The 144,179-nt window shown below is 40.2% G+C and overlaps 4 protein-coding genes and 4 pseudogenes across 4 annotated transcripts in view; 4 read left to right on the forward strand and 4 right to left on the reverse strand.

The window, feature by feature from the left end:
- Positions 1 to 5,606, forward strand: part of LOC146476648 (forkhead-associated domain-containing protein 1-like) — a 23,327-nt gene extending 17,721 nt beyond the window's left edge. Inside the window, exons 14-19 of the mRNA XM_085114253.1 lie at positions 3,187 to 3,238; positions 3,533 to 3,646; positions 4,049 to 4,129; positions 4,416 to 4,487; positions 4,621 to 4,689; positions 4,969 to 5,606. Of these exons, the coding sequence (XP_084970379.1) occupies positions 3,187 to 3,238; positions 3,533 to 3,646; positions 4,049 to 4,129; positions 4,416 to 4,487; positions 4,621 to 4,689; positions 4,969 to 5,028 (448 nt within the window). The 3' untranslated portion in view covers positions 5,029 to 5,606. The remainder of the gene's footprint in view (positions 1 to 3,186; positions 3,239 to 3,532; positions 3,647 to 4,048; positions 4,130 to 4,415; positions 4,488 to 4,620; positions 4,690 to 4,968) is intronic.
- Positions 5,607 to 9,171: 3,565 nt separating this feature from the next.
- LOC146476649 (F-box/LRR-repeat protein 12-like) lies at positions 9,172 to 42,957 on the forward strand. Its single transcript, XM_085114245.1, has 3 exons — positions 9,172 to 9,822; positions 39,715 to 41,050; positions 42,830 to 42,957. Exons 1-2 carry the CDS (start codon positions 9,372 to 9,374, stop codon positions 40,641 to 40,643), a joined length of 1,380 nt encoding a protein of 459 aa, XP_084970371.1. The 5' UTR covers positions 9,172 to 9,371; the 3' UTR covers positions 40,644 to 41,050; positions 42,830 to 42,957.
- Positions 23,579 to 24,348, reverse strand: LOC146476650 (uncharacterized; annotated as a pseudogene).
- Positions 24,344 to 26,098, reverse strand: LOC146476651 (uncharacterized; annotated as a pseudogene).
- Positions 31,064 to 39,055, forward strand: LOC146476652 (uncharacterized; annotated as a pseudogene).
- A 6,005-nt stretch (positions 42,958 to 48,962) lies between the features above and the next one.
- On the reverse strand, positions 48,963 to 104,742 carry LOC146476653 (uncharacterized). Its single transcript, XM_085114244.1, has 2 exons — positions 104,202 to 104,742; positions 48,963 to 49,317 (listed from the first exon to the last, which is right to left on the reverse strand). The coding sequence occupies exons 1-2, from the start codon at positions 104,225 to 104,227 to the stop codon at positions 48,963 to 48,965; spliced, it is 381 nt and encodes a 126-aa protein (XP_084970370.1). The 5' UTR covers positions 104,228 to 104,742.
- LOC146476654 (uncharacterized) lies at positions 67,520 to 69,179 on the reverse strand. The gene is made up of 3 exons (XM_085114282.1): positions 69,175 to 69,179; positions 68,289 to 68,471; positions 67,520 to 68,023 (listed from the first exon to the last, which is right to left on the reverse strand). Exons 1-3 carry the CDS (start codon positions 69,177 to 69,179, stop codon positions 67,720 to 67,722), a joined length of 492 nt encoding a protein of 163 aa, XP_084970408.1. The 3' UTR covers positions 67,520 to 67,719.
- Positions 80,676 to 83,074, forward strand: LOC146476655 (uncharacterized; annotated as a pseudogene).
- Positions 104,743 to 144,179: the final 39,437 nt, after the last annotated feature.

A 144,179-nucleotide genomic window follows, 5' to 3' on the forward strand; every position in this document is an offset into this window, starting at 1 on the left:
TCCCGGGAGAGGGGGGGGGGGGGGGGGCTATTTGACCCGTGTTTGGGTATGGGGGTGCCGCTGGGGTTTTGAAACCCCGACCCTGTTTGGGATGACAATAGCCTTAAATACCTACCCTGTATAGGACAACGCCCTCTATTTTAAGACCCTATTTAAGACAAAGGACAACATCTAGCATTTGCTTTGCACAAGTGTTTATTGGCAATAGTAATTACATTTAAAGGTCCACTGTCACTTACCGGACTCGATGTTCCACGCATTGAAACGCGAACACCAAGTCACAACAGATAAAATAATACATTACCTAGAGGTGATGGCGTAAAATCCCAAAATTTCCATTCACAGCGGTGAACCTTAGGTGGAAACTTAATTCACGTGAAGCATTGTTCACTAACACAAATACAGACAAACCTCTCTGACCTCTCTAAACAGTCTTGCAGCCATACCCTGTCTAGGACGGGTCCAGACTTGCTTGAAATTATATACCCTGTTCAGGGCAGCGGGGCCAAAAACCATACCCTATCCAGCGGCGCGTCCCCGTATAGCCCATATGGGGGAGTACTTCCCCCCCCCCCCCCCCCCGGGTCGTTGTATTAGGCGTATTTGAGCATGCACGTTTTTTTGATGACAGGTGAACGATAAAACACTTCCTGGGAGTCTAATGTGTCACTTTATAATATTTGCGATAAACGAAAACCGGAATTGACACGCAATGGATGAATAAAGCCAAGCAAGTTACTAAACATGTCGGGTTTTGTAACCATTTTAGCCTGTGAACTGGCTCCCAAGTTGGGTATAGGGCGAAGACCGCGCTCCGCTCGCCCGGCTTTCCAATTTTTGTTTTCGCCCTATACCCCACTTGGGAGCCTGTTCACAGGCTATAACCATTTGTGCATCTAACGAATTTTTGACGACAAAGGAGTATTTTGGGCAATACCTTTCCACAAAATACCCTTATTTTCCGCGCTTTCTGGAAAGACGTTTCAGCTTTTTCACTGGTATTCTACTGGGCGCATGATCACATCGAAACACATCGAGTGACTCGTGAAATCCAACACGATTATTAAATTGTTAAAACGAAACTTCGCTTGACGAGATCTCGATTAATATACGTTTATTTTCACTGGAACACCATTTTCCTTTGGTAGACTAGGTTCGGTTACCTGCACAGTTCTCTCTTAGCACATCACTCACAAACATTGTCAAAACATCAGACAATTACAACAGATTCTGCTGATGATGCACAATCCCGAACTTCGCACATGTGGATCGTGCCAAAATACACGATTATAGGAAAAAGGTAACGCGCAATAATAAAGCGTGTATTTGGACACTTACTTTTCTAAACAAGACAATCAGAAAAATCACTTTTTTTACCACAAGAGGTACGAAAATAGAGTAATATCTTTTCGTTTTCGTTAGTTGAAAATCTGCCCCTTTCAGTAAACACCGCAGTCACTGGCAGCTTCTTGTTTTTCTCGCTTTTGATCACCAGCTGTGCAAATCCTTACAAAATTAAAATTTTTGCAAATGTCTGTACTCAAACATTTGTCCATTCTACCCGTAGTTTCCTCACATTCCGGTTGCTCATTTAGTGCATTTGATGTCATTGGATGTCTCTTTAATTTCCTTCCTTTTTTTTGAGTTCGTGAACCGACCCGTTCCGGTAACGCTCAACATCTTTCAGTGTAAGTCCACCGCGAACGGCGTACACGTATATTTTTATGTGGAATGAGCGTCCTAGACGACATTTCTTGACACTTTAGCGCAGTCTATAGGATAGACAGTCTATACAATCCCTGGCATAGTCCGTCTGCGAAACGGCTCCAAATAGCTTGTTCTGGTATCCCGCCGGTTTGCAGTGATATTTGTCACCATTTCTAATTGGTTTAATTTCTAACGCGCTCTCTGATTGGACATTTTCCTATTCAGCAATCACGCAATACTCTTCAAATAAATAACGAGTTGTTTATTCATCGCACTAAAATACTCTAAACGCTCGTTCCCAACTTTCTTCAGAAATAGCCATCATTTTCTTTTGATTAACAACGCTAAAATATTTCAAAACGATCAATCGATCAATCCAAGGGAAAACCCGGGAAAGTACAACAAGTACAAAGCGTATTTTTAGGATCGCAGTTGGCAAACGCGAGGTTCGCGTTTATGCTTTTTTTTTTTTTTTTTTTTTTTTGAAAAAATGAGTACATAGACGAGAATAGTGCAAAATAATTCTAACTTTTGATACTAACGCAAAACTACTCAATTATTTTGAGAAACTGAAACACGCGAGCAGCAAATGAAGGATAAACATAGTCACGTAGTCATCTGATCTCTGCCAACAAAACAAAGAGATGAAAATATTTCCCTTGCGGTGTCAAGTCTCATTGCCGCATTTAACATGTCGCCCAGCTAGACAACACCGTAGATTTTAATTTCGTCCATAACTTGGCTCAATCACATGACGCGCCACATTTCGCAACGACTAAAATCATCCTTTACTTCCCTTAAAATGAACACCGGCACTCGGAAGTCAAGAAATATTACCAGCAATGTTTATGAATATTACTACGCACCCCGGGGGGGGGGGGGGGGACTCTCATATGAAAGGGGCGGGGATGCTCGTCCGAAATTTTGAATAAAAACCCCTAAAGGAGACCAATCTGGGCGTGGCCCAAGCTTTTTTTTGACCCTTAAAAGAGACCATTATAAAACACAGACAACTATATATTTTTATATTTCTTCGCGTGCGACCCTAAACGAGACCTTAACGGCTAAATATAATGGCGTTTTGTCCAGAACACCCTAAGTGAGACCAAAATCCGAAATTTACACCCCTAAGCGAGACGACGAGCATCCCCGCCCCTTTCATATGAGAGTCCCCCCCCCCCCCCCCCTACGCACCCATACCATTTAACAAAACGTTAATTGTTTAATGTTCGTAATCCATCGACAGATGCAGTAACAGCTCAACCTTGCCCCACACTTTGCGCAGGTGCATTAGAGCCCGATTGCGCTTTTGAAAACCGAATCTTTTTATACTTGGGATCCACAGGACGCCCAAGTAATAATTATTGGTTAAAAATGGTGGTAACGGTGAAAATAAAAAAATGTTTCAGGTCATTTCTTGTTATGTGCATTGCCGTTATTTCAATGCCACACTGAAAACGCTTTCCCTTCTGATTTTAGAGATAGCGAGACCGTGGCAGGACAGAAAACGGCTGAAGCGACAGGACTAAAGGTTTGTCTCAGTGTTTCTTTTCCTCTTCTTTTTATCTCAATGCAAAGAATTCTGTTTCGTAATACACAAGTGTGAGGCGTTGTAATATTTTTAACTACCCGCAAGTATCAAAAAGTGCTGCTTAAAGTTACCGCTTGCCCGTTGTTTACGTTTGCTATGTGTGCCGCACGTGGTGATTTTAGTTTTGTTTTACTGACCACATAAATAGAAAAACGTTTTATAACTACAAGTGTGCATGGAGAAGCAAGTCTACGCCTGGCTCCCTGTCTCATTGCGTTGTTTCATTTCATACAGATGGATGTTCGAAATCGCCAAGAGGAAATTGCCTACCTAAGAGCATCAATGAGCAGATTAAGAGAAGAGTTGGATCAACAACGGAGGCTGAATGTCTGCTTAAAGGAAAGAAAGGTATTGTTAGATTTGAAGGAACCAATTATGAAATTAAGGAACAAGATGAGATCAACTATTGCCAGACAGTATTCGGCGCCGACAAGGTTGTAGAAAACTTGAGCTACGTTGCTAGGCATTTGTTTGTGTGCTGTCTTATGTGGTTCATGTTCGCCGCGTATCTCACAAGAATTTTGAGCTTGATTGCTAGATATCTGCATTTGCTAGAGTAACGAAATACATTTATTTGCAAAACTGCGAAAGATTGTCTAGTTCAGGGAAACTGGAGAACTGATTGCGTGTCTTAGGTTAGATGAAGATTCCGTGGGTGACGAAAAGTTGAGATTGTTGGCTCTTTGATTAGCAAGGAGGTTTGGCTGCAAACCAATACCTACATTTTAACATTTTAATTAATACGAACAGAAATTCGCCATGGACATGAACGAGCGAGATACAAAGAAACCAACACACAGCTGTTACATGGACGAGCACACGAAATACAAGGTAAGAGAGTTTGTCGCATCAAATAATAGCAGTGGTTTTTAGTTTAAAATGAATATATCTGAAATGTGGATGAAAGGTTTCCATCAAAGCTATGTAGCCATGTCGAACAGTTTCTGAATCTTGCCTAAAAGAAGTCTTTTTCTTCTCTTTTTCTTTCCTACTCGAGTTGGGCGTACCTAACTTTGATGGTCTTCCGTACATTTAAATAGCTTTTTACTTCAACTACGAAATGTTAAAATAAATTCGTATGTTTCCATAACCGGCTTGTGTTCTTTTCGTTTTACAGGACGAACTTAAAAAGAAGAAGGCAGCAGAGAAACTTAAACGGAAAAACTACGAGATAGAGTCACTCAAAAAGGTAAAATGCCTAACATAATTCAGAAGTTTACTTTCAATGATTAAACCTGACCTACAGTTTCATACAACTAGTTTCCATCAACGCGTGCTTCGGATTTACAGCAGTTAATTATTCCTAATTAAATTCGTTATAGGAATTAATGTCCGCTGATCGGGAACTAAACGAGACCGCGGTCAAGTTACAGCTTCTCGAGTCCAGTAGAGTAAGTGGAAAGCTGTCCTGTGTTGCTATCCTGTAACTGGCCTGACTCGTCCCCAGCATTCGTCTCTGTCGTAGGATGCGGACATGACAAGGGTGCGGAGACTGGCGACAAGTCAGGCTATGTACACTAATAATGTATAAACCGTTTTTAAGACATTTTTTCACATGTGTGTATTTTTGCGAAGGGATTGCCAGAGTTTTCTTTTGTTTCAAACCGTTTTAGTCCACATACTCAATTGAGTCATTTCAGTCTTGTAACGTCCTTTCTTCCTTGTTTCAGAATTTAACTTCTCGCAGTACCCACAGTGAAGACAGTGCCCTTTTGGATTATGACGAATAGTCACTATATCTCAGTATTCCATAGTCGACAGTGGTTTTTTATTTTCCAAACACTAAATATGGTCTTCTACGTGACAGTGCATGGCTTAATCGGTTTCCAGATCTCTGACATTCTCACTTCTTGACTCTCAGTAGATATATGTGTTAAGAAAATGTAAATAGACTTTATGTATATAATTAGAATACCCAATAATGACGAAAAGTTGGGATTCGTGTAGTGTAAATATCTTGTGTATGTTATGGTCTCAGGCTAGAAGTGAAGCCGAGATAAATATTCCAGTCAATTTGCTAGAATAAAAGGGTTTCGGAGAACGTTAAGGTCACAAGCTGAGTACAAACTGACAAGTAGATTGCGAGAAGATTGCAAAAAGCCACTTTAAGGAAATGCAGCTGCTTGTGATTCTTATTGTATTGAGCAGATGTTTTTTTTTTTATTTAAGGCGAATTGTTACCGAGCGGTAACAATTCGTTCAAACCCATTTTTTTTTTTGACGACTGTAATACATTTTTAATGCAACTTTGGTAAGACATCATGATATGCTCTTATCCTCCTGGTTTAATAAATGATAAAAAAATGTTTTAACTCCTCGTTTGACTGAAATAAATTTTGCTATTACGGACTCTCGCTCTTAAGAACACTACCTCGCGGTCCCGAGGGTATCCGCAATAAAAGGATTTGACTGTAAATATAAATAAAGACACTTTATTTGACTTTTAAGCTTAATATTTGTGTATATGTCTGCTTCCACTTAATATTGCAGATGAAATAAACAATATACCGTGTAGCATGAAAATTTTGCGGGTTCTTATTTTTTGCGGATTCGCTTCAATCCGCAGAAAAAAAGAAAACCCGCAAAATAAAACGCCGCAAAAATTAACTCACTTTGATCAAATTAAAAACTCCGTTTTTAAAAGCCTTGTGCCACTGGGGTGATGTACATTGGACTTAAACGTTTAGGTTAACATGATTTTCCATTGGAAAAAGCAAACAGAGCTTATACTATAGTCTGTATCGCAACCAAAAGAATGTGCAAAGCACAGAAAATGTCAAGTGTGCAGCAATTTCAGTACATTTGATTGGCACGAATGAGTCATCTGGAGGAACACCATTTGCAAGGGCGTTCGCGTTGCCACATTTTTTCCATCCATCTCGATAATTGCTGGGTTTTTCTGGGTATCTGTAAAAGGAGGACCGGATGGCTGCGGATGGCGGATGCGGATGGCGGATGGAAAAATGCGGATGACAAAATAAAATAACAAATTAAAAAAAAAAGAAAAAAAAAGAAAAAATGAAACAAAATAAAAAGTATAAATATATATAAATATACAGATTAACAAGAAGAAAAAAATTGAATGGAAAATGACAACTTTACGGCGTGTGTTAAAGTCTAACAAATCTCGTTCTATTTCGTGCTGTGGCACATGTCTAAAAGATAGTTTGTCAGAATAGTTTGGCAAGTCATTAATATAAAGCAGGAAATAATAGTGGGCCAAAGGTTGACCCTAAGGGTATTCCACAAATAATAGATTCATAGATGGATACAGTATCACCAATCTTAACAAATAACTGCAATCTTGATTGATCATATTGTCTCATAAGTCTCCTGTAGCTCAGTGGTAGAGCATCGGAACTAGTAATCGGAAGGTCTTAGGTTCGACTCCTGATAGGAGCACTCGGGATTTCTTTTTTCGAGTTTGCCTGTGTCATTAGTGAATGATACATCATTTTCATAAAGTTTGATGTTACATTAAAGGAGCAAATATAGGAAAAATAATCAGATGAGATCAAAACACAGAAAAAAAGACAAACCAAATCTGTAGATACACTTTTCCTACCGTTGTTAATCATTATAGCAACTGTCAAACACAGCAACAGAAAACTTAGTTTCCATATTATGACGAATCGTCATGCGCACACATTTCACAAAATTAACACCAAAATTCATTAATAAACTCATAACAGGAAACAAAAACGACGAAAATCACTACCTTGAAGGAAATTTGGAAATGTGATCTTAATTATCATAACAATTGGTGAACTTCTGCTTTAAATTTCTCCAATAATTTTTAATGGTCAAGAAGCTATATCAAACACTCGAAAGAGTGTTTCATCCGATTTTCAAGCCGAAGTATGTCTAAGAAAAACTCGGCTGCGTTTCTTCCTCGTTTCTTCAACCCACTTATATAACGAGCAGTCCCCTATCTTCAGTTACGAATAGTAAAACGAGGGAACCACGCGAGGGAGCGGGAAAGTTGCTTCCGTAGACGCGTGTCCTCGCGGGAGGCAGTTTTCCGGTTGGGTTGCGTGGTTTACTCGCTTTACTACCCCTAAAAGAACAAGGGACTGATGTAGTGTTTGAATACTTGAAGAAACACCCTTCCTCGTGTATTATATACTACATGGATCATTTTCATCCAACGTTTTGCGTTACAAACAAGTGTTTTGATGTAATATATCAAACACGAGGAAGAGTGTTTCATCAGACATCCAAACACTGAGAAGTAGGTTGAAAAAACGAGACGCAGCCGAGTTTTTTTAAACGACTTCGAGGTGTTCGGATATCTGATGAAACACACTTTTGAGTGCTTGATATGGCTGCTCAAATGATCAATAATTCTTGAAGAAATTCAAGGTTAAAGTTGGCAAAATTTTATGGTAATTAGGATCACATATCCAAACCACGATCACGGTAGTGATTTTCTTTGTTTTCTCTTGATGAATTATTAATGAGTTTGAGAACGTTTATTCACCTCTGACAAAAAAGCAACCAATCAGAAAGGTAATCTTTGTGACGTCACAATTTAAGCACCTGGGACAGTGGTTTATCTGCTTGCTTCAGTGGGCATAAGCCGCCTCTTGAATTTTCCTTGCCAAAATGTTGTATCAAACTTTCGTAGCATTGCAAAAATAATTTTTGGAGGGACGAATATGCCGTATAAGCTTAGTTGATAAAAGCGATGATTATGAAGCCTGATAAAATTGTTATATGTTAGCATTTTTAGCCCTGACCGTGCACAAACTACAATAGATTTTGAATTGTGTTGGAGCAACTGACGAATAGAAACGTTTCTGTTAATATTTTTAACCGTAGTGTGAACATTAAAACAAAGGATTGTGCACGGTCGCGGCCCTTAAAATCATATAAATTGCAACACCATTGTTTTGTGGCAAGGTTTCATAACCAGTACCTCAATTAACTATGATATAAGCTAGCATTTTCGAAATCGAAAGTTCGGGAAATACGATTCTCCTGTCTAAAAAGGCCGACCAAACGGATACAACATCGTCCAACATGTTGCACTCGCTTAGCCACCATGTTGCATGATGTTGGATGATGTTGAACGAAGTTTGATTTCCACCAAGAGAAAATGAGGGACTGTCCCTCATTTTCTCTTGTTTCCACCAAACATCGTCTTCAACATCGTCCGACATTTCTTTTGTTGTCAGATGTGAACAACAATGTTGCATTTGTTTGGCTACCGTCATCAACATTGTTGAACGCGCGCATGCCCACTAAGCTGTATCCGTAGTGATGATTTATTGTTTATATTTGCTTCGCGCGTTGCTGCGTGGGTGTTGAAGATGCTAACGAACAAAGATTTGGATCTCTCAACGACGAAATCTTAAACACAAGCGATCTCTCTTCAAATAGAAAGAGAAAGGGCAGAGGAGTAAGTGAAACTAGGAGAGCAAGAAGATGGTCCGACGCGTGGGTCGATTGGTCTTGCACCATATTTTGTGGGGAGACCAATGTGGCGCGGGTTGGGCAGATTTTGGTCCCAGACCCTTGAATCCAAGTGTTGCATCAAACATGTTGCATTCGTTTGGCCACCTCATTTCAACGCTGTACAACATTGTTGATTTAACAATGTTGGATGATGTTACATTCGTCTGGCCTGGCTTGAAGACAAATTTTCAGCTAAAGAATCTGAACACATCAAACAATCAAACTATGTTAGTTCAGACAAGAAGGAAACAAAATTTTAAAGTTTGACATAAATGTTCTCGTTGAGAACCCCTCCTGAAACAAGGCTTTCATATCCGATATCCCGCTAATCCGACTGTGCGTTTACTGTTGGCAAAATCCCCGTTCGACCGTATAAATGATTTGGTGCTGTTGAATGTCACATAAATTTCAGATGTTCTACGGGATGTTGCTGCTACGGAAACTTCCACTGCGCGCGCGCTCGTTAAGTGCGTCATAGATGAACATTTTCTCTGTACTCTCACCTCTCGCACCAGTTAAACCTGTAACGTATCAGACCTGTACCAAGGAGACTAATGAACTAGACCAGTATCCCTCATGAAGTACCTATCAAGGACAGGATTGAGCTATCACCACGATGGAAATCCTGCCAGATGATATTTGGCTGGAGGTGTTTTCATTTCTCTCTCAAAAAGATCTTCTCAGAGCAGCGCTCGTTTGTCGGACCTGGAACCGCCTGTCACGTGACAGCTCTCTTTGGTCAAGCCTCGATCTCCAACCATTTGCCAAGTCATTACGAAGTGACACAATACTGAGGTTGATAAATACCATGTTTGCACCTCTGGGAAGACACCTTAACCTTAGCAAAAACCTGGTAACCACAGAGATTTTACAAAACCTGTTTGAAGGTTGTTGTAGACTTGAAAGTCTAAGTCTCAACGACTGCAGGTTCCACTCGGCTGGTGCTTGGTACGAGATGCGGTTAGATCAGGTGGAGACACTAACATTCCTGGATTTAAGAAACGCGAGCGGATATGCTTCAGGAGTTGAGGATATTTTACAAAAAGCAAATCACTTGAGATATTTGGGTAAGTGAATTAATGGTATAATATTAAAAGTAATTGACATTTATATAGCGCAAACCTGTATGATATATCACAGCCGTAATGGCTATGTGTTATGGACTTCTGGGTAAAACAATGATAATAATTATAAAAGTACTGTATAATTATGAAAATCGCAAATGCCAAATAACTATGTCAATTTGAAGCCAAGGAGGATGCCACACCACACTCATATCACTCATATCAAATTTAGGGTGATGGCGTCGTCAGTCACGTGAACACGCCCCAAAACGCGTTTGAACTCACTGGATATGAACGTTATAACCTTACAAGTTCCTCATCCTTTCTACAGTTATATATTTTCATAGTGCATACAGCAGCAAACTGCTCCACAACAATAGCAATAATTACAATGTAATACGGAGGGCAAAATTACTGAATGCGAATTTGTGTAACAGAGGGCATGCTTTCTTAAACTGGGGGCAAAATTACTCACACCTGTTCTACATTTTGTTGGTTTCTTCATTTTGTGCTCAAAAAGAGTTCTTTCAGGTTCTTTTGAGTTCGACTCTTTTGTTTGCATCGAAAATACGTGGAAATCGAGTACTGCAGCTAGACAGGAAATTCCTAAAGGTTAATTTTCGTGTCTCTTACAAGCAACAACAAATCAAAAGATTATTTGTGTCAATAGCTAAAAACTTGAATCGGATTGAAATTTGTTTGGTTGAGAAACTGAAATCAGTCATGGTGATCGAGTGCTTTCACTTCGCTACTTCTTCCAACGAACGATAACCAAGCATAATAGTGTTATTTTGATGGGAGAAAGGAGCAGATCAAATTCAGTGGAAGAAATTACTCTGCAAGTTCCTTCAGTTGGATTCACCGTTTGCCATTTTTATCAATCTGTTTTCGTTTGATTTTAAAGCGGTAGGAAGCTTCACAGCGCAGGTGAATCAATTAATTGATGCCTATAAGTTTACTCTCGCATTCTCTCTTTTGTACAACGGTCAACTTTTTTCTCGTCAGTTTTTTTTTGTACGCTACGAACAAATTAAATAGCTTGTTTGTTTGCTGCTTTAATACGGTGAGCGTTTTACCGACTGTTTTACGAAGTTCCTGGATGGTTTTAAGAAAATTATACTGTCTATGTTATAAAAGTGTAATCGCAATTATTCGTCGTAGAATTAAGGATTACTTTTCACTTGTGTTTTCAAAGTTTTCGCAAATTGCCCTCGTCGCGCATTTAAAATGCGTTTGAAAATTAATCCTTAACTGTACTCGGCCTCGTGCGAATAAAATACACAGGGGAGTAAGGTACACTCTAATTTTACATTCACTTTTAACAAACGTTCTTTGAAAAGACTTTCAGTGAAAAATACCCACATCTCACTCTCCGTTATATCCTATTGTTTAAACTATTTTTATTACATAAACGCCAATGAAATACCAGGTGAGCTTTCGCGCGAAAACATGATATCTTCACACATGAAAATAACATGTTTTAATAACTTGTTTAATGAGGCTTAGGAAACTGATCCCTACCGAAGCCAAACTTCGGATTTATAAGACAGCGATTTTACCCCATCTTACATACTGCATCCTAGTCTGGCATTTTTGTAAGGCTTCGGATAGAAAGAAACTGGAACGCGTGAACGAAAGAGGTACATTACTTGCAAAAAATTTCGGACGTTTTATTTCGGACGTTTAATTTTCGGACACTTTTCCCCTCATTTCGGACAAAAATTACGGACACTGCGCTGAAACATGCCTAAAGTAAATTTACGACTAAAAACATGAATTAGACTGAAATAAAATCTGTGAGAATGATAGTTTCGCTGTACCTTCAAGGTTTTACAGCCGGATACACCAACGAGAAAATAACACAAACTCAATCAAGCTTATGCGACAAGCAGTGTCTCAACTATAGAGTTCGGTCCAGAAAGGGAACTAAGGGCTTTGAAGCTTAATGCGGGTTAATGATCTGAGACATGTGATGCCGTCGCCCAGAAAGTACTTTATACTAAGTTTTAAGTTTTATACTATACTGTAAAAATTTCGGACACTTAAAATTTCGGACGCTTAAAAATTTCGGACGGTTTTATTTTCGGACACCATTTTTGTCCGAAATTAAAATCGTCCGAAATTTTTTGCAAGTAATGGAACTTGTCATACCACAACTTACTGAAACGCGCTAATCTTACTACCTTATATAATAAGCGTCTGCAAGATATAGCAATATTTATGTTCAAGGTCAAACATAAGTTACTCCCCAAGAATATTCTGGACCTGTTCAGGGAACGCCTGGGAAATTCCGATTTCTATATCCCATGATTAAACAGCGTCAGGCATGGAAAGCACTCATTGAAGTTCTTCGAACCACGACTTTGGTCCAAACTTAGCTCAGGAGACAGAGAGAGACAGACGTTAACGGCCTTTATGGTCAATATTAGAAAAAGAGATCTCACTAGCTTAACATAACAACAACAACAATTTATTTACAAATTCTGATGATATAAGTTGCTTGTCCCGCAAATAGCCACAAAGCGGGACAAGACGAGCACGAGAACATGATGGAAAAAATTACAATAAATTACAGTATGTTGCCCAGTTTCTGGCCACTTTAGTTTGTAATCGCCCTAACTTCTTGTTTATGCACGGAAACGTTCTCATTTTTGTACAAGAGGCAGTTCATTTACTTACCTTTAAAATGTAAATCTCAAGTACTAAAGAAATTATGCCATTTTTTGCAAAACTAGTAAGTTGCCCAGTTTCTGGCCAGCGAGTCCAGCTTCCGGCCATCAATAGAAAGCAGAAATTTTATTCAATCCGCTCGACTAAACGGACTTCCAAGGCTATCTCGATGTGGCTTAGCGACCGTACTTTATGGGATTAGAACAAAATGGTTACTTTTGGGTGTATTTTAGGGCATAGATAGCTACTAACTATGGGTAGGGTATAACCTTGAAAAAGCACGTGCGATATTCTCTGGGAAGAGGCACGGGCAATTAATTTTCTTTTATTATTTCTCATTTAAAACTACATCATGTTAGAGACATGCTAAACAATTTATGCAAAGTTTATTTTCAGAACGCATTTCACCTCCATAATCTCCACTGCTGCTTGTATTCTGTCCAAAATGCATTGTTCACTGCCAACTTTAACTCGAATGTGATACGCGCATGGGATGGCAGCTTCTCCTCCTGGAAGATGCTACGGCGGCCATGGGGGGAAGCTCTTACAGGGATGTCCAGTTAGTTCACTGAAATATTATATATATTTCTTAGTACACATTATGGAAAACCAGAAATAACTTAAATTTACATAAAAAAGTTGTTTTGGAAATTTACATACCATTCAATGCATTCCACGTCTGCCATGCTCAAAAGATCCCAGAAACAAGAAGACAGCCTCGTGGTACCCGTCCAATTGGTAGACCAATGGTATGAACTTTCTCGCCACGTATTTCGTCTGTTCTCTCGTTCCATAAATTGGTAGGAATTTTATCAAGTTCGGGAGCCCATATTAACCATGCGTTGGGGTATGTTACAACTTCGTGTCACGGAGCACAAATATCTGCTAATTAGGATATGCTAATTTATAGTATGCTTACTAAGGAAGTAAGGTTCTTTGGTTCATGGGTAGGGTTGATAGGGTTTCTGGTTTTAATGGTTTCATGGTTTCTATGGTTTCGTAGTTAAACGGGTTTCGTGGTTTTACTGGTTTCACGGTTTCACTGGTTTCACTGGTTTCATGGTTTCACGGGTTTCGTGGTTTCACTGGTTTCATGGTGTCATGGGTTTCATGGTTTCATGGTTTCTCTGGTTTCGTGGTTTCACTGGTTTCATGGTGTTACGGGTTTCACGGTTTCATGGTTTCACTGGTTTCATGATTTCTCTGGTTTCGTGGTTTCACTGGTTTCATGGTGTCACGGGTTTCACGGTTTCATGGTTTCACTAGTTTCGTGGTTTCACTGGCTTCATGGTGTCACGGGTTTCGTGGTTTCACTGGTTTCATGGTGTCATGGGTTTCATGGTTTCATGGTTTCTCTGGTTTCGTGGTTTCACTGGTTTCATGGTGTCACGGGTTTCACGGTTTCTCTGGTTTCATGGTGTCACGGGTTTCACGGTTTCCTGGGTTCGTGGTTTCACTGGTTTCATGGTGTCACGGGTTTCACAGATTCATGGTTTCACGGGTTTCGTGGTTTCACTGGCTTCATGGTGTCATGGGTTTCATGGTTTCATGGTGTCACGGGTTTCACTATTTCATGGTGTCACAGGTTTCATGGTTTCACTGGTTTCACTGGTTTCATGGTGTCATGGGTTTCACGGTTTCATGGTTTCACTGGCTTCATGGTGTCACGGGTTTCATGGTTTCACTGGTTTCATGGTGTTATGGGTTTCACGGTTTCATGGTTTCACTGGTTTCATGGTTTCATGGTTTCACTGGTTTCATGGTGTCACGGGTTTTACGGTTTCATGGTTTCACTGGTTTCATGGTGTCACGGGTTTCACGGTTTCATGGTTTCACTGGTTTCATGGTGTCACGGGTTTCACGGTTTCATGGTTTCACTGGTTTCATGGTTTCGCTGGTTTCATGGTTTCATAGGTTTCGTGGTTTCAATGGTTTCATAGGTATCGTGGTTTCAATGATCTCATGGTTTCACGGGTTTCATGGTGTCACGGGTTTCATGGTTTCACGAGTTTCGTGGTTTCACGGGTTTCATGGTGTCATGGGTTTTATCGTGGTTGCAGTGGTTTCATAGGTATCCTGGTTTCAATGGTTTCATGGTTTAATGGTTTTATGGTTTCACTGGTTTCATGGTGTCTTGGGTTTCATGGTGTCACGGGTTTCGTGGTTTCATGGTTTCACTGGTTTCATGGTGTCACGGGTTTCATGGTTTCATGGTTTCACTGGTTTCATGGTGTCACGGTTTTCATGGTTTTACTGGTTTCATGGTGTCACTGGTTTCATGGTTTCACGGTTTTCGTGGTTTCACGGTTTTCATGGTGTCACGGGTTTCATGGTGTCATGGTTTCACGAGTTTCGTGGTTTCACGAGTTTCATGGTGTCATGGGTTTTATCGTGGTTTCAATGGTTTCATAGGTATCCTGGTTTCAATGGTTTCATGGTTTAATGGTTTTATGGTTTCACTGGTTTCATGGTGTCTTGGGTTTCATGGTTTCACTGGTTTCATGGTGTCATGAGTTTCATGATGTCACGGGTTTCATGGTTTCATGGTTTCATGGTTTCACTGGTTTCATGGTGTCACGGGTTTCATGGTTTCATGGTTTCACTGGTTTCATGGTGTCACGGGTTTCATGGTTTTACTGGTTTCATGGTGTCACTGGTTTCATGGTTTCAGGGTTTAACGGTTTTCGTGGTTTCACGGTTTTCATGGTGTCACGGGTTTCATGGTGTCATGGTTTCACGAGTTTCGTGGTTTCACGAGTTTCATGGTGTCATGGGTTTTATCGTGGTTTCAATGGTTTCATAGGTATCCTGGTTTCAATGGTTTCATGGTTTAATGGTTTTATGGTTTCACTGGTTTCATGGTGTCTTGGGTTTCATGGTTTCACTGGTTTCATGGTGTCATGAGTTTCATGATGTCACGGGTTTCATGGTTTCATGGTTTCACTGGTTTCATGGTGTCACTGGTTTCATGGTTTCACGGTTTTCGTGGTTTCACGGTTTTCATGGTGTCACGGGTTTCATGGTGTCATGGTTTCACGAGTTTCGTGGTTTCACGAGTTTCATGGTGTCATGGGTTTTATCGTGGTTTCAATGGTTTCATAGGTATCCTGGTTTCAATGGTTTCATGGTTTAATGGTTTTATGGTTTCACTGGTTTCATGGTGTCTTGGGTTTCATGGTTTCACTGGTTTCATGGTGTCATGAGTTTCATGATGTCACGGGTTTCATGGTTTCATGGTTTCACTGGTTTCATGGTGTCACGGGTTTCATGGTTTCATGGTTTCACTGGTTTCATGGTGTCACAGGTTTCATGGTTTTATTGGTTTCATGGTGTCACTGGTTTCATGGTTTCAGGGTTTCACGGTTTTCGTGGTTTCACGGGTTTCATGGTTTCACGGGTTTCACGGGTTTCGTGGTTTCACGGTTTCATGGTTTCACGGTTTCATGGTTTATCTGGTTTCATGGTTTCACGGGTTTCGTGGTTTCACTGGTTTCCATGGTTTCAATGGTTTGATAGCTCCACGGTTTCATGGTTTCATGGTTTCACGGGTTTCGTGGTTTCACTGTTTTCAAGGTGTCATGGGTTTCATGGTTGCATGGTTTCACTGTTTCATGGTGTAACAGGTTTCATGGTTTCACGAGTCAGGCGCGTAGCTAAGGTTTTGATATGTGTGTTTGTTGAGGGGGAGGGGGGGGGGGAAATCTAGGTTCCCAGAAACCACATTTCCTACATTTTGAGACCCATTTGAGGCAAATCACAACTTTGTTTTACAGCAGCTTTTTGAGCTATATACATCATTTCGACGGCATAATTGTTTCAACTTAAACAAGAAAGTTTAATGTACATTCCGCGCCCTGTCAAGTTCTGATTCGATCTGCTGCTAGTCATACATTAAGCTGGTAAACTGCATCATTCTCGGGTGCAGGCCTTCGAACAAATTGACTATCTCGTCAAGATTGAAAGGCATATCATATTTGATATGCATTAGAGCCAGGGCGGACAGCCTATTCTCTCCCATGGTACATGCACCTCATGTAGTTGTTCAACCTCCTCATTGTGCTTATGGAACGTTAACATTCACGAGTGGTGACTGGAAGGGTGGCAGCAATTTTCAGGAGCATGTACAAGTTGGGGAAGTCGTCGGGGTCAAAACCGTAATAAGGCGTATTGTACGCGGTTTTAAACTTAAAGCAGGCGGATGATTCAAAAACTGAAATGATGCCTTTCAATTTTGTTGCACTGACAACGGACATCAGTTCAACGGTGTGACTAAGCCACGAGGTTAAGGAAAGACACGATCATGTATACAAGACGAAAGTCTAGGCTATTTATTGAATATTGAAAATAAACAAAATCTTGTATCGTTGACTTACCGCTTTTGTGGTGGGAATTCTCAGACGAACTTGTACGTAATTGCGTGTGAAACCCAACAAGGCTTGAACTATTAAGTTTGAAGTGAATCTCCTTTCAGAACAAAGCCGCATTCAGAGAACAAAACGTATCGCAAAGCATGCTTTTCTATGGCTTTTTCGGGCGGATGCGCCTTTACCGCAAAAATGAAACGTCATTAAAATTTTGAATCTGTAAGGGTTCTTCACAATTTTTATTTTTACTGAGGATAAGACAAAAGACCTGAAGAACGAGTTTATATCTCTATTTTTCTTTGGTTGATGTATTTCGGCCACAGGAACTTTATTTAAAAGTTTTTCTTCCGTCATTATTGATCTTCAAAGGGGGTTCGTTCGAACCCCTCGAACCCCCCCTCCTACGCGCCTGCCGAGTGTCATGGTTTCACGGGTTTCGTGGTCTCACTGGTTTCATGGTTTAACGGGTTTCATGGTTTCATGGGTTCATGTGGTTTCAATGGTTTCATAGGTTTCGTGGTTTCATGGTTTTATAGGTTTCGTAGTTTCAATGGTTTCATAGGTATCGTGGTTTCAATGGTTTCATGGTTTCACGGGTTTCGGGCTTTTAATGGTTTCGAGGTTTTGTGGGTTTCATGGGTCTCATGGTTTCAAGGTTTCCATACTTTCTTATGGAGACATTTCACTTGTTCAATTGCTTTGTCTGCAGCTTGCTGAGGCCGGTTATGTTAACGTTTACGTTTAAGTAAAGATATACCTATTTGAACAATGGAAAAAATCCCTGTGTACCAGTGAAACAAAATTACTCGGCCTCCCAAATAGCTGGGAGACAAAAGCCGTCCGGCAGTGAAATTGTTTCCGCAATTAACATTTTGGGGAATGAAAAGGGAGATCGTTGAGGCTCCTTTTACACTTTTTAGAAAGCTAATTTAGATTGTGACCGTTCAATTCAATGTAATTAGGCCCAGGTCAAACGCCGTACTTCACTTGAGCCGAAGTTAATTACAGCTTAGCTCGTCCCAAATTAGTTCAGTTTGCCTTTTCTGCCAAGCGTAGAACTTAATTCAGCCAAAGTTAAACAGATCTTGCAAAAAATTAGATGCAGGTCAATACTGGAATTTAAAGGGTTAAACTTCTGTAAAAGTTAACCCTACTGACAGATTGCTTTCAAAGTTGGCAAACATGTTTGTTATGCTGAATAGTCTAAAATATATAAAAATAAAATATTTTCACCAAGTTTGTTGAACGTTTTTAGCCTTATGGTCTCTTTGGCCTCTTTGACGTTGCCACGACAACAGATTTTGATATCGGAAAAACTTAGATTTGCTCATCGGTTAAGTCTTTACAAATTTAATATTAGATTAGCAACTGTCTTTAGTATGTTCAAATCCCCGGCGAAACGCCACTTCAAGCGCGTCTGTACGGAATCCCATTAATAATAGTGCGTCTCTATGTATTTTATTAGTGTGCTATTTGGTAATGATTTTCTGTTATTTGTTTATTTCCTATTTACACAGGACTCTGTTTAAGCTAGCTATGCTAAACCAGATTTCCTGTATAAATAAATAAATAAATAAATAAATAAATAAATATAAATAAGAGAAACTGTAAGACCGTGGCTGGACCGACAGTTTTCTCCGGCGCAAGAGGGACGCCAATATGATTACACATTATCATAAAAATTTTCAAGTCGCGGTTGCATTGATCTCTAGCTTTGGCAAGGAATTGAAAATCGTCCAAGACGTGCAAAACTGCGCAAGCACCTAAATGGTTAACAGATAACCATTCAAGTGCCGTGCTAAAGGATTCAAAAATAGCACATGAACTAGACAATCCCATGGCAAGAATTCTGTCAAAATAGTATAGATTATGTGTACTTAACTGTGGAGCAATAATCAGGAATAAAGTCATTGACAGAAGAGCCCTTTGGATATGATAAGTGGTGAATCAATCGGAACTCGGATGGGTCTTTTTTAGGAACAAGGCCTATGGGCGAAGTGTGAAAATTCGAAAAGGGGGGAGTTGTTAAAGGACCAACTATATCGCTGAAAATTTTATGCGCGCGCTAATTTCCGTTGTCGCTTAAAATTATATGCGCGCGCTATGTTTCGTTATGCGTGAAAATTATATGCGCGAAATAACATTTAAATGATCACCGAAGACGAGTTGTATTGATGTTTAAAAAAATTCTCCTCCCTTGTACCATAATAAGTATATGAGAACAGTTAAGAGAAAAAATATTGATATTGGGGCTTAAACGATTAAGGTGGCTCAGAATTCTCTCTGACATTTTATTAAAATTGTCAAAATGTTTCTTTACCGATTACACGAACATATATCGAAAACAAAAACATTTACCGCGTAGTTTTTGATTTATTAGTCTCAAAAGGCCCGGAATAAAGTTTCTTTGGCATCTTATAATGTTGGAGACGATTTTTGATGCCATCGCTACCCGAATTTGTTAATTGGTTTTGTGTTTACAAATGTGTGCCAAAGTTTCCTTTTCATTAATGGTGTAGTTGAGATCCAATGCCAAGGGCATATCATAATGAAAATGTTTAAACTATTTCGATCCACCTTTAAATGCCTTGCGGCCGGCCGTAAACTTTCAGGCGTTGTATATCTATCTTTGATCTTCAACATACTGAACAAACATTATTAGTCTTTCAAGAAGATGTCTTTGCCATTATTGCTTTGCACACGTATCCCACACTGCTCAACCTTGTTTTCTTTACAGTATGCAAAGTATGCAAGTCACAATAATCTAAAAACAAACAATCACAGTTAAGCTTGAACACCTGCTATTTATTCTTGGTATTTTTCCACGTATCGCATGGTCACCAATGTTTCACTCTGAGGTTTACGGATTTACCCGTCGTAAGACACGAGGTAAGAGCATGACAACCTTATATCTAAATAGTAATTTAGAATTCCAAAATTATATTGCTTTCTCGAAACTAACAGTATATTTCGACCCTAGATTATTTCTTAAATTCCCTTTTTCCACAGACAGCTACCATTAACTACTTCAAACAAAAAAACCTAACTATATTGAGTGTTTTGAAAACTCACTTCATAACAAAAATAACAAATTGAGGCCCAGGTCATGAGCCGAACTAAACTCAGTCATTAAGTTCGTGTAAAGTACTGAGTTTGACTCAATTAAGTTCGACTGGTTTCTTTTGGATCGGCTGAGGCGTTCTTTACGGCTAGCCAGGCGGGGATAACGGCTAAATATAGAATTTGGGTCAGACGCCGATTTTCACATGAGCCGAACCAAATGCACAATCATGTTAATGAATATCAATATATAACTCAGCCCCGATCTGTTTATTTCAAGATCTGGTTAACTTTGGCTGAATTAAGTTCTACACTTGACAGAAAAGGCAAACTGAACTAATTTGGGACGAGCTAAGCTGTAATTAACTTCGGCTCAAGTGAAGTACGGCGTTTGACCTGGGCCTAATTACATTGAATTGAACGGTCACAATCTAAATTAGCTTTCTAAAAAGTGTAAAAGGAGCCTCAACGATCTCCCTTTTCATTCCCCAAAATGTTAATTGCGGAAACAATTTCACTGCCGGACGGCTTTTGTCTCCCAGCTATTTGGGAGGCCGAGTAATTTTGTTTTACTGGTACACAGGGATTTTTTCCATTGTTCAAATAGGTATATCTTTACTTAAACGTAAACGTAAACAAAACCGGCCCCAGCAAGCTGTAGACAAAGCAATTGATAAGGGAAAATGTCTCCATAAGAAAGTATGGAAACCTTGAAACCATGAGACCCATGAAACCCACAAAACCTCGAAACCATTAAAAGCCCGAAACCCGTGAAACCATGAAACTTATGAAATCATGAAACCACGAAACCCATGAAACAAACGAAACAATGAAACCATGAAACCCGTGACACCATGAAACCAGTGAAACAATGAAACCGTGAAACCCATGACACCATGAAACCAGTGAAACCATGAAACCACGAAACCTATGAAACCATTAACCCTCTAATCCCTGAGAGTGCCAATTGGCACATAATGCCATAACTCTGTCAGTATTTGACAGATTTCTATGAATTTTTGACACCAAGATGGTCTTGTGAAGATCTACTCATTAAAAGGATAAAAACTTAACCCCCTCCCACATGTGATATGGTTGACCACCCCTATAACTTTTCAACTTTTTTCCCCTAGAAGTTGTGGGTCTTAAGACATCTCTCACATAAATGAAGATGTTGAGACCTGCAAAATAAGCTATAGATTAGGGGTATACCTAATATACACAAGGATTGGGGCGTTTTTGAAGTTTTAAATTTTTGCGTTTTAAGGCCATTTATCTCAAAGCCGTAACTTTTCTTATTCATAATTATATCAGTTATGAAATACACTCATGAGTAGCTTTGAAATGGTATATCATACATGGACTGAGTTTGTAGTCTTGGATCTGGAGAAAATGTCGTTTTGCTTTAGGGGTTAAAGGGTTAAAAACCACGAAACCCATGAAACCAGTGAGACCACGAAACCCGTCAAACCACGACACTCGTGAAACCATGAAACCCGTGACACCATGAGACAGTGACACCATGAAACCCATGACACCATGAAACTATGAAACCATGAAACCATGAAACCATGAAACCCATGACACCATGAAACCAGTGAAACCACGAAACCCGTGAAACGATGAAACCATGAAACCATGAAACCATGAAACCAGTGAAACCATGAAACCGTGAAACCCGTGAAACCATGAAACCATGAAACCCGTGAAACCGTGAAACCATGAAACCCGTGGAACCATGAAACCGTTGAAACCATGAAACCCATGAAACCATGAAACCAGTGAAACCATGAAACCGTGAAACCCGTGAAACCATTAAACCAGGAGACCCGTGAAACCCGTGAAACCCGTAAAACCATGAACCCGTGGAACAATGAAACCGTTGAAACCATGAAACCAGTAAAACCACGAGACCCGTGAAACCATGAAACCATGAAACCACGAAACCCGTGAAACAACGAAACCCGTGAAACCATGAAACCATGAAACCCGTGACACCATGAAACCAGTGAAACCATGAAACCAGTGAATCCATGAAACCATTGAAACCAAGATACCTATGAAACCATTGAAACGACGAAACCTATGAAACCATGAAACCACGAAACCAATGACACCATGCAACCAGTGAATCCATGAAACCATTGAAACCACGAAACCTATGAAACCATGAAACCACGAAACCTATGAAACCATAAAACCCGTGACACCATGAAACCAGTGAATCCATGAAACCATTGAAACCACGAAACCTATGAAACCATGAAACCACGAAACCCATGACACCATGAAACCATGAAACCAGCTAAACCAGCGAAACCATAAAACCATGAAACCATGAAACCACGAAACTCGTGAAACCATGAAACCAGCGAGACCATGAAACCATGACACCCGTGAAACCATGAAAACAGTGACACCATGTAACCATAAAACCATGAAACCCGTGACATCATGAAACCAGTGAAACCATGAAACCCGTGACATCATGAAACCAGTGAAACCATGAAACCATGAAAACATGAAACCCGTGACATCATGAAACCAGTGAAACCATGAAACCATGAAACCCATGACACCATGAAACCATGAAACCATGAAACCCGTGAAACCATGAAATCGTGGAACCATGAAACCGTTGAAACCATGAAACCATAAAACCCATCACACCATGAAACCCGTGAAACCATGAAATTCTTGACACCATGAAACCCGTGAAACCATGATACCCATGAAACCATAAAACCGTGACACCATGAAACCCGTGAAACCATGAAACCAATGAAACCACAAAACCCGTGAAACTACGGAACAATAGAAACCATGAAACCATTAAAACCAGAAACCCTATCAACCCTACCCATTAACCAACACTCTTTTGTTACTGGCAGTAGCACACACTGTGGAGGTCGTATCTGAAATTCGTGGTAGTCCTTTATCACGGCGTTGCTAATGATTACAATGACAGATCTGAAAAAAAAAATTAAGTACGATTACTTAAACTGTTATAAAAGCCTACTTTCAAAAAGAGTGAGAACCTGGGTCGAGAGTGGATGCACGCTCAGGTATGGGATCTTTTGGGGGCACACACTTATTTGCTCTTAACTTCGTGCCCTCCCAACACCCCATAGCCGAACGCTCGCCGACTCTCACGCAACGTTTCCACTCTTTTTAAAAACGTGCTATTGTTAATTCGCTATCTAATTCAAGTCACTGTTAATAACTTGTTTCTCGAGAAGTCATACAAAATAGTCAATGCATTGACATTTTAAAATAAAATTTAAACACGGAAAAAATAAATTATATAGACCTGCAAAACGCTTATAAAAAATTTTAATACAACCGTGACTAAGCCATAAACTATCAGGTGGACGCTCCAACTTAGTTCTCAGTTTCAACGTTTCATTGACAATTGTAATGAACACCATCAGAAGGTCGACAACCATGCAGTGTTCCAACTTAGCTCTCAATTTCAACATCTCATTCACAATCGTAGTGTACGGCCTGTAAAGCTCTTCTACAACTGTCATGTTGAAAACGTTTTAAAAGATTAACATCGTTTTACTGGCTGGACTCCGAACGTATATTTACACACTGGTGCTAATTTCCCCAATACTATGGGTAGCATACATGTATCGATCATGCTCTGAAACTTCATTATTAGCTTAACAAGAACATGCATGGCAGAAAAATTCTTCATTACTATAAATACTCGAAATATCGACTCCGAGAGGAAGACAGTTTATGTGCATCAAAAAGTTACAACCGTCGCAAAGGACCCAAGGGTTGTTTTCGCCAGTAGTGGGAAGATGCCACAGAGATTTTCTTCATTCTCCACCAAATTCTGTCGCTATTTTTTTCCTCTACTTGCTTGACTCTGACTGTTTGACTTCCTTGCTCTTTTACTCCCAGAGTTTCCTTGATCTTTCTTCTTCCTGTCAGCTCTTTTCTTTTTTTTCTTTTCTCTTTGTTTAATTCCTCTTCCTCTTGTTTCTTGCGTCTCTTTTCCTTCTTATTTTCCCCTTTCTTGTAACTTCCTTTGCTTTTCTGCAAGTTGTCTTGCTTTTTTTAGTTTCTCATCAAGTAAAATTTGTATTGACTCAGGGCCACTCACAAAATTTGGAATACTTCTTTTGACGTTTTTACATTTTGGAGGACCACGTGCCTCAAGAGTGGTTAAGGTTAAAATCTCTCGGAGCACCCTTTCAGTGGAGTGAGACTGGCACGAACCTGGCTCTGTACCTGCTCTATGTTTCTCACTTGTTGAAGGCGCTGCACTTGTCAAAGATGCCGTTGTATTAAAGGCGCACTTGCTGTAGAGGCAGTACTTGTTGAAGGTGTTGCAGTTGTTGAACACGCTGCTGTTGTACCTTGCGGGTTGGCTTCTCTCGGTGTGACTGGCTCCTCTGTTGCGCGGTACAGCTCCTGCCAGACAGAAAAGGTTGGACTTCCTTCAAGATCATAGCCTTTTGCCATCCTACGACTGTATTTGGTCCTGGAAGGGGTCGTCAAGACTGCCTCTAGAGCTTCAAAAGCTTGCACTGCGCCTCATGAGCTGTTACTTGAGGGTACTAGTTGGGGAGAACCCGTCTTGGAAGAAGATTGCTCAGAGCAAAGCAGTTGTTCATTTGAAATCTGCTTCCTCTCCAAAGGGTAAATACCTGATTTACGAAAGGCGCTGAATAGAACTGAGGGGCTCATAACTTCTTCCCATGTTGCTTGGAACACTGAGCAAAAGTTTTTCTTATTGATGTCCGTGTTTGGGTTTCTTTGAGCAAACAGTCGTACTTCTTTGTACCAAATCTTTTTTAATGGACCGAATAGACCGACATCAGCGGGCTGAACGAGATGCGTCGCATTTTGTAAAAGAAAATACAGATATATTCCATTCTTTTCTGCTAGTTGGAATAACTCGAGATTAAGATGCGAATCATGACCGACAACTAGTAAGACAACAGGCCTTGCTGGTGGCAAATTTGGTATGAAATGATTCGCAAACCACCTTTAAAATGTTGACGTGTCCATATAACCAGACAAATTCCTTTGACGCCTCCTTCTAGCGGATTGTAAGTAACTGGAATGCGCTTTCCAGGAAAAAGGAAATATGGGGGCATCCACTGGCCGCATGCGTTAAAACAGGGTAACACAGTAACATGCTCTCGGCTTCCCGGAAGGACGCAAAACGGCGCTTCTTTTCTGTCAGATGAGCCAATGACGTTCCCTGCTCGGCCTTGCATATCGAAACCAGTCTCTTCACGTTCCAGATTTGCGACGGCTTATATGCGAGATTTTTTTCAACCAAAAAATTTTAGAAGCCATTAAACCAGGCGTCCAAATCTTCTTTCGAGATCTTAGCTCTTTTCTTTTCAAGAGGTCGTGACTTTCGTAATTTTACTCGAGGGCTTCGATTAGCAAAAGAGCGAAACCACTTATTCCCAGGTTTGTTGTCTTGAAAAGGGGTTGTTCCTCCGTCTTTGCTCTGTTAGAATTGGAGGTGGGCCACTGCGTCTGTTGATCTCAACCCGACCACTCAAGCGATCTTTAAGAGTGGTCTATTTAATCCCCCACTTTTTGGCTGATTTTCAAATGCTTAGTCCTCCCACCCTAACATCGTTCATTGCCTTTACAAAAAGGTTGGACGGGTCACAGCCATTATGCTGACTAGCCATATCAATTCAACTGTAAAGAAAAATCCTGTGTAAGAGGTAACTGTGGGGGGAGGGGGGTAATGGAAGGTCTTATGCGATTCGTCACAGAGCACCTCCTACTAAATAATATAAACATTACGTGACGAAGCAGATACAGCTGCAATTTTTAATTTTAGGGCTATGAAAAGAGATAAATACTACACTCTACTACTAGTACTATAACTACTATTCATAAATAATTAATCTGAATTATCTTCTACTTATATCTATGGGGTACGTTTCAAGTTTCGGTTCATCAGCTGTTCGTTCTCATCCACCGTTTACGGAATAATAAAATTATGCATGACCTCAATGTCTTTTTGCTTACCAGAATGTTTTACCGACAGCACATCTGAGTTAATATGTATCTCATTACGCCATGCTTGCTTAAGCTGTGTACATTTCATTAATTTCTCGAGTAGTAAGTTATAAAATTTCATTAATTCAAATAAGTTTTAAGCAATCAATCCGTGAGTGCAGATCAGTGGCCGGAAACTGGCGCAGTGTAGCTAGGATTTAGACTTCTGAAGTTCGCAAACAGCTCCGTTCTAGCTTATGATGACAGGTCCCTTGATTACTTCCATCTTTAATGTAAATTCTTCCAAAAAATTATCAAGCTCCGTGAACTATTTCCTATCAAAAACGAGTTATTTGTTTACTTACTGTAGCTTCGCTGTGCATTAAAAAAGCCAAAAATTAGCCGGTAAGATTTTACTCACCTGAACAAAATCCCTTCTTGTTCGCTCGTTTCTCGACCAAAAAGCCCGCCAAAACCATCAGTTAATAGCGGAGATGTTCGTTTTTCCGACGGATCGCTTCGGTGGACGAAGAGTTAAAATAGCCGAGTTTACTTTTTTTTGGCCGGAAACTGGGCACCACACCGTACAAAACATGCTGGAAAACGGAAAAAAACCTTTACTTAACATAATAACGCAGATTTAGACAAGGCCATGCAACAAAATTGTTTGGTCTAGCTTGGTGAAAAACTACTTTTGTAACGGCAACTGCCCCACGTGTACTTGCTAGATTTTAAACGCCTGTACATTGTAGATTTTATAGATATAGATTTGAATTAAGTAATTATTAATTACTGGATATGTATTTTATTATTGTATATAGTTATTGTAGCCCAGGATGTTATTGTTGCAACTTTTAAAGATTGTTGGATGTTTTAATTAGGATAGTGTCCTCGATTTGTAAGCCAATTAAAGGAAAGCTAGAAGATTGACACTAAAATAAAGTTATTATTATTATTATTATTATTATTATTATTATTATTATTATTATTATTATTATTAACATGTTATCTTCACTCGTGAAAAGATCACCGTTGCTATGGTTAGATAATATGCGTTTTTAGCAGTGATTTGGTATTTCATTGGTGTTTATATAATAAACAGGACATTACATGGCCGCTTGGAGATAAGAAATTCTCTTCTCGTGTTAAAAAATATTTCACTCGTTCGCTGCGCCCAATCGTGAAATATTTTTCAACACTCGAACAGAAATTTCTTATCTCCGCGCGGTCATGTAATATCCTCTATGTGTTTGTTCTATGTCAAGATTGTCACGAATAAATGCTAAAATTAGAAATATATACGGGAAAAACTTGTCGGTATTTGATGCTAACGATACAGTGTTGCAAGACGTTTGTTTGACTTACTATTTTTGCTGAGAATCAAATTTCCTTAAATAAAGCAAAATGGGACGAGATTAGAAATTAAAACTCCAAGAGAAATAACGAACATGGACCGAAAAAATGTGCTCAAAAGACTGCTCTGAAGTAAGCAGTATTAAGCTTTTTGTGTTGACACTGCAAGATTAGAAAAACAATATCTTGCAAAACAGCAAAGGTTTGCAAGAATACTCGTCTCTTTGAATAGGCCCTGTTAGGGTTTTAGGATTACTGATTATTAAGGGTTTTTAGAGAAGGAGAGAGGGGAAACTGATAATTGGCCACTCAATTTAAAGATTATGAATTATTTGCGTTGTATTTTAGAATTACGATTATTATTGGGGATTATCGCATCGATTACTTTTACATAAAAGTCCCCCCTAAAAAAAAGAGAAAAAAAAAAAAAAAGAAAGGGTATTAAAAGATCATAAAAATTATAAAAAGAACGACACATGCTTATCTTTAGTGAGGTCTCTTAGTCAAAATTCAGAGCCCGCGATACCTGTGTATAATAGGTCATAACAATTTCATAAACACACGCGTTCAAATAGTCTAAACATGCTGTATCTAAACATCAAAATTCTAGGGTTAATGAACAAGCTTTTTTATCATAGCTTTAGAAAACATATGAAGGGCGTATTCAGTGCACTAGTGCGTACGTTTGAATCAACCTCTCATCCTATATCATCTTACAAACGAAAATCAACTGAAAAACAGCATTTATCGTCTTCTTGCTCGTTTCTTTTATGGATTTTTTCAGGTGATCAATTTATTTCTATAACAAGATGAAAAGAAGATGATTAGAAGAGGAAGCTGGGAATATTGTGACTAACTTTGGCCTAAAAACTAGCCCAGGCGTAAGCGATTTACTAGAAACTTCGAGGAAATCAGTTTCCTCGGGCGTCTGCATGTTTTGACAGCTTTTTAAAAATTCTAGGCTCGTCTGCAAAAGTCTTCTTTACAAAGGTTAAATGGAATAGATAAAATAAAACAAGCTCCTTTGGATCATCATTTTGTATTTATCAATCATTTCAATAGTGTTGGACGCAAATCATGTAAATGCAGGTCAAATTTAAGCAATTAACGCAGACTTCTAATTTCCGCTGTTTTTTCACTCAGCGAAACAAACGCACTGATCATTTTTGACTCGTGAAAGTGCTGCGCAATGAACGAGTTATCGTGATGTGGACTGAATTTGCAGTCGCTCGCTCGATCAGCTGTAAACTTTATATTAAATTAACTGGAATTTAACCAAATTCATAAATTATTCATGAGTTACGTATACTGCGTGAATTCACCATCAGCCCCCATTATGGGACAAAAAAAGGACGTGAAATCGACTCAACGAATAAGTTATTCTTAAAAGAAAACACTAGCAGGTGTGTTGTTTGCTAACTACAGTGAAACTAAGGAACAACTTCTTATTTTGGTGACTGAAAGCGCCGCATGGAAAGCCGCTCAAGGCCGAGATTGTCCTCCAAGTCAACAGGGATTAATTTCGCGTGAAATTGAAGATTTAAATATGATGGAGAAACTTCTGTCGGTATTCCCTGTTCATTCGCATATTCCTTTTTAGGTTGTCCCAAGTAATTTGACCTTTAAAATCATAGCGAAGTTGATTTCAAATCGGGCGCCATTTTTTCCGCGGACCGAGCCGTGACCCTGGAATGTCATGACAAACTTACGGTCAAACCTAGGCACGAGTTCTAAAACGGTCCGACAGGGGGAATCCACGTAAACCTTTGGCCCGCAACAAACTACACACACCCCCTCCCAGCTAAGAGCAGTCTTGTACAATTTCGAAGATCTGTTTGCTTTACATCGACATTTCGTCCCAAATGATACAATCTGGAGAGCGTACCCTTTCCTGGCTTGTCAAACGCCTCAGACTATCAGTTTTACCTACTGTCATCGTGCTCTCACTGAATAAGCCGTTAACGAGAACATCAAAATATAAAAGGTTTAATGAAAAAAAAAAAAAACGACAGTGTGCGTGCGTGAAAAATGTTACCGTTCTCGTCAAAACAATAACTTGAAATGACCAAATTCAGGTTTTTATGGAGAACGCGAATACAAGCGGCAAACTTTCAATTTCTTTCTTTTCTTTCTTTAGTCCGCCTGGATAGTTCGTTCATCTTGCGCAAGTTTTAAAATAATAATAATAATAATAATAATCTTAATAATAATAACAATAATAATAATAATAATAATAATAATAATAATAATAACAGAGTGGACGCTCGATTTGTGGACCACAAGAATAAGAAAGTGTGGGCTGTGGAGATTTCCTGTCCGTGGATGGAGCATCGGGAAAAGAAGTCCGAGGAGAAGACGGTTAAGTACGGCCCACTGCGATTCGAGCTGAATGTCAGGTTCACCTGTAGTGTTCACCTGCTCACCTTATTTAATAAGACATAATTTTTCCGACGCGGACAATCACTGCTTTTTAGTCTTGGCTCTCTAGTCTTGAGAACGTTGCACACTTTCATAGTAATGAAAACAGGTTGCAGAGCGACACCGATTTTAGAACTAACACTTTGTAACTGTCTCCTTAAGTTCTCCGTAGTTTTTTGGTCAACAAAGGAAAAGAGAACATAACCTTGGGAAGGCTGTCGTTGCTCTTGTCCATTGTGTCACTTTGTAAATTGCCCGCTACACGACTGGTGATAAATTTGTTGATAGTGGGATCGATAAACTTAGAAGTGTAGCGAAGGTTTGAAAACGTCATCTTCAATGCCTCACATTCGTCAGTGAAAATTTCCAGTTCAATGATAGTCTATAGGTTCTATTCAGCAGAGGTTTTAATAGGCTTTTTTTATAGCGTTGGTCCACATGATTGTCAAAATGAAAAAGCTCGGTATAAGTTGGCTTTTTTTAGACGCTGGTTTCCAGTTTGGCTCCATTTTCGATGATGTTAATGTTAAGGAATTGTAGTTTGTTGTTAGCCAATTCCATGGTGAAGTTAGGGCGGGATGGTTTGAGTTGAGAGCTTTAAGGAAAGCATACGCCTCTGCAGTCTTCGGCATAATTGCGAAATTTTCGTCGACGTAGCCCTTGTAGAAACTGAGAATTTCACCTTCCTCTTGGAGTTTTTCTTCTAATGAACACATAAAAGTGTTTCCAAGTATAGGCCTGAGAGGGGGGCGCCCATGGCGACGCCATCGATTTGCTCATATAATTCGCCTTCGAACTGAAAATGTTGGTGCTTTAAAGACACCTCTAGTAGCTCAACAAGGTCTTCTTTTTCGAGTTGGAGATTGTAAGTGTTTTTAAGCCAATTGCTGTTGAAAGCTTTGACGGTGAAGATCTGGATGGCTTCATCAACAGGGATGTTTGTAAAGAGTGTTGTGACATATGAAACATTAGCATACCTCAGTGACCGACTATCACGTAAACGCGCAATCTGATTGGCTACACAGGTGCCGTCTATCGATCGATAGGCGGCACCTGGAGCTGTTGAAAATGGCTTCCACTTCGCGTTTTCGTAAAGTTTGTGAAGAAGACGTACAAAACGTTTTGCAAAGTGTCATTCCAGAAAAAACAAAGAAAGCTACAAAGTATGGAATAAAGATTTTTAAAGGTAAGTGCAGAACAATTTCCGAAATAAAATGCTTTATTTGAAACAAACAACAAATTACGCGTAAGCTTACTTAAGTTCGTAAGTAAACAAAACAAATTTGTTAAAGAAAAGTAACAATTGCGGTTCTTGTTTTGTTTTAGACTGGTTTACAACCCAAAAAGAAATTACAACACCCATTGAACAACAAAGCAAAGCCGAATTTTAAAACACATGTTTGCAGAGGTTTTATGTGTCAGTGAGACAAACAGATGGCGAACCGTTCAAAGTTTCTTCACCTAAAGCCATCCGAGCGGCCGTTGATAGATATTTGAAGCAAGCACCTATTAACAAGCCGTGGTCTATCGTCGGTGATAATGAATTTAAGAAAACAAATGATACGCTAAATGCAGTCTGTAAAAATCTGACGAAAGAGGGAAAAGTTGGTCCAGTTGTTCATAAAGCTGCCATCACAAGCGAGCAATTGCAAAAGCTTTTTGAAAGTGGTCAACTGGGAAATGCGGATACAAAAGATCCTAAACAATTACAGCAAACCGCGTGGTTTTACACATACCTGTTATTTTTGACGATTTCTTGGATTTTAATGGCAATCGCTTCCGACAAGACTGTAAGTACAAAACACTGTTTTTCCAGCGACAAGAAAACACTGACTTTGAGGCGAAAAGAAAAAAAACTAAAAACCTGTCTACGCCACTCCACACGCCAGTCCTCGCGCGGTGCAAGGCTAAGAGCGCGCGCGGCTAACATGTAAAAATACAACAATAAAGAGACAGAAATGTCAATGTCAGCAAAAACGAACGAATTGTCCAAAACACCCCCGCCCGTGACGTGAACCGGGGGGTAACGTCACTCTTTGTCCTCCTCATGGTGCGCTTCTAGTAGGGCCAGCTTTCCAACAGGACGGACACACGTTCCTGACTTCGTGAGGACTTCTGCTGATCTGATAAGGCCATCCGCACTGGCGATTGGTGCCATGACTCGCCCCAAGCGCCACTGCCCTCTGGGTACATTGTCATCGACGACAAGAACGAGATCTCCCCGGCGAAGGTTCCGTTGTATGTTAGGCCACTTACTGCGCTCAATGAGGTGAGGCACATATTCTCGTCTCCAACGACGCCAAAATTGATCCGCCAGGAATTGACTGTGCCTCCATCTCCGACGTAACGACATGTCCCGCTGGACAAATTCACCCAGTGAAGTATTCAGGCTTGCGCGACCGTGCAGGAAGTGGTTTGGCGTTAGAGCACTGACATCAGACGGCGACATACTGCTACCACCATACACAAGCGGACGGGAATTGAGGAGAGATTCAACTTCAGCGACTACGGTGAGAAAGGTTTCATCTACCGTAAGCACGTTCCCTAGCATCACTTTCATCGCTCGCTTGGTGGACTTGATCAGAGACTCCCACGCTCCTCCAAACCATGGCGCGGCAGGTGGGTTGAAACTCCATTGGACTCCACGGGCACTGAGTTCATCCTGGATTTGCTCTTGGTCAAACTCGGCTAGGGCCTCACGTAGCTCACGTTCAGCACCCACAAAATTCGTGCCATTATCACTCAGGATACGTACTGGGTTTCCTTGGCGGGCTTTGAAACGTCGGAGTGCCATGATGCACGAGTCCGTGTTAAGGCTGTGAGTGACTTCAAGATGAACGGCACGCATGTGCAGGCATGTAAATAGACAAACATATCGCTTCTCTTCTCTGTTGCGACCAACGCGAACTTTGAATGGACCGGCATAGTCTAATCCCACATGCTGAAATGGTGTGCTTACTCCACCGAGTCGTATTTCAGGCAAGTTACTCATCTTCTGGGTCAGCGGTCGCACGCGACGCCGATGACAGAGCGGGCATTTCACGGTACAATTCTTCACCTCCGCACGTCCATGTAAGATCCAAAACTTCTCTCGTAAATGATTGAACACATGTTCTACTCCCGCATGGATGAGCTTTTGATGATAGTGGATGACAATCATGCGTGTAACATCGTGTCCATGATCTAGGATGATCGGGTGCTTGGCTTCCGAGGGTAGTTCCGCCTGGTCAATTCTTCCACCAACACGTAGGATTCCGTCTACCAACTGTGGATCAAGACTTACGACCCGACTTGTGCGGGGAACAGGGCGTCCTTTGGACAACGATTCTATTTCAGCTGGGAAGCGGTTTCTCTGCGCCCACTTCATCCAGTACAACTCGGCTCCTTTCAGTTCTTCAACAGTTAAGGCTCCTGACTCACGTTGCTCTTTGTTTCGCAGGTTATAACGGAAGCGTAAGATCCAGGCTGTCACGCGGAGAAGCTTTATCCAAGTAGAGTAGGCGGTAAGATCAACAAGTGGTGGGACTGACACCTGCTCAACCCTAAGCACTTTCCTCTTCAGTTCAGCTTCGGCTAGCGGCGGTGCAGACATCGGCACGTCATCAATCGGCCATTCTGATTCGTCCGACTTTAAGAATTCTGGACCTTGGATCCATGTTGATTCTGCCTGAATGTCGCTTGCAAAAGCTCCTCTTGTTGCAAGGTCTGCAACATTCAGTTTTGTGCGCACATGATGCCACTGTGTAGGATCACTCTCAGTCAGTACCTCGACTACTCGTTTGGCAACAAACGGACTGAAGTTTCTGGGCTCTCCATAAATCCACCAGAGCGCTGTGGTAGAGTCTGACAAGTACTTTACATCGCGCAAGCTCAAATCCAGCTGCTCACAAACGGTCTTTGCAAGGCGCACAGCTAGTTGACAACCCATCAACTCTCCTCGCGGGATAGAAATCGTCTTCAGAGGCATGAGACGAGTCTTAGCCATAAGCAGATGACACACAGTCTCTCCATCAGTCGATGCGGCGCGCATGTAGACTGCTGCGGCACACGCGACTTCCGAGGCATCGCAGAAGAGAACTAACTGCTTTTTCCATATCTTCCCTGGCTGACGGTAGATGTAACGCGGGACGGTGAAGGACTTCAGGGCTGTTATCTCCTCCTCCCACTTTGCCCATTCAGTAGTCATATCCGCTGGCAGCGGGTCGTCCCAACCTAAACCACGAGACCAAGTGCGTTGCAGCATGACTTTCGCGCGAATGACGAACGGACTTGCCCATCCCAAGGGGTCGTACAATCCAGCCAATTTCTTGAGAATACCACGCTTCGTATTTTGCGCTGGTGGACGATCAATGTGAGGTAGTGCGAGCCCCAGGCTGTCTGACTTCGGATCCCACCTGATACCTAGAGCTCTGCCAGACGGTAGCTCTCCCGACTCTAGGCAGTTATTAGGAACGGCTCGTTCTGCTTCCGGTACTGTAGCTAAAACGTCTGGTGAAGAAGAGATCCACTTGCGCATAGGAAACCCTCCCTTGGCCATGAGAGCTGTGACGTCCTCGCGTAAGGTCACTGCTTCTGTTTCACTCCCACAAGATGTGTACAAGTCGTCCACAAAAATGTCACGCCTAACCACGGCGGCTGCGGCAGGCCATTCTTCCTGGTTGTCTTCTGTGGTTCGTCTCACAGCGAAGTTTGCTTCACAAGGTGATGACTTGTCTCCGAACACTAGGCAGTTCATCTCGTAGACGTGAGGGGGTCGTTTCGTGTCCATGTCACGCCATAGATATCGGTGATACTTGCAGTCTTCTTGTCTCAAGCGCACGTGGCAGAACATGTCAGAAACGTCTCCGAAGAGTGCGACATATTTCTCACGGAATCTAAGCAGGATACCCGGCAAGTCGTTGTGCAGGCTAGGTCCCGTCTCAAGGCAGTCATTAAGGCAGATTCCTTCATGCTTCGAGGCGGAGTCGAACACAACTCGTGGTAATGGCTTGTGAGGCGAGATCACTGGGTGATGGGGTAGAAACCAGCGTTCGCCGTCCATCAGACGTTCCTGCTCAGACAATCTGCGCGCGAAACCCTTTCCTATGTATGCGTCAATTGCTTTCCGGTAGCCTTCCGCTAACTTTGGCTCTCGCTGTAAACGACGCTCAACAGATTCTAACCTTTTTAGCGCAGTATCGTAGTTGTCGGGCAACGGCGGTCTATTGGCTTTCCACAGGAGTCCTAATTCGTACCCAGACCCCACTCTGCGGCATGTCTTGTTTAGCATGTCCATCACTCGCTGTTCCGTGCGTGTGTAAGGCGGAGCTGTCTCCACTCGAACACCAAAGACGTCTATGTCCCAGAACTTTCGCAGTTGATAGTTGACATCATCCTCAGGCTCAATCACTTGCACGCGCAGGATACGCTTTCCCGGGCCACTGGCGGTTGTTGAGACTGGACCGGCGATCACCCAACCTAGTGGCGTTAATTCGGCATATGGCTCCGAATGCTCCCCTCGTCTGACTTCTATCGGTGCCATTAAGGCTGCAGCATCTAGGCCTAGTAACACATCCACTGTCCCGTCAGCAAACGACTCAACTGGGACATCACGCAAATGCACATAGTGTTGCTTTACTTCCGGCCAGTTAATAGCGTCTACAGGCGCACATATGTTCTTCATGGTCCAGGCATCCACATTTGCCTTTGTCACAGATGACGCAAAGGGCAGGCGCACTCGCTGCGACTTGACGGTTGTAGTTACTCCTCCAACGGCATCCACAGTAAGGTTCTGCTTGGGACCTTGAATGCCCAGCTGTGCGGCAAACCCGGTTCTTATCAGTGTTGTTTCACTGCCTGTATCCAGGAGTACTAGGCCCATAATAATCTGCCCCGAGTCACTTACGAAAGGGACGGTCACAGTTTTCAATGCGACTTTACTGGTACCGGTCACGTTTCCCTGTGCTCTACCGCAACGGACTCCTTTATTCTCTGTCGGCAACTCTACGATCTGCGGTTCTTGCGGTTTCAGCCCCTCCTTAGGCTCCTTGGCATGTAGCAAATAGTGGTGTCCCTTTCCACATGAATCAACACCACATCTTGAGGACAGGCGACACTGGCGACGCTGGTGACCACGTTTCAGGCAGCCGAAACAGACCTTTCTGGCTTTGACAATGTCCCAGCGTTTGTCTATGGTGGCCGCAAGGAACGTCGGGCATTTGACCTCAGAATGATCTCTTTCACAAAGCGAACATTTTACTGGCAACGAAGCGGAACTGGCGGTCGTGATCATAGTTTGATATCTTTGCGGCTTTGACTGTGTCTGCACTGGTCCTCTACTAAAACTGCTCTTTGCGGGACTGGCTGGTTGTTCGTTGTACCGTTCGCGCTTTCGCATCGTTTTGGCACGCGGCTGCGCCCATTCGGCTAAACCACTGACATCCTCAGAGACCTGTTCGCGCTCAATTTGTCGCACCCATTCATCCTTCTCCCTTGCCGGCAACTTGCGAACTAACTGCGTGCAGAGAGGGATGCTAAGTAGCTCGTGTCTATAATCGGGGCGGTCTAAGGCAAACACAGCTGCTTGTAATGCGTCGGCAAAGCGTTCAAATCCTTCACGATCCTTTCCTTAATGTCTGGCCAATTGGTTATGCGACGCAGGTGTGCATCTACGACTTCACGGGGGTCCCCATGCCTCTCAGTTAACAATTTTACGGCTTTCTCATAGTCCCCTGGCTCCCCAGTCAAACAGGCAATTACACTTCGGACCCTATCGCTGAGGGAGTTGTTCAAGTGAGCCAGCTTGATCGGACCCGATAGAGCTCTGTTTTGATGAACGAGCGAGCTAAAAATACCCCAGAAATATGGCCACTTATCAGGGTCCCCCTCGAAGGTTTGAGTCCACTTCCCTTATTAAACTGAAACTCCCCCGACAGGACTGGAGAACTTTCGGCTTTATTTACATTGCTGGAATGTGCTTCGAGAGTCTGGGTCTCAGTTTTCCTTGTTTCAGCGAGGTAATCTGACACTTCGCCCAGAACTTCATTAACATTATATTCTAAATCTTCCAGCCACATACCATCAGTTTCAATGGACTCCGGGGCAATTTCTTCTAGTCTTCCTGTCAGATCCCGGGCCTTATCTCTCGCTTCTTCGATACTTTTAGCAAATTGACATACCTTTGAAACGCTGCCCTTCTCAGCGATCAACTCCTTGATACGATTTGTACTTTTCGTCACAGTTGACTCGACAACAGACCTCTTTGATCGGCATTTTTCAACTTCGCTCACCTCTGGCATCTTTTAGACGTTGAATCTGACTCCGTTATTCGGCTGTAGTGTGGCTAAAATCTGGCGGCAACTCGGCTAACTATCCGTCTGTAATTCGGCTGGTATCTGGCTGCAACTCGGCGAATGTCAGGCGTAAATTTCGGCTAAAATGCGGCGGCAACTGGCTAAAATCCGGCTCGAAGGACCAAACTGTTTTTGACGATTTCTTGGATTTTAATGGCAATCGCTTCCGACAAGACTGTAAGTACAGAACACTGTTTTTCCAGCGACAAGAAAACACTGACTTTGAGGCGAAAAGAAAAAAAACTCAAAACCTGTCTACGCCACTCTACACGCCATCTTGCGCGCGGAACGCGCGACTTAAATTAATTAATGTCCAGTCCTCGCGCGGTGCAAGGCTAAGAGCGCGCGCGGCTAACATGTAAAAATACAACAATAAAGAGACAGAAATGTCAATGTCAGCAAAAACGAACGAATTGTCCAAAACGCCTGTATTTCGGGAGGAGAGGAAGAGAAAACCAACGCAGTCTCACTCCAAAGATGTTTATGCTCAGCCAAAAACCCCAGGGTAAACGATATTTTGAGCTACGAAGAGAGTTCTCGGGAGCGGTTTTGTTGACAAAAAACCATCAAGACCATCAAGGCGGTGTAAACGACAACACCGACGAAGCAGACGCTAAAATATTTGAGGTTCGTGGTTCCCCACGTTGCCCCTTACCGACCATGCAAAATTTCCTGAGCCACCCAGGTCTTGACTGCCTCATCCAGCGTCCAAGAGATGTCATCCCGAAGAAGAAAGCGCGAAGAAGAAAGCGCGAAGAAGAAAGCGATTGTGTTGTAACTCACCCGCGGGCGAAAAAACACTGTCCAACATGATGAAGCAGATGAGCACAGCCGCCTTAACAAACCATTGTTTCCAAGCTACCTCGGTTACCGTCCTGACAGATTGTAATGTCGAGGCAACGCACATTAAGGCTGTGACTGGACATAAGTTAAACATGTCGATAGAATCATACAGTGCCCGAGCGTCGTTTGAGGAAAAGGAAAAGATGTCAGGTATCCTAAGCTCGTTTGTACATGGAAACCGCCAGCCACTGCAGCAGATCAGCAACCAAACTCAACTGGCTCTACCTCCACAAGAAAGCACCGGGGGTATTGTACCGGCTACTGCAGGCCAGATGTTCAGACAGATTTCTGATCAGCAAATTAATATGCAGAAAGCAAGCACCAGCTATACTAACCAGCCATTTCTGAAAACGTTTAAACAACTGCACAGTGACCATAGTTAACAATAACTACTTCCGATGAATCCTCAGTGGTCCATTTCACTATTCAGTCGATGTACTTTGCTGTCAACTCTTTTTCAGAATTTGTAAATGAAAAAGGACTTTGAAATTAAGCTTAGTTTGAGCTTAACATCGTTTTTTCTTTTACGGTTTGCACGTTTCTGAGACTGCGCAATGTATGGCGCGATCATTGTGTTGCTTTGTTTTTATTGATGAATGAACTTTGATGAATGAACTTTGCAAATGCGCCAGTTTGTCAGAGCTCGCGCGATTTAGCATGCATCATTGCACAAATCTATCAAACTTTATGAAATAAAAATATTTTTTTGCCTGATAGACTGATCACTGAGGTATGCTAAAACAATTAGACAGTTCGCTCTCGGTCTCCATAGCCTTTGATAGTTGGTACGGGGCTTCGCCCCTCGCCAACTGGAGCGAACGAGCGTTTATTTCCCCTCGCTCCAGCTCACAGCGCAAACTCTCTTGACTATCCAGAAAGGGACTGCTTGCAGTCTAATGAAACAAGGGCATCATCCCCGTTGACGAACTTATGTTGAATTTCGTCGTTAAATTGGAAGATATCATGCACAGTGAAGTCGTTTGTTTAAAGTGGTTTAAGCTTCTCGTCAAGTCACTTCGCAAGTTGGAAATTATAGGTTCTGGTTCCTGGACGCATAGATATAAACGATATAAGACCTCCTCATTGTCTGATGTAACAACAAAATTTTCAGAAACAACGCTTCTCTCATGATTTATTCTCCACTGTGGCCTGCTTTTTGCCCTTGTTAAATTACGCCACAAAATAAAGTTAAGTAGAAGCTTTCAAAATGTAGTGAGATAAAATATGCGACGAAAAAGGGCGAAGAAAAACTGTTGCAAACAGTCTTGCAAACAAGTCAGTTGCAAACGACTGAAATGCCTGCGTTCCGTTATCAGCTTCGTCAAATGCGCGCGAAAAAAAGCCGCAGTACAAAACCTGTTTATTGCACAACTTCGTTCTGTTACGCCAATTTGCGCTTATAACTTAAGGTTGCGGGTAAAATCTTAGAGTATTACCAGGAGATGGAGTGACCGAAACGAAACAATGTTCAGCTAACCGAGACTTTTGCGATTGTCTATGTTGTACTGCTTTCTGGTGTTCTTTCAGTCCAGAGGCAAATTTGCGTTTTGTTTCACCCATGTAGTTCTTGTCACAATCTTTGCAGGAAATTAAATATTTTTGGGCCTTTTCGGACAGGATTGTTCGGTTTCAGAAGTAAACTCTCGATAGTCTAGTAGGGTTTTAAGGTAATTTTAATGTCATAGTTGCTCAAGATCCTCTTGATTGGCTTTGATATTCCCTATGTGGTAAAATGCACAGGTTATACACGTTAATAACCTGTGCATATATCAAGGATAAGTTTCAGCTTGCTCCCTCAAAAAGGGCGGTTATTGTAATCACTACTTCCTTTTATTTGCAAAAGTGCTAATCATAACACTTCCTTCTCTTAGGTCTTCACTGTTGTATCAGTCCTCGGTTGTTGGCTAGCATATTCAACAAGAAGTTCAACCTGCGCATCTTGGACTGTACACAATGTGATTGGATCACCGATGAAAGCATCGAGGCCATTGCTGAAAACTGCACGTTCCTGGAATCAATAATTCTCGCTAAATGCCGTAACCTCCAAGGAAGAACATTACCCACTTTGTTAAACAAATGTCCGAGGTTAAGAACGCTTATTCTGGAAGGAACTCAGATAAAGGATGAGCACGTGGACAGGTGTAATTGGGATGACACAAACATCGTTGAGTTGAATGTATTGAATTGCTATCGATTGTCATATTACGGCCTTTCAGAGGTGTTGTTAAGGTTAAAACGTTTGCGTTACTTAAAGTGCGCCCTGACCGATGAAATTCTTCGTCTCTTAGTGGACGGTTTTCCTTTGTTAGAAGTCTTCTTCTTGCATCGCCGCTATCCAGTTACCGTACAGTCTGTCAGTGATTTGCTTTTCCACTGCCCAAGAATAACTTGTCTGGACATCTCATCCATTCCTTTAGCGTTCGTTTATTTCGAGAGCTTCCTCCCCAGTATGCCTCGACTTCGTCTTTTGAGTTTTGCAGGAAACGAACTGTTGGGTACAGAAAAAATTATCCGTTCATTGGGTAGAAATTGCCTCGAGTTGGAAGAGATCTGCGTAAATTATTTCCACTCCACTAACAACTTCGAAATCGAGCGCTCGTTTGTGTTTTTGTTACAAAAATGTCGCAAACTTAAGGAAGTGATTTTAAATGGTTTATTTGTGAACAATTTATTGACATCTATTCGAAGCTTGGCATATTACGTATGTGATAGGCAAGATATATCTGTTGAAGAAAATAAGCATTTCTTTCTTCCTGGACCTCGAAATAGGCTTGATGACGTTGGAAGACACAAATGCTGAAAAACGCACAAATGTCTGTTAAGTGTTTGAAACGAAAAAATAAGACAATAATATCTAGTCGGCATTTAATTCACGCCACTGTCTCTGCCGAGTTGTGCAATGTCGCTCGTTAGTTATCGAAGAAATTTCTCACAAAGGTGGTTATTTTTTTAAGCAAACGGACTATTTACCAAACTGTTTGTGCCCGAGACTTATTTTTTGGCCTTCTTGCTGGAATAAACTTTCTTTGATTTGTTACGTGGTTATTGGCTAACTTTCTAAAAAGGTGCAGAGCACTCAAAAAACTTATTTAGCTCCTTTAAGGTAAAGGGTCAAAGTCATGAAGCTCTTCTAAGTTGAGACGCACTTAAACAGCTAAAAAGCCGGGGTTTTTTTCTCCTCTGCAGTCTAAGACGTACTAAGGGACCGTTCATTTTTTATGAGCATGGGGGGGCTGGTGGGATTTGGTTAATTGCCACTACGAAACTGTATGACCCCCCTCTAGCATGCAATTTTTTTCCACATGGCCCCCCCCAAGCAGAAACTATTTTTTCTGATGACCCCCCCCCCCCCTCCCGCCCAACCAGAAACAAATCATACTCCTAACTTTAGCAAAACGCTTATGTACTGTTTATATCAAAGATAAACGTAATTGTTACTGTGATTTCTTTACAGTACTATTAAAAAGTTACCGTTCTCTGCTTAGGTAAAGATTTCTCTTGTTTAAAAAAAACGTTTTATAGATAGCAACACGTTTACGGCGACGGCAAACCCTAAATTTCCATTTAGATTCTTAGAGGAACTATAAAAATTAATCAAGCAAACGTTTAACGTGAAATTACTCCCCTTCGAGTAGAAACAATTAATACACGTACAGATCTGACTAACAAAATACGGATCGAATCATACCACTCAACGATTACGAGTCATATTAAACAGAAAAAAAACAGCGGACACACAGATATCAGGCGCGTAGGTAAGGGTTAGATAGGGATGTTTGTTGAGCGCCGGAGGCGCTCTTACTAGGGGGTCCGGGGGCATGCTCCCCCGGAAATTTTTAAAAATCTAGGTTCCCAGAAACCTCATTTCCTGCATTTTGAGACCCATTTTAGGCAAATCACAAATTTGTTTTACAGCAGCTTTTTAAGCTATATACATCATTTCTGCGGCATAATTGTCTCAACTTAAACAAGAAAGTTCAATGTACATTCCGCGCCCTGTCAAGTTCTGATAGCTATTCGATCAGTGCTGATAGTCATACACCAAGCTGGTAAACTGCATCATTCTCGGGTGTAGGCCTTCAAACAAATTGACTATCTCGTCAAGATTGACAGGCATATCATACTTGATATGCATTAGAACCAGGGCGGACATTCTACTCTCTCGCATGGTACACCTCATGTAGTTGTTCAACCTCCTCATTGTGCTTTTTCTTCCGCCATTATTGATCTTCAAAGGGGGTTCGTTCGAACCACCCCTCCTACACGCCTGGATGTTAAAGTACTGCTATTAAAAATGACGGTTACAAGCTTTTCTGAAGATGGCCTACGGCTCAGATTTACCGTCAACTGAAGTCACCAACAACAGTTCTTTTATTAAAAACTAATCTGGATGTTCACACTAGGCATACTACTGAGTCTACTGATACTCCTGGGTTCAAATAATTTACTGATCAACAGTCTTTATAAAAGTGAGTACTATTAAACAGAGCATTAAAAAATCTATTGATATAGTTCTGAGTACAACCACTTAATAGAAAACTACTCCCCCACGGATGATTCAATAGTGAGACTGTTACGTTTTTATATTAATTTGAACTTGTACAAACATAGGTGTCTACTTCAGTTTATATTCATTATTGCTTTTCCAACAGATATGCTTCATTTCCTCCGTTGTTGTTAATATGAAATGCAGATTTCGACCTCAGTATGTAAAACAAATTAAAAGTGGTTAGGAAAATCGTATTAAATAAAATTGAAATAATATTCAATTTCTTCATCTGTTTCTGTGTTGAGCCACTTTCAATTTCCCCTACTAGCCAACTATTGCTGGTGACCCCCCCCCCCCCTCTTTCACTCAATTTTTTTTGGTAGCCCCCCCCCCCCTTTAGTGCCATTTTTTTTCTCGTGGCCCCCCCCCCCCCTAAATCCCACCAGCCCCCCCCCCCCCCCCCATGCTCATAAAAAATGAACTGTCCCTAATCAAAGCCGATTGCAGACTTATCAAATAGGACTACCCAAGAAGAGGAAAGAACAGATATCAAAATATAACAATTATAGAACTGTAATCCCAAGTTTTTTTCATTTATTTAATTCTTTTTCGCTAAAGCCACCAGTCAAGCCCAATTCCAATTTTTTTGTCTTTTATAAAAATAAAATTTGCAAGACACCATACGAGTTATGTACGCAACGTATTCCGAAAAAATCTTCAGGCCTTAATCCCCGATATTAAAAGTTATCCGAGATTTTCATCTGGCTCTTTAAAAATGTTTTTAAAAGCTTATTCAGTGCTCATGGAAAGAAAAGTCTAAGTAAAAACTGAGGGAAAGAGATATTTTGGGAAACGTTTTATTTATCAGTTATAAAACTCAATTTACAGTTCACGGTAACTCAGAATTATCGTTATGGGGCTTTGAACAATTGGACCCTGATATGACTCCCTGACTAGGAGATTTGGAAAGACTAATGAGCTCTTGACGTGTGGTATTAAAATATGACTCACCCCGGATAGGATATGCTAGTTCACCATTTTGTTTAATTTTCAATTAAAATGGCGCCGGACAATGCAGAGACAGGGAAGGCGGAGGGGTTTGAGCTGTGGGGGTCTTAGCCCCCCACCCCTCCCCCCACTTTTTGGATGCTTTAGAATAATATTCTATTTTATTTTACGTAACCATATCCCCCTCACTTACAGAAACAACTTGCATTACATATTATTAATTATTTTATGTAAGACCTGCGAACCTCATAGAAAACTCTGCAGTGTTTCTTGTGAGTCAGAAAACCAGTACAGCTGGCGAGAGATCCTTTTCTGTCGCTCGAGGTCTGAAAACGTGGCTTCGTTCGACAATGACTACAAGCAAGGTCTAGCAATCTGACAGTACTTAGCATCCATGCATGTAAATTTATCATTTTTTCCAGTTCACAAACAGAGAACAGACAAACTTTGCTTCATAGCTGTGAAACTTTAGTAACTTCCATGAATCCGACATAAACTTGTGCGGTTGACTATCAGTGACTGTTTGGTTAAGTCTAAAGAAGACCAGGCGTTAAGTTTACCCTAATTTTTCACTCGTTCGTTCTTTCGTTAGTTCGTTCATTCATTCATCCATCCATCCATCCATCCATCCATCCATCCATCCATCCATCCATCCATCCATCCATCCATCCATCCATCCATCCATTCATTCATTCATTCATTCATTCATTCATTCATTCATTCATTCATTCATTCATTCATTCATTCATTCATTCATTCATTCATTCATTTATTCATTGAAAGATTTATCATAATCTGCCTGTTGTGTTGGTCGAATGTAAGGTCAAGACTAAAGCATCGACTCGTTACTTCTAAAGAAGAAGAAACTCCTTTAGTAAATGCAAATAAAAATTCACATTATTATTGACAGTTTTAAGTGCATTTCTAGCCGTTTCAGAATTTTAAAATTTTCCGAGAGAGCATACCCCCGAACCCCCCTAGTTGGCTAACACTAACGCGTTCGCCTTAGCCACCCTGCCACTCCAAAACCCGCTCTTGTAACTTCAGAACTTCGCAACTAAGTTCACAACTCTCTGGGAGATGACGGGTCTTCAACCGCAAATCCTCCGGGCTCTTGTTTCGCTGGCAAACGTACAGAAGACAGAAGACACCCGATTCACTCGACGACTCATCGCCAACAATTCTATTGTCTTTCGCGACACGTACTTACGGTGCCAAAATTTGCAAAATGAGGCATAAAGATGGTGAGTTGTTCCCACGGGAGTAACAGGTAACTGGCTTCGTTGTTTCGGGCTCGCGTCGTGTTCGCTTCGTTGAAATAGGTGCTGTCAATCAAACTTTTAGATGTGCGAAGGTGAGATAAAATTGACAATAGCAGTCGGGATAAAAAAATCTATTCATGCGCCGCTAGCGGTAAAAGAACAATAATCTAAGAACTCCGCTTGAGCCGAGCAAAACCAGTTCCTGTTGCATTTAATGTGTAGTATTCATAGTAGGTGAAAAAATACACTTCTGGCTGCGTTTCACTTAGCGAAAAGAATTTAAGGCCAAAAAAAATTGTAAAATCCCGAACGACGGCAAATTGGTGCCTAACGTGGAAACAAGTTTTGTTTGTGAACAAAAAAATATTCAAATTTCGATCCGTTTATTGAGATCAAAATGTATAAAAGACTTGCCTTTTATTGCCATCTATTAAGTTGTTAGAAGCTACCCAGAGATATAACATAAAAAAGCGCGCCATGCATCCGACCAGCTTTCATTCCTCGTTGTTTGCCGACATTTGAGATCATAGGTAAGTTCGATTATCGAACCAATCGAACAAAATCCGAATGTAATCGAAATCAATCTGATCAGGTTTTGTTCGGAATCCATCTCTTAAGTAGAGTAATCATTCTCAACCTTTATTGAAGGGAATAAATAGAAAAACGTCCCCAAAAATATCAAACTAAATGTCAATGTTCGGTTATACTAACTGATTATCGAAAGTTCGACTGAGTTACATTGCCGTCCGTTCAATTACCGAATTCGATACGCCGGGCGTTAGGTGTGCAAGTACCTCACAGTCGCGTGCCGTTTTTCGACCGGTTGAAACTGTTCAGAACCAGAATCCAAGAGGGAATTAAAAAGAAAAAACAATGTCATTCTTTTGAGCAGGAGAATGGGAAAAGTGAAATAAATTAGGTACGCCCAAACAAGCCAAAAAAAAAAAAAAAAAAAACAGCGCCCGCCTCTAACAGACTTACCCCTGAGGAAACATTATTTTCCTTGTTGATTTATTTATTCATATTTGGATCCGTTTCGATCGATAAAAACATATAAAAATTCCATCCAATTTCTTAAAAAAAAAAAAAAGACCTTTGGAGACGACATGTCGAAGCGTTTGAGACATCCACCAGGCTTTTACGCATCATTATTGAATGATGTTCACGAGCGTGGCTGCAGCTTGAAATGCCGACCGAAGGCAAAACCCACTGTCATGGGTGTTTACGAATTTGAGCGTATAGTCGCGAAACGAGCGCAAGGAAGAAAAGAGGAGTACTTCATTCAGTGGAAGAACTACTCCCCAACTGAAAATACATGGGAACCAGTCGAACACCTTCCCAAAGATCTGATCACCACCTTTGAAAGCAGATACGTGGATCCACTACGGGTGGATGAATGCACAGAAAGGCTCGCTCTTTTGTTCGAGAGCGGTTTGAAAGCTCCTCTGGCTTATAGCGAGACCATAACAATGCGGCATGATGTCCTGCGATCGCTGTTTCCTGATATGCCGTTGGACCTCCGTGGGACTCCGTACCTTGCCAGTCAAGAAGGCCTGCTACAAGCTGGTCTTGGTTCTTTCCTAAGGCGAAGTTTGACAGTGACAGGCGCTGGCTGTATCCTTGACGCTCCCGTGGTCTTCAAGTCCGGGTCAAGTTGTTCTTCGGCAAGTCGCCTGCTTTCCGGAACGAACTAGGTCGCAAAGCAGCTTCCCGCCCAGTTAAGCGAGTCCAAGTGAAGTTTACCAAGAGGCATTTCACCGGCAGCATGCAGTGATTGAAATTCCCTGACCGCAGTTCAACAAAAACGGCTTTTTTAGAAGCCACCAAACATAATAAAAGTTAATGACCAATATAACGTTTGACACAGTAATTTCCAGATAAAAAAAATTTATTTACACATGTTGCAGTTAAATATCACACCATTTTCATGTCACACACTAATTTTACATCACTCAATTCTCACACTCTGCTCTGCTTTTTCTTCGCTCCGTTTAAACAAGGGAGCCCTGATGCGACTTTAAGACTTCGAACCTACGGAAAAATCATAGCAGATTTAATTCCTAGCAGAACGATTTTTCTCGGTGTGTGTTTTGTGAAATGTTGTGGCAGTATAACCGGAAACTAAACTCAGTGGGGTATAGAATTTTCAACTTCAAGCCATGTTTTGAAGTTGAGTTGTGTTTGGCTTACTACGTTTTTACTAATGTCGCAATAAATAAACAAAAAATAAGGACATTTACAGGTTTTTGCGTCAATTTTGATCTCGCATAAACACCAGTAACAGGATGAGCATACAATCCCTGATAAAGTGCACATATACCATTGATTATTACAGAGCAGACGGTTCCAGCGATAACCGTAAGAAGGATAAGAAGGTTTAACTTTTTAGACATACAAATAAGTACTAACCATCTGGTCAGCGAATTCATCTGCGGTCTGGCCTGAAAAAAGGTATGGGTTAACGATTTAGTCCGAAGACATGGATTTTTTTGTAATATAAACGCTACAAGTATGTGTGATAGTTAATAAGTCGAGATCTCACTATTCTGTATTTGAAAGACTTATAGAAGACGTAAAGCAGGGAACACAGCTTTCTCTTTTTGTGTATGCGCACGAAGTTCTGCTATCGTTTTAAATTCCGTTTATACGAGCGATTTCTACTTACAGCATCTAGTTGGGCTAGGTGGCCTTCTAGGAACGCTGCAAGCTCCTCCAAAAAATCGGCAACTTGACCGTCATTAATTTGAAGCTGCGAAATCAGTGAAATGTCTCAGTGATGATCTTATACTGTTTCATTTTTTAAACGCGGTAACACGGCCTTGCCTATAGCTGGCAAAGAGTAAGAAATAAAGCCTTCTTACCATTCGGATTTCCTGCGATGTTGGAGGTGACATTCTAATTGAGCTCTATACCGCCGAATGATGGAAAGCACTCTAACTTCGTCAGTTTGACAGAGTATAGTACTCAATCCAAGCGCGCCACGCTAACAAGGTTCTGGGACGAGAGTTCTGCCTCGCGGTTATCGACGAGATGGTCTGCGCTCGCGCTTTTTTATTACGTCAGAAAGTAAAATGGCGGCTCAAGCGAACGTGTTTGGATGTCAAAGCATTTGGAAAAGGTTCGAAAAGGTACGTCTTTAATACTTTATCATGATAACATGTGTTGTCTTCTCGGGAATTCCTTCTAATTCGCCTCTAAGATTTACTGAAATTATTATTTTTTTCGCTTTGGGGGCAAATAATATGAACTCTGAACGAGGCGGGAGAAGCAAAATACTGCAACAATGCTTTTAGTGATTCCAAGCCAAGTTTATTATTAGTTGTATTAACATGATAAAGGAGAATGTTTTCTATTTTATGTGGACAGCGTCCTAGCCTCAGTAACTTTGATATTATTTTCCTTTTTAGCACGTGCTTAACACCAATTTCACTTTGTAGGAAAATATACATATTACTCTTTGTAGAAAATAATAATTAAAATAGTTATTCATGCTTTCAGGTTAAAATCAAGCCTAACGAAGCTCCAATTACACTCAGTAAGCATGAAGCGTGCTCATTTCGCGACATTTTTATTCTAATACACTTATTACATGCGGGGACGTTTAGGTTATCCGAGTGACACCCGCCCCTTAAACATTTTTATTCTAATACACTTATTACATGCGGGGACGTTTAGGTAATCCGAGTGACACCCGCCCCTTAAACGTTTTTATTCTAATACACTTATTACATGCGGGGACGTTTAGGTAATCCGAGTGACACCCGCCCCTTAAACATTTTTATTCTAATACACTTATTACATGCGGGGACGTTTAGGTAATCCGAGTGACACCCGCCCCTTAAACGTTTTTATTCTAATACACTTATTACATGCGGGGACGTCTAGGTAATCCGAGTGACACCCGCCCCTTGATAAAATAATTCAAATAGCAATTTATGTATGTAAACCAAGATTAAGTTCGATGCTTATTTAAATTTGGCGATCATTAATTGAGATCATAAGTTCTTAATTCTATCTTAACCAACGTAATTTAACCCAACTCGACTAAGCTTAACTTCGATGCTTATCGATTTCGAAATTCCAGCCTTATTCTACCCTAAATTAATGGGTAACTTAACCTAAGGTAAAGTCAACCTTAGAAAACTTAGCTTAACTTTCAGACTTGTCAATCTTGAGATCATAAGTTCGTAATTCTATATTAACCAACGTAATTTAACTCAACTCAACTTAGCTTAACTTCGATGCTTATCGATTTCGAAATTCCAGCCTTGTTGTACCCTAAATTAATATGTAACTTAACCTAAGGTAAAGTCAACCTTAGCAAACTTAGCTAGACTGTCTGGAGTGCTGAAAGGGTTTATCATTCAGACCTTAGCTGAGAGTTGAGTAATGCAACTATTATGTCCTGTTTACGTGTCCTGCTGTTGATAGTTCGTCCAGTTTTCTCTGCTAGGAGGGCAACAAGGTCTGACACCTTCTTCTTCTTTAAACTGGCCTCACTCATGCATGTGGTTTCTGTGTCAGTCCGTAAAGGTTCCGCTGCTTGGGTCGAGATCCGCATTACTTTTTTGGCAGACTCCTGCTTTCCGCCTTCCAGCCAATAGAAAGTATTTCTTTTCTGATAGCTTCGCTTCACCCTCTCTTTTTCTCTTAGTACTTCCTGGCGTTTCTCAACCAACAAAAGGTTCCTGGCAGCATCCCACCTGTTGATTTTCCTGTGGAAGTACCGCCGCCACTGGGTAATAAGTTACCGTTGTCGCACGTACTATAGTACGACTTTTACTTGACCACTATGGTGGATTAATCTGGCCTGCTGGGGGGACTTGAAATTTTTTCCATTGCTAAAAGAAGTCCGGCAGTACTTGATGAGTTATTAAGAGGGGCCTTGAAATTTGAAAGGGTGGAGGTGTCTCAAACAAACAAACAAACAAACAGAATATACATACAGTGTAACTACTAACCCCTGAGTGCTTTAGTGAATGCATTAGAAGAATGATTTATAGTTACATAATTAACAATTATTCCGCGAGCGCGCGTTGGATATGAGATGATAGATAGCCAACGAGGCGCGCAGCGCCGAGTTGAATATAATCATCTCATATCCAACAAGCGCAAGTGGAATAATTGTTTTATTAAAAATAATCAAGTAATATTGGTTGGCCTTGCTGATTTCCTTTTCAAGAGCAACCAGAAAACAATTTATGGTCGCTTCTTCTCGGGCATGGTATAATGCCCATAGCCAATCAAAACCCTGGAGTTGCATTATACAATAATCCAGTTTTTAATAATGTAGTTTATTCGGTATTGCCATTTCTTTAATATCAGATTATGTGAAATACTATTGACATCCTAAGGTTAACCTATTAAAGCAATACAACAGTAACTGAACAACGCCGTTGGAGCTCTAATTCTACAAATGCAGCAGTGGATCAACAGCAACTGGATCTTACACTTCAGCTTTTCAAAACGTCCAAACACTGACAGAAAACACCAACTAAAAAATGCAAAACTATGATTTTTAGACCTCAGCAAGAGAGGCTGTAAAAGTTGTCACACACAAAAATGATCCTGCAAGCCTACCCAAGCCCGTCAAGCCCTAATTAAATGACATAATAAACCACAGTTGCTAAGCAGACACTACAAGAGCTCGAATTCAAAATAAAGAGACCAATTTAAACTTGCAAAAGCTACAGATCTCATGACGCAGAAGTGACCTTTAAGGCAACGGTAAACCACACACTTTCAAATCAGTCTCGATCAAGTCTTCCAAATCATAATAAGACAGATGCAAAATCCACATTTATCAAGAATATTAATAGCTGGTAAAAATTTAAAAAAAGACCTTGCCATCTTAGAAAATAATGTAGCGGACGTGTGTGCCCCTGTTATGAGTCAATTGCAACACCCGACCCAGTCTCGCGGGGAGTTTCTGTAATGTGTGTTGCAAGTAATAAAAACAAGCTGGCCTGTTGTGTTAATAAGTCTGTGTGCGTTTAAGTGTCTCGTGACCCGAAATATGTGCTGTTCATGATCACATTGGTGGCAGCGGTGGTCGACCGCAGAAAGCCTCAGCCCGTTTTTAGTGCGTTCGGATATCGGAAAAAGGACACTCGCCGAGATACCACGTGTTAAGCTGGTTAAGCGACGAGGTCGGCGGTCCAGGCCTCGCAAAAACACCAGCAGCATGGAAAACGACAACGCCAGCCTTTTCACCTACAGCAACCGCAACCCCAGGGCCACAGCCAGCTGGACGATCTTCAAATCCCTTCCGTAGCGAAAACGGTTCTTCAAACTTGCCGCAGTCATCAGAGTTAACAACTCCGCGAAAAGTCAGAAAACCGGTTAAACTTCCGGAAGACTTGGATGGCAAACAACCGCTCAAGGAATACTTAATGCATTTGAGTGCTGTGCGATCCTTAATGAATGGAGTGAGTTGTAATGTTTCTAGCAGCTAGGCCTCAGGAGAAAGCCGTAAATAATAATAATAATAATAATAATAATAATAATAATAATAATAATAATAATTTTATTAAACTATTCCAAGGAAATTGTTATTTACAAGTTAAAAGTAGAAAACAGAGCTATTAAAACCTAGTTACAATTCTTGTTGATTAAAAAAGAGACTATTTTCAAGCACAATTTTTTTGAAGAAAAAGGAAAAAACAAATCTCATCAAGTTACAATAGTATTCTCATTCATAATAATAATAATAATAATAATAATAATAACAATAATTTATTTATTTATAACGCGCTAGTATCTAAATAGATATAATAAAAAGCGCGATATAAAAATAACTAAAAAACTTATAGTAGTGTAAATAAAGTGTACATTAATTACAAAATTGTTGAAGCGGACTTCCAGAATCTGAATGAAGGCAATACGGAAAGATTGTGAAGCGACTGCAGCTACGCTTTTACGTGGAGTAACAGGCCGAGCTAAGCCAGGCCAGGCCCCGGTTGTTCAAAGAGCGGATAAGTCTTATCCACTGGATAAGTCGCTATCCAGCGGATAAAATTTATCCACTTGCGTCATTCCGGTTGTTCGAAGCTTGGATAGCGCTTTCCAGTCTTTGTGTGCCAGATCAGAGGAGAGAGATGAAGTCTCTCTCTATAGCATTGCAGCTTTAATATTAAAACACGAAGGGAAAACTTCTGATGTTTTAATATAGCTTTTAAACTTTAGGATTAAGCCCATATAAAAAGTTAATTTGTTTGTAAAAAACCGTGTCACTAGTAGCACTAGTGAAAATAACTGAATCATACGGATTTATATGGGAAGGGACAGACAGACGGAAAGAGGAGTGAACATAAGGCTGAAACCAATAGGGCCATTGAGAGACTAACCGAATAATCAGACAAAAAACCCCATGTATATCAGCCGAAATGAACAAACCACATGACCGAAAGTCGACCCACCCCCATTACCGAAAGATCAGCATAAGAAGCCAATTTCACGGTTATAATTAGTTTGAAAAGGGCTATTAGTGTGTATTTCTCATTAGAGTTTTAATTTTCAGTCCTCTGTACATATAGACATTAGATATGACCGCACGACCGAAAGAACAGCACCAAATGCCAATTACACGGTTGTTTTTTGAATTGAGGGCTTCTTCGTAATGTTTTCATACAGCTTTTAAATGGTTTAAATTTATTCTTTATAACATGTTTATGCCCATGGATAGCAAAAAGAACTGGGCAAGCGGAGGAACAACTGAACAAACCAGAAACGCAAACGAACGAACAAACGGAAGCCCGAGCGAACGAACATCCAAACGGACGAACGGATGGCCGAATGATCGAGTTAACGAACAAACGGTCCACCGAGCGCTCGCCGGTAAAAACGAACGAACGAAACACCGAGTGAACGAACCCGCGAAACGAGATGAACAGCTGAACGACCGAGTGGACAGCTCTTTTGTTTATAGTCAGAGGTGTTTATATGGATCGATTTTCTGATATTTTAATGCAAACTTAAAATGCTTATCTTTTCGGAACGAGTGAGAAGCGACGAGCTTTCGTTCAGTTATTACTTAATGTTAAGTAATTATTAAAAACTTTATGCACGTATTTTAGTGAGCTCACCAAAAAAATAATTAAGAAACAGCATAGAGTGACTAAAGCAAAATAAAGCTACGTCTGCTCAGAAGGGTTGTCAATCTCGTCAGGGGCACAGTGAACAGACCCGGTAGAGAGTTCAAAAAATGCCAAACATCGAAAACCACGAAGGAAATATGTAAACATCTTAGCGAGGGAGAAAAATTATGAATAAATTCAGGGTGAATCTCTCTACCACACGTTTCAAACTGCGGCACAACAGCTGGTCCTACGTGCCTGAGCTGACATGTATCATTCTATGCAGTTTCAGCAAATTATAAACTTGTATTTCTTTGTACCTGAGTGTCCGACGTCTGCAGAAGAAGAGTTCTTATTTTGCATTATTACAGCTGGCTGGACTAAGTCTTTTCGTAGATGAAACAACTTGGAAATGTAAAATGTTGAAACACGGAGCTGAAGAACGGCAAATTAACAGCAGACCTTTGAAACTTTAACAGCTTTAACTGAGTCTTTTTACCTTGCTCCTTTGATAAAACAGTTAAGTTTGTTGATCTAACCGGGCTCGCGACATTATTTGAACACGACGTTTTATTCAAACGACAACGTCATACCCTAGTACCCAGACTATCTCGAAACTGAGATTGATTGTTAGCGCGCGCGCGCTTTTAATTTAGTGAGAGAGCGAAAGACTGTCATAGTTAGCGGTGTAGTTTAGTTCTCCTTGTTAAAAACTATGCTGAACCCTTGTACCGAGTTAAATGCAATGTAAAAATAACGTTGATGTTTTAAGTGGAAAAATTGATGACAAGAAGTCAATGACACTGAAAGCCTTAATATTATGGTAATAATGCTTTATTGTTTTAAATTATTTCTTAATTCTATGTTAAATGTGCTCCTAAGTTTAGAACCATGAAAATGACTATAAGCGTACAATGCTAAGGAAAGTTTACGGGCCATGATATTTTCCCAGATCCATCTCTAGCTCTGTCAGGTAGCAACAAAATCTATTACTTAGGAGATCTTAGGTCACCCATGGTCCGCCATATGCTGGGACATTGGTCCGGTCATATGGTATCTATACAGTCTTTGTGTGCCAGATCAGAGGAGAGAGATGAAGTCTCTCTCTATAGCATTGCAGCTTTAATATTAAAACACGAAGGGAAAACTTCTGATGTTTTAATATAGCTTTTAAACTTTAGGATTAAGCCCATATAAAAAGTTAATTTGTTTGTAAAAAACCGTGTCACTAGTAGCACTAGTGAAAATAACTGAACCATACGGATTTATATGGGAAGGGACAGACAGACGGAAAGAGGAGTGAACATAAGGCTGAAACCAATAGTTATGTCAGCCTTTACTCAGTTTCTAGTTGTTAAATATCCGAGCATTATTACCATAATATTAAGGATTTCGGTGTCATTAACTTCTTTGCATTAATTTTTTTTTTTTGCTAACATTAAATTTATTTTTACTTTGAGTTTAACTTTTGTGATAATACTAGGTTTCAGCATAATTTTTTTCAAGGAGAACTAAACTACCTCGCTCACTATGATCCTCTTTTGCTCTCTCACTAAATGAAAAGTGCGCGCGCTAACAATCAATCTTAGTTTTGAGATAGTCTGGGTACTAGAGTGTGACGTTTCCGTTTGAATAAAACGTCGTGTTCAGGTGGTGTCGCGAGCCCGATTAGATCAACAAACTTAACTGTTTTAATCAAGGAGCCAGGTTAAACACTCAGCTATAGCTGTAAAAGCTTCAAAGGTTAGCTGTTAAATTGCCGTTCTTCAGTTCCATGTTTCAACATTTTAAAATTCCAAGTCGTTTTGCCTGCTAAGTGCGACGAGGAGAATTATTCAAACCGGATGTATGTCATGCAAAATAAGAACTCTTCTTCTGCAGACGCTGACCACGCAGGTACTGAAGGTAAAATAAGTTTTTTAAATTTGCTAAAACTGCATAGAATGATACTTGTCAGCTCAGGTACGTAGGGCCAGCTGTGGTGCCGCAGTTTGAAACGTGTGGTAGAGAGATTCACCCTGAATTTATTCATAATTTTCTCCCTCGCTAAGACGTTTACATATTCCTTCGTGTTTTTCGTTGTTTGGCGTTTTTTGAACTCTCTACCGGGTCTGTTCACTGTGCCCCTGACGAGATTGACAGACCTTCTGAGCAGACGGAGCTTTATTTTGCTTTTGTCACTCTATGCTGTTTCTTAATTATCTTTTTGGTGAGCTCACTAAAATACGTGCGTAAGAATTTTAATAATTATTTAACATTAAGTAACAAGAACGAAAGCTCGTCGCTTCTCACTCGTTCCGAAAAGATAAGCGTTTTTAAGTTTGCACTAGAATATCAGAAAATCGATTCCTATAAACGCACAGAACTGCAAACAAAAGTGCTGTCCACTCGGTCGTTCAGCTGTTCATCTAGGTTCGCGGGTTCGTTCACTCGGTTTCTCGTTCGTTCGTTTTCGCCGGCGAGCGCTAGGTGGACGGTTAGATCGTTAACTCGGTCATTTGGCTATTCGCTCGCTCGCTCGGATGTTAGTTCGCTCGTGATTCCGTTTGTTCGTTCGTTTGCGTTTCTGGTTTGTTCAGTTGTTCCTCCATATGCCCAGTTCTTCTTGCTATTCATGGGCATAAACTTGTTATAAACGATAAAATTTAACCAATTAAAAGCTCTATTAAAGCATTGCGAAGAAGTTCCGTCATGTCTTAATACCTATGGATGTCATGCTACCGAGAAAGACTTCTTTCTTTAATGTGACACAAATATCTGGCAAAAAAGTTAACTATGCTAAGCGCACTTAAGTCTTTCAAAAGTAAGTTTCTTCTTTCTGCAATTTTTCATTAATTCAATTTACAGCCTTTAAAGATTAATAAGTATTTCAAGAAGAAACAGAAGCCCCCAATTCGGCAAAACAACCGTGAAATTGGCAATTGGCGATGTTCCTTCGGTCGTGCGGATATTCGGTTGTGTCTGTTCACTTTGCCTTGTGCCATCGGAGCATCTTGTCTGGTTATTAAGTTAGTCATTCAGTGTTCTATGTGGTTACGGCATTGTGTTCATTCTTCCTTCCGTTTTTCTGTCTCTTCCGTACTTTCATACGGGTTCTGCCTCCTCCGCCAGTTCTACTGGTGGCACGGCTCCGGCTTACTCAAAATCCTATCATGGGCTCATACATAAAATTTAACCAATAACATTTACCAATTAAAAGCTGTATTAAAACATTACAAAGAAGCTCCTTCATGTTTTAATACCCGTGGCTGTCTTGCTACAGAGAAAGACTTCTTCTTTCTCCGATCTGACACAAACAATTTATCCAGCGGATAGGCCTATCCGGTGGATAAGTTATCCGCTCTTTGAACAACCGGGGCCAGGTTGTTAAATCGCCGACAGTTCGAAGGTAAAAGTTTCCAAATGCTAGCCACAGATATTTGTTCAGTGGTAGATTTAGGTTAACAGGATTTGGGAGTCCCCGTGAAGGAGTGCTTTGCTGTACAACATGACAGGCTGTACCTTAGGGCAGAAAAACCGGGAACCTTAGACCAAGAACTTTCCCTTCGGTAGAGAACTGGAATCCCTGCGACTGTTAGACAGCAACAATTCATTTAGGCGGGTTGACAGTAAAGTTAGAGCCATGGAAACCGAGTGAACCCAAGGTCAAATGCAGGTCGATAGCCTGCAATTCAAGATAGATCAGCAACAACAACACTTGGAATCCCAAGAAATCGTCATTAACCAATTAAACGAATTCCTTGCAATTCAACTACAGCCACAGGGTACCCAAGCCAATAAAAACCGAGGTCCATAAGGTACCTACAAGAGGGGATGGGAATATTGGAACTGTGGAGAGAGGGGGTCCTCGCAGAGCCAGTAGGATAGTGGTCAAGGGCCAAGGGCCCCAAGGTAATGCAAATGTGACTGACAATTAGTAAATTGGTAAATACGTGACCCTACTTCCTGTTAAGAAATCTCAACCGTATGGAAGTTATGTTATTGGACAGTTCAAACTTGTCTGGCTGTTGCACACGGGTACCATGTCAAATATCCTATCCTATGAGTGCTACAAGAGATTGCCTCAAAATTGAAAGTTTCTATTCCATGAAGATGATTCACAAGTCTTTGTAGGAGATGGCCGAAGAGCCTGTACGTATGGCACAGGGAAGTTATCCGTGAGAATAAGAAGTCAGGATGTTAGCATAAGTGACTTAGTAGCGGACATTGAGGATTCTGTGATATTGAGCATGGAATTCTTGTCAGACGTTGATGCAAAGATAGACCTTGTTCAACAACAACTTGTGATTAATGGAGAGGTGATTGGCTGTTGTAGCAATGGTTGTCAGCAACTCAGCCTCAGATGTGTGACGCGTCGTATTGCCGTGATAGAAACAAATAGTGAGGTAGTTATACCGGTTCATTTCATTCATCGTCAGTCTTAAACTGGTAATCATGGATTACGAATCTTGGAACGCTGTGGCACCCGTCTTTAAGAAAAAGGCTTCTATATTGCAAGAACTTTCGTTTCTGCCCGTGCGAATCCTTAAACATCTCTGATAAAACACAGATGATCGGTGCTGAAATAAAATGCTTTGTATCTGTGGCCAAACCAGTCACCAGTGTAGCAGAGTTGGAGTTCCCCGAGGCAGACACATTTTTCAAAAACAAGGGGGAGAAAACCGTGTGTTAGCACTTCCAGATCCACTTAGAGAGTTGTGGAGTCGAAGCTTCGAACAGTTGACTGAGGTGGAAAGCCAGGCAGTCGCTGAACTGTTGCACCGACACAAGGATGTATTGTTGTCAGAGCAAGGTGCCGGCAAAACCTACTTGGTAAGACACAATATAAACACAAGCAACGCAAGACCCATTATACAGCAACCTCGCCGCACCTCACCAGCAAAACTTGCGGAGATTGAGTGGCAAGTGGAGGACCCGACCCGGCCTTGTAAAGAAGTCAAATCGTTCGTGGTCCGAGGTGTGGTGTTAGTAAACAAGAATGACGTCTCTCGGAGATTCTGTGTGGATTACTGACAGGTTAATGCAGTAACTGTGAAAGATTGCCACGCATTGACGACTCCCTATGTGCAAAGTGGTCCCTAGGGCAAAGTGGTTTTCAACCCTAGACCTTGCGTCCGGGCATTGGAAGGTTCCTATGGAACCAGACGGTAGTGGTAAAGTTGCTTTTGTAACCACCTTGGTCTTTATGAGTGGACCGTCATGTCTTTCGATGATACGTCATCACCAAGTACTTTTGAAGGGGTAATGGGACTGATCTTGGCAGGACTAAGTTCTGAAACCTGTTAAATCTACTTGAACTACACAATTTTGTACGGAAACAAAATTTCTAGAGAAACCGGGGCGTTTAGAGGAAGTGTTTGTTCGTATTAAATCTGCTGGACTTAAGTTAAAACCAAATGAATGTGTGCTGTTCCAGAAAAGAGCTGCACACTTGCGGCACATTGAGTCCGAGAATGGCATCAAGACCGACCTTGCCAGGGTTGAACGAGTTTGTAAGTGGCCAACACCAGAAAATGCGACTTAAGTTTATAAAACAGCTTATAAAGCTGAAAGAGTCAGAATTTCCTACGTCTTGCCAGCTTCTATCGACGCTTTGTTCCTAATTTTACCCAGGTAGCCAGACCTCTTCACAAGCTGACTGAGGCTAACGTGGACTTTGCATCGACACCTGATTGCTACACATTGAAGACGTTAATATCGATGGCCCCAGTCTTGTCTTTTACAGCAGAGATTATTTTCATCACAAATGCTAGCAACCATGGTATTGGAATTTCCTTTTAAAAGTCAGGCAAAGAGTGGAGTGGAAAACACTGTTTTTTATGCGACCAGGACTTCGACCGAGTCAGACAGAAACTATTATGTGACACGAAAAGAGCTGTTGTGGAATTTGTGAAGCATTTTCAACTATTGTCACTATTTACAAGGGCCAAAGTTTCGCATAAGAACTGACCATGCACCCCTTCATTCAGTGGTAAAATTCAAGGATTCAGAGGGACAGTTAGTAAGGTGGATAGAGTTCATGAGTTGTGTGGCTATGAAATCGAGTATCTAGAAGGCCTGTGGCCTCAAAATGCAGACGCCATGTCACGACGACCTTTTAATGCTGGCTGTAAGGAGTGGACAAAGGTTGAGTAAATGGATCGTGTTGCTGTTCAAACTGATGTTTCATTTGCTGAGCCTGAGTATAATGAGTCTGTGGTGGAGCAAACAAAAATTTCTGAAAATAAGCAAGATGGACCAGATCTGCCTTGAGCAAGTACTGGACATTTCTCGGCCAATCAGCTAAACTCCAGGGCCCAGTTGTTCAAAGCCCGATTAAGCTTTCAGAGCGGAAAAACGTTCTGCGCAATTTTTCTGCGCATATCCGTTCGCGGGCGCAAGTGAACTGAAAACGCTGCTGTTTGATTCTGTTGGCCACGGCGTTTGAGGTAAATCTACGTTGTGACCAATTTCATCGAAAATACTATAAAATCGGACGGGGCATTTTGCCAACACCGTGTAAGAACAAGAACAAAAACTGGACTTGCGGTACAGGTTCCGATACAGGACTATAAACACAGCAAAGGGACACTTCTGGTAACTATATGCTACCCGGCCGAGCTTCATCTCTATTTAATTCTCTATGTTCCTCAGTACAAGACAATTCATATTTGGCCTTAGGACAACTGAAATTGAAATAAAATTCTATTTAAAGAAATTGTAGCTGGTCAACCTCTGCTCACTGGATGCATCTTTTTTTCGTTTCTAAAACAAAATTGCGCGACGAGTGAATGATGGCAAGAGTGCGACCATTGAAGGCTTTGTGAACTTTGTGAAACAAATTCCAATTCCCCGCTGAGCACAGTGACAAAAGGGATTATTTGGGAAGTTTTCCTGCCTTCAGTTGACCTGTGCAGATCAATATTGTTACACATCAGTTGTGTAACTAACCTGAGCTGAGCCTACTAAACAGATGTACACAAACCGTGTCAAAACAAACTTTTTTAGTGTGCTTATCATGATCAACTTTTAGCTATTTACACTAGACCGCAAGTAGCGAAAGCTAATCGAGGCGCGCATAGAAAGACAAAAAGAAATATACAACATCTTGAAGAGACATAAACTAAACTTAAGAAAAAAAGGTAGTAAAATATACTAAGGGTCTACTAAGAGATCGAAAGTAACGCAGCGCACGAAATTGTTCCCTCGACACCGATAATTAGATCCCTGCGAAAAAAAATTAAAAATCCCCTTTGGCAAACAATGATATACTTTGGCAAACTCAGTAATTAACAATTAAGTATTTTCCTACCCACGGTTGAACTCTCGACCTTAAATATTCAGGGGTTTGCTTATATAGTCGCTTTTTGTAAAAAGGTCCATGACAATAACAGACCCGTAGAGGCGATGTGTTTACACGCCGCGGGAACAATGAAGGCTTGAAAATCTCTTTTAAAGTTTAAGAAGCCCTATGAAAATTGAACCACAGCAAGGTTACATCTGCAGCTATCTTCTTGTGTGGGATAATTATCGCTACTTACCGTGATATCTGCGGTAGCATAGTAAATTTTCGAAAATTAGGAAATAAGAATTGCCGCCATTTTTGAAACTTTTGGTGCCCAGCACCCACGCAGAGTTCGCGCATTCTTTTTGCGTTTTTCCGCTCTGAAGATTAAGCTAATCCTGGATTAACGTGAACTTTCATTCGAGTTTAATTACTAACCAAGAAAGATTCTTCAAAAAGATTCTTGTCCGTCAGTTTTGATTTAGCCTTGTCTTTACAACTAGCTTAAAATTAGCTCTTAGAAACATATTTAACAAGCGAGATAAAAACCTTGATTAACTGTTAATCGTGGACAAACGTTAATCGGCTTTTGAACAACCGGGCCCAGGTGCAACACTATTCGATTGGAACCGACCTGAGTCGAGAGTACCTCCATGACCAGCACGTTCCATAACTAATCCTGAAAGTGATGGTCCAGTTAAAATACGCAAACGCTGTCAGACCAAAATGAGAAGATCTGGCTCCCGATGACCGTACAATCAAGGCACTTTGGGCCCAGTGGGATGGAAGTCCGCGATCAAGTACATGGGAAGAGGGCATTTGGCATCGGAATTAAGTACAAGATTTTGCTTACAAGAAACCTACAAGAAACTGTACTTAGGGTTACCACAACCATGCAATAGCAGATCATCGGGGTATTAACAAGACATCGGGAGCACTTAGAGCCCGAAACTACTGGCCAGGGATTACTTCAGAAGTCAAGAGGTGGGTCACAATCACAACGTCGCCTGGGACGATTTTTGGGCTTCCCTAGGGACCAGGATCAAAGAAATAGCCCACAGAAGATGACATCAGCGTTAGGGTTAAACTCCAATTGTAAGCCAGGGTGTTATTTATACTTAAAAATGGTTCCTAATGGAGTTCTCGACAAACCGAAGTCTATAGGGACAAAAACGAGTGAAAAATGCTCACTTCCGTCAAAATGCGGTAATTTTTGACGTTATCACCCCAACTCCTGTTGGAAAAATTTGATTTTAGAACCCCCAACAAACCTCCATAAAAAAAGCTGCCAATCAAATCAGTGTGTTCAAAAACGTTCCCTGAGACGGGTTTTTGACCTCCTAAGGGACCAGGACCAAAGAAATAGCCCACAAAAGATGACGTCAGCGTTAGGGTTAAATCGCTCAATGTTTGTCAGCTCATAATTTGTGCGTAAAAATCAGTCAATTTCCAAGTTGCAATCCATTTCCATCCAAACCATCTGCACACAAAAATGATTGATTCCACTTTCTGGGCACAAGTTGTGCTATTCTTAAGTGAAACAAACCATTATTTTAATGTGCCAACCAATACAAATGTTTTTTTCTGTATTAAACGGCACCCTACACATAGGCTATAGTGCCCTTATATTAAAGGTAACACGGTCACGGAGATTTTGCTGTATATTGGCCAAAACAACTTAAAGATTTGACACCAAACATGCTCAAAATCTCGCCCGAGACACTAGAAAAATTTGGCGTCTCGTTTCAAGCTGCAAACCATTTCAATCCTAGCCGTCTCCACAGAAAATGATTAATTCCAGTTTCTGGGCACTAGTTGTGTTATTCTTAAATAAAAAAAAAAAAGCAAAATCTCCGTGTCCGTGTTCCCCTTAATATAAGGGCACTATAGCTTATTTGTAGCGAGACGTTGAATAAAAAAAACCCCTATTTTTATTGGTTGGCACATTAAAATAATGGTTTGTTTTATTTAAGAATAACACAACTATTGCCCAGAAACTAGGATCAATCATTTTTGGTTGTGAGATCGCTAGGATCGAACTGGATAGCAACTAAAAAAGGGCGCAAATTTTTCAAGTGTGTAGTTCGAGATTTTGAACATCTCTTAAAAACTGATTATTACTTAATAGTCCGCGGAGAAATCAGTTGATATTTTTATTGAAGTGCTCTAACAAGAATGATGTCACGTTGAAGAGCAGGTTTTTGGTCAAATGTTTAAGCTGTTTTAGCCAATATACAGCACAATCTCCGTGACCGTGTTCCCTTTACTATAAGGGCACTATAGCGTATTTGTAGTGAGACGTTGAATAAAGAAAAACATATTTTTTATTGGTTGGCACATTAAAATAATGGTTTGGTTTATTTAAGAACAACACAACTAGTGCCCAGAAACTGGGATCAGTCATTTTTGGGTGCAGATGGCGAGGATGGAATTGGATTGCAACTTGAAAAGGGCGCAAACTTTTTCAAGTGTGTAGTGCGAGATTTTGAGCATCTCCTAAAAACTGACAATAAGTTAATATTCCGTCGAAAAAATGATTTCATATTTTAATCAAAGTGCTCTAACAAGACTGATTTCACGTTAAAGAGGAGGTTTTTGGTCAAATGTTTGAGCTGTTTAGCCAATATACCGCAGAATTTCCGTGACCATGTTCCCCTTTAATATAAGGGCACTAAGGCGTATTTGTAGTGAGAGGTTAAACAAACAAGAAACATATTTTTATTGGTTGGAACATTAAAATAATGGTTTGTTTTATTGAAGAATAACACAACTAGTGCCCAGAAAGTGGGATCAATCACTTTTGGGTGCAGATGGGTAGGATGGAAATGGATTGCAACTTGAAAAGGGCACCAATTTTTCAAGGGTGTAGTGCGTGATTTTGAGCATCTCCTAAAAACTGATTATAAATTAATATTACGCGGAGAAATCATTTCATATTTTAATCGAACTGCTCTAACAAGAATAATTTCACCTTAAAGAGCACGTTTTTGGTCAAATGTTTGAGCTTTTTTAGCCAATATACAGCAAAATCTCCGTGACCGTGTTCCTTTGATATAAGGGCACTATAGCGTATTTGTAGTGAGACGTTCAATAAAGAAAAAACATATTTTATTGGTTAGAACATTAAAATAGCGGTTTGTTTTAATTAAGAATAATCAAATAGTACCTAGAAACTGGGATCAATCATTTTTGGGTGCAGATGGCTAGGATTAAAATGGATTGTTACTTGTAAAGGACGCCAATTTTTTCAAGTGTGTAGTGCGAGATTTTGAGCATCTCCTAAAAACTGATTATAAATTAATATTCCGCGGAGAAATCATTTCATATTCTAATCGAAGTGCTCTTACAAGAGTGATTTCACGTTAAAGATCAGGTTTTTGGTCAAATGTATGAGTTGTTTTAGCCAATATACAGCAAAATCTCTGTGACCGTGTTCCTTTAATATAATGGCACTATAGCGTATTTGTAGTGAGACGTTCAATAAAAGAAAAACATATTTTTATTGGTTAAAACATTAAAATAGACGTTTGTTTTATTTAAGAATAACCCAAATAGTACCCAGAAACTGGGATCAATCATTTTTGGGTGCAGATGTTTAGGATGGAATTGGATTGCAACTTGAAAAGGACGCCAACCTTTACAAGTGTTGAAGCTGGGTTTGTCACCAGGTGGGTACATTAAAAATTATTTGGAGATACAAATAAAGTTAAACTGGTAGATTAAAAGCGTTCTAAAATTATTTACAATAAAAATGTTCCCAACGTTTTGGTCGCAATCACGGACCTTCTTCAGGGGAAGTGAAAGAAAAATTATGCAGAAGCACAGTTATAAACAAGACGCTGATTAAAATTCAGGATATGTGTCATTTTTTCTTGTTAGCGAGAGTCAAGTGTAAATACTCCTTGGGGAGTAACGCCCGTCGGCTCGATTGAGTGGGTCTTTGGCGCAATTAATCTCCCAGGCCTCGCGAATCTTTCGTTGGTGCCAATTATTGCTAGTCCTGAGAATTGTGGCCTCATGCCACGCGATGTCGTGATTTGTTTTTATCACGTGGTCCGCAAGTGCTGATTTTCCGCCTTGTCGCCGTGCGACAGCCTTTTGGTGTTCCCTTTATCTTGTTATGAATTTTCTCTGCGTTTCGCCAACGTAGCTCTTGCGCCATTAGCACATGGATTACAGATTCTGCAAGGGGGGTTGTATCTTTCACCGATGGTTTAAAGTTGCTGGCATCCAGGATGAAGCGCTTCGGGTATCCATTGGACTGCAGTGTCGATATTACTCGTTGTTTTTCCTTAATTTTGTCGGATTTTGTTGTCGGAATTTTTGCGGCGCGATCCATCAAAGATTTAACCACAGATCGCTTGTGCATACTGGGATGGTGCGATGAATAAGACAAATAGCGGTCAGTATGGGTAGGTTTCCGGTAAACGGTGGTGGTTAATCTTCCGTCTTCCTAGTGGTGAAGCATTCAGTCAAGGAAGGCAATTTTCCCCTCACTTTCGCGTTCGATTGTAAACTTGATGCAGGGTTCATTTGAATTCAAATGTTCAAGAAAAGTCTGAGTATTATCAATTTTCGTGGTTGTACTCATGTCGTCCACAAATCTTTTCCAAAACAGAGGTTGATTGGTAAGAGTAGTTAAAGCTCTTTCTTCAAGGTCTTCCATGACCATATTTTCCATTATGGCGGAAACGGGCGAGCCCATGGCTGTCCCATGGATCTGCTTATAATGCTTGTGGTCGTATTGAAAGTTGGTGGTTGACAAGCAGAAGTCAAGCAATGTCAGTGACCAGTAAGGTCGTTCTTTCTTGTAGATTTTCGTCATTGACCAGGCGGTTGTGAGCAACGTTAACAGCTACATCTACCGGAATCGACGTAAACAAGGAGACGACATCCAAGGAGACAAGCTCGTCGTCATCCGGAAGATTGATGTCACCAACGCCTTCACAGAACTCAGTGCTGTTCTTTACGGTATAGGCGGAATTACCAGTCAAGGGCTTTAAGATCTTAGCCACGTACTTAGAAAGATTGTATGTTGGGGACGATATGAATGAAACGATGGGTCCTAACGGGTTTCCGTTCTTATGAATTTTGGGCAAACCATAGAATCGAGGAGGTAGGTTTTTAGGAGATGTTTAAAATCTCGAACTACACCCTTGAAAAATTTCGCGCCCTTTTCAAGTTGCAATCCAATTCCACCCTAGGAATCTCCACACTAAAAATGATTGATCCCAGTTTCTGGGCAATAGTTGTGTTATTCTTAAATAAAACAAACCACTATTTTAATGTTTTAACCAATAAAAATATATGTGTAGCGCGAGATTTTGAGTATCACCTAAAAACTGACAAAAAACCTGCTCTTTTAACGTGAAATCGTTTTTGCTAGAGCACTTCGATTAAAATATGAAATGATTTCTCCGCGGAATATTAAGCTATAATCAGTTTTTAGGAGATGTTTAAAATCTCGAACTACACCCTTGAAAAATTTCGCGCCCTTTTCAAGTTGCAATCCAATTCCATCCTAGCGATCTCCACACCAAAAATGATTGATCCCAGTTTCTGGGCAATAGTTGTGTTATTCTTAAATAAAACAAACCGCTATTTTAATGTTTTAACCAATAAAAATATGTGTGTAGTGCGAGATTTTGAGCATCACCTAAAAGCTGACAAAAAACCTGCTCTTTTAACGTGAAATCGTTCTTGTTAGAGCACTTCGATTAAAATATGAAATGATTTCTCCGCGGAATATTAAGTTATAATCAGTTTTTAGGAGATGTTTAAAATCTCGAACTACACACTTGAAAAATTTCGCGCCCTTTTCAAGTTGCAATCCAATTCGATCCTAACGACCTCCACACCAAAAATGATTGATGCCAGTTTCTGGGCAATAGTTGTGTTATTCTTAAATAGAACAAACCACTATTTTAATGTTTTAACCAATAAAAATATGTTTTTCTTTTATTGAACGTCTCACTACAAATACACTATAGTGCCCTTATATTAAAGGAACACGGTCACGGAGATTTTGCTGTATATTGGCTAAAACAGCTCAAACATTTGACCAAAAACCTGCTCTTTAACTTGAAATCACTCTTGTTGGAGCACTTTGATTAAAATATGAAATGATTTCTCGCACTACACACTTGAAAAATTCGCGCACTTTTCAAATTGTAATCCATTTCCATCCTAGCCATCTGCACCCGAAAATGATTGATCCCACTTTCTGCGCACTAGTTGTGTTATTCTTATATAAAACAAACCATTATTTTAACGTGCCAACCACTAAAAATATGGTTTTTCTTTATTCAACGGCTCACTACAAATACGCTACAGTGCCCTGATGTGAAAGGGAACACGGTCACGGGGATTTTGCTGTATATTAGGGTTTTTCGATTTAGCGGAAGTTCTGCGCTAGTGGAACCTGCCAAATTCAACTGAATTCAATTTCTCGGATTTCTTTATGTGAAATTCGTTTAACGGATACTAGTAAGTAACTTTCACTTCACGGAACCAACTGCAGCGCACAAATATGTTTTATTCTTGCAAAATTAATGAAAGTTTCGATTCACCAACAAATTCAGGATTTAAGCAAGCATTTTTTGTGGCCAGCTCGTTAGAGTTGGGGGCTAAAGAAGACGAGTAATCAATGGACGGGCAAGCTCAATGGGGTTTTAAGGACTGTTTCAATACATTTTTTCGGAGGCCATACCGATTTTTTTTCAATCGCATTAAAAGTGATTTTATCCTTGTCCAGTCACTATCAAATTTCCACCACTAACTATCTGTGAACTGAAGTTTGTCAAAATCCAGTTTGAGGTAAAATCGACATCACCATGACAACAAAAATAATAATGAATTTTGACTTTTTAGTGCTTTCCTGTATATCTCTAGAACGGCTCGACAAAATTCTTTTTTGACCTCATAACATAAATACTTGTCACAAATCGTTGAAACAGAACCTGTTCTTCATGAACTTTTTTCAAAAATTTCTTACATTCACTCTTCTCACTTTTGTTCTCACTCAAATCTGCCCCTCTTCTTCCCCAATGTTGAGCCAAGCGTATTTTGGAGCAGGGGAAGGGGAAAATCACACGTGTTTCAAGATTTGTGACGACTATTGTAGCCTAGGAATGAGCAAAAAATCCCCGTTACTACATTCAACGTTTTGCTAATTTTTGCAAATTAATGTTCACCATGCACACGTCCGGGATTAGTACATTTCAGAGTGAATATTGTCGATGTTCTGCATTCAAAAGATGCAATAAAATTCCTCGAGAATTTGCGTCTGTTCTAAAAAGAGTAACAGAAATTATGTCCACCCGGAATTACATCCGGTGTCAAAATGTTGACGATTTATTAAAATGGGTAAATGACCAAATCATTGCGCCATATACAACAATACCGTTAGACTAATAGCAAACTTTAACTCGGGGAAATTTACTCTGAATAACCGTTCGCAACGTAAGATTCCCGTCAAACTCTTTTAAAATTACAAAAGCATGCATTTTGATTTACTATCCACTGAGACTATATTTTTGCAGCCACTCAATATTTTATTTATTCTCTCATGACCCTGAATTTTTTTATAATATCGGTGACACAAACACGAATTCGACTTACATTTAATTTTCGTATTTTTATTACGTTTAAAACAATCAGACAGAATCTGATGAACTGGCCAGAAAATCTGTTTTTCCCATTTGGCTAGGGCTTTGGTATGTGCTTCGGCTGCACTGTTTGCTGTGGCCAGAAATTGAGGCAACTGTTCCAGTACGCCCTCAATCCTGTCGATGACCGTTGTTGCCCTTTTCCTTTTCTTTACCACGTTTTTCTCGGTCACTTTTGGCCCTTTTCTTTATGTTCTCCATAACATCTGCGGCGCTTGCCACGTCAACCTGTTCAGCTGCATCCAGGCGATATTTGGTATCCGTCAGGTTAACCTTGGTTACTATTTTGTCTATCTCATCGTTGATATCTGTGGTGGATTTCTTCTCTTCTGAAGCAGGGTTTTTCAGCTGGGGGCCTAGCAAAATATCATCTACCGTATTAAATTCATCATCTATACACGAAACTTCATCATCCCTGGAAAATACGAAAAGAAAGAAATTTTCCTTAGCGTGTTAATGAGAACGAGTTTGCATCGTAAACTAACATAGTTCGTACCCTAAGGGGGTACTCAGGTATAATGGTGAAGGAACTGCGCGTACGAATACAAATTTTAAACCCCCAAAACGTCCTATAGGCGAAAACTAGACTTGAGTCTAACGGCCAACGGATTTTCAACGCCAAATAAACTAGTCCACACCAGTGTTCCAAAATTTCAACTCCAATGTTCCCTTGTACTCACCTATCATTTGCCTTGCTGTCCTTGCCTAGAACGGTTGCGGCTCGTTTCCGTAGTCGATCCTGTATACTCCTGTCACCAATATCCCAATCGCGGTAAAGCTCTCCTTCCTCTCCAAGGACTTCCCAGTTTCGTTTTAAAAAAGCCAACACCGCTCTCCAGTCCCGTCCGTTCAGTTCAACTGCTCTGATAATCAAGGGTCTTCCAATTTGCTATACTTCTTGTGTGGTGCTTAGTGTTTTCTTAGTGCCTTGCCCTTTCGTGTAGATTTAGAAGTGTCAGTGCTGGAAGAGGTTGTTGAAGAGGTACTCGTTTTAGGGCTGGCGGGCATCTCAATCTCTCCCCCAAATGCTGCTCTTAGGAATATGTTATCCTTGCAGTCCATTGTTGTCAGTGCGAAAAACCACAAAGTTTGGGCTTATATATAACGAATATTGTAATAAACAACATTCCCATTTGTATTTGTCGTTGTTTAACATATAGGTGGCAATCTCCTTGCTTCTCGCTAGTTTGTCTGGTATCTACCCTCCTTCAAAGAGTGAGAAATATGTCTATTGTTGAGAGTGTGAAAAATTACCACGTATTTGTTTTGCTTCGAGCAAACAACATTCCCATTTGTTTTAGCACATAAGGTAAGAACGTCCTTTTGACGCATCTTTTTTTAATAAAAATTTCTCATACTTTTACAACATGGAGTATGATTGGGTCAGCGTAATTAAACCATTTTGAATTTGAAATTCTAAGATACTGGGGGAGACAGATGCTTGTTATAAACATGTTTTGCTGACTGGCTTAAAGGACAGACTTGTGTTGGTTGTTCTCCCAAGAAATAGGAATGCCCAAAGAAAATTTCCCACCTCCTTCCCCAATATTTCTTTTAAATGCCTACTCCATTATCGTTTCGTCGATTTATTTGGCTTCTTGTTTAGTAAATTTGACTCAAGATCAAAGGCCTAGTGTTCTTCCACCACCAATGTTTCTGGTCTTCAGCGTTAATACCTTGTTTCTTCTTCTTACCGCTCTTTCCGCTCCCGAAGCACACAATACTTATACTCCCCTAGTTAGGGTCTTGTTTCCGTATTTTCATGGAAAGAGGTCAAGAGGAAGAGACGTGTGACAAGCTTTACAGCTCAACCCTGCAATCTTTTGGTACATGACGGGCGAGACACCAGAAACTTTGGAAGAAGTCGTTGAAAAATATACAGAAAGGTAACTCTACCAAGACACTGGCCTCGAACGCCGCGAACGGACAGGAGACGACGCTGCATTCTCGATGTGCCCAACAGAGTACTACTTGTGTTTATTTGGCTTCGCCAATACTTAAAGCTCCACGTTCTTTTATATGTACTCGACATTTCTAAAAGCACCGTAGCCGAGGAGATTTACCAAGTTGTCCCTATTCTGTTCACAAATTACAATCGTTACATAAAATGGCACTCGATTCGACAATGGAACCAATTTTTAGACACATTTCCAAGCTTTCCAAACGCCGTGGATATGATTGACAGAACTATTCACCGGATTCGCCGTCCTTCGGGACCAATTCAAACTGCATTTTACCGCGGAGATAAACGATGTCACTTTATTTCATCGCAGATAGTTGTGGACGCCGATGGCCGTATCGTCCTTCTCGTTACAGGGTATAGTATTAGTCCTAGCTCTGCATACCTTGAACAGTTCTGTTTTTGTCAGATAGGTGACTTATCGCCACTTTTTTGTACCTTTCAGGTTTCCAGGGCACATGAATAATGCCCAATGTTACCGGAGTCTTTCTCAGATTGGGCGTGGCTTACCTAAAGGTTTACCCCGTAGAGCACGGCTTCTTGTCGACGGAGGTTACGCTGCGAAGGTGCCTCTGATAGTTCCCAGACGGATTGCGCGAAATAGAAGACAGTTGCAGGCAAATAGGGCTCTCCGCTCATTGAGAATTCAAATTGAACACTCAATTGGGTTTCAGAAAGTCTATGCATCTGTCAATTTAATATTTAGGCACAAGCGTTCTTTTTTGCCTTTTGTCGTTTGCACTTGTGGTTTCCTATCAAACAGGAGAAAATTAACCATACACCGCCTAAGGCGCCTGTAGAACAGACTGTAGAATGCGCAGGAAGTTTTCATCCAGGTAGTGAACATGTATCACTTCTGGGTTAAAAGAATGTTAGCTTTTGATGATTGTTACTTGTACGAAAATAAACACATTTACTGACAAAAACTTCATAGTCTCTGTTATCAACCGAACGAGTATCCGATAATCACAAACTTGCTGTTGCACGAGAAAAAATATTCAGGATAGATAATCAACATTCATTCGGTGTTAATTTAAGTGCTATAAGGTGAGAGTGCTCATGACTTCATCGTAACCGGCGAGTTTCTTTAGTACATGGTAATGACTCTTCGATTAGTCAATTTTCGCTATTCGGAAAAATGCATCGAACTTCCGCTAAATCGGAAAACCCTATTGGCTAAAACAGCTAAAAAGTTTGACCAAAAACCTGCTCTTTAACGTGAAATCACTCTTGTTAAACTACTTCGTTTAAAATATGAAATGATTTCCGTGCGGAATATTAATTTATAATCAGTTCTTAAGATATGCTCAAAATCTCGCACTACACACTTGAAAAGGTTGGCGCCCTTTTCTAGTTGCAATCCAATTCCATCCTAGCCACTAGTTGTGTTATTCTTAAATAAAACAAACCATTATTTTAATGTGCCAACCAATAAAAATATGTCTTTTTCTTTATTCAATGTCTCACTACAAATACGCTATAATGCCCTTATATTAAAGGGAACACGGTCACGGAGATTTTGCTATATATTGGCTAAAAAAGCTTAAACATTTGACCAAAAACCTGCCCTTCAAGGTGAAATCGCTCTTGTTAGAGCACTTCGATTAAAATATGAAATCATTTCTAATTTATAGTCAGTTTTTAAGAGATGCTCAAAATCTCGCACTACACACTTAAAAAAGTTGGTGCCCTTTTCAAGTTGCAATCCATTTCCATCCTAGCCATCTGCACCCAAAAATGATTGATCCCAGTTTCTGGGCACTAGTTGTATTATTCGTAAATAAAACAAACCATTATTTTCATGTTCCAACCAATAAAAATAGGTTTTTTTCTTTATTCAACGTCTCGCTACAAATACGCCATAATGCCCTTATATTAAAGGGAACACCAACACGGAGATTTTGCTGTATATTTCCTAAAACAGCTCAAACATTTGACCAAAAACCTGCCCTTCAAGGTGAAATCGCTCTTGTTAGAGCACTTCGATTAAAATATGAAATCATTTCTCGGCGAAATATTGACTTATAGTCAGTTTTTAGGAGATGCTCAAAATCTCGCACTACACACTTGAAAAAGTTTGCGCTCTTTTCAAGTTGCAATCCAATTCCATTCTCGCCATCTGCACGCAAAAATGATTGATGCCAGTTTCTGGGCACTAGTTGTGTTATTCTTAAATGAAACAAACCATTATTTTAATGTGCCAACCAATAAAAATAGGTTTTTCTTTATTCAACGTCTCACTACAAATACGCTATAGTGCCCTTATATTAAAGGGAACACGGTCACGGAGATTGTGCTGTATATTGCCTAAAACAGCTCAAACATTTGACCAAAAACCTGCTCTTTAACGTCACATCATTCTTGTTAGAGCACTTCAATAAAATTATCAAAAATAATCAGTTTTTGGGAAATGTTTAAAATCTCGAACTACACACTTGAAAAAATTGGCGCCCTTTTCAAGTTGCAATCCAATTCCATCCTAGCGATCTCCACACCAAAAAAGAATGATCCCAGTTTCTAGGCACAAGTTGTGTTATTCTTAAATAAAAAAAACCCTTATCTTAATGTGCCAACCAATAAAAATATGTTTTTCTTTATTCAACGTCTCACTACAAATACGCTATAGTTCCCTTATAGTAAACAAAACACGTTCACGGAGATTGTGCTGTATATTGGCTAAAACAGATCAAACATTTGGCCAAAAACCTGCTCTTTAACCTGAAATCGTTCTTGTTAGAGCACTTCAATAAAAATATGAACTGATTTCTCCGCGGAGTATTAAGTAATAATCAGTTTTTAGGAGATGTTCAAAATCTCGAACTACACACTTGAAAAATTTGCGCCCTTTTCAAGTTGCAATCCAATTCGATCCTAGCGATCTCCACACCAAAAATGATTGATCCTAGTTTCTGGGCACTAGTTGTGTTGTGAAATCACTGTTGTAAGAGCACTTCGATTAAAATATGAAATGATTTCTCCGCAGAATATTAATTTATAATCAGTTTTTAGGAGATGATCAAAATCTCGCACTACACACTTGAAAAAATTGGCGCCCTTTTTTTAAGTAACAATCCATTTTAATCCTAGCCATCTGCACCCAAAACTGATTGATCCCAGTTTCTGGGTCCTATTTGGGTTATTCTTAAATAAAGCAAACCACTATTTTAATGTTTTAACAACTAAAAAAATGTCTATCCTTTATTGAACGTCTTACTAAAAATACGCTATAGTGCCCTTATATTAAAGGAACACGGTCACGGAGATTTTGCTGTTTGTTGGCTAAAAAAGCTCAAACATTTGACCCAAAACCTGCTCTTTAACGTGAAATCACTCTCGTTAGAGCAATTCGATTAAAATATGAAATGATTTCTCCGCTGAATATTAATTTATAATCAGTTTTTAGGAGATGCTCAAAATCACGCACTACACACTTGAAAAATTGGTGCCCTTTTCAATTTGCAATCCAATTCGATCGTAGCGATCTCCACACCAAAAGCGATTGATCCTAGTTTCTGGGCAATAGTTGTGTTATTCTTAAATAAAACAAGCCATTATTTTAATGTGCAATAAAAATAAGTTTTGTTCTTTATTCAACGTCTCGCTATGAAATACGCTATAGTGCCCTTATATTAAGGGGAAAAAGGAGACGGAGATTTTGCTGTATATTTGCTAAAACAGCTCAAACATTTGACCAAAAAACCTGCTCTTTAACGTGAAATCACTCTTGTTAAACTACTTCGTTTAAAATATGAAATGATTTCTCTGCGGAATATTAATTTATAATCAGTTTTTAGGAGATGCTCAAAATCTCCCACTACACACTTGAAAAAGTTGGCGCTCTTTTCAAGTTGCAATCCATTTCCATCCTAGACATCTGCAGCCAAAAATGATTGATCCCAGTTTCTGGGCCCTAGTTGTTTTATTCTTAAATAAAACAAACCATTATTTTCATGTGCCAACCAATAAAAATAGGTTTTTTTCTTTATTCAACGTCTCGCTACAAATACGCTATAGTGCCCTTATATTAAAGGTAACACGGACACGGAGATTTTGTTGTGTATTTCCTAAAACAGCTCAAAATTTGACCAAAAACCTGCCCTTTAGGGTGAAATCACCCTTGTTAGAGCACTTTGATTAAAATATGAAATCATTCTCAGCGGAATATTAACTTATAGTCAGTTTTTAGGAGATGCTCAAGATCTTGCACTACACACTTGAAAAAGTTTGCGCTCTTTTCAAGTTGCAATCCAATTCATTCCTGGCCATCTGGACCCAAAAATGATTGATGCCAGTTTCTGGGCACTAGTTGTTTTATTCTTAAATAAAACAAACCATTATTTTAATGTGCCAACCAATAAAAATAGTTTGTGCTTCGAAAATTAGTCTCGAAATCGGAATGAATTGTAAATAGGTTTTAATAGTTCTTTTCTCAACTTTTAACTTTTAAATAAAATTTCAGCTGCTTGGTATCCGTTAATAAAGATTATATTTTTTTAAATAAATATGTTTTTCTTTATTCAACGTCTCAGTACAAATACGCTATAGTGCCCTTATATTAAAGGGACACGGTCACAGAGATTGTGCTGTTAGTGGCTAAAACAGCTCAAACATTTGACCCAAGACCCGCTCTTTAACCTAAAATCGTTCTTGTTAGAGGACTTTGATTAAAATATGAACTGATTTCTCCGCGGAGTATTAAGTAATAATCAGTTTTTAGGAGATGTTCAAAATCTTGAACTACACACTTGAAAAATTTGCGCCCTTTTCAAGTTGCAATCCAATTCGATCCTAGCGATGTCCACACCAAAAATGATTGATCCTAGTTTCTGGGCACTACTTGTGTTATTTTTAAATAAAACAAGCTATTATTTTAATGTGCAAACCAATAAAAATGAGTTTAGTTTTTTTATTCAACGTCTCGCTAAGAAATAAGCTATAGTGCTTTTATATTAAGGGGAATACGGACACGGAGATTTTGTTGTATATTTACTAAAACATTTAGACATTTGCCCAAAAACCTGCTCTTTAACGTGAAATCACTCTTGTTAAACTACTTCCTTTAAAATATGAAATGATTTCTCTGTGGAATATTAATTTATAATCAGTTTTTAAGATATGCTCAAAATCACGCACTACACACTTGAAAAGCTTGGTGCCCTTTTCTACTTGCAATCCAATTCCATCCTAGCCATTTCCACCAAAAATGATTCATCCCAATTTCTGGGCACTAGTTGTGTTATTCTTAAATAAAACAAACCATTATTTTAATGTGCTAGCCAATAAAAATATGTCTTTTTCTTTATTCAACGTCTCACTACAAATACGCTACAATGCCCTTATATTAAAGGGAACACGGTCACGGAGATTTTGCTGTATATTGGCTAAAAAAAGCTCAAACATCTGACCAAAAAACCTGCTCTTAAACGTGTAATTACTCTTGTTAGAGCACTTCGATTAAAATATGAAATGATTTCTCCACGAAATATTAATTTATAATCAGTTTTTAGGAGATGCTCAAAATCTCCTACTACACACTTGAAAAAGTTGGCGCTCTTTTCAAGTTGCAATCCATTTCCATCCTAGCCATCTGCACCCTAAAATGATTGATCCCAGTTTCTGGGCACTAGTTGTGTTATTCTTAAATAAAACAAACCATTCGTTTTATGTGCCAAGCAATAAAAATAGGTTTTTTTCTTTATTCAACGTCTCACTACAAATACGCTATAGTGCCCTTACATTTAAAGGAACACGGTCACGGAGATTTTGCTGTAAATTTCCTAAAACAGCTCAAAATTTGACCAAAAACCTGCCCTTTAAGGTGAAATCACTCTTGTTAAAGCACTTCGATTAAAATATGAAATCATTTCTCGGCGGAATATTAACTTATAGTCAGTTTTTAGGAGATGCTCAAAATCTTGCACTACACACTTGAAAAAGTTTGCGCTCTTTTCAAGTTGCAATCCAATTCCATTCTCGCCATCTGCACGCAAAAATGATTGATGCCAGTTTCTGGGCACTAGTTGTGTTATTCTTAAATAAAAAAAACCATTATTTTAATGTGCCAACCAATAAAAACATGTTTTTCTTTATTCAACGTCTCACTACAAATACAGTATAGTCCCCTTATATTAAAGGGAACACGGTCACGGAGATTGTACTGTATATTGCCTAAAACAGCTCAAACATTTGACCAAAAACCTGCTCTTTAGCGTCACATCATTTTTGTTAGAGCACTTCAATAAAAATATGAACTGATTTCTCCGCGGACTATTAAGTAATAATCAGTTTTTAGGGAATGTTTAAAATCTCGAACTACACACTTGAAAAATTTGCGCCCTTTTCAAGTTGCAATCCAATTCCATCCTAGCGATCTCTACACCAAAAATGATTGATCCCAGTTTCTGGGCCCTAGTTGTTTTATTCTTAAATAAAACAAACCATTATCTTAATGTGCCAACCACTAGATATATGTTTTTTTCTTTATTTAACGTCTCGCTACAAATACGTCATAGTGCCCTTATATTAAAGGAAACACGGTCACGGAGATTTTGGCGTATATAGGCTAAAACACATTTTAAAACATTTGACCAAAATCCTGCTCTTTAACGTGAAACTCTCTTGTTGGAGCACTTCGATTAAAATATGAAATGATTTTTCCGCGGAATATTAATTTATAATCAGTTTGAAGGAGATGCTCAAAATCTCGCACTACACACTTAAAAACATTGGCGCCCTTTTGAAGTAACAATCCATTTTAATCCTAGCCATGTGCACCCAAAAATGATTGATCCCAGTTTCTAGGCACTCTTTGGGTTATTCTTAAATAGAACAAACCATTTTTTAATGTTTTAACCAATACAAATATGTTTTTTCTTTATTGAACGTCTCGCTACAAATACGCTATAGTGACCCTATATTAAAGGGAACACGGTCACGGAGATTTTGCTGTATATAGGCTAAAACGGATCAAACATTTGACCAAAATCCTGCTCTTTAACGTGAAATCACTCTTGTAAGAGCAGGTCTATTAAAATATGAAATGATGTCTTCGCGTGATATTAATTTATAATCAGTTTTTAGGAGATACTCAAAATCTTGCACTACACGCTTGAAAAGGTTGGCGCCCTTTTCAAGTTGCAATCCAATTCCATCCTAGCCATATCCACGCAAAAATGATTGATCCCAGTTTCTGGGCAATAGTTGTGTTATTCTTAAATAGAACAAACCATTATTTTAATGTGCCAACCAATAAAAATATGTTTTTTATTTATTGAACGTGTCACTACAAATACGCTATAGTGCCCTTATATTAAAGGAAACACGGTCACGGAGATTTTGCTGTATATTGGCTAAAACAGCTCAAACATTCGACCAAAAACCTGCTGCTTAACGTGAAATCACTCTTGTTAATCACTTTTTTGAATGCCAAAAATGATTGATCTCACATTCTGGGCACTAGTTGAGTTATTCTTTAATAAAACAAAGTATTATTTTAACTTGCCAACCACTAAAAATATGGTTTTTCTTTATTCAACGTCTCACTACAAATACGCTACAGTGCCCTTATATTAAAGGGAACACTGTTACGGAGATTTTGCTTTATATTGGCTAAAACAGCTCCAACATTTGACAATAAACCTGCTCTTTAACGTGTAATCACTCTTGTTAGAGCACTTCGAATAAAATATGAAAAGATTTCTCCGCGGAATATTTATTTATAATCAGTTTTTAGGAGATGCAGTTTCTGCGTACTATTTAGTCCATGAGACAGACTACATACTGGTACCATGCTGAGGGACGGGATGTTACCCTGATTTATTTAATGCTTACTGTATGAAAATATAAAAAAACTGTAATGGACTTGTCCACAATGTAGCTAAGCAACAGAAAAGTGTGCCTTTTATGTTACTCGAATGGTGAAAATCCAAGATGGCGGGCAAAATTGTTTTCCTAAGAAAAAATATGTAAATTGGCTAACAACATGGTTTTTCAGTAAAATACGTTAGATGTAACATTTTTGTATTTCAAATATTGTAAAAATTGATACTGGGACCATTTTTGTCTACAAACAAGCAAACAATAACAAAAGCATATTTCGTGACTTCCTACTTGACGGTATGCTTAAAATCCAAGATGGCGGAAAGTGTAGGAAGCTAGAACTGTAAGTATTTGTCGGTCTGTTTTAACGTTTTGAACTTTGTTTTATGTTAATATGTTCTGTGATGCATTTCCAAGAGAACAAAACTATAAAACAATATAAGAATGTCTACGAAAAAACATACGAAAATTATCGATAAAAATGGAGAACATACAGTCACTGTTGAGAGGTTTAATGAGGACCTGACATATCTCTATAGTAGATGGTATATTACCAACTTGAGTTTATTCGCGTGGATATAAGGTCGATGAATAATTTACCTATGTACAGTAATTAGAACACTCAGTGCGAGATCTTCCAAAGGAATACTTGCTCATTTGTCCGTGTAAGTTGAATGATATAGACTTCTCTTTCTTCAGTGACTAGTCATGTCCTTATAACAGGATATCTTCTATGGATTCGGGAGAGACCTCTGCAAAAAGACCACGCAGTGAAACAGAACATCTCACCTATGTAATATGCTCTGCTAATGCTCCACGTGCGGAACTTGTAAACCCAAGAGACCAGTCTTCGTGGGTCACTCTTCTCAGAGCTGTTGAAATACATGATTTCCAACCCATCCTACAGTTGTCAGCAGCTGACGAAAATATCCCTGACATTTTTTACCACCGAGAATGTCGGAGTGCTTTTACCCACAAGAAGACACTGATAAGTTTACAAGGTAAAAGTGCCAACACTGCTCAGGATTCCCGCCATGAAAAACAGTGGGCTTCACAGAGGGAGCCAACCTCCAGCAGTTCCCGAGTGTATGAAAAGATCTGTATTTTGTGAGCTTCGTGCAGACGAGAAAGTGAGAGCCGTGGCCACTATTAAGATGGACAACAAAATACTAGCGGTTACATCTCGAGAATTGGCCGCGGCGGAGGCTCACTATCACAAAACCTGCTATCGAGATTACACCAGAGAATATTACACTCAACCAAGTAACAAGTCAGTAACAGAAGAAGATGGAGACCGAACGTATGCAGATGTAGATGATGCCTATCAAACGTTGTTTGCCAACATAAGGAATGACTTGTTCCCAAATCCCCGTGTTTTGACTATGATAGAGTTGACAGCCAGCCTTGTTTTGTATATGAAAGCACACGGTGTAGAGGAAGTACAAGCGAGTACTAAGAAGCACATACGGTGTAAATTGGAAGGGGAATATGGGGAAAGCCTGCTGATTTTCCCTGATGACACTGGAAAACTCCTCGTCATTCCTGACAATCTTAAGATTACTACCCTTTCTGCAGAGCAGATGAGAATGAAAGGAGAGTTGAATTCTCTTAAAGAAGGTAATACTGATCCATTACAGCTGATCCGAAAGGCAGCCGTTTGCATTAGAGCTGAGCTTAAGAAATCTGAAGCACAAGCAAACCTTGGTTGGCCCCCTCAACCACAAGAATTAGATAAGGATTATCGTCCTTTAACTCCTTTCCTAACGAAATTTTTGAAAACCGTTGTAGCTGGTGACTCAGAAAAGCCCTTAACATCCCTTGTAATTAGATTTATCCATTCGATTTCGGAAGATTTTATGTTTTCTGTTAGCGGAGGTTCTTGCACCACGGCCAAGCACATCCTACTTCCATGAGCTGTAGAAACACTTACTGGTAATGTAGAAGTGATTAAACTTTTAAAACGGCTGGGACATGGCATTTCATATTCGAAACTGGAGGAAATTGAGACAGCATTGTACTTGAAGAAGATTGAAAGTGAAGAAGAAATGGCTGTTATTTTACCATCAAATATCTATCCTGGTGTCCCCACAACATTAGCATTCGATAACATTGACCGACTGGAGGAAACACTTAGCGGAGGTGAAACATCTCATGGCGTGAAGGGCATAGTTATCCAGCCAATGGTAGACACAGTTGAAGCACCAACACCTGCTGTGAGAAAGCCAAAACAAAAGAGGAGGAGCATAACGCAAACACAATTTGTTCTGCCAAGTTTTAATGCAGGCCAGCGCGTTGGTCCACCAGCTATTAGGCCGATGCCACTTGATTGAAGTGATGCTGTCAAAGCGGCGCAGATGAAGAACTTCGCTTGGTGTATGATACGGCAAATCAACACAACTGAGCAAAACATTTGCGGGTGGACTGGCTTCAACATGAAGACAAGACATAAAATCGCTGTCAACCAGGACACAACAGTTTACCTCCCGACTATCAACACACCGGCAGCAGCTATGAGCACAGTGAACGAAGTCTTAACACAAGCTCTCAAGATCAAAGAGTCTCTTGATTTGAAGGAAATTGTATGTGTTTTTGACCAAGCATTGTACGCGAAGGCAGTAGACATCACATGGAAACACCCAGACAACTTCCAGCCAATTGCTCTGAAAATGGCCGTGTTCCACACGATTTGTAACTATCTAGGAATTATTGGCAAGAGGTTCCTCGATGCAGGACTGCGTGATTTGGCTGTTGAATCCGAGGTCATCGCAGAAGGTTCAGTAGACCGAGTTTTGAATGGCCAGCAGTACAATCGAGGAGTACGTCTTCACAAGCTATTGTACAAAGCACTTAGGAGACTAGCTTGGAAGGGTTTTCTTGACTGGTTTCAAAGAAACCAAGCTGCAGAGCACCAGTGCTTGTTAGAGGACAGTCAAATACTGTTTGTCAGTCTCAGACAATCACCCACCCAGGAAAACCTGGATAGCGTTCTTCACAATCCCTGTCTTGCTCTTGTTTGATCTGTTCCAGCACTATCTTTCATTCCTGCGGTCTGACGGGGGACCTTTAGCACAGTTTTGGATGTCGTACATTGACATGGTCGAGGCCCTTCTTCATTTGATAAGATCTTCAAGGGAGGGTAACTGGCTTCCTCATCTGTACGCCATTCGTGCTGTTCTTCCTTGGTGTTTCGCGTACGACAGGATCAACTACAGTCGTTACCTCTCAGTTTACTATGGCGAAATGACCCGACTATCCATCGATCATCCAGATGTCCATGTTCAGCTTGAAAATGGAGGATTTTCTGTTCAGATCGGGCAAACAGAATCCATTTGGTAGGATTCCGGTGGACCAAACCATCGAAGAAACTGTTAACAAGGACACCCAGACTCCTGGAGGGACCAAAGGATTCAGCCTCAAACCGGCTGCTTTGAGCCGCTATTATCTCACAGCAGAGCACAGAAGTACCTGCCTGAAACAACTACGGGACCTTACCGATATCAAGCCACCTGGTTGTAACGATATTGATCGTATTCTATTTAGCGTACCACTTCCGGTCGATATTGACGTCACCTTGTACCATGGTAACGGACCATGCTTTCCAGTTTTACCTTGTATCGCTTTACCGGGATTAAACAACGAAGTTCTTCTTTAGCTGCTTGTGATCTGTTTCTCTGTTCTTCTTACGAACACGCTACATGGTGTCAGAATCGGGATTTCTCCTTTCAGAACAATCGCCTGGAATACCTAGTGAAGCTTAATAGCGACTTAATTCGGTATGGGCGACACAGAAGGAGAATCGCCGCCGGGCTCTCAACAAGCTCCACCAGCCCTGCAAGCACCTCAACCACTAGCTTGACATTTACTCGTAGCTCCTCAGGTTATTCAGTCAACGATCCCCTTACCGTCCAAACTAGAGTTGAAAGGGAATCTTGCAGTCAATTGGAAACGCTTCAGGCGTCTGTGGACGAACTATGTAATCGCCTCGCGCCTTCGAACCCAAACAAGTGAGCTTCGTACGGCGACACTGTTGACCTGTATCGGACCTGACATCTTGGAGATATACGATGGTTTGCCGTTCGCAAACGATGAGAAGACAAACGTGGACAAAGTAATAGAGCTTCTAGAGGCTTACTTCATCGGTGAGACAAATGAAATCTATGAAGCTTATGTGTTCAATCAGAAAGTGCAGGAAGTCGGTGAGTCATTTGATTCATTTCTTACAACCTTACGTTCGCTGGCTAAAACATGCAATTTTGGTAGCATGCTAGATCGAATGATCAGAGATAGAGTTGTCGTAGGTATCAGAGATAACGCAACTCGGAAAAAACTACTTGCTGAGAACAAACTAACCCTAAACAAGTGCATTGATATTTGCCGTGCGAGCGAAACCACATCGAAACAACTCAAAGAGATGACTCAGACAGAAGAAGTTAGCACCGTTACCACAGGGAACCCAAAGTCTAAGAATTTCGCCTCTAAGAAGTTTGCAAATCAAAACAAATCACTACCGCTGATTAGGTGCAAGTTCTGTCACAAAACTCACCCTAGAAAAAAGGACCTCTGCCCAGCATGGCAGCGCGAGTGCAGCCAGTGTGGCGGGATGAATCACTTTCCAGTAGCGTGCAGCAGCCTGAAGGCAAACAGCACAACGCTAAGCGAGTGCACAGCATAGAGCAGGAATTTCTAGAATGCAATGATGGGGAAGGTAGTGATAATGATTATCTGTTCAGTGTTGAATCTGTTGGCACACTGCATGTCAATAACAGTCCCAAAAAACTTTATGCTAACATGTGCTTGAGAGATGAAACAGTGAAGTTCCAGTTGGACTGTGGTGCTACAGTCAATATCCTCCCAGCTGATATCTATCAGAAGGTTTACAATGACCCTAGTATGACACGCCTTCAGAAAACTCAAACCACATTAGTCATGTTCAACAAATCTGAGCTGAAACCTTTGGGGTGTATCAAGGTAGAAACTCTTAACCCCAAGAATGAACAGTGTTTCCTCACGGAATACACCGTCGTCCCCAATAAGCACACAGCGCTCCTAGGTGCCCAGTCAATTCAGCAGTTTGGTCTCATCACTGTGAACACTGACAATATAATGTCTGTTTCTGATGCAATTCCCGCACAACCTGATGTAGTGAGCGAGTTTGAATATGTGTTCTCGGGAGAAGGAAAGTTACCGGACAAGCTCCACCTTGAGTTTGACAAGTCTGTACCGCCTGTGGTTCTCCCAGTGAGGAAGGTCCCCTTTGCAGTGCAGGAACCACTAAGACAGGAACTAATGCGTCTAGTTACAAAAGGGATCCTAGAACCAGTGGATGTACCTACTGACTGGGTTTCATCAATGGCGGTGGTCAAGAAAGCCAACGGGAAGATAAGTCTGTGTATCGACCCAAAACCCCTAAATCAAGCGCTCAGAAGGAACTACTACCCCTTGCCAGTAATTGATGATCTTCTTCCTCAGATAACAAATGCCAAAGTTTTCAGCGTAGTGGATGCTAAGAACGGTTTCTGGCACGTTCAGCTTGATGAGGAGAGCAGCCTGTTGACTACGTTCGGTACCCCGTGGGGCAGATACCGATGGACCCGCATGCCATTTGGAATTTCACCCGCCCCAGAAGAATTCCAGAGACGACTGGAGCATGCACTAGAAGGTCTAGACCAAGGAAGAAGCTTCAGCTAGTATCAGAGATTACTTCCCTTTTCGCGAAGAGCTATCTCTGCAAAACGGATTAGTCTTTAAAGGTGAAAGACTAGTTATCCCCACAAGCGTGAGAGAAGACATGTTGACGAAGATACATGCAAGCCACATCGGTATCCAAGGCTGTTTACGCAAAGCGAGAGAAGTAATGTACTGGCCAGGTATGAACAAGGATGTCGAACAGTGACTGCAAAGTGTGAAGCATGCAACAGCAAACCAGCAGCGCAAGGCAAAGAACCCATGATATGTCATGAAATACCGAGTAGACCATGGGAGAAGATTGCGGTTGATCTGTTTGAGCTAAATGGTACTGAGTACATGGTCACCGTTGACTACTACTCCAGCTTCTTTGAAGTTGACAGACTGACAACCAAGAAAGCAGAAGAAGTTATCAAGAAGCTCAAGGCCCACCTATCCAGGCACGGCATTCCAGATCAGCTGATTTCAGACAACGGGCAACCATTTGCATCTGCTAGCTTCCAAGAGTTCGCAGATACTTACAGCTTCGATCATGTGACCAGCTCCCCGACGTATGCTCAGTCAAATGGGAAGGTTAAGAATGCTGTGAAGACAACGAAATCTCTCTTAGAGAAAGCCGCCAAGTCGAAGCAGGACCCGTATCTGGCCATGACAGGACGCAGGCGGGCTCGACTGTAAGTTCCGCAAAGGAATGCTAGTAGAATCTACTAGCATTCCTAACATTCCTCAAATTAAGACCCACCCGGTTTCTTTTCTTTTGGGACTTGCAAGGTGTCGTAATCTGTTTTTATGTCATGGAGGATGTAATTAAATCGAAAACAAACCAGGCAGGGTATAGGAATATGATCTGGACTACATGTTACATCAAGAAGTGCTAAGAAATAAAAACGTGATGTGAAATTAGAGTAAATGCAAATGTACAATGTAATTGCGCTACTCGAAATGGAGGACGCGGCCGACTAAAATAGCTCGCAAAGGCGGGCCATTTACTGGCGCAGAGATACTCATGAAGAAATGTTAAGGCAGAAGAATGGAAGGAAAAAGAGAAGACGTGAGAGGGAAAGAGAGGCAAGAAATGCTGTAACAGGATCCTGCAAATGATTTGAAAGTGTAAATATACGGTTTCAATTACGAAACAATCACGCACATAACAGGACACAGGCGTTCTCTACTGTGAGTAACGTGGTGCAGAATTTACCAGCATTCCTATAGATTATTCTGTTTTGAGACCACAAAATTGTATGCCGAAAGAATATGATCTAAATTTAATCATCGAGCAAATGATACGTTTTCTGAAATAAAGTGCAACATTTTTCCGGAGTATATTCAAGAGGGCAGACATAAATCAAGCGCGCTATTAAATCACCTTGAGACACGGTTAGAAGAAACATAAAAAAAGACATCGTGAGCTTGGGAGTGAAATCCTGAAAAAAGTGATCGCACGAGTGTTATTGTCAACACAGTGCAGTGACAAATGCATTAATTATGGTGAATCTTGAAGAATATGCATATTCATGGCACTACCATAGTAAACAGTTGCTCTCTATTAGTTTAAATTTACTTTAAAGTATTATCATTAAGAAAAAAGTTGAGTTGGGTAAGGGAGTCTTATGTGGACAAAATTATCAGATCCTATGGCATTTGGCGAGCGGTCCTGTTAATGTTGTGACTAGTTGTCTCTCTTCACTTATAATCTGCGATACCAGATACACTAATTGTCTCGCGATTTTTCGAAGAGGCTAAAAGAACCCGAAAATTGAGTACGATATTTGCACCGGAAAAAAGTTAACTTTTAGACGAAAGCAAAATGCACACGCACTTTTCCATAGAAGAAACACCAGACGGGCCCCACAGAACAAGCGTTATTTTTCGTGTGTGTTTCGCTGGCGAGCGCAAAACGCGAGGAAAACGCGCACTACAAGTCACGCGCGACAGGAGTTGTCAGAAGAAAAGATAGACATGTACATGTATATGCATACCTCTGTCTTGTTCCATCATATTAACGATGCTATAGTAAACTGTACAAGGAGAAACAACCTTCAGTCTGGTGGAAATAAATTACTTCATTTTATTTTAGAGCGTGTATGTAAGGGGGGAAGGGGGTGGGGGGTATCCACCATTCTGATCGATATCAATTGACCGATGCCTGGCTACACTAGTGACTGCATTGTCACATCATACCATTTAAAATTAAAGGCTGAGTTGATGTATTAGCGTTTCTTATGTTACATCAGACCGTGTCAGGTGCGTCACCCGACGTTCTGATGGATAAAAAATTAAAGGCTGAGTTGCTGTATTAGCGTTTTTTTTATGTTACATCAGACCGTGTCAGGTGGGTCACCCGCCGTTCTGATGGATAAAAAATTAAGAGCGACTTTCCACAAATATCGACCAAGTGGTGGCACAAGTCAAAAAATCGATTTTGTTCATATTTTGCTCATAGGTAGTCCCTAGTGAGAAACGAACTGAGCTGTAGTTAGTTTTTACAAATACTGCTTCCTTTCACGTAATTATGCGAAAAACGATTTTGTCTCAGTTGAGCTCAAAGTCCGCTTTCGACGGGATGGAATTTTCCTTAACTTTCGACGGGTCGCGTATCAATCCACAGACTGTTACTAACCTTCAAATGGAATTTATTGCTCTATTAGGTCTTCTTCTTCTGTTTCACGGAAAAACATTTAAGAGCGGCGGTCAGAAAATATCAAGCATTTGGTGGCAGAACTCGAGAAATCAATTTCGCTCATTTTCTGGCTACAAAAAGCCTTTAAGTAGAGAACAAATTTGCCGCCTTCAGTTTTCTCTAGGAGCGCTTAACGTTCTAGAAAACTGAGATAAACAAATTTGACCCGCGAGGATCCCGAAAGTACCCGCACGGCAGTGTGAAATTAATATTCTGAACTGACTCTTCATCTGGAAGGAAAGAAGATCCATGGTATTTTTATACTCGGTATTGACAGCGGAAGCACCGCACGTTTTTAGCAAAGTTTGAACTAGACTTAACCATTATTAATAAAAGCAAACAGAGCTTAGGAAAAGGTCCCTTTTCTAAACAGGAAAAATCCCGCAAAAACGGATAAATTTTAAAGATAGTTTTCGCTATGTGGTATAACGCCGATTTTTCTTAAACTTTGCCTTTTAAGTAATGTAACGTTGTTCTTGATAATGTATTAAAATCAGCCTGGGTTTTGAATTAAGCACTTTACACGACCGTTTTGAAGTCACCATAATTCGTTTAAAATTCCGACAACGGCTAAATAAACAACCGTTGTTGCGTTACCGTGACAATAAACAGACTAATTTTACATATACCAAAAAAGCGTAATGAAAACAAATTTCTTTTAAACTTTAATTACAATAAGGTAAAGTCCGGTCTGGGAACCGATTTTTCTCGTTTGCGTTGTGAGATTTTTGCTTATAAAACCATATCTAGTAAGGAGCATTAAGCGTCTCGATGTCCATTTCTTGAGTTCGCTCAGGTGTCAGATTGCCAATGAAACCGCATCAAAGGGAAATCTGTGGGGTTGAAGTTCTCCCCTATGACTATGGTAAAATGCTCGCTGAAATAAAAATTGGAGACCGGTCAAACTTTCCTATTCTGTTTTTAATTCGCTAAATAGTTAGGGTTGCGTTTTACAAATTGCGAAATCACCAATAATCAGTGAATATTAATAATATCACGCATTGGTGTTTACCAAAGTAAATTGAATTAGTAAAGTAAATGTAAGATAAATTCAAGTAAGGAAACTGGAAAATTTGTCACTTTAAATTTGGTCTGATATTCTTGTGCTGTCATGGAAGCATGGAGGTGGTCTTTTAGCTCCTTGGTCGGAGGTCCTTGCTCTTACGACCCCAGAGACAGGAGCAGATCAACTGAAGTAAACTAGTGCAAAAGGAACATCGCCGGTCACAAGGCTTCCTTGTCAATAGCCGATGTAGAAACCGAAATTGAACTTATTCTGACAAGAATGTTTATCTCCTTCACCATGAATGTTCATCTCCTTCACCTTTCGGAATTGACGATTTGTCTTCGACACCGTTCGTCTCTGGGCATTGGCTGGCGTCGAGGTCAGTTCAAATAAGTGTCAAACTTCTCCGCCGGTATCAAGCCATGACAGCCAGGCGCAAAAAGCCGCAAAACTAGAACGAGGACTTGAAAAAAATTCGTGTTATTTGCTATGGAAGAAACTAGGACTGTTTATTCCAGTTGGTTCAGGTATGCGTTTACATAATTTCCATTACCTTATATGTATAATAAACTGTAAAAACGTCTGATGTAACACTTTACTTTTTTGCACATTCGGTCTTTTCCAGCACAAAATGTTAGTATTCAGATGTATTTTCAGTTCATCAGATGCGGAGAAAGCCGTTAATTAGACTAAACGTGAAGTTTTCAGTGTTATTTATTTATTTATTTATTTATTTATTATTTTTATTTTCTGTGCTTGGAACCCTAGTCCTAGTGCTACTGACTGTGGTGGACAACTTTTTGTTCACTACCTCGTAAAAAGGTCCTTCTCTTGAGGAAAGTAAGACATCATAGTTACAGCTTTTCAGGCTTGTGTAACGCCCATGCTAAAGACTTATGATCCCTATTAAAGGAAAGTATTGAAAACTTTTCAATTGAAGGAAAAGAAGCCTGGTCCCAGCTCTTAAAAGTGTGAAGTTTGTGTCTTCGCCACGCCCTAATGCTAGGAGTTTTAGGTCTGCATGCACCTTCCTTTAATCTTTAGAACAAGGGAAGCAGCTTATGACGGTCTAAGTGAGATGAAGAGGCTGAAATTAAAAAGAAATAAGGTTATGTATTTAATTAAGCCACCCCCACCCCCCTTTCCCCTCTATCTTAGGAAGAAGTAAAATTTCGCTCTACACTTAAATCAGTGAGTGTATCTTTTTAAGTCTGTTCCTCCGGTGTATCTTTCGCATTGACGGTTTTTGTTGCTGGTCGCTACGAAAAAGAAAATTCAATAAAGAACTACGGGTACTAGTCATTTGCGCAAAAGTTGCCACAAAGAGTTCGTTATTCCAGATAAGCAGCTGGTATATAAAGCCATACTGTTAAACGCGTCCGTAACAAGGGGAGGGGCAGGGGGGGACTCGAGCCCCGACCCCCCCCCCCCCCCAGAATTTTAAGAAGCGTAAAAAACAATGTGTCAAAAAATAAATAATTAAAAAACAGTAATAATGTACAACAATCAATCTTGAATTCTGACGCTGCAAGTGCCTTTTCACAACCCTTAATAAATTGTTTATTACCTGACAGTTTCCTCCGCTAACATTTGGCTTTTATACAACAGCAGCAAAGGCAGTCCTTCCTTGTGAATCGGAAATAAGAACCAAAATCCTCATGACCGATTTGTGTCTTTTAGTAGGGAGTTAAAGATAACATGACGGTGATGGTAGCGAATTCGAAAACACAAAGAGAATTCGCGTTCTTTTAAACTTCATCGCGATAATTCCAGCTCCCACCTTTTTCTTTTTTTTTAATTTTAGACAAATCTTCCTGCGGACATATTCTTACTGCCTGATTCCAAGTTCACTGGAAAAAGAGAAAGGGAAATTTGTCGTCGTCTTTTTACGTCATTCTTTAAACGTGAACAAGTTTGGCAATTTTACGTGGTAGTCCGTACAGTGACGGCAAAGGGTCGAAAAGAAGTTTAATGTGCCAAAAAGTGTGATGCAAGTGCAAAGTTATTGTTTTGCTTACTATATCTGCCCCTTTTTTGATGTTTCCAATTTGCTTTCCCCATCCCAGTTGTTTTAGCCTGACTACGGGCCTGTTAAAGCAATTCTTCCCGCCCCCCACCCCTTCCCTACTGCCTACTGCCATATCTCAGTGACCATCTAACTAATTTGCATATTTGCTGTCACGCAACATTGTTAGACATGTCTGAATCTTTTCGATTTCTTCTCTTCCCGTCGATAATGGTTAAAAGGAAGCGAGGGGAAAACAGAAATCTTTCTGATAAAGCAAGATAGGAGCATTATTGAAGGCCCTGAAGCTGTAATTAGCAGTTTGCCCGTCGCGTCGGTTTGTTTTCACTGGCAGTCATTTGGTCGCCAAACGATGTCGTGGTCGAAATTAGCCAACTTTAACGACCATTTGTGAAAATCTCAATGGAGAACCCAGCCTGATATTTAGGTATGAAGTACATCAAGGCAATTGTTACTGAAAGCCAAAGTGTGAGAATATTTCGAGTTATACCACATACTGAAATGTGTGCTTGACCTTTGACACTACATTACAGAGTAAACCAGCTGTAAAAATATGCCGCTGGTTTTAAATTGTTTAAATTTGCCAGATATCATAACAAACACAAATTCATCGGTTATCAAGTCAGAAAGAGATTGTCTTTCGATGTAAGAAATCCCGATTTTCGTACGCTTCTTCTAAAACAAACGGGGAGACAATGAAAAGTGGCGATTTTCCGGTTTTAAATTCAATCATTTTTCAGTTCTCAAGGCTTCGATCGATTTTCCTGATTTTCTCAAAACGCAAATGTTTCTGGCCAATTTAAGCCACACCATGATTCTTACTTTAGTAAAACCTTATTATGGACAAAAGATGAAAGAAATCGACTCTGCTAAGTTTCGCCAGAAAATTCAGATTTTGCTCGATTTTTCCTGACCGCCGCTCTTAAAACCTAAGTTACTTTTACGTCCGAAATAGGTTTAGAAAAGCATGCTATAAATGCAAATTTTCAGCAACCACATTTTAGCACTAAAACACTGCCAATTTTACCCACGGGCGATAACTCAGATTTCCCTATAATGACTTTCTATGGCTTCACTGTATACCTATTGATCATAATATAAAAACAAAACTCTGGGTAAATGAAAATAAATGACCCGCTAGGCTTCAGATTTATCAGCATTTTCTTGAGATTTGGCGATCGAAGCGTAAAAAAGATGGCGTGACACACTGTCACGGGTACAAAGATTTCTATGTTTCGATCAGTCTCCTTCTGCCATGATGATTTGAAATTGAGGATAAAAACGATTTTAAGCGACTAGTTTTTGTAACTAATGTCCGTTTGCTTCCATACTTACGCACGCAAAATAAATACTCAGAAACGAGCACATTATATTCGAAGTCCAACAAAGCATTTTAAATGCCGTCAAATTTGGTCGGTATGTTAATTTCCCCCCTTAACTCATCCACACCCGATAAAGATGAAACGACTTCTTTCTGGAGAGAAACGAAAAATAACTAAAACAGAACATTGCGTCAATGTCACGAAGTAGCAATAAGGACATTTTATGGCTCCTATACATTTAGTATTTCTGGGCGTTTTCCGTTTACCATGATACTTCAGAAATTCCGGTTGGGTTGAAAATGGAACATGCTTTTTTTGGTTCGCTCCACTGAAAAATTTCCGGAAAAAATGGAACTTGTGAAAAGGTAGTCCCGTTTTCCCGTTGGAAACTTTCCGATGGAACTGCGTGTTCCATTTATGAGTTTCACAAGGTTTGACCACTTCCAGGCTTTTCACGACCATATTTCCGGTAAGGATATATGGCGGCTTCTTCTACTCCCTCGGTGACTTTCCTATCCTCGAGTAGTACTTTTTTCGAATGCTCGGTGTGTCATGGCCTGGCTCCAGATTTTCAAACGTTAATTAATCACAACTGTGCCATGTATGTCAATGGTAATTAAGTAGTATTTATGGAAGAAAACATTATATCTCACCCTCGGGTTCTTTAAATGTTCCGATTATTTCCCGCCTTGAAGCCTAAAAATTTTGCATCTGTAATTTTAAAAACAAGGTCTTTTGTCATTCAGCCTTTCACAGCAGCTGTTTCAGGTGCGTGTCGTTGAGGAGCTCTTCCTGTGGCTTGTACTTCTCTGCACAGAGCTTCAATGGTCCCTCAAATCATCCTGGAGTGGCTTTTAAATTCATCAATCGTATAAGCTTATCTATATCGCGGCAAAATATTTTCATAAAAACTTTGATTTTGGTGAAGATTGTCAAGTTGATGCTACACATGAACGCTCAGTTAAACAGGAACAATACTATTTAATTAGACAGGTCCTAAGTATACATCAATCTTCGCGTTTCATTCCGACTTCGTTCAACTAACCACGAGGTCCAGGAAACTACTCACGCACATGCGCAATACAGGAATAAACAAACATGATCAAAAACTAGTCTCTCATGACATCTCCCTCCTTTGAGCTCTTAAAGACTTAGCGAACACAAAACGTGAACATGAAAATATATATAGCAACTGGCTTAGTGCCTTGCATATTAATCAGTCAATGTCTCAATAACAGTTCAAAGAAAAGTAAACACTGATCAAACAGAGTCTCTAAAACGGACAGGTTTCCTAACGACACGACCACTTGAGGTCCTAACTTCTGGTTGTGGTAGACTGGACTGTGTTTCTGCAGAGGAGGGTACAGTTGGGATCACTTTACAAGGTTTCACAATCTGCGGTAATTGCTCTGCTTCAGCATGTGAGGATTCCAAGCCTGGGCCTTCTGCTTGAATGTGTCTCTGGATCTTGATCCAAATCTTGCTCATCAGGTATTTCCAATCTCCTGGGACTGGTTGCTGGGCGTAGGTGTCTACGGTTTCTACGCACCACGCTGAAAGGTGTCTGGACGACGTACGACCTAGGGGTAAGGCTTCTTGCAATGACTTTCCCAGGCGTCTTCCATCCTTTCTGCTGATCCAATTTCACACGCACCGAGTCGCCTGGCTGTAAGTCAGGAAGGGTTCGCACTCCATGTCTCTGATCAAAGTACTGACGGTAGGCAGCTTTCGTTTTCTCATCCTTTCTGGTAACTGCTTCCTGGCTTTGTAAAACTGGCCTTAGGTTGGATTCTAAAGTAGGTAGAAGTGTGCGAGCTTCTCTTCCCATCATAAGCTGGCAAGGACTTACACCAGTGGCTGTATGAGGTGTAGCTCTATATGACATAAGTGCAAGAAAGGGATCACACTGTCTTAATATCTTCTTGGCAATGCGAACGCCACTTTCCGATTGACCATTTGCTTGTGGATGATATGGACTAGTGGTAGTATGCTTGAAGTCATATTCTTGGCTAAACTTGTGGAACTGATCAGAGGAGAATTGTGGACCATTGTCACTGACAATTTCGTCTGGTACTCCCCATCAGGCGAATAAGTCCTTAAGCTTATTGATCACGGCATCGCTGGTGGTGCTGGACATGAAAGCTATCTCAGGAAATCTCGAATAATAATTAAATAACCACTAGGAACTGCTTCCCTTCGTGTTCGCATAAGTCTGTGCCAATCTTCTTCCACGCTCTTCCTGGGAGGGGTGTAGTGATAAGTGGTTCCTTTTTCTGAGTAGGTAAGTTCTCTTGACAAAAGTCACACATTGAAACTTTGTTCTGGATGTCGCGACCAATGCCAGGCCACCAAACTGAAAAATTAGCTCTTTCACGACACTTGGTTATGCCCTGATGACCATCATGGATACGCTCCAATACCTCAGACCGTAGAGCAGGAGGTATAACAAGGCGGTTTCGATAGATGACCTTGCCGTCTGTTACTGATAGATCACCACGGACCGCATGATAAGGACCGATTTCTTCCGGTACATCTGAAGCGTACTTTGGCCAACCATTAGCAGTATAATTCAGAACATGACTCAGCTGAGGATCAGAAGAAGTAGCTTCTTTGATCCTTTCCATCTTCTCAGGTGATGCTGGTCGTACCATTTCTGCTGCATCCACATAGGCTCTAACTTCTTCTTCTGTGTCAGATGTCTCGAATGGGACAGAGAGGGGATTTCTTGAAAGCGTATCAGCCACCACTAGTTGCTTTCCTGGCACATGTTGAGCCTTTGCCCTGAATCTCATCATGCGCATAAGAAGGCGCTGACACCTTAAGGGTACTCGATCAAGGTCTTGATGATTAAACAGTGGTACTAGCGGCTTGTGGTCTGTCATCAGTTGGAACGACTCAAGACCACATAGGTAGCGGGAAAACTTCTCGCATGTCCATACTGACGCTAAGCACTCTTTCTCGATCTGAGCATACTTCTTCTCTGCATTAGTAAGGGTACGGGAGGCGAATGCAACAGGACGTAGTTGTTCACCATGCTTCTGTAGGAGGACACCACCTAATCCATAGCTGCTGGCGTCTGCAGAGACCACTGTCGGTTTCTTTACATCGTAGAATGCTAGTACAGGCGCTGTGGTTATCATGGCTTTGACCTTGTCAAAAGCTTCCTGCTGGCGATGGGACCAATTCCAGGTACTATCGGCTTTAAGCAACACACTCATTGGGCTAATCACGTCTGACAGGTTTGGCAGGAATTTTCCCAGATAGTTAATCATTCCGAGCACCTGACGCAATTCAGGTACATTCTTTGGTGCTGGAAGTTCCTGAATGGCTCTAACTTTGTCTGGATCTGGGCTGACTCCCTCTTTACTAATGACATTTCCGAAGTAGCATATCTTTGGCTTGCGGATTTCGCACTTCTTCTCATTCAGCTTAAGTCCAGACTTTGCGATGGTTACAAACACTTTCTGAAGTCTTGCATCATGCTCTTCGACAGTTCTACCATAGACAATAATGTCGTCCTGGATAGCTGCCACACCTTGGTCATTTAGAAGGTTGGTCATTCTTTTCTGGAAAATTTCTGGTGCGGAGGTTATCCCGAATGGCAAACGGCGGAAACAGAAACGGCCACTGGGAGTGATGAAGGTGGTTAACCTTGAGCTTTCTGGGTGCAAAGGTATTTGCCAATAACCACTAGATGCATCCAGTTTTGAAAATACTTCAGCTCCAGCCAGCTTTGGAGCAACATCTTCTAAGGTCGGAGGAATGTATCTTTCTCTTTTAACAGCTTCATTTAATCTGCGCAGGTCGACGCAAATTCTGACTTTGCCGTTGGTTTTAGCAACAGGAACGATAGGAGCACACCAGTCGGTCGGTTCGTTAACTTCCTCGATGATTCCTTCTTGCAACATACGCTCGAGCTCCTCTTTCACTTTGGGAAGAAAAGGAAATGGAATCTTTCTCGCAGAATTAACACAATACGGCTTTGCATTGTCGGTGAGCTCAATCTTAACTGGCTCACAGTTCATTAGACCCATGTCACCAAACACATTAGCAGTAGTTTCTTCGATGCGCTGGACTAGACCCATCTGGCATGCTGCGTGACGACTGAGTAGGTTGTTTACACATGACCCTTCAATAACATAAATATCAACAAAGTACTGTTTGTCCTTAAGGGAGATTTCCGCTGTAAATTGGCCTTTACAATTCAGCATCCCACCTGGACTGGACAGCATGGCATTTGAAGGCTTCAGCTTTGGACGCGGAGTTAGGGATTGATAGGTCGAGACTGAGATTACAGAGATATCGGCTCCTGTGTCAATCTTAAACTGTACGGGTTTCCGGTTGTTGTGTAACACAACACTCCACGGCTCTTCGAGCTTATTGCATGAACTAACGGCGCCAAGGGAAAATTGCTGATCAACTCCTCCCGAATTGAACATTACCTCTCTCACAAAACGGCACACGACAGCAAAATGGCCCTTTTTGTGATATTTAGAGCATCGCTTCCCAGTCGCTGGGCAAGTTTCATCTTGTTTGTGTATGCGATTACATCGAAAACAAGGGTGAACTATCGGAACGTTATTAGGATTCTTGTCACGCACGTTACGGTCATTACGGACTGGTCTTCTTACTGGATTCGGTTTGCCTTTCTTTTGGTGTACTTCTCCCAAATGCTTACCATCGGACTGGCCCGCAACCTGAACTTTTACTAGTTCGGACTGACGCGCCATTTGTATCGCCGTGTCGAGATTGAGATCCGATTTCGTTTGAAGCTTTTGCGAGAGTGATTTGTCAAGAATTCCAATAACAATCCTGTCTCTGATTTGCTCATCTCTCTGTGTTCCAAATTCACAATGTTCTGCCAACTCGTAGAGATTTCGGACGAAAGCTTCCACGGTTTCTCCTTCTTTTTGAACGCGTCGATGAAAACATGCTCGCTCGTGAATGACATTTCTCTTCGGTATAAAGTGCTCGTCGAATTTCTCGATAACCTTGGCATACTTCTTTTCGTTGCCACCCGTGAATGTAAACGCTTTGAATATATGTTCTGCCTCTTTCCCCATAGTGTAGATAAGGGCATTTATCTGAAGAACTTCATCTTCCTCGCTAAGTTTCGTAGCGCACCTAAATCGCTCGAATCGCTGCTTCCACTCCAGCCACTCTTGGGGCTTTGTGAAGTCAAGTTTCTCCGGCGGGTCGAGTTTCAGCATTTCGTCTTTGTCTTAGTTGACCGCTGCCACCATGTCAAGTTGATGCTACACATGAACGCTCAGTTAAACAGGAACAATACTATTTAATTAGACAGGTCCTAAGTATACATCAATCTTCGCGTTTCATTCCGACTTCGTTCAACTAACCACGAGGTCCAGGAAACTACTCACGCACATGCGCAATACAGGAATAAACAAACATGATCAAAAACTCGTCTCTTATGACAAAGATCGCGTCTCATATAGGTTGCAATCGTCGCCAGGATAGAAATGTCATCATAATTTTTTGAATTCACGACACTCTCTTCTTCCAAAGACCGACTCTACAATTTCGTTTAACCACAACAATTGTGCCGCCATTTTGTATTTTTTTTGTGGGGAATACATCGGACGGAGAAGGAAATGGATGGAACATGTGTTAAATGGAACACGTTCTTCACCGATAAACATTTCCCACCGAAATTCTCGGAATTTTCCGGAATCTTTTGGTAAATGGAAAACGCCCGCTGTGTCTACCTTCTCTCCTATTTATCCAGGAATGCCGTAAACTGCCTCTTACAAGCCCTGCCTGGGTCCCGTTTCTCGAAAGTCCCAGTAACTTACCGGGCCCGATGAGTGTCTTTTGTGATAAATGTTTCTCAACAGATAAGCCCAAATCGTCATCGTCTTGATGTTTCATGGCGTTGAAAACGTGGCCGAATGGGCAAGAATAAGCTGAACCTCGTTCCCTACATCTTGAAAACCATAACATGACTTGTGCTGGTCAATATTCTTTGTACAGGACAGCAGAGGTACTATCTCTCTGGACCTTGTTCTGTCTGCGATCAAACGAACATGGCCCGCCAACTATCAACGTAAACGAACAGGAAACTTCCATGCTCGCCGTTTTGTTTACAGTTCCTTACTGTTTCCCTGGTGTAATAATAATTCAATTTATTCATACGTCCAAAAAAGCAATGAGGATGTTCAAAAATCTATGTACGTTCATCTTCACATAAAGAATATTTCAGGATCAAAAAGCGCAGCAAAATAACATTACTAATAACACGAGTATTGACCACTATCTTGGTTTCATTAAATTAGTTACGGCCTTTATTGTTATTACTTTTTCCCTTAGAAACGTTCAGATTTCTGTCTTGTTTTTTGTTGTTGTTGTTGTTGTCGTTGAGTGTGCGTGTGCTTTCTTTTGCAAATTTAATTAATAAACTTAATCACGCAGTTTTTGCATCTATAATTCACTAATCGTAAGCTCTCATTTTTAGACGTATGAAGATTGGAAAACTCTATAGACCATGTTTTTAAAAACGGAGATGGATGCTATTTCTCTTCCCTTTCTTTATTTACAGAGATCTAAAAAACTCGCTTATGATCAACGGACGAATGAAACAAATATTACTTCACGCAAACGATGCAGTTTAACATAACAGTCGAACTTTTAATCAGGTTAATGTAGTTCAAATCTGCTGAGTTTTACCTATTTCTAGTTTAATTTATTCACGGCAGTGATAAAGAAAGAGGAAAATAAATTTTCCAATTAGTTGTTTTAACACAATAATAGTACACCCAAACGAACTGGACTCCGCATCAGAGCGAACGGATACTCTGAAATTTCCAGTTATGAAACGCAGCCGAAGTATCTATTTGTCCGTAACGCTACCGAACTTTCGATCCAAAGATTTTTCGAATGCGAATGAAAAATGCTTCTTTTTAAATGTCGCTTATTTTTTTTTTCTAAAAGGAAAAAATATTTATGGTCACACTTCCGGTTCATGGTTGTCACGCAACAGTGTAGCTTGCGAGTTGTTTATTAGAAAAATATAGAAATGTTTGTTGATTCGTAAACTGGATTGTTTTGTCAAAGTCCTCATGATTCAGAGGGTAAGAGTACAGAAATAACCCCAGTGCAGGCTAATGAAGAATTTGATGCTAAATTCTTGTTAAAACGTGCATGAAATGATCAATGAACTCGTCGTCGACACACTAATATTATGCTTGTATCGAGCACGAATAGATGAAGAAGATGCCCAAATCTTATGTTGGATTGTTAATTAAGGTATCAGCTTAGTTTCCCTACCTTTATGTCTCAAAATAATGCACGTTTTTGATATCTCTTTTGTCTTTCGTAGTTCGCGGTCACTGGCTATGTCACGCCATTGTTTACAATGCGAATGTCAGATTTTCGACAGGGTAGGTGATAAATTCGAAGCCTTGCGAGTCACTTAAAATAATTTACCCAAACCTTTGTTTTGATATTATGATTGATAAGTACACAGTGAAGCCATAGAGAGTCATTTTATGATAATCTAAGTATCGCCCATGGGTAAAATTGCCGGTATTTAAGTTCGAAAATTTGGTTGTTAAAAATTTGCATTTATAGCATGTTGTTCTAGATCAGTTTCGGCCATAAAAGTAACGTAAGTTTTGAATGTTTTTCTGTGGAACAGAAGAAGAAGACCTAGAAAAACAATAGATGTTATTTCAAGATCCGTAACAGACTATGGATTGATACGCGGCCGGCCTAAGTTAAGGAAAATTCCGTCCGGCGGGAAGCGGATTTTGGCTCAACTAAGTTGAAAATCGTTTTTCGCATATTTACACGTAAGGAAGCCGTATTTGAAAAAACTAACTACAGCCCGTTTTGTTTCTTACTAGGGCCTACCTATGAGCAAAATATGAGCGAAATCGATTTTTTGACTTGTGCCACCAAAAGTTGATTTCGGTCGATATTTGTGGGAAGCCGCTCTTAAAACCTGAGTTGCTGTATTAGCGTTTTTTTATATTACATCAGACCGTGCCAGGTGGGTCACCCGCCGTTATGATGGATAAAAAATTAAAGGCTGAGTTGGTGTATTAGCGTTATTTGTTTTGTTACACGAGACCATGACACCGATATCAACCACGACATTGGCTGTGCATTTTTTTATTTTGCATTTAATTATTTTTACGAGTTTGCTTCATAGTCACTTCCTTCATTACTTCACCAGCTATATAGTTGCGTGTATTTTATTGCCTTTTTGTAAAATACTGACCTCACTGTTAAAAGTGTTCTATATAGTCCCTTCATTATGGTTTTGTCTGGTGTGAAAATACATCTACAATTTGGACATTTCGAGCACAAAGTAAATTTGTCGTGCCCCCTGTTCTGAAAGTGAGTATGGATTGTTCCATTTCATTGTAAGTTCAGGAGTATAAATTTTAAGGGCCGCTCTGCTACACTATGAATGTTATGGCGCCTACCCCCGGAACAATAACCCGGATGATGCACAATGCAAGATCATGTTAGTCGTGTTTATGTTAAGCGTGAATATTCAAAATTGTGGTTGTCTAGGCAAATGCTCTTCTGTGATAACTTACGTCTTCTTGACTAAGCGAGACTTACCTTGGTTCTGTCCCTTGTATTTCCTTTGTTTCAATGCCTACCATTTCGCATAATTAACACGCGCCAATTCCAAAGCAGAAGAATACGTCTCTCAGGTTTTGTTTTCGCATCTGTCCGGCCTCGCTTTCATTAGCGGCCCTTAGCAATCGCTTCCGGCATCTTCCTGTTTTTTTTTTCCCTAATGAACTTCCAGGCGACTTTCGTGGCATGATCGATCACAATTTCGGAAGGGCGCGCTTCCTTCTCGTTCCCGCTAAACAGTGCCGTAACATAATTACGCCATCGCATTTCAAGATGCTTGTATATGTGCCAGCGTTTCCACACAGTGATAGTTATTATCCAAATTGAAAAGCCAGCGGCTTATCGCAAAACAATAGAAACATTAGGTGGGAATGTTGTGTTCCGGAAGTGAATGTACAACTAGTAGATCTAAAGGCCCGGTCAAAAAGGATGGCGATTAGTTTCCGAGCTTTGTGCACAGGACGCATCTCGCGAAATTCAGGCTAATATTTTTTTCACCATATAATTGCAGCGAAATTCGCGCAAATCGATCTTGTTGATTCATTACAAAACAAAGTACGTGGCCAAGCAAAGCGTCATACAATCTTGGTATTTTGCCGACGCGTCCCTTTTACATAATTAAAGGTATATATATATATTTTTTGATCGGCATGATCAACAATTGCATGGTACCTCTCATTAGACAGTACGTACATAAGCACTGTCATGCCACAGGCTTATTGAATTCGAATTTATCCTCGTCATCTTCTTATATGAGGAGTAATGCGGTAATTTTGTATCGAGTTACGATATTCAAAAACACTGTCCAGATCGCAAAGAAAGAAGTGAGAATAACATGAGCCGTTCATTCTCTGTCATATTGAATGAGATTACAGACGCCTCAAGGAACCACAAAGATTAAATCTCTGCGTGAAGTCGTACTTACAGTAGACTTCCACTGCGTCCTCTCATGCTGCTAGCCTGGAGGAACACTCCCTCAGAAACGCTCAGCACTTCACCTGTTCAGCGGTTATTCAGCAGAAGGACGAAGACTCTACTTCCAACGTCAAACCAACTACTGAAGCCGAAGATACCAGGGGACGTGAATCAGAAGATGAAGCTGCAGAAGGCTAAGCAAAGTATGCACCACAACAGAGGTGCCAAAGAATTAGAGGAGTTACGCCCAGGAGACGTCGTGCGAATCCAGCCTCAAAAGACACAGTTCGGGAAGAAGGAGTGGACCAAAGCTAGAGTCGAAGGGAAAGTCGACATTAGGTCCTATCAAGTCAGGACAGAGGATGGACGAGCGTATAGAAGGAATAGGAGACACCTGAGGCGCACACAAGAAGCTATGTGCAACAGTGAAGTCGACGTGTTGTTGCCACCCAGAACCTTAGCCAACCCTGCCACCCCAAGTGCACTTGAGAAACAGTTGTCGGTACAACCTGCGACTTCAAGCGTCACTGTGAGCAACGGTATCCAGCAGAGCACAGCACCAGTGCGGCAGGCAAACAAGCCACAAGTCGAGCAACCGATATTATCTGCACAGAGCAAACCGGCTTCACCACCTGTGATGACAACACGTAGCAGACGAGTTGTCAGACCACCAATCCGCTATATGAACTCTCAGTCATAGATCAGCCTTGCTCAGAACGGACACGACAAGTTTTGATTTAATTTTATCGGACAGTGACATTTTGCTATTTTATTTCTGTTTTGTTTACTCTTGTGAAAAAAGAAGAGATGTAACGATATTGATCGTATTCTATTTAGCGTATCACTTCCGGTCGATATTGAGGTCACCTTGTCCCATGGTAACGGACCATGCTTTCCGGTTTTACCTTGTATCGCTTTACCAGGATTAAACAACGAAGTTCTTCTTTAGCTGCTTGTTATCTGTTTCTCTGTTCTTCTTACGAACACGTTACACTGGTGTCAGCCACCACGACTTAGAATCGTCTCGTATCCGAAAGGATGAACTAGCTGTACAGTCGCTGGTTGATTTGATGGAAACTGAATGGATTAACCCATTCAGTGGAGACCCGACAGAGCTGACAAGCCTTTCAACTGGTACTGTGGCCTCCTCTGACGTTGCAATTGATCTTCTAACTGCCAATGCACGTGGAGAGGTAGCATACAAGAACTTTCAAGATGAAAGAATCGGACTCAGAAAGAAGCCTTTCCATGACTCACTTCCCAAGCAGAAATTGAAGACCTTTTCGGGCATAAATAAACCAAGAGTAGCTAAAAGTACCAACAATGAGACTGTCTTGAAAGCAGACCACAAGTTGTTTGGCCATATGGTAGTTATTGCAACAAGCAGGAAGTTGGACATGAGATCAGTGCTGGCCCATCCACTTGGACCATTGCCATGGTCGTTAGGCAACTGTGAAGGCACGCTGAAAAAGACAAGCAAGTCCACCCTGGCCCGACAGCTGGAAAAAAATGTATCGTTAGCAGAAGCGATACCGCAACCGTCAACTTGCATCATCGATGGCATGAGCCTTGTTCAAAAGGTTCACGGTGATAACAAGACCTTCGCTGAACTTTCAGATGCCATTTTCATTTCAGCATTATATACTGGGACAGAGAGTTCCCGTATCGACGTGGTATTTGATGTAGACCGTGATGAATCCATAAAGAATGCGGAAAGAGTCAACCGTGGATCAGATATTCTTTTCAGCAGCATCGTCGCTGGCCACAAAGTAAAGCAGTGGAGGCGTCTTTTGTCTTCACCAAAAAGCAAAAGCAATCTCATCAAGTTCCTGGTCCAAGACTGGCAGAAGCAATCACTCAGAACGAAGCTTCTCAACAAAGTCATGTACGTCACCTGTGAGAGAAAATGCTTCAGGGTAACAGAGGACACCTGGAGTGAAGTTGAAAGTTTATACAGCACACAAGAGGAAGGAGACACTCGCATGTTACTACATGCAAAACATGAAGAAGAGGAGTGCACTGCAATCATCATCGCATCTCAAGACACAGATGTGTTCATCACGTCCCTTTCGTTCGCCCATGAGTTTGTTTGTCAGTTGGACGTTAAAAGCAGCACCCAAACCAGAGAGAAATTTGTTGATGTGCAGAAGGTTGCTGCTGCTGTTGGGCACAATATGTGCTGTGTACTTCCTGGATTGCATTCGTTCACAGGCTGTGACAGTGTAAGCGCTTTTGGAGGAAAAGGGAAGATCAGCGCTTTCAAGCTTATGCAGAAGAACAGGAAGTACCAGGATGCATTTACCCACCTGGGAAAAGAATGGTCAGTGCCAAGAGACCTCTTCAGCGTGCTCAAAGACTTTACCTGTAAGTTGTATGCTACCAGATGCCCAAGCGCTATCGTAAATGAGCTAAGGTATTAATTATTCCGAGCCAAAAAAGGAGAGGTCGAGTCAGGACAGCTTCCTCCTTGTGCACATTGCCTCTTCATGCACAGTCTTAGTGCAAACTACCAGGCTGGAGTGTGGTGCCGTGCTCTTGAACAGTGTCCCAATATTCCCAACCCCAGTGGTCATGGGTGGTGCCATGAAGATGGGAAACTTACAATTTGCTGGATGACAATATCGCCAGCCCCAGATGTCATCACAGAGTTCTTATCTTGCAAGTGCACCTCCGTTTGCAAGCTGCCTAACTGCCAGTGCCTCGCCAATGGATTGAAATGCACCGTCACTGCAATAATTAGCAAGAAAACAACTCCACAGTGCAAAATCGTGATTCAGAGGATAGCTCAGATGACGAGGATTAACTTGTAGTAAAGCTCCGAGAAGTAGTATGGACTTGCAAGACAGCTCACACGAGAAAGTTGGGTTTGGCTTGGATAGCCATTAAACATAAACACTGTTTTGTTGTCAAATTAAGAAAAAAATTATTCTCTGATAAGGAGGCTTATGTATGACATTGTGTATTTGCCTTGTTCATATCCTTTCAAAGTTTTCCTTCACAATTTATCTCTTAAAAAGAGAAGAAAAACATGAAATTTTTTTGTAAAATAGACACAATCGTACTTTAAAAGTGAAGTCAGAATCGGAAAGCAAAATGAGGCAACAAACAGCCTTCCTTTGATTGATGACATTTTGGTTGCCATGAAAACAGTGATAACTTGAAACCTTTCTTGGTCTACTCATAATATTTAACACTTAAGCTTTATGTGATAGATGAAAAAGTGCTGTAAATGTGCCATTTTTTTCAGTTATAGTGCATTGAAATAGGTGTGGACTATTTTTTTCCCGCCAATACTGCTTTGTCTGGAAGGCGATTAAAAGTACAACTTCTTTCGCCTTAAGAGCGGCTGCCTGAGAATATCGAGAACTCGCGGTCAAAACTGAAATTTCGGTTTTCCTCATATTTTGTCAGAAGAATCCCTTTAGAGAACTATTTACGAAAATAACATTAAAACTTTCCAAAGATTTTTCGTTTTCGAGAATTCCGGCATAATGTGAAATGCCGTGATCGCGGCGCAACCGGCGTTAAATTTTGACGAGATTTGGTGCATTTTCAAATCGCTCGGGAAGGAAGACGGCTTAGCGTATTAAAACGAGCTTTTGACATTAAGTTAGGCATCCTTCTGAGAATACGGTCTTATGAAAATATTGCTGGAGGATTCTTATTTACATGCAGTTTTCAAAGTCCGAAGATTCCTATTTTCAGCATTTTTGTTGACACTTGAAATTGTGGAAACTTTGCGGACAAATATCGTGTCCTGGTACATCGAAATTTGAAGCAAGTATTATACTTTAGGAAAGCTCTATACATGTAGTGCAATATATAAAAAATCCAGCTTGGGTAATTTAAAATCCAAGCGTTGACGGAAGTAAACACATAGGGAATTTTAATTTTTTTTTTCAAATATGGCAGTGGTCACGCAAGGACAAGTTTTAAAATAAGTTTAAAATAAATTTATTGTTTATGTTTCAGTTCTGTTGGAATAAAACTAAGTTGTTATTCGGAAACAAAATCTCATGTGTTGATGGGTTTATCCCTATAAAAAATAATTTCTTTCCTAGTAGGTGATCACCGATCGCAAACAAAAAAATGAAACATTCAGGTGTTATGTCACGCTTTCCTCGGTACGCCAGCGTCAACAATGCGAAGGATACGAAACGAAATCAGTAAATATTTCATATCAAAATGTATCTGAAACCCCCAACAGGCGATAATGTTTCATTAAATTACTAATCGACTTGCGTAAAAACGCCTTTGGTTCTGAAAAGTTGCGCAAAAGTCGCAGTTTTTATAAATCCTAGGTTTGTCAAAGCTGCATCTCATCCTCACTGTCAATAAAATGTCGTGACAGGCACTTACATTGAGCTGGACAAGCGAAGACGAGAATTCTAAAAGCTGAAGAACAAGGTATCTGTGTTTTCAATTTGCAGGCCCTAGACTATATATCATAAACAGAACTGAGATATCAGAGCCGGTAGAGAAAATCATGCTTTCACTTTAGTGCAAGGCTGGCCATAATATTATCTTTAACGGCTACACTGCGGCTATAATATATTTGAATGAGCACTTACCGTTCCAATGCCTGCAAAATAGGCATTTAATGAACCATCCCCATTAATGCGAGCAATAGTCCACCCTTCTCAGTCCGATCCGGATAGAAGAGCACCAGAAAATAACCAAGGTTGTTTGCATGTTATGGCCATCACTGTGTACATAGCTATTTTAAACTTGCTATTTATAAACAATGACGCAAAATGGTTATAAATAGCAATGTGCGTTCTTGGTTTGGAGTGGTTTGCTCGATACTAGAAACTGTATTTCTTCTTCCGCGATGTCATATTTTGCAGTTTCTATATATTTTCGGTTGCATTTATGGCTCCGTGCTCATTTTCGTCCTTGATAGACGACGAGTCCGGTTGCGGTCAAAGTTCGTGCTATTACAGCAACCTGCGTTTCTTTGGGTGAATGCCAAAAAGATATCTCCAGTCATCCAGGTTCCAACGCCAGGAAGCTGTTTGCTGACGACAAAACTGACAGTGAAATGTAATGAATCCTCGCGCGCGCATGTTAGTAAAGTTATCGATCATCTGATGTTGTTGATTGAACATATGAAGTTAAGTTGACTGCCTTTACATTGATGGAATACAAACAGCGGTGATATTTCTGATCAACCTACGATGACCCAAGAACAACAGTCTTTTACATTGATGGAATTTGATGTTCTGAAAATCAGACCATCTGCCCGCGCCGTCGAGATGTCTACGATCTTCGTTGGCGGTAGCCTCCCACGCAGTCGTTTTAAGGGGACTCGTATTAACTCGTCCCCGAGTCCCCTCAAAACGACTGTGTGGGAGGCTACCGCCAACGAAGACCGTACACATCTAGTCGGAAGGGGCCGAGAGGGAGAAATCTGCGTGACTAGCATTCCGCAAGCGTTGCTCGTCCTCGCGCTCGCGAAACTCATATATGCCTGAATAAGCCCTAAAATCATCATCATCATTATCATCATCATCATCATCACCATCACCATTATGGTCATCATCATCATCATCATCATCATCATCATCATCATTGGTGAATCGAATAAAGGCCTTAGAGGTGCGGCATATTCCTTTGCTTTTTTTGTGAGCATGAGAAACCTGCAGTTACTATTAAATGACATCTGTACTTCGGATTATTGTTGAATACCTTTTTCGTGCAAGGGTATGTGTGTACTGAAGGAGATTCAAAATTCGTTCAAATTAAAGTAGCCACAGCGATAGAATGATTGCTGAGACCATATCGGTTTTTGAATATTATTTTCTCTCTTTTATTTTAAGTTTTATCAGTCACCTTTCCTTCTAAGACCAGAGTATTGTCTCCCTATACCACATGGTACCCTCCTCTTAGATAAAACAATAGTTTCCTCGCTTCCTCTTCTCCCCGCATTAACTTCATTCATTGTCCTCTTTTTTAAATGCCATATTCACTCAAGATTGTTTGAGGGCCGGTTGGAAAAAGCAAGCGCCTGGGATCTAGGGATTATTTTCAGCAAACTTATATATCTATTAACAAGTTGAATGCGTTGTAACCAGCTTTAAATCAATGTTATTTTCTTTACTATGGAAGAAATTACTCAAAAAGACTCAGAAAATGCTGTTTAATTAGCTACGATAAAGGTCGTTTATTGACAGGCAGACAGACAAACAGACTACACGGGTTAGTTGAACTCCTCAGTGCGAAAAAGATGAAAATACCGCAACGTTTGTTTGATGGAAGTTTCGTCTTCAGTGAGCAATACCACGTGTAGGTGATCTACCTTCTACTCGAAAATATGCCAAAGCGCCGGGCAAAATGGAATTTTATCTGATATCAGCGGTATCGAAGCGGCAGGCAAATACAACTCGGATACTACACTGTAGTTATAAAAACGTAAACATGTCATTAACCCTAGCTATCGACTGTGAGGTAGAAAATGTCGCTGTTTCGTACAGATTCATTTAAGAACTGAGCAGATTGTCACCCTTCTGTTTAGTGAAAAACGTACTAGTTGCGTGAAGTACAATAATGAAATTTGTCGATCATTCTGGCCTTGCGTTTTATGCCACGGCAATCGGCCTTTACGAATTATGCTGTAGCATTAGTTATCACTCACTCTAACTGTGAATAATTTTTTTGTATAGGAATATTCAGCAACGAAAAACTGTTTAGAGTATTACATTTTGTATTGTAGCGATAACTTTGTCATTCTCTCGGGAAAATATATTATACAAACTATAAAATGTATTTCAAATGTGTTAACTAGTACTTGCGTGACTGACCACTGACTGACCATTTTGTTAACACTTGACTATAAATGTTATACCCAAACTAGATTTCTTACATGTTGCAGTAAAATAACAGATCGTACCTCAAGCATACCTGTTGTTGTAAGTTTCGATGTACCAGCGCAAGATTTTGCCTCGAAATATTTCCTCGTTTTCAAGTGTTCACATGCGAGGAGTTCAACAGTCAGCATGTTGTTGATAGGCTGTGATCTGGAAAACATGCCTGCTTTGCACAGCTTCACAAACCCAAAAGTGATTTTAACGCCTGCTATTAGCTTTATTATTGAAACAAGTTCTTATTTAGTAAGATATATCATAAATACTTGGTTCTAGAAGTACTTCTAGATGCACCATGTGACAATGAAAAAAAAATTGGTTGAGATCTGGACGAGCAGAAAGGTGACATGACACTTTGACCTTTTCAAATTTGGGGTTACATCTCACTCCCTAGTTAGACTTATTTTATTTAAGGTATATAAAGCAATTCAAAACTTATTAGATCATTAGATTTAGTTTTGGAACAAGAATTATATAATTCTCCGGTAAAAATCACATACAAACAATAATTTATTGAAACATGTCATCTTGTCCTTGCGTGACCACAGGAATTTTTTGAAAAAATATGTCAAAAATTCCCTATGTCTTTTATTCCGTCAAAGACTGGCTTTTAAATTACCCAAGATGAATTTTTGATATGTTGCAGCACAAGAATAGAGCTTTGCTCTACTGTAACTTTCATTGTAAATTTCGATGTACCAGGAAAAGAATTTTGTCCGCAAAGTTTCCACAATTTCAAGTGTCAACAAAAATGCTGAAAATAGGATTCTTCGAACTTTGAAAACTGCATGTAAATAAGAATCCTCCAGCAATATTTTCGTAAGACCGTATTCTCAAAAGGATGCCTAACTTAACTTCAAAACCTCGTTTTAATACGCTAAGCCGTCTTCCTTCCCGAGCGATTTGAAAATGCACCAAATCTCGTCAAAATTTAACGCCGGCTGCGCCGCGATCACGGCATTTCACATTATGCCGGAATTCTCGAAAACGAAAAATCTTTGGAAAGTTTTAATGTCATTTTCGTAAATAGTTCTCTAAAGGGATTCTTCTGACAAAATATGAGGAAATCGGAAATTTCAGTTTTGACCGCGAGTTCTCGATATTCTCAGGCAGCCGCTCTTAAGCTAGAATACATGCACGTCCATCAATGCTTTTTAGTATCTATAGACATGCCTCTTTGCAAAAATGAGTAAGGCATGTAGTCCCTCAGGGTGGTACCAAAATCGTCAATTCTGTCTCCTGGCTCATGGACTAATTTGGGTTATTCTTAAATACAACAAAACCATTATCTTAATGTTCTAACCAATAAAAATGTGTTTTTTTGTTAATGAACGTCTCACTACAAATACGTTATAGTGCCCTTATATTAAAGGGAACACGGTCACGGAGATTTTGCTGCATACTGGCAAAAACAGCTCAAACAATTGACCAAAAACCTGCTCCTTAACGTGAAATCACTCTTGTTAGAGCACTTGGATTAAAATATGAGATGATTTCTCCGCGGAATATTAATTTATAATCAGTTTTTAGGAGATGCTCAAAATGTCCTACTAAACACTTGAAAAGGTTGGCGCCCTTTTCAAGTTGAAATCCAATTCCATCCTAGCCATCCACACCCAAGAATGATTTATCCCAGTTTTTGGGCACTAGTTGTGATTATTCTTAAATAAAACAAACCATTAGTTTTTGGGCACTAGTTGTAATTAATCTTAAATAAAAAAAAAAAACATTATTTTAATGTGCCAACCCATAAAAATATGTTTCTTTCTTTATTCAACGTTTGCCTACAAATACGCTTTAATGCCCTTCTATTAAAGGGAACACGATCACGGAGAGTTTGCTGTATATTGGCTAAAACAGCTCAAACATTTGACCAACAACTGCTCTTTAACGTGTAATCACTCTTGTTTGAGCGCTTCGATTAAAAAAGGAAATGATTTTTCCGCGGAATATTAATCTATAGTCAGTTTTTAGGAGATGCTCAAAATCTCCTACTACACACTTGAAAAAGTTGGCGCTCTTTTCAAGTTGCAATCCAATTCCATCCTTGCCATCCGCACCCAAAGATGATTGATCCCAGTTTCTGGGTACTAGTTGTGTTATTCTTAAATCAAAGAAACCATTATTTGAATGTGCCAACCAATAAAAATATGTTTTTTCTTTATTCAACGTGTCACTACAAATACGCTATAGTGCACTTATAGTAAAGTGAACACGGTCACGGAGATTCTGCTGTATATTAGTCGTGGTTACACACACCTTGAGTTTAGGGCCTTGAGTTTAGGGTAAATGGCTTGGGTTCGGTTTAGCTCAGGTTTCATGTTACCCTTATAATTAGATATGATTTCACACTGACCATGCATGCAGTTTGGTGGGAAACGTACAGATCAACATGCATGACACAAATCAAGATTTTGTAAGCTTAATGTCAGTGATTCTCCTGCTAATTATTCGACAGTCCTCCATAAATATAGCAATCCAACTGTTTTTGCGAGAAGACAGCGAAGAAGGCGCAAAGAAATACCCGTTGTAGTAGGAATCTTCGTTTTGCCTAGCGTTCCTATAAACAGATAAACAAAAAAATTACAACTTGATCAACTTCGTAACTGATAGTCTGAAGAGGGAACTCATGAAAATAAAGAAAAAAATACTCACAGTGATGCACAAAACCCTGCCATGTCACCTTGTGCTAGCATTAAGCGCGAAATTAGCCAAGCGTATCAGAGGTCAACTCAGAGCATAGCTGGCGATTTCCTGTGTTAGCTACGTTCTGCATGATGATTGGCCAAGCCACCTCAGGGAGCAGATAAACCGTACTTTTCAGTTCAGGAACTGTCATGGGAAGTTCTGTTGTTCTCTTTGATGTATCCATGGAAATAACCCAAAGGCAGTTTCGGTCTGGGAAAAGCGGTTACACACAAAAACATCCTTACCCGTGGGAAAATGCTAGTTACACATGGGTAAAAGGGCTAAGTGTAACCACCACTATTGGCTAAAACAGCTCAAACATTTGACCAAAAACCTGCTCTTTAACGTGAAATCATGCTTGTTAGAGAGCTTCGATTAAAATATGAACTGATTTCTCCACGGAATATTAAGTTATAATCAGTTTATAACACGGGGAACACAGACACGGAGATTTTGCTGTATATTTGCTAAAACAGCTCAAAATTTTACCAGAAACCTGCTCTTTAACGTGAAAGCACTCTTGTTAGGCTACTTGGATTAAAGTATGACATGATTACTCTGCGGAATATTAATTTATAATCAGTTTTAAGGAGATGCTCAAAATCTCGCACTACACACTTGAAAAGGTTGGCGCCCTTTTCAAGTTGCAATCCAATTCCATCCTAGCCATCTGGACCCAAAAATGATTGATCCCAGTTTCTGGGCACTAGTTATGCTATTCTTAAATAAAACAAACCATTATTTTAATGTGCCAACCCATAAAAATATGTTTATTTTCTTTATTTAACGTCTCCCTACAAATACGCTATAATGACCTTATATTAAAGGAAGCACGGTCACGGAGATTTTGCTGTATATTGGCTAAAACAACTCAAACATTTGACAAAAAACCTGCTCTTTAACATGAAATCACTCTTGCTAGACTACTTCGATTAAAATATAAAATGACTTCTCTGCGAAATATTAATTTATAATCAGTTTTTAGGAGATGCTCAAAATCTCGCACTACACACTTAAAAAGGTTGTCGCCCTTTTCAAGTTGCAATCCAATTCCATCCTAGCCATCTGCACCCAAAACTGATTAATCCCAGTTTTTGGGCAACAGTTGTGTTATTCTTAAATAAAAAAAACCCATTTTTTTAGTGTGATAACCAATAAAAATAGGTTTTTTTCTTTATTCAACGTCTCGCTACAAATACGCTATAGTGGCCTTATATTAAGGGGAACACGGACACGGAGATTTTGCTGTATATTTGCTAAAACAACTCAAAATTTTACCAGAAACCTGCTCTTTAACGTGAAATCACTCTTGTTAGGCTACTTCGATTAAAGTATGAAATGATTTCTCTGCGGAATATTAATTTATAATCAGTTTTAAGGAGATGCTCAAAATCTCGCACTACACACTTGAAAAGGTTGGCGCCCTTTTCAAGTTGCAATCCAATTCCATCCTAGCCATCTGCACCAAAAAATGATTAATCCCAGTTTCTGGGCACTAGTTATGTTATTCTTAAATAAAACAAGCCATTATTTTAATGTGCCAGCCCATAAAAATATGTTTTTTTCTTTATTTAACGTCTCACTACAAATATGCTATAATGCCCTTACATTAAAGGGAACAAGGTCACGGAGATTTTGCTGTATATTGGCTAAGACAGTTCAAATATTTGACAAAAGAACTACTCTTTAACGTGTAACCACTCTTGTTAGGCTACTTCGATTAAAGTATGAAATGATTTCTCTGCGGAATATTAATTTATAATCAGTTTTAAGGAGATGCTCAAAATCTCGCACTACACACTTGAAAAGGTTGGCGCCCTTTTCAAGTTGCAATCCAATTCCATCCTAGCCATCTCCACCCAAAAATGATTGATCCCAGTTTTTGGGCACTAGTTGTGTTATTCTTAAATAAAACAAACCATTATTTTAATGTGTCAACCCATAAAAATGTTTTTTTCTTTATTCAAGGTCTCACTACAAATACGCTATAATGCCCTTACATTAAAGGGAAGACGGCCACGGAGATTTTGCTGTATATTGGCTAAGACAGCTCAAACATTTGACAAAAAAACTACTCTTTAACGTGTAATCATTCTTGTCAGAGCACTTCGATTAAAATATGAAATCATTATAGTCAGGTTTTATTAGATGCTCAAAATCTCTCACTACACACTTGAAAACGTTAGCGCTCTTTTCAAGTTGTAATCCATTTCCATCCTAGTCATCTGCACACAAAAATTATTGATCCCAGTTTTTGGGCACTAGTTTAGTTTTGGAAAACCACACTTAATAAATTTTAAGCTGAATAATTTCTGCATGCATTATCACACCAGTTTTCAATGGTAAGCATTCAGAATTCTTTTAAACAATAGCAACACACAATAGTAAACAAAAACAAATAAAAATGACCATTACACCTCTCTGAACGTCCATCAAGCGACCCGCACACAACTATCGATTATTCCTGTTCTTGGCTATAATCACTGCCCTGATTGGTTCAATATCTGCAATGCTAAGAGTCAATGAGGTGGAGGCGCGGTGGTGTGGTGGTTAGCGCGTCGGACTTTCGATCGGACGGTCGGAGGATCTGAGGGTCGTTGGTTCGAGGCCAGGTTGGTCTCTTCATTGCTGTGTTGTTTCCTTAGACAAGAAACTTTGCTCCACATTGTCTCTCTTCACCCAGGTGTATAAATGGGTACCGGCGACATACTGCTGGGGGTAACCCTGCGATGGACTAGCATCCCATCCAGGGGGGAGTAGCAATACTCCTAGTTGCTTCATGCTACAGAAACCGGGCTAAGCTCCGGCCGTATGGGCCACTTAGGCTCTTGTGCGACTTTACCTTTTTACCTAAGAGTCAATGAAATGTTTTTTACTAGTCCCTCTTTCTTGCTTCGTTGTTTGAGTGGGTGTCCCTTGTCAGATTGTTTCACGGTAAAAGATTTACAACAATGGGCGCTGTATAAAGAGTGGCTACGAAAAATCAAGGGTGACAAGCACAAGGCACAATGCATCATGTGCATGAAGGATGTTGACATTTCGAGCATGGGAGAATCGGCGCTCACAAGGCACTTGAGAGGCAAAAAACATCAAACACCGACATCACAGAAAAGGTCATTACTTGTCTGGCAGGCACACTCCCTAATATGAGTAGCTGATTTTTTATTACATTGGCTTGATTTTGCACTGCATTGAGTCCTTGAAAAACGGAAAATGTGTCCTTGAAAGTCCTTGAAAAGTCGTTGAATTTTAAGTCCAAAAAAGGGTACGAACCCTGATTGATTGCTACATTTTACGCAAACATTAAAACTTCTGTATCCTTTAGCTAGCTGGTGCAATGGCTGCAAAACATGATTGCTTTATGAGGAAAAAAATAGGATTTAGTAACCATCTGAAGCAAAAGGCACATCTGCATCAGTCACATGGAAAAACAGTCAACAAGTGCCCAGTCTTTTGATTAGTATTTTTGTTTTGGGTAGTTGATTCGTGTTACGGAAAATTGATTTGTGTTTTGTAGAATTGATTTGTATTTTGAGAAATTGATTTTTGTTTGATCCTTTTGGGTCACCATAGTAAAAGAAACTAAAACTTGTTTCTAAAACAAGAGGAAAAAACAAGAAAATGAACAATAACAGATCGTTTCAGATTATCAGCTTGCTCCATTCCCCTTTGATGATACAAAGAGTGCTTATGTTCTTTGACTTCCATACTTTTTTTTTGTTCCACTCACGAAACAGCGTGGTGACAAAAGTGATCTTGGATGAGTCAGAACAGAAACAAGCACAAGCTGCACTAAAAACACCATCAACTGAGTCGCTGTACATCATCCAGGGGTGTTGTTCCTGCCACTAAACAAAAACTACGATTACAGCCATCAAGGTACTGAGTGGGGAATATTTTTCCTTTTTGTTGCTTTTACTACTTGTCAAGAGGTTATATTTTTGAGTTAAAGTGAGCACCTTAATTTTCTCCGAAAACTCCTTAGGTGTTCTGGAATTGGCGATGATGCTATCAAAGTTGTACAGTATTACTGGTGACCTCGAAAAATCATCATTATTTAAGGTTTCTCCACTATCACAAGTACAGCTTCCAGGCACTGGTGCGTCGAGGGAAGACTCACCGATTTGTTTGCTTCGCTGTTCAGTGATGTTGACTGAGTACCTGATTATGAACATTTAGCAATAAATTGCAAATTTGTCAGGTTTTGAAGGTAACAATCATCTATTAGAAATAACTGCTCAACACTTGGAACGTGAACATGTTAGTTTCCTCTCTCACAAACACGTGTGTATTCTGACTCCATATCTGAAGCGCAAATATTAAAATTCGAGTATTGTATGGTTAGCGTGCAGTCTTGTAGCCAAACACAATTTCTTTAAGTGTTAAAGGACACTTATGAAGTTTTTGTTATTTTAAAAGGACTGACTTCGGATGACAAATAACTTTATTAACTTAAAAAACTTTAGGTTATATAGTTATAAGTTTGTTTTTCCCGCAGTAGAAAATTTTAGAAGGTTTCCAAAATTATGTCTCGTTGATTGGATTTTCTGAATTCCGCCTACGCACTGTAGGTCTAAAGTAAGGAAAGAAGGAAGGAAGGGGAAGACAGTTAAGCTTGGGAAGCGAGTATTACTCTCTTGAAGAAACGACTTCAACTACAGGTTAAAAGATGTAGAGTATCTACCTGCAGTACCACAGTCCAGCTCTGAACAAGAAGTATCATCTTGCTTAGACTTTTTTGACGAGTCTGACAAATCTGTTCAGCATTTGGCATGACTCAGCTGCCCCCTTCCTTTCCCTTTTCCTCTGTTCTCCTCGCCCCATAATATATACCGGGCTCACTGCAAATACAAAATGGCAAGAAGATTCTACTTTTTGCTCCAGGTGCCAACATCCTGCAGTGGGTCAATGTCGGATCCAGGCAGGGCCGAGCATGACTGTTGAGAAGATCATTACATTTAAATAACAAATGCGTATAACATATGTAAGGCCATGCCATTGAAATAGGTTAATCAAAAGCAGATAAAAAATGAAAAGTATTGGAAAACTTAGGTAGTTTGAGTAAGTTACAAATGAGATAAGTAAACTTTGAAATCTGTATAAGCTAGCTTATTTAAGCGCACCTTTTCTTTTAGTGGGGGGTTATAACTGTGATGTCTCGATTTAGTCTTAAAATCATTCAAGGAAGTCGCTTGCCGTAATTAAATTGGTAAACTGTTCCACAACTGAGCTCCACTGTATGAGAAACTTTTCTTCAAAAATCAGTGTGGGGTTGTGGAATAGTTAGTGTGTTTTCAGTATTCCTTAAATGATAAGAATTCAAATTAGCACAAACAACAAAACATGATCTTAGATATTCTGGTAACATCCCATTTCAAGTTTTATACATTATAATAGATTTCTTATCCAATCTTTGATGACAGAGTTTTCACCACCCTAGTGCCTGGTACTGCTATCATGGCAGATGTAGATTGGGCTTGTGTGGCATGTTGCTTTCCTCATCTTGAAACAATCCTCCCAGGGTAAATTGCCAATGTTGCCATAGAGGCATTTACAGACTGTACCGGTGGTCAATAACCAGCTTCGTTCCTTTACAAAATAGAATTAAAAAAAGAGATAGACATAAGTTTGTGAATTTTCAGAGCGGGGTATACAACCAGATAACAGGGTATTTATGGCAGTCACTGATTAACAGAGTAAATAAGCAGGTGAAGTATATTTATCAGTCAAGTGGCCCATCAGGCCACCACTTAACTCTGGTTACCGTAGCATGAAGCAACTAGTAAAATGCCTACTCTCCACCTGGTTAGCATACTAGTCAATTACAGGGTTATCTCCAGCATTATGATCACTGGTACCCATTTCTACACCTAAGTGAAAAGAGGTAATGTGGAGTAAAGTTTCGTGTCTAAGTAGGCAACCAGATGATAGAGGCCGGGACTCGAACCTGGCCACAAGGGAAAATAACTCGTATACACAATGATAACAAATTGTCCACCAATAAAAAATGTATTACCATAGGGATGGTACAGCAGAAGATGGTGTACGCCCCAAATTTTGCAGAGTGCCCATGCTATCATGGCGACCATCTCCTGCAATAGCGATGCCACCTTGAATAGTCTACAGCTTGACAAGCAACTAGCTGGTAGATGGTTAATGGAGTGCAAACAGCTCCCAACCATATCAACAATGATGCCCAAGCCAAAAGGTTACAGTCCTTCCTCTGCTTTACCGCATAACTGAACTACAGACAAGAGTGACTGTCCAAGCAACCAGTAATTTTTCTCAGTTACCCAAAGCCATATATGTTAGTTGCCTTATGCGACCAGGCTCCAAAACGTTACAGCCTTGCCTACCCGCGTATAAAAAATCATCAATCTGGTAGAATGAAACACTACTGGGCTGGCTGTCGGTAATTACTTGACGTTTGTCCAGCTGATCCTGCTCTGTTGAAGACATTGGCGGTACAGCAGTCTATAGTGAAGTGTCCCGGCTTGAAGCAACGAAAACAAAGGGAATGCCCATCAAGGGACTGATTCTGTTTTCCCGCCACAATTGGCGAAAGTGCACTCGGGCTATTTTGGTCAAGGTTAACCCTCGTATCCGAAGAATGCGAAATCACTACTTTTGGCTTCGTAACTTTAGAAGAAGAATTTTGTCTCTTCTCCTCCCTCAATTGCTTGCTCTCTTTTATAGCTTTATGAATTTTCTTTTGGTCATCAGAGTCGCTGGTGAGTGGATCAGGGGGGTAACAAGCGACTGTGTCCCATCCATATTTCTCAGCAAGAAGAACATGTTTCTTCCACTCCACAAGTAACTCCTTACCTTCCATAAGTTTACGCATACATTCTTCATGGTCATCAGCCTCCAGGGCTTCTTGTTCCCAGCAAAGCGAAAGTAGGGAACCACTGCATGACGCTGCTGATTCGTATGTGACTTTGTGCTAGACAACTTGCCCTCAAGCGGTTTAAGCTTGGCTGCATTTTCCTGCCGTTCTTTTAGAAGTTCTTTGGCCCACTCTGTAGGACCGAACGGGGAGTGAGAGTGTGATCGCGAACTAAAATGGAGGTGTATAGAGTCAGGATGAATCACCGCGATCATCTCCAGCATCTCATCCCTTTCCCCCGACCAACCGCTCTGACTATGGTTGTATGGCTGCAGTCCTTGGCCATCGAATAATCTAGCAAGAAAAAACGGCCAAGACGCAAGAAAGGAATACTAAAAACGCTGAGCGAAATTTAGGTCAGACAATGGTGGAAGGCGACAAAAAACAACTGAACCCCAAAACGCCATGTGACCTGAAGACCCCCCGCACACTCGAACGTTTCCTGTATGTGAGAAAAACGTTTTCTGCTTCTTTGTTCCTCAGCCAGCGGAAAACCACACTTCCTTTAACTATGGTGGGAGGCAGAAACAGTCCATCGTTGTGCTCCATTTGCTTCGAGACACCAGCTTCTATTTGCGACGCCACATGCATAAGTCTGTTGTACTCAACAGATATACCAAAACCACAAAGCATGTTTGCCAACTCTTTACTCCTGACAAACTGATAAACAGCGAGACCAATCGCTAACTGCTGCGGTATTTCATGGCTTGACTTAATTATCTCTGACTTCTTATCAACTTGGCGGCCACAGGTACGTGGAGATTATACCTTGCACCAATCTTATAGCATGTTTGTGAATGTCGTTGCATTTTTCTTGTACGGAAGGAGTAGTATTGGGAAAAGTAAATCAGTTCTTCGGGGAATGATCTTGGGAATGAGTTTCTAGTTAGCCCTCAAACACCCACGTTTTCGACTTGTTGATAGAGTTCCACAAATGTTGCATCATACAGTGTCTTGATCTGATCTTTTACATCACTTTCCTGGTTTGACAATTGGATAGCTGCATTCCTTGTTTTCTTTTGTTATTCTCTCTGACTCATTCACTCTCTTAGACTTATGAAACTCAACTTCATCAATCTCGCTTTATATGAGTTCTTTTGGCACTTAAATACGCTGCGGCAAGACTACTTACAGTACATTGCTTACGATTAAAGAAAAGACGGAAAACTAACACAAAAAAATTAACACTAACACATTATCATTGTTGCGGATTTTTTTTTCCAGAGACGCTGGGAGTAACAGTTTTGGATCTATGGAAAGCAAAACTCTAAGTGCCTTCACTTTTGTTTTTTGCCAGTTAAATTTTTTTCTGGGACGAGTTTTTCACCTCTTCCAGCACACGAACCAATCCACAGAGCTCTGGTCTTTTTATAATTTAGCCTGATGCCTGACACTTTGCTAAAACCTTCCAGGATCCTTAGTGCTTCACTGAGAGATCTTTCCAAGCCGTCTGGTATGAGAGTCGTTTCATGAGGGTATTGGCTAATTCAGATTTTAATTTCTTTAACTCTCAGAAACTAAAGAGTTGGAGTCAGTTTCAGCTTTCGAGGAGTAGAGATCTTTATAGAATACCTCGCATTCTTCGAGAGTTTCCTTATCTGAAGTCGCAAAATCGTTTTCATTTTTCTTTAAAAGCCCTTCTTATCCTCACCGACATTCAGCACGAGATTGAAATTGCCGCCCATAATTATTTCTTTGCACTTAAAATCAATGGTCAAAGGATTAAGAGCTTTTGGTCAGCTTTAATGTCGCAAATTATAAAATGCCCTGAGGGGTCCAAGAAAACTTTGTGAATTTCTAAATTAAAATTTTAATTAAACAGAATGCAAACTCCAGCCGAGTTGCTTGAGTGGCCACTACAAAGTGCTCTATAGCCCCATTCAGCCCTCCATTGATTAGCTTTGTCTTCAGTATAGAATATATACAGAGTATAGAAAATAGATAGATGATTGTTTTGTTCTGAGCCAATTGACAGCCTCTCTTCTCTTGCTGGTATTTCCTATTCCCCTGACATTGAGGGAGGCAATTTTAAGCTCACACATTTTTTTGGCTATTAATTCAGAAGTATTGGTTTTGATGGTGATTCAGCAAATATGGTTTGACGCGTAAAGGAAAAGGTCCTCCTGGGAAATAGAGAGCAAATTAATTATGTGTGGCTGTTAATATTTACCAAAGAAACTAGCGGAATTTCGGAATGAAATAGTATAGTAAATGATGGTAAAGAAATGCAGCGAATTCTACTCACCAAAAAACAGCAAAACAATCTACACGGACACACTAAAACAAAAAAAAAAAGATTCCCTGACTGGTCGCTTATTGACTTACTTGATAATGTGTACAATAACCAAGCGAAGCAATTATGACCAAATCTTACAAAAAAAAAAAAAAACAGCACGCTTTCTTGACCGACTGCCTATTAAAGTAATTTTTTGTTAAAGGGTGAGTAAATCACATAGTTGATCGACCTCTCAGTACATGAAAATTCAACTGAAGAGGTAAAGATAAAAGGCATAAATTAAACCAATATTGATAACTAACAAGTCAAAGGGCCTTCTGGTAGGCCGTCATTTGCCCCTAATGTACAATTTGTCTGGCTTTGCATTACAGCTGCAGGTCTTATTGTGCAATTTTCCTTGAGGATACGATCGTAAGCAACCTGCAGCTCTGACATAATCAACACATTACTATTCTTTAAAGCTATCTCAGTTGATAGATAGATAGATAGATAGATAGATAGATAGATAGATAGATAGATAGATAGATAGATAGATAGATAGATAGATAGATAGATAGATAGATAGATAGATAGATAGATACGTTTATTAGGACACTACATGGCAGTTTAAACTGAATTGCGTAGAGAAAAAAAAATTACAGACTATTTACAAATGTATATACTAAAAATCAATAATCAAAATATATAAAACTAAGCTATTTACACATCTTCATAGTTTCACTAGTTTAGCGAGGGCCTATGCGAGTTGCGCTCCTTTCATAATGAATGACTCGGCAAAACGCTTGGTCTTGGCAACCGGGACTCTGAATTTCCTGGTTTTCCGCAGATTGTAATTGGAGTTTATTATAGGTGGCACTAGCTTGTTAAGTTTATTGTTGTGGTTAGGAACTCTATTTTTGCTGTGATTTCTGCAGCTATTAAAGTTCTTGATGGAGTAGCAGCAGTCGATGGCTAACGAAGCACAGTGGAAACGTTATTTCCCTAGCACTTTTGTGATTCTTAAATTCAATTGCATGGGCATCTTTCAAATTCCACTGCGGTAGACGGTTTAACTCGAAGCTTATCATTGCCTGAAATTTCGATGGCATCATTAACATGAGTTCCCAGCAGATGTGCTGCTAACAGTTTTGAGTGTTTCTCAAACCCTGTGGCCTTTACACAGAAAAAAAACACGTCTCTGTTGTATGAGGTAGGTAGTCTTTGAATGTGTGAGCTGAGGTGTTGAAAGCTGGCTTGCTTTTCTTCTTTGCTCATTCGGACCACCCAGTTTTCGTTAGTACCTTAAACAAGACGTGTTTATTTCACTCTGTTGTAATGATAAGTAACTGAATTATCGAATTACCCTAGCAAATAATATGGTACTAGGGGTTCCATTTTTTGAGTGAAGTGCTGCCCCATGTAGAAAGATGAAGGGCTTGGACACTAAATGATATATTCCATAAAAAGAGAGTAAATTAATGATGTGTAAATAAGCAAGTTTGAAGTTGAATTCTATTGTATTTGTTATTTAAGCTTGTTACTTGACAGATGAGTTTCATGAGACTCATGAAAGAACATTGTCTTCCCCTGGATTACTCACTTAACGATCCCTACCCTGATGAATACTTCCTGAAATACTTCAATTTACTCCTAACACGACAAGCTAGTGAGTACCTAACCGGTAGTCATTCCCTTCGCACCAACTTTCAACCTTCCATCAACAGAATGATTATAAAGTCGAATATCAAAGCATAAGGTCACAGATTCAAGTTTGTCAATCATAAATTCACTGATCAGAGAATTTCTATGCAGTGGGGCCTGGGAACTGCTAACAAACAGCGAAACAGCAAGCTTAAGGTCGAGCTTCAGAACAAAATTAGAAAGCAGTTCTGTGCGAGCAGCAATAATTGCAATACGAGAAAAAAATTAAGATCTCCTTTTTAAGCTCATCTCTTTGATCTTTTCATCACGCCGGAATAAGTTGCTTCTTGATAGCATTTCCGTTGCCACGCTGCTGCTTTTACTTTTAACTTCTAGGAATTGAAGTCTTTTAGATTAGCCCACAGCTTGATGTACTTTGTTTCCCTTAACTAGCTGTTGCACTACTCAGCAAGAAGAATTTTGGACAAGTTCATCTTCCTTTTGTAATTGGCTAACTAAACACAGACTGAAATTCATAGATGGATGGTTGGTTTTCATCGCAGAACGTGCATATTCACAGATCTATATGTTCGGCAAGTCAAAATGGTGGGCCTAAATTTCAAGGAAAACTACCTCTGACCAAGATACCGTAAAGAAGTGCTCAGGCTCTCTCTCCGAGGCGAGAAGATTTTCAAATACACTTTTGTTATAAACCTTATTGTAAGTATTCTCAATAATAAACATTAACTATTAAGTTGCTTAACTAGAAAAGAGGCATATGATATCCCTTCAACAGGAAAAATTAAGGCTGTCCATAAAATAATAACTTTTACCTTTTCGTTGAAAGATGCAAGAAATGTACGCAAAAAAGGAATGGTGACATATAAAAACAAACAAGGTTGACGGAACGTCATTTCCATGCTACAATGGAGGACAAAACTCTTAGGACAATTAACACGATTTGCCTTAATTTCTCCCCCTTTCCCCCTCGCCCCCAAGCAATGTTGTAGTTTGCGCAGCCCTGTACACTTTACCCTGTTCTAAAACTGTTTCTTCATCCCAACATTGTTTGGAGGGGGGTAGGGGAGGGCCATTCGCGGTGTCCACGTGGTTAGAGAAGTGCATGTTTTGCTACGTCTGATTATTTGATAAGTGGAGGATGTGGAAGAAAGGCCTCTCGATTACCGTTCCAAGTTTGTCTGTCCTCCATTGTCTGAACAATATTCCAGGTGTTATCACGAAATTTGGTAGGAAGTTTTTTAGTCAAAAGTTGAGACCAGTATTCTTTGTTTCTATTTTTAAAAGTAGGGTATGTAAGGTATCTTATTGTGTGCGTGTTTTGAAAACGAGTTGGAGGTGGGGGCAGGTAGGGGAACAGCATGGTGTGATATATGATATAAAGAGTCATGTCGTTTCATTATATTATTATTATCTATTTGCTTTTTATGTCTTAATCCCATCGTTGTCACAGTGATTTTAATTTAAATTCTAAGAATTTCTGGTTTTCATGCCTGAAAACTAGTCATTTTATCCAGAGGTATAATAGTGGGTGGGGAGGGGGCATGTGATTCGAAATTCGTTCCCAGGCTTAGCGCATTTTTCTAACGGTTTTTGGCGGTAGCATGATATTCGCCATCGCAGAGTAAAAATGGAATGTCTGCAAGCTGGGAGACAACGCGTTGTGTATTTAATTACATACAGTCGAGCGGATGTTGTTAAGTTTCCTTGTAAAGAACGTTTTTCCAATGCTGTATTACAAGCTTAGCAGAATTTTGGCGTTAGAGTTGTACAGTGAGTAACGTGTTTTGAGGCTCATCACAACACAGAAAATGCCGAAAATGGGCAGGAGATGAATCTATACCATTATCACATGGCGATCATACTGGAAAAGAGGGTCCGGTGGTTTCAAGTTCGAAAGTATTTAGAGGAAAACTTCGGGATAAAGGTGAACTTCAGTGATAATCACACTACGTACTACAGCGCATACCGTTACGTCACGAAAGAAGACAACGACGCTTTTCACTCGCCTTGCCATCCAGATTTAACCGACGTTTCTCCTCAAACCGAATCTGCTGTGGCCACGAAAAAGAGGAAAGCGAAGGCCAAGCAACAGCGCCGGAAATCTAAGAAAAGAGGGGGTGATCGCTTGAGCACTTTTGACGTGTGTCAGCTGGTGCAAGCGAAATCCATAAGCTCACGCTTAGAACTGGCGTCCTAAGCGGCGGCAAAAGTTAGAGAAGGGGAAACCGCGTCGGCCGAATTTATTGCCAACCGGGGAAGTAAAGCGGTCGATGAAGCGATTCAGGTAGCAAACGAATTGCCGAGGCCTAAACACGTTTAAATCGGTCTAAAAAAACCGCATTGAACTGCTAGTGCATTGAGGGTTGTGAAGGGAGATGGATTACACCTGCGGAACAGTTACTCCAGCGCCACGAGATCGAAAAGCGTTCATTTTGCAATGCAATTTACAGTGCACTGGAAAAAGGTAGAGGGAAGTTTGGCAATGTTTACATACATGGTCCTGCAAATTGCGGGAAATCTTTTATTGTATCGCCACTAAAAGTTATTTACCAGGCGTCCTCGGGTTCATTTGCCTGGATAGGTGCTGAAGAAGCCGAAATTATATATCTTAACGATTTTCGGTAGCATCCTAAAATCAGCGCCTGCGCCGAATTTCTGCAAGCTCTAAAAGGGGATATAGTTCACTTTTTGGCGCCCAAAAATTTATGTAGCAAGGATATTGAGCTATCAAAAGATACCCCGTTTTTTGCGACCTCGGATGCCCCGTTGGTGCTAGTGAAAGGGGGTGTGATGGAGCGCGTGAATACAGAAATGATGAACTGCCGATGGGTGTTTTCCATTTCTGGAAGGAAATACCACATGCAGAACAGGAGGATATCCCCCTGTGTAGATTTTGCTTCGCAAAATTTATTTTGCGTGATGTGCGCGGCTGATGTGACCCCTCTTTACCTTGCGTGACTAAAACTGGTGATTTGAAAGACAACTGTTGTCACAGTTCTCACGTACAGTTCTCGGACTAAAAAACCTTTTTTACGCTTTTTTGACAATCCAATTATGTACTTGTAAGTATTTTTTTTCGAGTGCCCCCTGTAAATATTGGTTTTAGTAAAGGAATTATACACGGACAACGATTTTCGCAACAGTTCTCGCCTTAAACTAATAAAGGAATGAAATGTAAACAATGTTCTTTTTAAATGTTCAACCCGAGAACTGTTGAACATCGTAAAAGCCATCTACTTTATGCATTACTTGTACAACATTCAGTGATAATGAAACATTTTATTACTGTTTTTATACAGCTTGATCACAGATCAAAATTCTTTAGCGCGATATTTCACAAAATGTAGCCGAGAACTGTGTCCGAGAAATGTGTTATGTTAAAAAAAACACTGACTCAATGTAACGCAATTCTGTGCTCTTTAAAAAAAACATGATTTAATACAGGTGGAAACTATTTTGCTTCCAAAACTTGGACGTTAAATTCATCAAAGGATTCCCTTATAATATTTCTGGATATTTCCTCCTGATCTAAGTAGCGCTTAAGGACGGTGCCTACTATTGTTACTGCGCATACGTTCTGCGCATCTCGAGATACTCGGGTTTCCTATGGGTGGTGCCCACTAACACAGGAATATTTTTGCGCGGTTCAAAACTATTCGGAGAAAGCAGAACTTAGCAAATGCTTTTGGTATCTCATAAGAAAATTGGGGATAACCATGCATTTTTCAGAGATAATTAAGCTTAGGAAAAAATCCCATACATTGCTTCATATTTTGGCGGTTTTTAGAGATATTATTTCTTAGCTATCTCTGAAGAATGCGTGGTTACCCCCAATTTTCTTTTTGGATTCCAATAGCCTTTGCTAAGATTTGCTTTTCCCGCATAGTCATAAACCGGACAAAAATACTTCGGTATTAGCTAGGCACCGTCCTTAACAAGATGGAAAATATTCTCTATGGGATTCAGATCTGGTGACCGGGGTGGGATTTCATGAAAGCTTCCCTCAATATCTTCAAGGGCGAGGTTCTCGGCCCGACTGGTCTCCGAGGGGTCGTTGTCCATAACAAATAAATGTCAACCATCTGCTTTTGGACCAGCATTTGTAAAAGTAGGATTCAAATGTTCTCGAATAAATGTCGCAAAAAATTCACTTGTCATTTTCTCGTACTGTACTTTCAAGATGACTCCTTTTCCATATGCTATGGCGACGATAACATGCAAACGCCGTCCACCCGCTAAATCTTTACATCCTTTAGCTGTAACTTGAAGCCCTTCCTCTCGTTTTCGCCACGCTCTGGCTCTGTTAACGGCTGCAGCACTTTTCGGGTTATACTTATGCACAAACGATACCCCGTCCAAGTAAAAGGAAATTTCATTTTTCCAGAAATCAGGATTTCTAATCAGTTCTTGCTTCATGTTACGTGCAAATTGCAGTCGCACTTTTTTATCATTGTTACTAAGAATCCCCTTTCTACGAGCCGAAAAATAGTAGTATCCAAGGTCATTCAAATAGCGTGAATACGTCCTCCTACTGGCCACTTGAAAACTAAGACCACACTCTTCCACTAAACTTCTCACAGTAACTTGGTACGTTATTCCGTCTAAAAGACTTTAAGGTAGGAATCAGTAAACGCATCTTTCGTTCGCTTACATTTCGTGGTCTTCCCCGCTTCTTGTCACTTGGTATTCTCACCACACTTCCATTTCCAAACTCATTACTGCAAATTCGGTGCGCAGACGATTTTGATATTCCACATTCCTCAGCGATTCTCCGGAAAGAAAATTTACTGTATGTTCTCAGGTACCAGGCCAAAGCCCTTTTCTCTGCTGCGATTTGTTGAATGAGGACCATACTTGCGTGTACATGTAATTATTAAAAAAACAGACGAAGAGTAAATTTTCATGTAAAGTTGAACAACGTCACAGTCGAAACCGTTTTCGAACTCTGCAAAAGCTCACGTAAACATTACTTTTGGTCACGCGATATATCCTTTCACATTGTAAATAACAGTTCCTTGTCTCATTGTGGTGTTTTTTTTTTTCTATTTTACAAAACGTTATTAGTACTTTTGTGCGCTAGGCACTATTCAGACAATGGAGGACAAAACTCTTAGGACAATTAACACGATTTGCCTTAATTTCTCCCCCTTTCCCCCTCGCCCCCAAGCAATGTTGTAGTTTGTGCAGCCCTGTACACTTTACCCTGTTCTAAAACTGTTTCTTCATCCCAACATTGTTTGGAGGGGGTAGGAGAGGGCCATTCGCGGTGTCCACGTGGTTAGAGAAGTGCATGTTATGCTACGTCTGATTATTTGATAAGTGGAGGATGTGGAAGGAAGGCCTTTCCATAACCGTTCCAAGTTTTATTGTCCTCCATTGTAGCTTCGTGACGTGACCATGCTGAGAAACAAAAAGTGTATAATATCATTAAAGTATCTGAGGATCATAACTGCTTTAATTTTGGAGCAATTTCATTCAAGTAGTTTAAAGTTATAGCCATTTTTGTTTCAGAGCTTCATTTTCATGTTGTAGATTTACGTCATATAAATTCATGTCCCATTAAATGGCTCGGTGCAAGTTTCAAGAGTGCCACCAACATTTTTCATGTTATTTAGGGTACCCTTAACACATTCAGATGGGTGGCTTGCTTGCAGCCTAACGTACCCACAGGACACTTGCTCCCCGACTATACCCTCGATAACTCGACCCGTGCTTGTGGAGACTTGACAGGTCAGAACAAACAGCACTGTGGTCCAAAACACTGAATTTTTTGTTGAAGCAGCCATGTATTCTTTGTCTTTTTTACATTTCCCAAAACGTGTCAGTCAAGTTCAGGTTTCGCTGGTTTGGGGTACATTTAACAACAGTGTGTTGTATCTTCATGAGGCTTTGCTGCCGCTTAACTCCTTCTTAAAAATGTCAGTAGATCTCTTGTGTCCCTTGAAGTGCAGTGTGCATGGCACTTACATAGCTTTCCCATCTCCACGAATATCTGCCTTGCAAGTCACCACCACAGTACAGTAGTTCTTTTCATAGAAAATTGTTTTTAAGAAAACGGGCTGATTTACCTCTCATTAAATGTCCAATAACCTTGCCATCATGTTGCACACAAACTGCGTACTTTTCGACGTTCTGATTTATAATTTAGAGATATTGTTCCATTTCACTTCACCTCTCTATAATTAAATTTGGTTAAAATGTCGTCAATGTACACTGTATGAACAGAAATACACAGTAAACACCGTTTTCCCCTTATTTCCTGCCATTTGTTCTCAATTCTCGATAACTTGAACTCCCAATTACTTGAACCTTTTCCAATCTCTGTTGACGGTTCGAGTAAGCAGGAGTCTGCTGTATTTTATTAATTTTTTTTATTATTTACCTCAGTGAGTTGGGTTATGTTACAATCAACGATATTAAAAAGGCAAAGTAAAGTTTGAGTGACTAGTTAAGTACTTTTTCTTATACTATTCCCGTGATGTAAACAACGTAATGAGATGTTCACTACATCTGCATTGATTGCTCAGATCTTTTTCCTGATACCATCATTACAAAACTCACTTCATACTTGTTGCGATATACTGAAAGGAACCTACCACCAAGTGTTGCAACTTAACAGATCAGTATTTTCATAGGGTGTTTTAGTCTTAGAGAAATGTTTCATTCAACATATGACATTTACATGTTAATACAACAAAGTCATGAACAAGTGGATGTTTTGTTAAAGCAACAGGTCTTTTCCATCTTTGTGCGGTGCAAAAGATGCAGCTTCTGATCAAGGTAGCACAGGATCCTCCTTTACATACTGTGCTCCCTATGCACTGATGTCAACGAGGGTGGTGTTGGGCGGTAGCTTTGATGAATGAACTCTTAAAAACACCTTCTGAACTGCTCCTCTGCTATACAGAGTTACCAGACCTAACTTCTGCAGTTCCCTCATCTCCTCCACTACCACTTCAGTTTTGACAAAAAGATTTGAGCAATTAATGCACAAAATATTTTTTAGTTACCCAGCATGAATTTTAGCAATTTTAGAGAAAACCTATGGATGTGCAACCGTCGATAGTCAAGACAGACGGCACAGCTTTTCCTAATATGCACTAACCTAGGCTGGTGAATAACATTTTTTTTCAAGAAAACAAGGCCTAGATCTTGTAACAAAGCACACAACAAATCTTCCCGGGTTCGTGGATAAGATGGATTGCATGATTTACAGAATTCCGTGTAATTGTGCACTGAGAATAAAAATAAGAATATTGTTATCAGATTGTTTACAGGCAAAGAGACAAATGCCTGGTCTTAACATTTGCAAAAAAAATTAATCTGGCATCTAATTAGCTATCGAAATGTGTTTAACAGCCTATTACCTTTGACTTAAACCCTTTAACTGCCAGAAGTAATCAGTAGATAAATTTTCCTTATATTCTTAATATATATTTGAGCAGACATGTAAATAGATTAGGAAAAATTGACAACAAGTCCCTATCTAAATATATAACCCAAATTTAATGTGCAATAAGATGTAAAGCAACTAAAAGAGTCGAAGTGCTTATCAGATCGTGTTAGTGACACTGTAAGGGAACACATTTGGCTGATGGTGGCTGTGCGGACATATACCAGGGGGACGTTTAATGAAGAAACAAGTTAATGCTAAAATAAAACTTTCACTGGTGTGTTAATTAGATATAAGTGGCTTTTACAAGGCCATTTACTGAAACACCCTCGGGACCGCGAGTTAGTGTCTTTAATAGAGAGAGTCCGTAATGGCGGGAATTTATCTCAGTCAAACGTCTGTAATTTATTTTTGCTGGGGATTTAGCTGCTGTCCGTATTATCGGGGTGTCCGTAATAGCGAGGTGTCCGCAAAGCGAGAGTTGACTGTACATATCTCTATGCGTCCCAATCAGCAAAAAGCTCCTGAAGTGGCTTGTCTGTTAAGAAAGCTTACGCCTTGTTGATTCATTGCCCATTATTTCAAAGCCATGGACGTCCACGATCACCAAATCCTCGTCCATATTCAGATATTCTTTTTCTAACTTTGCTCTATCGTTGACAGTGCATTCTTCTGGAGCTAACCTCAAATGAATTGTGTGGGTCTTAACAATTTCTTTATCTTGCAAACTTTGCTATATCTAACTTTGCTATATCGTTGACGGTGCATTCTTCTGGAGCTAACCTCAAATGAGTTGTGTGGGTCTTAACAATTTCTTTATCTTGCAAACTTTGCTATATCTAACTTTGCTATATCGTTGACGGTGCATTCTTCTGGAGCTAACCTCAAATGAGTTGTGTGGGTCTTAACAATTTCTTTATCTTGCATATGCGCAAAGAACACTCTTTTAAAGCTCGGTGATGCCTTGGTTTTTCCTTTGTCCTGAAATGTGGACGACTTGCTGCTAGCCCTAGTGTGAGCTTTAACTTTTGTTGCCGTTGCTGTAGAACGCCTGATGCCAAACTGCTGTGGTGAAGGAATTAGGGTTTCATTGCACAGACCGGGCACATTAGAGCTTTCTCCCATAACTTGGAGTGTAAGCGTGTCCTGCCAGAATGTAGCGTCAAATGCTCCTGTGATGTCACTAGGAATCTAGCAATTCTGGTATAGTCATCCTAAAGGTATAAAGTTTCAGGAACAACCTGAAAATAATGTTGTCTCTTGGCCGAGACGAAACGCCGCGTCAGACTAGCCACGAACAATTCACAAGTATTTGACAATTTTTCAATTTTTTATTGTATAAATTTCAACTCGTGCACGTGCGGTTGGGAATCCTTCTGCGATAGAGGGCCAGACTGCTAACATCTTGAATTTGCGAACGGTACTTTAAGCGTGATGCTCAACGAGTTTGCCTACAAATTCTAAAGGTCTCTGAAGAGTCTCTTGGCCGAGACGAAACGCCGCGTCAGACTAGCCACGAACAATTCACAAGTATTTGACAATTTTTCAATTTTTTATTGTATAAATTTCAACTCGTGTACGTGCAGTTGGGAATCCTTCTGCGATAGAGGGCCAGACTGCTAACATCTTGAATTTGCGAACGGGACTTTGAGCGTGATGCTCAACGAGTTTGCCTACAAATTCTAAAGGTCTCTGAAGAGTCTCTTGGCCGAGACGAAACGCCGCGTCAGACTAGCCACAAACAATTCACAAGTATTTGACAATTTTTCAATTTTTTATAAGTAATTTCAAGTATAAAAAAGGAAAAGCCACAAGCAACTTAATTGGTTGAAGGCGCAATTCCAACATTCAAAATAGTTTTCATAGCCTACATTGCAAACACTTTATGGGAAGCGCGCGAGGACTATCTGCCTTGGATTTTGGTGCACAACCTATGAGAGACGAGGCGCGGAAGGTGGCTTGGGCAAGGGAAACAGGCAAGAGACACCTTCCAAAATGGTAATTTGCCCCGGGCACGTTCAGGCGTATTCAGCTGTAATCCTATCCAAACTGTTTTGCTAGGCTTTCTTCCTTGTGTGACAAGAATGCTTACCAGACATTACTGATCCCGCTATTAGTAACATAATTGTGTTTTGTTGTTTAGCTAAAGAAAACTGTGGCTAAAATAATTTTGTGTGCAATTTTATGAGCAACGCTCCTTTAAGCCAAAAAGTGTTACAAGGAAAATGATTCAAAATTTATCATCCTTTATCTCAGCTTAAATATCCTTCTTGGGATGTGGGAGTGGGAGATGGGGTGGTGGGATGGCGACAGGCAACCCTTAAAGATATCACTTACATGTGTGCAATCAATTACATAGCCTCTTATCTTATAAACTCTTTTGAAATAAAACTTGCTGAATGTTTGACAGGTTTTTAACCTTTTTTCAACCAAAATAAACAATATGGGCATGACGCGTTGCTTGATAGACGTACATACTTCAGTGTCAAGTGCACGTGCAGCAAATTCCACAACCCATGTCAGTGTTAAAAAAGCTGTTCCGTTTCTAAACAGCTGTATTTAAGATCTCATTGTTTGATGCTTTATTTATGAGGAATTTTTGATTCCCAACCACATGTTTGAGCCAAGAAACCTGGACTTCCCTTACGAAGCTTACCCAAAATTTGACTTACATGAGATGGTCTAGTCAGAATGTCTTGTTGAATTCCGACTCAAGAAAAGAGATAAACACTTACTTGCGGATGTTCTAGAAATTCCTGAAACCATACGATGTGATCAAAGGTCAATTTGTGGTGGTATAGAGGGCTTATGTATGCTGTTGAGGCGGTTATCATATCCTTGCAGATACAGATATATGATTCTGAAATTTGCTAAGCAAATTCCTGTAATCAGCATGGTTACAGATATTTTGATCGACCACGTATATAATATGCATGGCCAACTGCTAACCCACTGGAATCTTGAGATCTTGGATCCCAATCACCTTGAGACATATGCAGTGGCCATCACTTCAAGAGGCTCACCTTTAGATAACTGCTTTGGCTTCATCGATGGCACCGCAAGGCCAATTGCACGGCCCTGAGAGAATCAGCGGATACTGTACAATGAACATAAGAGGCTCCATGCTATAAAGTTTCAATCCTTGGTGTTACCTAATGTATTAATTGGAAACATGTATGGTCCTGTAGGCGAGCTAAATTGCTCATTTTTGTTATATAAATTTGGAGGTTAAAATATGTCTTCCTTTGTAAATTACATACATTATTTATTGTGACTGTTTTGTCTTCTCTGTTAGTTTCAGAAGGATGAAAGCACAAATGCATCAATGCTTGCAGATCCAGGACTGTTGCAAGACCAACAGCAGTACGCCTTTTCCCATGGTGGTCAACTGCTGTCTCTATGGGGACCCCGCCTTCCCCCCTTAAAGTACATCTTCAGGGGCCATTCAGATTTGGAGTTATAACATTAAATAAAGGCATACGATATTGCAATGAGGGCTGTAAGGTCTTCCTTTGAATGGGTATTTGGGGATATTATAAACTATTTTAAGTTCTTGGACTTCAATAAAAATCTAAAAATTGGGCTCAGCAGCATTGAGAAAATAATGTATGTTGTTTCTGCTCTGCTGCAGAACGCCCTTACCTGGCTTTATGGCAACCAAACGGCCACCTTTATTTATCTCGACCCACCAACACTGGAAGATTATTTCTCTTAATAAGTCAATGACATGTTTATTTCTTTCTGAAACAGACCTGCTCTTACATCAAAAGGAAAGCATATAACATTTGTCTCCAGCAATAGTAGTAAGAAAGACTTTGTAAATATTTCTGCATTGTATAAACACATCTCCAAGGTTTTCGGCGATAAATAAAAGACTATAATCTATAAAATATAGTTAATGTATGAAAGGAGCATTTGTATAGTTAATCGGATGAGGCCGAGTGAAATTAAGGATTACTATCACGCATGTTTTCAGAAGTTACAGAAATTGCCGGTGACTGCAACTTCTGAAAACCCAAGTGATAGTAATCCTTAATTTTACGATGTATCATGTGATTACTTGTTTATAACATTAACATAGAGGGCAAAATTTCTTTTATTTCTTAAAGTGCATGTTCTTACATAATTTCTTAGGAAACCATTCGTGTTCATTTTGGATGATTCAACCAACACACGAATGAGCTAAATGAAATTTTAGTTTTTCACAGTGATGCCAACGGGAACACTAACGACCAGGCCTGCTATCAAAGTTTTGTCATTAAAAATATATAAGTCAATGCATTTTCAAGCAACATTAAGCCTTTGAAAATGTTTTCAAAGCGTTGAAAAGTTACTCAGAACTGATTCTTCAATGAAAATACGCTTGTGTCCACAACTTATATCACTTGAACTTTTTTGGACTGCATCATTCCCGGTAATATTCAAAGTGATGCTACAGTTGCTGAAATTGTAAATGTGACCTGGAGCACATGCAAGTGTGAATGTGAAGGAATTGGCAGGGTACAACTGACTCAAAATGCCTCTTGAAGGACCTGCACCATTGTTGTCAATGATTCTCGAAATCATTTGCTGTTCTCGCTCGTCTCCACAGTCGTAATCGTCAAGTCCTTGAGCCGAAGCGTGATCTGAACTATTCTTTATTTTGCACCTCGGGACACCGGAACTTTTCAGCTTCTGGACAAAGCTCCTTCAGAGGTGAGTTTTCCTAAATCTTTCACATGATAGCGTTTATAGTGTTTTTGCCAATGGTGTTTTTTTGACTCAGATGCTTGAAACGGGCTTGTCGATTACTGAAAGGTAGAACGGACCACTTACTTTCATCTCTTTTGGACACTTCCATATATACTTCTAGATATAGCTTAAACAGCATGACTGGGCATCTTTTCTCATGGCAGACATTTTGGGAGCAACTAGTCGGTTCTTCGCGCTAAGTCCTCCCTGCCTCGTCTTTGTGAGACCGTCGTCAAAAGTTAGAAATTCAGTTTTATCATCGCGTTGCTGGGTTAAATCTTCCACTTTCATCTGGTGATGCTCTTGTCCTCCCTTTTAGGCCAGGGTGCTGGGTCATCAACCACCTCATTGTGTTAATAAGTGCACGACTAGTCCCACTGCCAAGCTGGCCGTTCTGCCATAGGACAATCTTCTTTGGTGAAACTTTTCAATTGATTCGGTCGCTTTCCTTTTCCTTGCTCTCTAAGTTTTCTGGCCTTCCCTTCGAGTACTTTTCTAGAGTTAATGAAGCCTCTATCCAGGACTATGGATTTTGTGTACGACTTTGACTTGAAATATCTTTTCGTTGCCGCCTGTATCACTTTGAGGGAATCTGGTTCGTAGTCATCTCCGTCTTTCTTTCATAACTCGGCATAAAACTGTGAGAGCGTTCGAGGGCATCGCACTCATACTTTCCAGAGATTTGCATTCACATTTCTTTCAGTCGCCCACTTTTTGAAAACGTTTTTCCAATACTCTGTGCTCTTCTTTGTGTTTTCGTCTTTGCTCATTTCTCAGTTCTTTAATAAATTTCTCGTCAACTCTCGTGAAACGCGACGCCATTCTTGCAAAATGTTTTTTGCTACAATTTCGCCTGCCAGCCATTACTAGGCAAATGGCGGGCCAATCATTTAAAAGTAATTTTGCTCTCCTTGGAGCAAAAACTAACAAAAAATGCCCTGTCTCAACCAATCTGCATTCAGTAATTTTGGCCTTCTGTTATAAAAATCTAACACTCAACAACTGCTCATCAAACAAAGTTGTAAGAGTTACTTTGAAACAACAATGTTTGGCGTAAAAGGTAACATTGCCTGTGACTGGATGGCTTCATTGAGTAAAAGTGAAAAGCTGCATATCAGAGTAAATAAATTAAGGTTAAAGTTTGATTAAACTGGTGTCTCACTGAAAATAGCTGGTCATCGATTAGACAAATTGTGCTATAGTTGTTGTGTTTTAGTAGGTATAAAAGTCAGAGTAGCCGGTTACAAAAGCTGGTTGCTGGTTATCAGTGACAGCACTGAGAGTTACTGTATATGGAGAAAGTGGCTCTTATGTTGGATTACTGACAGAAATTAGTGGCATGTTTTGTTTTGAGTTAGAGATTTAATACATTCTGTTAGTTTCAATAAATTGGTAAAAATGTGTTGCAAAATGTTCTGTTAATTTCATGAGTTGATAAGAATGATGTATGGTTGTGACAGAGTGGTTTGTTGGTCTTACATTTTGTAAGGATTGGCTAGATTGGATGTGTCTTGGGGTCATGGTGGCAGATTTCACACAATTAGATATATATGTGGGAAGTTATTAATAGTCATTTTGGTTTATCCATTACTCGCTCTTTATCTGGTTAACTTAAGAATTGAGCGTTGACTGGCCTTCGTTTTCCACTCGAGCTACTCCTAGGTTTGCCTATTCTGTGCACTCTCTGGAACTCGATCTTTTCGGCGTCTTTGATGCCCAGATCAGCTTTCATGAAATTAACTAACACCTCGTGTGTGTCATCCTCGTCTTTCTTCTCAGGAATTCCATGAAATCAAGGATATTTTTGTCGCTGATACACTCCCATACATATGTTATCTTGTCTTAGAGTCTCCATTTCTTCTTTTTGACCCTCCAGTGTCTGTTTTAAACTCTCACCCTCGCTGTTGAGAAACGCCATTCTTTTGTCTATTTCGTTGACCAAAACTCTTGTGGTTTTGAACATGTCTTCTTTCCTGTTTATCTCTTTTGATCTTTTCGTTGAGGCTTTTCACATAGCTTTCTAGATGGTCGAGCTTCTGGAGCTTCTTCTCCATAACTTTCAGCTTCCTTAATACAGCGCTTAACTTTGGCAGTAGGTCTTCTGACATTTCTAACACAGATTGGATTTCGTTGACCTCAGCTTCGCTGACTGGTTCAAATTTGATTATCTTGTCTTCAAGACAGTGACAGTCGCCTTCCGATGAGTCTTTTTTTTCTCTTGTGACTTAGAGATGTCTCTGCCATTTAATTGACTTTCCTCTGCCATTTGCTTACCGTAGTTAACGGAGCCACAAAGAGCCAGAGCCAGCTAAATTTTTGTGCGGCTCATCAAACACTGGAACGTAATGGTAAATTCCTGGAATATTTTCTCTTTAAGACCAGAAATGAATGTGGGAAAGAGCTACGGGAGCCCAAACCACGTGTCAATGAAGATAACACTCAGACTTTGGGTGTCATGGGAAGAGGCGAAGGAAAAATAGCGACTGGCAGATTTAAAAAAAAAAGATTTTCGGCAGTAACCATGAAGTCTAATTTTTTATTCAACCGTTCATAAGAACAGAAATAGTGATTTATCTGCAGCTTCTTCTATCCTTCTAATTCATCTTCTAATTTAACGTTTAGCTCAATATTTTATGTAATATATAAAACACGATAAAGCGTGTTTCATCAGATATCCAAACACTGAGAAGTAGTGTTTGATATGGCTTCTTAAATGATCATTAATTCTTGGAGAAATTCAAGGCTAAAGTTGGCAAATTTTATGGTAATTAGGATCACATATCCAAGCCACGGTCACGGTAGTGATTTTCTTTGTTTTCTTTTGATGGATTTTTAATGAGTTTAAGAAAACTAATTGAAAACTGTGGTTTCACAGCTTACATTTTTTAAAAGCAAGTATGCCTGCATTCAAAGCAAGATGGTCCAGCTGACTTTGCAAGTACACCACGCAAACATCTTTAAGGAAGCATGCCGACAAGACAGGAGTTAGAGGAGAGGGACATTCTTCTTTCTTTGCCTTTGCCTCTTCTAACACTTTGATAATCCGGCCAATGACCAACTCCCCCGCAGAAGTATGCTGCTTGTCGTTTGGTTCTAGAAGTATGTAGATCAAAGCATGTACGCAAGAATACTACATTCCGTGAAAAGAAGAACATTACTGTTAACTGACAAGCTGATCCTTCACTTGCTTCCGGGAACATGATTGTTAAAAATTGGGAGGAATTGAATCGACTAAACTTAAAAAGAAAAAAGATCAGCTTTTGCAGTCGAAAATTGACTCATGCTTTACGTTGTATGTATGCTTTACATCAGCATTTGCATTTAGCCTTCTTAGTTGCCTTATGTTTCAACAGGTATTAAGAGAGCTTAAGTACAAGATTCGCATTAACTGCAGCGGATGTAAAAAAAATCGAATTGCTTCAAATTACCTGAAACTTATTTTATCTTAAAAGGGTCCCAGGTGCTCTAAATTGATGTCATTTATTCTTAGTATTTTTGCAAAATTGCCTCAGAACAGGAATTAAAAGATAATACTGGCCAAAAATTTTGATAAATTGCGTCTAATATCTGAGCAGATTTGTTGTATCAGTGACAGACCAATATTGCTTCCCGATGCAAAAAACTATTACTATTTATTCACTATCAGTAACATGCTTTAACTTTAGACATATAGCTACAAACCAAGGAACAAGTTGCCAATGTCCATATACAATAGTTCAAATAGTTGCTAGTAAGTTTCAAAATACTGAAAACGGAAAAAGTCACTCTACTGTTTAAGTGTTTAGGGTCCAACCCACTTCTTGGGGTAAAAACTATACTGCCTTGTCCCTAGTACTTTGCCATTGATGGCCAATGTGTTGAAAGTTTGGGTTTCTGTTTTTCAAGGATTGTTGACGTGATAACAAAATGACACTTACAGGCCCCCCTTGAAGAAACGAAAAATATACATTTTTACTTAAATTGTGGTTTCTACTGCTTTTGGTGAAATAGATGTTTCTATAACAAGCAGCGTAGAAGAACTGAAGTTGTAAACTCGAAATTCTTACAAATTCAAAATAACTTGAGATTATCTGACTTATAATTTTGCTTGATTCATTTTATGAAACAGAGATTCCTTGTCTGGCTTTATATACTTTTCAGTTCACCTTTAATGTTAGCTATTGCTGTCAATAGCTGTTATTTATTAATAACACACAACATAAACTCACGTGACCGATTTTTCTAAACCACGTAAACACAAAAGGCCATTCAACTTTTTCAGATAATAAATTCGTTATTTATTTTAATTTAAAAATGTCTTGGCTTCTTTTCCCCCAGAAACAACAACTTCTTTGGCTTTATGTAAAGCGAAAAGGTTCCATCACTTCAGATTGTCGCAATTTTAAAAGATTTACCTGTTGTGTTGAACATGAGGTCACTGGGCTGATTTTCTAAGTCATGCAACCACAATCTTGATCCAAATGGTAGTTACATACTCCAAACTAAATTTCTGCAGTGTCCAAGGCAATTATGTAATCACGTACAATCTTTTTTTTCCCTTTTCACGAAACGTTTCTGAGCTTCAGTTGCATAAACCAGCGTTTCTATGTAATGAACGTCTACATTAGTAAATTTAACTGAAACAGTTACATATTACAGCTGCAACTTCCAATGACCTCTTTGATTTGATTAATAAAACCCTCCTTTCTGTTTCTGGAAACAGTGGCGATGTCTGATTCAAAATGCTCACAAATCATTGCAAGTATGTCTATGTTGAACTTTTTCAACTTGTTTTGCTGACTTAGTTCACACAGGTTGAAGCGTTGATAACAGATATGGCGCTTCTCTGCGACCTCAGCGATGATACCTTCACGCAGCTCTTTCAACTCCCTTTCATACTGCTCTGCTTGAGTATCACTTTCTAGATCTCGTACTTTGTCCTCAATTAGATCTGCTGGGCTTTGCACCTTCCTTCTCTGTGCTGCGGCAAGCCTTGAAAAAAATGAACGGATCTGCTGTGTTTGAAGGCATTCTCTTGCGGCAAATAAACGCCTACAAAGCTAATCTCTTGCACATCTCATGTCGATGGGAACTTGCACAGGATCAGCTTTATGTCCTGTAGCATTACCGACGTCGAATTTCTCTTGGAGGTAATTTCTGACCTTGTCAGGAAAACGTGTTGCCCGCTTAGGAACCTTCAAAGCCCAGTCTTTCTGAAGAACCTGATGTGTGGTCACGCTGAGGTTTTCTGTGAGATGGAGTGAAGAAAGTTTGTTTTCCAATTGGGATGAAAGATTCTCTGACGTTACCTGTTGAAACTGTTTGGCCCATTTCTCGATTATTTTATCTCCAAGGGGTTCAGAAACGTCTTGAAAGGAGTGTTTCTCTGCAGTGATGTGCTTTTCAAGCTAACCCATTGTAATGTACTGCTTGACGCACCCTGGTTCAGGGCAGCTGAACAGACTGCAATCTCTGTCCTCGTCTCAAGATTCTTCGGGTGACCTTACAGGTTTCACCGGACCAGGCAGTTCTGCCGCCAAGCAAGTATTATCTTTCTTAACAGATTCCCTATTCCCCTGTGATCCACTCTCAATGATTCTAATTTCAGAAGGTCCTGCCATCCTAATCAAGATTTTCCCATGCAAACAGTTTTCCGGTGCCGATATTGTATGCATTCCATACCTTCGGGCCGTCGTTACAATACTGGTAGTTATGAAGAAGACTTGCATCTGGAATGTGCAGCGTGGGGCACTTACTGGCTGACTCTGAGTACTCCACCACATAAGGAACAACACTTCGTGCACCGCCATGTGACTCCAAAGCTTTTTTGACTTGCTCTGCAGGCATTACATCATTTCCCTCATTAAGAAACCGGTTAACGTGGGATTTCTGGTAGCCGGAGCTCCTGTCACACGGTCCCTTGCCTGCTTGTGGCTCTGAGAAATCATAGCGTTTGATGGAGATACCAGTCAACCTGCTAATGTGCCGTAAAGGAACAAGTAGTCCACCTGTTGCATACGATCCTGCACAGTCACTTTGATAAAATGCTTCTTTAATTTCTGGGTGTCTTGCCTTTTCTTCCTGGAGGGTGTGACACATAACTGCAGCAACAACTTCACTGTTATGGCTGATTGACTGACGAAATAAGTGCAAGTACACAGAAACTTCACATTCGTTTGAGCTGGTGCAACGTACACAGTGCGAAATGTGCAAACTTATTCCACGTTTGCCGAACCATTCCATCTGTGTTTCTTTGAAACGGCGTGGCAAGAATTTCATTGCAAAATCTTGCAAGATAAAGATCTTGCTTGAATTGACTTCATCCAAGACTTCTTGTCTTGCTCTGTCCTGGTGTACCGCCCTTAGCAGATGACTTTTCCAGGCATAGATTGACTCCAGAGAAACTTGCACATCGTGGAGTTTATCTTCCTTTTTGTCATTGCTGTAAAAACAACTTCAGGGTCTGAGAAAGCATTCTTCATCAAACTTTCTAAATGGTAAAGACTTTCACAGTCATTGCACACCAAATCATGGGAGTGATCACATTCTTCAGAAAATTCTGGCTCTGATGGATCACGCAAAGCAAACGTACTGCAGTGGTCTAGACATTTCGAGGAAGTGGAGACGTGCAAACGATAGCTGTCCTTCAGGAAACTTTTGAAAGCCATCAAAAGGTTGATCACTCCAGTTACCCATTCAGAACTCTTGCCCCTTTCTCCAAGCTTCCTGATAACATTTTCAAGCTTCTCAACTCCACACATTCCATCACCGCTAATGTTGTCCAGGCCCTGTAGTGCTCTTTTCTGTTGGACGGGACAATACTTTAAAAGCCTGTTCAGCTCTCTTTCAATTAAATGGTTAAATGCGATTTCTTTGCAATATGATACGTATTGCTTGATTATCCTCGCTGCAACCATGTTGCGTACAACATTAGGCATACTGATTGTCTCTACCGAGGATAACTTCAGCGTGCATATACCGTGGGCAACATCTTGAACAAAATGATGACTTGATATGAACCCAATGAAGTGGTCTATTTTGGGCAAAGTTACGCTAACGCGGTATTTAGGAACAGCAGGTAAGGTAAAAATTAAAATGCAAAGCCAAATGGACAGTAAGGTGACCTGTGCCATCTGAATCCAGCCGAAGCCAACGTGCCAGATGGCATTCTGAACTGGGTGCTGAAAGATTATGCACAATTCCTTGTCTTTCCGGTGACCACAATTTTGAACTAACCCTTCAAGGAGCAGAAACTACCAAGTATCTGGAAAATGACAGACGTCACACCTCCCCCAAAAGAACCCTGTAAATTTGCACTGTTCACTGTTTAGCATGCGAAATGTTGCATTCATGCGTTAATGACCACTTGTTTACACTGCCTTTTCATCTCATTCTTTCAATTGAATTTGAGCATTTGTCCAAGATCTTTACAATACCATTTTGCGTATATCCACTGTTTGATCTTCAGAGGAAGTCGCTTCCTTCTATATTGCTCAGCCTCTTGCCTAAATTACGAAACAGTCCTATAAAAAACGGACTGGGGTGTCACTGGCTTTCATCCATGCAAGTTCTCTTGTTACAGATGACGAACTGTAAAATAGGTTTTTGAATAACACGGGCCATTACCTTAGGCTCTTGACTGCTTCTGAAGCTGTTTTCTTTCGAGTTTAGGAGATCGTTATAATATCTCAGCAGGTGTCGAGCCTTGTCACTATTCATTCTGAGTGGGCTACATTGTGTCAGGGAGAGGACGTCTTCAGGTTTGAATGGCTGACTTCTGGATAGCTCCCTTACTGCAGTCACATTTGTTACAAAACCATGCCCTGCATTGACGCTTCTATCAGTGTCGTCTCAGCCACAGGGTACCCTCTACGCCTGGATTGATTCTATTATCCTTTAGTGGAGTTGAAACACTTCAACTGACTGGTGTTGTTTGATGTCAATCCTTTGAAAATGCATGATCAAAAATGATCTGGGAAGATGACGATGATGATGACGAGATTTTGTCAGAAGCGTTTGATTAAGCAGAGTTGCAGATTGGAGGAGGAGCAAGAAATGCCATTGGTTTTGAATGTATTCTTTACACATATCGTCAAGCTCGACATTTTGGTGTGCATCCACGTATGTTTCGACTCGGTTGTCTCAAGCTCCCTCTGCCAGTGCAAACAGTGGAAATATTGCACAAAGGCTTGTAAATGGATTGCAGCATGCCATGTTGCATAAGTGGTGATGATAGCAGTTGATAGCAGTTTATTGTGAAAATACGCTTAGCTTTTGTGAGACCAGCAAGCTAGGCTCACCAGCTAGTTTACAGGTATTTCACACTAAAAGATTAAAATAACTAACACAAATTAAAAAACATCAAATGGCATACTAGGTAAAATTTAAATTTCTAATACAAATTAATCATCATACGTAAAACAAAAATTTACAATAAAGAAATAAATGGATATAAAAAACTACAATAATTCGTATTGTGTGAAAAGCTCACTCGATCATAGTAGACCTGTCAGATCTAGTGTTCTGATACTGTTTTTAAAAGCCTTGTAAGTAGTCACTGTTCTGCTTGAGTCAGGTAATGAGTTCCAGAGTTTTGGTGCCGTAAACCTCCACGATTTAAGGCCATAAGTTGTAGTGCTGGCCTTTGGTCGCTTTAAAATGTCACTTCCTCTTAGATTGTATTTATTATTTCTAAGACCGATCAGGTGAGTGGTGAAGAAGAAGACAACGATTTTTTTGTTTGTTAACATGTCAAATCGATCGCATCGTGTGTGGGGGGTGAATGGCATAGGAACGATGAACCTGTGAGAAGATTGTTTGGCATGCTGTTGTGTATTTTGAACTCGAACGGACAATTTGAAATGGATGACAGTTTTCATTTGAAAGTGATGCACGTATGAAATCTAGGATGAGGGAGTGGAAAGGAAAGACTGAAACTGGGAACAAAACACATTGAAGAGATGTTGCAAAGCACAACAGTTGTTAGTACACAAAAATATAACAGACAGCCACCCTGCCAGCATAGTCTAGGAACTAAGTCTCTTATTGAATGAGAATGTTTAAACTTCGTTTCAGAAGCTGCTTGTGACAGGGTAGGAGTACCTCTCGATCATTGGCGCTGACATGCGGATGCCTTGATGCCCCAAAAGACAGATTCCTGCAAACACAAGCCGCGTTAATGTGATAGTGTGTGGATTCTGGCTTCGTTGTTATTTTCATCTTGTTGGTTATTCGCTAAAACCGGGATCTGTACTCCTTTGTCCTCAAAATGACATTTTAAGGGGCAACTGTTACGTTGGAAGGTAATACTTCCTCTCAGTTGTCCACCACACTCATAGCAGACACGTGTAGTAGATGGTAAGAACTGCTTTAGCATGTACGCTTGGTCATCAACTGAACATGGCGTATATGGTCGCCTTTCTGAGTACTCCTCCCTATGTCGCTTGCTACTTGTCTTTTTCCTTGATCATGGTCACCTGGTCTGCCCAGGTTTCATTTCCGAATTCGTTGGTGCAGTGACAGATGCAGTGTGATAGCAGACAAGGTACTCGTCTACACATCCAGCTATGTGTGCTACAGTAAGGGCATGAGAACAAACAGAGGACACTTTATACGCGTGACACTGATAAACACAGCTTCCATCTTTTTTTACTTACACAAAGTTCGTTGCACTTCCTGATTTGCTTTCTGTTATGTACCCCCACGTGTTTTCTTGGAGCTTTTACATCGTTGTTACTTATAGTGTTGGCGATAACAACTCAAAGATAGCGCAACACGTCAATCAGTTTGGCCACAGTATAGATTTTGACCAAGCCTTTTCCTTGAGGCCTGGCATTCTCTGCGAGACCGAAATGCGGGCAATGAACATATTGATGTTCCAGGAATTTATAGCTCACTCGCGTGATTTGTTCTCTCGCGCGGTGATCGTTCGTAACGCGTTGTGATTGTAGCACGTGCAAACTGTGAACTGTTGGATAAGCGTTTGCTTATTTGTCATTTTTCAAACCGACGAAGGCCAAAGATTTTCGGCCAAAACGTCTTGTTAAGTTTTTATAGACGTTCGGTTAACGTTTTACAAGTCAGGGTCATACACATTTTAGATTACATTAGATATGTACATCTGTTGATTTAAAATAAGTCTTACTTTAAAACATCTTACTCAACGATATGCCAGGTTCCCCAGTTAACTTGCTGAAATAATAAAAAAAATATCTCAATAGCAATTCAAACTGAAACGATTAGAATTGATTTTATTTAGAACGAGAAGCTTTATGCTGTTGATAGCCAATCAGAAGTACCTGTTCTCACGAAAATTGCATCGTTCTCTAAATAAATAAATTGAATTATCTTTATCTGTTAAACATTGGTTGAGTCTTGTTCGTTCTTGAATATTGTTGGTGGGATTTGCGGCGCAGACGAACACACAGGCTCTTCAACTTCCATCACGCCACTCACGCGGTGTAACAGAGATATAAAAAATCACAAAAAGTCGTTGAAATTTTCTGGAATTGAAAAGGAGGTAGAATTAATTTTGGCGAGATGTGGATGTTTCCAAGATCCGGCGAATTTATTGGATATGACTATCTGTCCGGTTCATTGTGCCAAGTTAGGCATAGGTGGGCTCAGGAAAGCAACCACTGAACTACTTGATCTTCTGCCAAACAGAAACTGTGTACAATTAATTATTTTAGTCTGTTCATTCTGATAACTTGAGATTATATGAAAGAAGCATTTGTTTAAACGACAGAGAGAAATGAGTAAGGTTGGTTAAGGTCATTTCGTTACTTATCTCTCCATTCAGTTGTCCAATCCAATTTTTTTTGACAACAACCTTTATTTCATGCCTCTCATTTTTTTATGGATTGCGCTTATATTATTGTGTGCACTGTACAGTGCCCTACCTACTTTCTCACTAGGTATGGGTGAGTGAGTGAGTCCGTAAACAAACTGGTCCGCAGCGCGTGCACAGCATTACCCACATGTACGCAATGAGTTCCTATTTCTTATTATATCTCTCAGTTCGTACGCGCGGTGTGATTGGTCAATTTTGCGGGCCTTGTTGCACTGCGCGGCCCACTAAACGGTAACTAGTTTCCTTTCCCACATACCCCATTAACCTCAGAGGCATGATAAGCATCTTACTAACCTCGTTTCACAGTCCGTAACTTACAGTACAGACCTGGAACTCGGTTAGTAGGAGTTAATTTAGAAACCAACGTTCCGATCTTTGCTTAAAATATTTCAATTTTGTTTCGCAAAAAAAACCCCTTGGGAAAGATATAAACAAAAAAAGGGGATGGTCTAATCACAATGCTACTCCCCCCCTTCTTCCCACCTCTCATCGCGTAGTCAACTTTCGATTGTTATTTTATTCTGCGGGTCGACAAAACTTCAAGCTTTTGTGTTTAAAAAATACATGCCTTTTGGTAATTTAGGAGTTTTGACAGGCGTTTGACTATATTTTATCTAGAGGAATTGGCGTAAAATGCAGAAAGATGCTTAGTGTGTATAAGAAACGAGCACCGGAGACATGCCAGATGACCGCTGAAGTTTCAGAGATCGCCGAAACCTTGAACAAGTTAAACCTAATGAGTATGCGCACATCAATGAAACTTCTTGCGTTATTATATAATATGATACCGGTGGCAAGACCCTCCCCCAGCTATATCGCTTATCAGAGACCTTATAGTCTTTCTGTAATGTCGGCCCATCTCTAAACGTTTCTTTATGCCACCTATAAGCATTCATCCTTTCACTTCACGACGTCATGTAAACTCACAATCCAAAATCATTATGACGTCGTTTACGTCTTGATCTATTCCCCACACTTTATAATATGTTTAACTTTTTTTTTATTTAATTTTTTATTTGCCGGGGGGAGGGTGTGGGAGGCAGTCGGGGAGGCAGGAGAGAGGAAGATGTAGATTGGATGGGTGGCCAAGCCTCTCCATTGTATATCTTTAGAAGTAAGAAAACTAATTTGTACATCACAACCTAAATACGTTATATTACACCATTTGAAATCTAAAAAGGCATGTGTCGAGGACCGTTAAATTACTTGTCCTATGAAATGTGTCCATGGCAAATTACACAGCTCTTAATTAGAAGTTTAACTGGAAAACTTGGTAATCC

The sequence above is a fragment of the Pavona decussata genome, unplaced genomic scaffold (assembly GCF_977016875.1).
Source record: "Pavona decussata unplaced genomic scaffold, jaPavDecu1.1 SCAFFOLD_75, whole genome shotgun sequence".
Classification (NCBI taxonomy): Eukaryota; Metazoa; Cnidaria; class Anthozoa; order Scleractinia; family Agariciidae; genus Pavona; species Pavona decussata.

Excerpts from the sequence above, each read along its gene's own strand:
- LOC146476654 (XM_085114282.1), bottom strand. Across the intron at positions 68,024-68,288 it reads GACAGCAAGGCAAATGATAG|GGATGATGAAGTTTCGTGTA; the intron begins GTGAGTACAAGG and ends CGTATTTTCCAG.
- LOC146476653 (XM_085114244.1), bottom strand. The coding sequence starts at position 104,227 with ATGCCTATTTTGCAGGCATTGGAACG. Across the intron at positions 49,318-104,201 it reads ATTTTGCAGGCATTGGAACG|GAAAATCAACAGGTGGGATG; the intron begins GTAAGTGCTCAT and ends GTACTTCCACAG.
- LOC146476649 (XM_085114245.1), top strand. The coding sequence starts at position 9,372 with ATGGAAATCCTGCCAGATGATATTTGGCTGGAGGTGTTTTCATTTCTC. Across the intron at positions 9,823-39,714 it reads AAATCACTTGAGATATTTGG|GTCTTCACTGTTGTATCAGT; the intron begins GTAAGTGAATTA and ends TCCTTCTCTTAG.